General features: G+C 27.4%; 2 protein-coding genes across 3 annotated transcripts; one reads left to right on the top strand and one right to left on the bottom strand.

The window, feature by feature from the left end:
- Positions 1 to 4,687: 4,687 nt before the first annotated feature.
- On the bottom strand, positions 4,688 to 5,924 carry LOC111034877 (14-3-3-like protein GF14 epsilon). Its single transcript, XM_022316283.1, has 2 exons — positions 5,542 to 5,924; positions 4,688 to 5,084 (listed from the first exon to the last, which is right to left on the bottom strand). The coding sequence occupies exons 1-2, from the start codon at positions 5,922 to 5,924 to the stop codon at positions 4,688 to 4,690; spliced, it is 780 nt and encodes a 259-aa protein (XP_022171975.1).
- A 45,262-nt stretch (positions 5,925 to 51,186) lies between these two features.
- LOC111034892 (neuropeptide F receptor-like) lies at positions 51,187 to 123,370 on the top strand. 2 transcript variants are annotated; one of them, XM_022316304.1, is made up of 6 exons: positions 51,187 to 51,387; positions 51,708 to 51,763; positions 116,630 to 116,811; positions 120,002 to 120,409; positions 120,811 to 121,063; positions 121,862 to 123,370. In XM_022316304.1, exons 3-6 carry the CDS (start codon positions 116,659 to 116,661, stop codon positions 122,221 to 122,223), a joined length of 1,176 nt encoding a protein of 391 aa, XP_022171996.1. In that variant the 5' UTR covers positions 51,187 to 51,387; positions 51,708 to 51,763; positions 116,630 to 116,658; the 3' UTR covers positions 122,224 to 123,370. The 2 variants fall into 2 exon arrangements, with proteins under 2 accessions (XP_022171996.1, XP_022171997.1); XM_022316305.1 differs by lacking the exon at positions 51,708 to 51,763.
- Positions 123,371 to 126,681: the final 3,311 nt, after the last annotated feature.

Raw genomic sequence — 126,681 nt, 5'->3', positions numbered from 1 at the left:
AAATATAGATTGGAATATATAGATATATGGTGGTACTTTCCAGCTATATTTAATCAATTCTATACAATACATGTATTAAAATATGATAGACTTGTATCAATCACAAACAAGCACTATTACCCGATAGAAAATTATTTACTTATGTGGGTGAACTAAAAATTTTTTTAAATATAGTTTGAACTCAAAAATCTATTTTAATTTATTTTGAAAACGCTTCTATGGACTTTTGTGAACTTGATTGACTAAATGAATTAACCAATGTATTTATCATTTTAAACAATACATTCATGTTAATCAATTATTAGTATGCCAACAGAAAGGAAATACAAATTGGTTAGGTAATTAAATATATATAATATTAAATTAGGCATATGTTAAGTAAAAATAATTCAAAATTGTAATTTTATATTTTGGCCATTACATCTCAATAGTCTGATACAAATATTTTCCATAAGTAGTAATCTATATATATAAGAATCTAACTTGATTTTGGAGACGAAGGAAACCAGTTTTGAACCCTCATTATAATAATAATAATAATAATAATTAACTAATTACCAATTTTTTTATAATATTCACCGATAACGATGTCGTTTCTTTTTTAAATTTTATAATCGTTGTATTATTTGTATAGCCAAAAAATAGTCTTATGTTTTTAAATTAAATTATAAAAAAATTATTTCTTCCGGAGGAAGGTCGGGCAGCTAGTAATAACATAAATAAATATTATTTTATTATATACATTAAAACTAACAATACAAATTATTAAATACAAATAATTGTATAATAATATATCGCATACAGTTAAAATTATACATGCTGCATATATTTGTGCACATTATAAATTTTCCCATGCTGTCTATTATCGTCCTATAAATTGATCACTACTCGTCTATACAATTGTAGCTAGAGACCATGTCCCATACTATCATATTATCGATTTTGTATTATCAACCATGTTCTTAAATTTTAGTGTGTTACCATTATTGCTAGCTGTATTATGTCCCATGATGAATGACTTTTAGGCCTATAAAAAAAAACGTTGAGTCTAAAAATTTAGTACTGTTAAATATTTCTATAAATATTTTGCAGAGTCCCTACTCCCTATTTAGACCAGGAACACGTCAAAGAAATGCACAATTTACAAGTACCCCCACCAAAAAAAAAAAAAACGGAGAATGATTGTGCGCTGACTCTTAATAGTGTCCTTTTTTTTAATGAAACTTAGGTAATTTCCTCTCTCCCTTATCGGCCAATGTTCTAACCAAGCTTAGCAGCACTGCTCACTCTCCTCGTTCTCTCGTCGGCCGACTTTCGACACGCAAGCACGTCCACAATCTTTTTGTATATAATTATAAACCGGTCGTCGCCGAAGACGACAAAAAGCACGTTTTCTTGCTGGAGATTTTTAGTTTATAATAATAAACGGAAACCTTTTTAATACTTCACTCTTCTTTTCATTGTTTGTTTAAGCCTACCCTTCTAGGAGTTACGGCTCGTTACTGAAACTGCAAAAAAGAAAAAAAACTGACGTCGCATAAAGGCTACAAGACTTAAGTGCAAAACTATTTACCATTGCCATTATATATTTATTGCAGACTACTGTCCGTTCAATGTATATAGTTCTTAAGATTGCAATACTTATTACTACTCAATTACTAATTTTTTTGTAATACAAATATTTACATGCAAATTAGTTAAATGCCATTAAATTACAGTTCCCCACACAATATGTATCTTCTTAAAATCCACATTAAAACACACCAACAAAAACAAAATCAAGGGAAATTCGAAGACAACCACAAAGACTCTTTAAAATTGAATTTTAGTCACGAATACTAAAATGATCACACTTTAGTGTATGTATACGAGAATAAAATCTTCTTTTCCGTTAATTGAAATATGCATACACAATTATAATTTGAGGTTTCAACAAGTAAAAACTCTCAATTATATAGTTGAGTTATAAACTTGTAGTACGACATAATAACAACACAATAGAACTTTGACTTGCGAAATGAAAACAAAAATCTTAGAGAATTAAAGTACTTGAAATGTTGACACCATAATTCCAATTAAAAAGTTTTGTGATGCGTGTGCCAATTATATTTTTAAAATATCTTTGTATTTTAATGACTAACAAACAGCAATGTACCTAATTCTGAAATATATAGTTTTACCAGAACTAAAAATCTCTTATATATGTAAGCTTAAAAAAATTGTATTAGTTAGCAAAGTATATACATGATACTTTTATCGAACTTAAAATAATGACACTATTTATATAACTTTAATATTACTTCTATTTTTCTTGTAGTATTTTTTAAGTATTTTTCTATAATATAGCAGTTTTTTTTAGATATCATACTACCATGTGACCGACATTTCTCAATCAAATATATTTATTTTTGTTGCATAAAACACAGTAAAATAAATAATTTTTTTGCGCAACAAAAATTGAACATATGTAAAAACAATGCAATAAGTTTTCTTTGTGAATTACAGACTTGCCATTTCATATTTCATTTATTTTATGGTATGATTCGATTGTATATTTTGATCTGCGAAACGTTTCATACCCACATTTTGCTCATCGTTGATATTTTTTGTATTATGAGTGGGTGTTAAAATCAATGTCATAAAAATTGTGTTTGGTGCTATAGTTCAATGGCGAAAAAAATATATAATTTGTTTTTGTTGTAGATGTTGTTTTACCATACCGTCAAAATGGCAAATAAATGCGGCCGCGTTTTAGAAGTTTTATTTTCATTTGTTTCGAATTTCTTTGTTCAAAATTTCAGATTTTATTTAAAGTTGACGATGAATACATTATTAACAAATATTGTTTAAATTTCTGTTTGAAACAAGGAACTAGTGTTTTTAAAATTATGTTAATATTTTATTTCTTTATTTATCTATAAGTTTTGCTGGGAAAGAAATATTCCAAAGGTTTTGAATAAATGTACTGCCCAAAAAATGAAGAAAGATGGTACCATAAATAGGTCGTTTTTGTATATTATTTATTATTTTTTTAACAGGATTAAGTAAATAACTGACTAAAATGATGTATTTTTGATGTTGTGATGGAAATTGTTTGAAATTTTGATAATTTTCTGATTTATTATTGTAAAGACTATTCCATTTAATTCTATTAACATTAAATTAATAAACAAAGTACAACATTCCATGAGTTGATCATACATGGAATTCGCATATAATAGTCCATAGTTCCATACCTACTCTTACAGATTATAAGTGGCTCAACATTTCATGTTTAGTATGGTTCATATTAATTTCATTCTATAAAAATAGAAGATCCAAAATTACATATAATATCATCGTATTTAATTATTATTATACCAAAAGTATCTATGAATTCTGATAATCATAAAATAGTTTTTCTTATATAAGAGTTCTAATTTTAATATAAACTATGTACTGTAAATTGTGAAAATGATGCGTGATTACGTGAATTATAACGATTATAATAACATTAATTATAATACATCTTTTTTTCTAAAGGAGTGTTTCAAAATATGTCGGATCTCTATATACAGCCATACTTGCCATTTTGGTGAATATATATATTTTTTTTATATCAAAAAAATATTTGCACAGAATTAAATATTCAATAAAGCATTAAATTGATTCATCTATTTCCTGTAAGCTTATGCTTATGCTTATGTAAACATTTATTTTATTTATTTAAATTTATATGCATATGAATATTAGGTCCCACTGAGAAAACTCGTGTGAGGAGGGTCCAGGAGTTCCCACTTCTAAAACAAATAATATAATTGTCAAAAAAGAAAAAAACAAACAAACAAAAATAACAATTCTGTTGTGTATACATGATTAAAATTAAATTATTATGCGTTGATAGAGTTAAATTAATACAATATTATTTCTATAATATTATTAATTCATCATCAGATTCTAATAAGTAATAACCATTACAGAATGTTTTTTTTTTTAATAAATTGATGAGGAAGTTTAGTATATGGGATGGTACTTTGTTACAAGGTTTGGTTCCAATTATGTCAAAATGTATACAAGATTTTGTTTTTTTTTTTATCTATTTATGATGAAATTGTTTTGTGCTTATCTTGTATTTACTCCGTGTAATATTGGTTGTAATAAATTGTAGGTTTTTAAATATATAGTATTAATTCTCAGGTAATTTTTTTTTAAAAGCACGTTTAGTTTTTCATACAAATTCCCTGTAGAATACGTTCGTTCTTTATCGAGGAGTATTCTAATTATTTGATTTTGGCATATTTTAGTTAAATAGTTATAAAATGCACCACCTCAACCTATTACACTATTGGGGATTATTGACTCTACTAATATTAAGTAAATCTGGCGTAATTTAGGTGGTTCTAGAATTTAGTTTAGATTTCTTAAAATATTATATTATAAGTTTAAAAAACTAGCTATAAAAATACTTTTAAAAACTTGAATGTTACATTTATTAGTTGTTTATTTCCAAAAGTATACACAGTAAACAATAATAATAGTTATTATTTTCTTATTATGCCAATAGAGCTTGTATCAACCACACGATTGGAAAATAAATATTCAATGAATTATTAATTTCACTGTTAAGAAAAATAGATCATAAATTTGAATATTGTTGATAAAAATTGAAATGTTAATAAAATGTTTTTAAAATATCAGTGAAATAATATCAACCTCGTTGTCTTGTAATAATTGTATCGTCAAACTCTCGAGGAATACGATCTTCGATAAGTTCAATTATTTTTATTTGTTTTTGTCTGACGATTATCTGAAACCGAACTAAACGTTCATTTAAGTATCTCAAAAATAACTCAACATATGACTTCTTTAAGAAGTCATAGTTTTCAAGATTATCCTCTTGTGTGTTTTGAATAACTCTATTTAAAATAACTCGAGCCATTTCGGTATCATTAGTATTGTTCAAGTGTGTCGTTAAGTTTAATGCAATTTGCAATAAGTAAGGATCTGCTGGTTTAAAATTCCATTGACATAAACACATCGCTTCTTCATATGCTTTAGTCGCTTCTTTGCAAGTTGCGTCACTATTATTGGCTTCCCACATGTACCTAAAATAAAGATACATTATGTAAAATTTGTAAATAAATTTAAATCGAATGAGTATTATATTTTTTATGTAAATTTTAAGCATTCATATTTTTAACACCATCGAATTTGAATCATTATAAATAACTTTCGAATAACATGGATTATATTACATTTTGTTTTACATTTTAAACATAAGTTATGCAACTCTAGAAGATTAATAATATTGAACATATCAATTTTATCATTCAACACTATAATATTATATTGGCTATTATTATAAACTTTTAATTTTGAAAAAGGTTATATTTTATGACTATTTAAAGGAATGTTTTAAAAAAATTCTTCATCTGTTTAACAAAACTATTGTTTTTGTAGAACTTAAATGTATTTAAATGTGAAACACAATCGAATTAAAACGATATTTTTCATTTAGCACCTATGTGATTATTAAATTACAACAAAAACTACAAGATTTACCGATAGTAAACGCCTTTCATATTATAAATTAACACTTTTTCTCGAACTCCTTCCACCTTAGAGAGTAAATTTTTGTCTATGATGTAAACGACTTCGGTACAGAGGGAAATTAAATCGTTTTTGGTTTCATCCAACAATGAAGTGATAGCTGCGACGCGTTCCCGATCGGTGTCTAGGAGTGATTCCAGGTATGCTTCTAACTCACGTATACAATTACGCTTATCATTCGATAAATTATTGTATGCTTCAGATAACAGGTTAAATACTTCTTTGTTGAATGGAATATGAGGATTTTCGTCCATATATTCTTTGAAATACTTTATGGCACTGTTGTATTGACCAAGGGCCATTGAAGTATTTGCTTTTATTAAACTATTACTCATGGTGTTTGATAAACTTGTTAAATTGAAAACTAAATTACTATTTAAACTTAAAATTAGTACTGTAATAACTATTATTCAGTATACTGAAGTTTGTCCAATACTTGTTACACAGATGAACCGTTGAAAAACTGTTTACAAAATATGTGTTTCACTCGCCAATGTTTGTTGCCGTGGTAAAGTAATTTGCAGGTAGATATAGCAATTAATATATTTTTATTTTTAAATTAATGAATTTATTTGGTAAAATCTTTAAAAAAAAACCTAATGTTTAGTTTTTTCTAAAAAATAATAACTACACTCTATAGTGTGTACATTTTTTGATGTATTTTTTGCAATAAATACGATAATAATTTCCATATTTAAAAACATACACTTTCATGAATAATTAATTTTTACTTATTAAATTTTTTCATACAGTTTTAAAATATACGATTATGATAAATATGGGTGCTTGTTCCTTGTAAAGTAACAAAATGAATAATAATATTTTGCTGTTGCCATAACGTATGATATTAATGCTAATGGATTTAACTAGTAGATGATGATCAAAGTTGAGTGACGCTGAAAAACGTTGAGATTATTTTAAATGCCAAAAATTATTAGTGACTAATAATCTTTTAATTACTTTATCTTGAATGTTATGTTAATTTTATGTGTCAAAAATTATTCGTAATTATTTAGAAAACTTAAATTGAAAATTAGGTTTTTTTAAAATCTTATTATAGAAAGTGCCTACTCTGGGGTCTAAAATGCTCGTAATATTTTTTCTTATGTGAAAGTATCTACATTAATTTTGCGTGTATGAGTCTTCTTATGTATACATTTATTTATACTAAAATATCTGTACTACAGAAAAGGTTTCTAATGAAATAGTTATTTTTACATATTACACAACGTGGTACTGTTTGATTGATAATTTTCAACGTCCATAAATATGTATGGAATATGGATGATTTTTACATTTAATATATTTTTGACGAAATGCCAAATTAAATGTTAAAAATTAAGGGAAATATAAATTATCATAAAAATGAACCCTCGATCAAGTCTTAACTTTGTTATAGTGTACCATAAAAAATAAAGAAGTTAATAACGAAACTGTTAGAAATAAACAAAATTACCACAACGGTAGTGTTACCATCTCCATTGAAACATTCCACACAAATCCTATATATTATGTATCATAATTAGATACTATTCAAACATCAAAAGACTAGAAACTTATCTTTTTAACATCGCCGATCTTATAAGAAGTAAAAATCATTCAATACAACTAACATTTATTGACAATTGACTAAAGAAAACAATCCTGTTGGAAATCATGAAAATCAAACAATGAAATACGCTACAGCTTTCCTGAATATCGATTTCAAAATACTTATACAATTCTAGTAAGACTATAGACAAAATAAGACCACGAGTTCTCCCCCCCCTCCCTAAAAAAACCCTAAGAAGTAAAAACAACTGTCACAAAAAAAAAACATTGACATTTTTACTAACGTACATGATAGTAGGTACATGTAACATTAGTGTACTGTGCACTAATACTTATGAATTGTTTGATAGTTTGATACGAATGTTTCATCGATGTATTTTAATCGAGTGTTATGGGCTATGGTTCTATGAATTCATAAATCAATTATAATGAATTCATAGAATAAATAATATGCACTTGATAAAAACTAAAAAGTAATAACCTTGTACAATATTTATGCTAAGATGCAAGAACAAGTGAAAAATTCCCATCAGTTAAGCTGCCACGCGCACGTTTTATCAATGCCACGTGACGACCACACCCCCAAGACACCTGCAAAATATACTATCCTGTCCAAGACAACAGTTCAGAAATCACTTATAAGGTAGTCTAAAGTGCAGCAAAACCAGATGTATCATAGCGGTTGAGACCTGAGTACAAGCACACCGTTCACACCGACATAACTTCTGAACTTTTATAATTTTTGCTAAGTTCAAGTAAACTATCAATTTGTTTGCAGTTGGAAATCGTTTACAATTATTTAATAAAAACCACCAATATCTGGATCGCTGGCAGGCCGCATATACAACTGGTGCAGTCATATATAGGATTTTTCAAGAAGAGGCAATCTTCAGATACTGCCGTCGACAACAGAGACCTGATCATTCTTCCCCTCTGACAAGTCCAGGAATAGAACCAAAATAAAACAGCGTTGCAGCACGACTGTTGCAATCAACATGTCATCGTTTGAATTTACAGAACAGGATCATTATTCCTGTAGAGCGTATTTTTGTGGACAAAACGTAGTATCGTTAGGTTCAGAAATTCTCAAAAACATTAGGTTTTACATTTTAATTTATTTTGACTGCAATTTATTAAAACGGACATTGAAATGTTATTGTAAGAAAACTTAAGCTACATTATAAAATTCTTTAAAATTGAATATAATATGTAAAGTACAATAAGGCAACAATCTATCGTAACACACATTGGGAAAACAAAATCGGATTTTTATCAGTGGCTACTGGCTATCAACTGCTCTCAAAGAAGAAAGCATGAAAAAAAATACGTTAGACCTACGAAGAAGCATTTTAAAAAAAATCCACTCAAATCATCTAAAAAGTACATTTTCATTTGTCATTTCATTTTTGAAATCAACCAAAAAAAGAGCGAATCCTTTAATAAGACTCAAACCCTAAAAGTAATTTTCTTATTTATTTTGTATCATCCATTCAACATTGGTATTAAATATTAAAAAACTACTTGCATATAAAGAAATTATATGTTTCTTACTTAGAACTATGCTTTACGACTTCTCCAAAACAAAATATACATGTAAAATATTCATCAGAATAAAATATGTTTTCTGTGAATATATTATCATTCAAAAGTAGATATTAAAATATTTAATTAAAAAACTTCTGTAATAATTCGTAATATCTTAACAAAATACAACAAAAAAACAAAATAATAATATGTTACCTATTAAATAAACGGTAACATAATAATGTTTTTATTTAAACATTAGAAACCAATGTAGGTATAGGTGTAAAATTAACTTGTTTGTCTCATTTATTTCAATTGTGATAAATTAGCTTAAAAAATATAGCTAATTTATCTTATCATATCATCATGATACATACATTAGTATGAACATATGTAGGACGTAGGTGTTACAAGTTTTAAATTTTTATTAAAAGTAACGAAGATTATGTTATATTATACCTAGAAATTATTGTATGGTTTTTGAATTGAAATAATTAAACACGTTTTGTTTCGATCTGACAAGTACCTAAACTCTAAAGCTGTGTCAAATATCACTAGATTGTAAATGGCCGAAGAATGAATGTGCTCTACATTCCTAGCTCTTTTAATTTTAGATCTTTTTTTATAAAATCTGTATTAAAATCAACGACGCGATAAATAAATAAAAAGTCAAATAGTGAAAAAACAGAATTACCATTTTTATATATATCTTGTAGCAGATGTAGCTGGCTTATATATTTTTTAGTTAACTCCATAGCTTATGTTTTTTACGAGGTTATTCACCGAGCATGCTCATCACCATTTTTCTTTGATAATTCATTTATTCAAATTCTGATTTTAGACTAAACGTAGACGTGAATATGCTAATTTGCTAAACACTATTAAAAAAGTTATTATGTAGTTAAAAATAATAATAATATTGTATGATTTAACAATATTTTTTGAAATAAATTATTATTTTTTACTTTAACTACCTATAGTAATATTTTTAATATTTTAACTTATTGAAAATGAATTTACTGTGTTTTAGGAATCTTTATAACACTAATATCATTTTATCAGTTTATACAATTTGTATTTTATAATTAACCGTACTAAATCGCTATTTATAATTATAATATATATTTGATATGAATACATTGCTAAAACTTTTCATACATTATATTTGATTATAGTTTGATTCAAGTAGTTCTAGTTTTATACTTTTATACAATCAATATAACTGATATAAATTATTATTTTATATCGTAAAAAAAATACTATTTTGTTTTATAATTTTCCCAAATTCAAGAAAAAATTTACTTTGAAACATATATTCGATGAAATTTGATTAATACCGGTCACTTGTAATATATGTTTATAAAAGGTATAATAAAATATCGGTTTGAAATTTTTATTGCCATATCTTTACATTTCTTCCAATAAACAACGTACTTAACTAGAATATTAAAAGACATTTGACAAAATAAAATATTTTACTATAATATTATGAATAACCTACTGAGGGAAAACTGCAATAACCTTGTTTTTTTTCCAAAGTATATCCACCTTTACTAAGTTTTATGCATTCAAAATCAAATAATAGACCACAATTATTCAGTGATGTACAATGTGCTGAATAAATTTATCAATTCTGAAAATAACATATAACCCAATAGCCTATCCAAATCTTAATTATCTATAGAAGTAAACTAACGAATAATTTATCCTAGAAGCAATATAATATAAACATTATCATTTGCTGAAAATAGTATATTGTATTTATATTTATAATGTATATTTTTTTTAAAGAAAGAATTTACAATACATTAAACTGCACTAAATTACTTAATTACTACTATATATATTTATATATGTACATTGTTTTCTTAGATACCTAATAATTTTAAATGAGATGTCGCAGTTCTGTTTTGTCGATGAAATTGATTATTTTTTTGGACGTCTCGGGAGTGGGTGTAACTGTGTAAGTATTTCATATAAGGTCTCCGGTAGTTCCAGTTTGATGCCAATTTCATTGAACTGGCAACATTCGAGAAGTTTATGCTTGACCGTAATGAGTGTCCTGCACGTAGGGCATGAAGGATGGGTCTTCTTTGGCCATGAGGTATCCTTGTGTCATGGGGGTGTGGCCTATTTGTAGCAAGACAATAATTACCTCGTACTTTCTGGACATCTCGTCATATTATATATTATGCCACCTTAATTAAGAGAAAGTTGTTATGGTCATAATTAAATATCATTATAATTAAAATTAAATTTAGTAAATAAAAATACAAATTTGAGTGATAACTGGGAATTGAATTTATAAAATTATATTGTTTCCAGAAAAATAAAATGATTTTAATAGATAACGAATTTTACTGAATGTCGAAAAACAAGATTGGAATATAAACTAAAAATTAAAATTGAAATTAATATTGAACCCCGTGTGTATTGAAAATAATCTGTTTTTCTTTAAATATTGTTATTACTTATTATTATAACAACTGTAATTTATGGAGACCTGGAAAACTAAGTGGCCATTGTATTAATGCACACATAAAAGTAATTGAAGGCACATAGCATTATATGCTATCATTTAAAAATTATAATTTAATTACTTGATAACAGTTCTAAACAAGTAAACTAAAAATATTTAGATCATATTTTATGGTTTTTTTTTAAATGTATTATAAGTGAGATGAATTATTTATTTGTATCAAATTAATAAATTGATCTAACTATTACAAATACAAACCAAATTTTAATTCTCTGAACATAAAATACTGAAAAAAATTGATTCTAATATGTATACATTTAACGTTCATTTTCGTTTATTATGTGTTTATTTTATATTCATGCAATAAAGTTGCACTAATAATTAGATTCATTATATTCTGTCAGACTTTATTCTTGTTAGTTGTTAGTATACCATATGCATACTTAAAATGTGTTTTTGACGTCTTAAATGTGAATAGTCTATACAGTATATATTTTGAACGTGATGTAATATTATTTTGGTTGTTAAATCCATCATCTTATTCACATAACAGTTCATATTATATTTCTTTATTGTACAGATAAGTGTATGGTATTAATTTTTCCTCGTATATGAATTTAAATATTATACAATTTTATACTTTATATGAGTTATGATAAAAACATTTTGATTCTACATACACATGATAAGTATACCTACGCTGAAATAGAATATTTTCGTAAGTATAGAGATAATATTTTATTACCTATTAAGATTTTTTGATGGGTACATGGTCATACTTACGTTTTACAATAATAATGTGTGAATAAATAATTTTAAAATAAGAATTCACAATATTCAACAAGTAAAAGCGTTGTACATGTTATGAAAAAATACTAGTTTCAGTTTGAGGCCATCTTCGGGTAATATTAAATGAACTAAAAATAAACATATACCTAATAAATAATAATAAATCAATAAAAAAAAAAATATAATAATTAAATAACAAAACAAAATATTGTAAATAACAGACTTTGTGAGTTATAAACATTTTTTGTCTCACACAATAGACCATTGAAATAATAAATTAGTACTTCTCATTTATATACATTTGCCAGATGTGAAAAAATCTTTTTGTGCATGGCGTTGATGCAATAGTGCAATTTCATATACATAATATAATTGAATCAGTACAAACCTAATAATAGTGTTGTCGGATAGCATGTGTACAATAGCCAATAGGCAATTGCGATGGAAGGACTTTCAGTTTTTCTCAGACAAGAATGAGGAGGCGGCTAAAAGATTATCCGCATTTGTTCGATAATAGCGTTCATTCACTATATTCTTTGTAAGTCTTATATATTTAATACATATATGATATATATATATATTTTTTAAATATTAATAAACGTACCTAATAAATGTATACATCCCTCCGAATTTCCTATATTATTAAACTGGTGGACTTTTATATAATATGCCAGATTGATATTATATTTATGATTTATCTTAACTAAAAAATTATAATGTCTCCAAAAGAAAAAAAAATATTTTATATTAGGTACTGAAGGTATTAACGTTGATAATATTCTGATAAATTGAGAAAAGTGATAATAATTATTATAATATTGAACGTATACTGTTAGGATACATTCTGCAGTTTCTAAAAATAGAAATTCAAACAAAAAAATGTAATGAATGTTTTGTTGAATATTTAATCAAAGGAATCTAGTTCCCTTTAAAAAAATTCCTTTATATAATTATAATTGGTAAATCAAAAATATTGGTATAACACTATAACCATTCCTGAAATACGGGTTTGCCTTTTGCACCAGGTATAATCTCAACGTAATAGCGGTAGTACTCCTTTTAGTTTTAAATTCCTGGCAATGATGAAACGGTGTGCTACCTACTTCAGAAATTGGAAAATGTAATTTTGTATTTAAATATGTAATGGAAAATTAGACACTTTATATATATAACTATTTAAGTAATATAAGTAGGTTACCTATATAGTTTATTATAAGAATCATTTTCTTCATATGGAGGTTTTTATTCATGACATCACAATATTATGTTGTATTCCGTTTTTAAATTAGTCCCACATCTTTGTGTGCTTATAAGTATAGTTTATTCATTAAACTTTATATTTTTAAAAATAGTTAAATTATAACTACACTCGTCACGTATTGAGAATTTGAGTTAGTTTCTTAATATTCTCTAATTCTTCATCTCATGACGTGTTTTTATAACTTTTTCCTTAATAAAACATCAATATTTTTTTTATATTTCTAACTTGGCATTGTCACAACTGTCATATTGTGAGGACAATATTTCACTGCACTCTATTTAATAACTCCGTTCTATAAAAATGATTCAATTTCAAGATTAGTATCCACTAGTTATATATACAATTAAAATGATTTACAAAGCATAAGTTAGCTTATGGTTATTTTATTAAAATAAAAATATATAAAATTTAAACAATTTAAAAAATGTATTCCTTCTCTTGTGTTCAATGCCATCAAAAGTAATAAAATTGTAGATCAATAAAATACATTTGACAGTTATGCTTCCTAAATTTGTTTAGTTTTTGCTGCAAGTTAATGCTCTATTGACAATATTTATATAGCATAAAATATACAATCAATTTAATTTGTGTGACTATTGACAGTCACACAAAAGTATTGACACTCGTACTTAGAAGTATGTATGCATCAAATAATATTATGTCAAGTGAAATGTATTGTTTTTAAAAATAAAAATGATAGGTATTCTTTGAAATATTATGTTTACTAAAAATGACTATAAAGATTAAAGACTTAAAAAAAATCTAATAATATTGTATGAGGTAAACAACAATTTAAACTGAAAATCAATTAACATCAATGTATTGTTTCAAAACTGGATTGATAGAAACACACACAAATCATTCATAATCGTGATACCAATACAACATTCCTCGTTGCGACCATACTCTAAAATATAAGTCTATAATATCAATATGGTGTATACTGTATATTTTCAAATATTAATATATAGTACCTATATAATTTAAGGAGTGTCCTGTCTGATTGTTAAATATTTTCAAGTATTAAATTAAAACAAACACACACAATAGTTAATTATGATATGACCATAATATAGGATGAAGAATAACACATGTTACACATTAAATATTTACGCACTTACGATCAAACGTTCCGAGGTTTTACGGGACTTCACAAACATTTTACGGTCCTGAACGCCGTTCTAAAATACGCTCACAAGTAATATACGGATGTATCATATGGACTTAACGTTTCATTCAAGCTATACTAATCAAAAATAGAAGGGATAACACTACCACAATTATATGAAAGGGTTAAACGAAAACAACTCTGCGGCAGTGGGCCTTCTCAAAAATCCCAAGACACTGCAGTGTCCACGGCAGTATGCACTACGATCTATTTTTACCATTCAAAAGATTAATAATACAATTGCTGCTGTGCGTTCACACGTAATATATAATGTACCTAAACATTGGGTTATTCGAACATCGTATAAAATAAAAGAATTAAATATTTTGTATTAGGTTCTCATAATATTATTTGTTGCTGTGTTTCACCGTAGAGCCGATCCTATCTGTAGGTTAGGTTAGCTGGTTAGGATATATGCATAATACACATATATATACAAGTTTTCACTATGGTAATATAAACTAGATATAAAAGAATAATATGCATCGATAACATTATTTAAATCAATCATGTAAAGTATTTTTATGTTGTTATATTATATTTAATTAAGTCTTACATTTTAAATATGTAAGTTAAATACGTGTGTGAGTTATACCCCAACTTTGGGATTTCAATCGGATTCCAAGGAACGTTTGTGATCGTATCAAGAGAATTCTAGTATTTTAATTATTAATTTTACATTAAAATCATTTTAAAATATATAAATCAAAATCCTAAATAGCGTATACACTTTATTCGTTTTAATGTAACTGTATTTGTATTCTACTACATTGTATTCATCTAGCAATGCTAAAACTTCACGATGTAATGAATAATTCTAAAGATATGATGTCAAACTTAAAAGAAAAATAATGTAAAAAATATAAAAAGTAAGTAGCTACTTTAATACAGGATGTCCCGTGAGGATATACAAATTAGCCATACAGAGGGACTCGCTGCCCATACAAAAACCGGTTTTTTGCTGTTTTACCTGTTAACTAAAAAATTGATTAAAAATCAGGAAATTAATAAAACTAAAATGTTGAAAAATCAATATTTTCATAAAAATGAACTCTAAAAAATGGCTATCATCAATTTTTTTAAAAAAAATTAATAAAAAAAATATATTTTTTAAACTTTTTTACCGAAACATAAAAAAAAATAAAACATGAATTATTTGTAGTACTTATCTTTGTGAGTCTCAATAAAAAACCAGAATTATGATATCTATATTATTTCAGGAGATATCGCAATGGGTAAATCTTCACGGCACACTCTGTATATCAAAAATAAAAATGTTAAATAGTATTTCTTCTCTATGTGGCATCTTGCATCTGTCGAACACTTAAAATTTATCGAACCCATTTATTTTAAAGAATGTCATAGTTTTTCTAGGGGTGATAAATATATGATGCTGAATGGACAGAAAAAAATCTTTAAGGACCCAAGTTTTCCAACAGCGAGCTATTATGGAAGCTTCTAAACAAATGTATAAACATTATTTTAAGAATATATTATATTTTAAATAATTATAATACTATAAGGTAGATTTTGTAATCCTATTATATGTTTGCAATATGGAAGTATGTGTAATATGTAAATAAAACAGGACAAATAAAGTTGGTATTTCTATATGCATTTGCTAAATACCACTTAAATGATGACTATGTATGCCTCAAACAAATACTTAAATATGCACTATTGTACTAATAAGTATATTATGAAAAAATATTAAATTACGCTTTTAAGACAATTGAATATGAAAAAATGTTTATACATACCATTTATTTCAAAGTTCATATTTGTATTGTTCGGCATAGTCAGCAGTGATTGACTAATGTTTACAACCAATCATACATCCGCATTGATTTTTATAATATATTTTATTTGTTTTGTTTTAGACGCTTCAAGCATCAATAAGATTTAAAATTTAAAACTATCAGCTTTAACGTTTTTGTACATATTATTGAAATACACGAGCTTGATCAACTCAACCTTCGGCGTTTCACTGCTCCCGGGTCGTAATTTTGTAGGTTACCTACATAAATAGTGCTAAACAATATACATACACAAAGGAGTTCTTATGTTTTGCTAAATTCAACGATTGTTATTACATATTTTTATTAATATTTTACGTATAATATGTACGTTAAACTCGAAACCGCACCCCCTCCCCTCTCTATCACAAATAACTCAAAGTCCGGCCTTTGTAGGGCCGCATGCCTACTGAATTGCACGAATTGAATTACGAGTGAATAATAATATATATGTACCTAATACTGACGTCGCTTTGTGAGTTGTGAGCTGAAAATGAATTAAAGCAGCGTGGGGGAGGTGACGGTGGTTTACGAGTGATTTATTAAACATTAAATTATTAAAAAAAACACGATAAAGTTGCTTTGCTGTATAGCAGGTCTCGAGTGTACCTTGTCAATGAGTAGGCTTTAATTGATGTGTTGAATTCAATGATAAATTATTTTACCTCTATGAAAAACGATTTTGAACGGAGAAAGTTTCAGCCTCTGTTTCTAAGTACCTATATAAGTATATGCCAGTAGGTTAATAATTTATTTTTCTAATAGTACCTAATATACAGTAGGTTGAATTAATTTTTACTAAAAATATGGTATATTATTACCTATATGAATAATTTATTATGATATTGTATCATGAATTATAATTATTCAATTTTAAATCAATAAGTACGTATCGTATTAAAGGTATAAATGGATTCGTGGCAATAAAGGCTTTATAATTAGTTTAAATATTTTAAATATATATTTCATGGCATACATAAACTTTTAATAAACATATACCTACCTAAATTAGGATGAATCTTGCATTATATTTTCAAGGTTTTTGACAGAAATCATTTTTTATCAATATTTATCGGGATTACATAAACCAAACAAATTAAACAATTTTAAATAACTCAGAATTATAAAGTAGAAAATATAACATAAATATAATTTATACATGAAATAATAATTATTAAGAGAAAATGTTTGACTTGGAATTTAACAAACAGGTGTTTAGCTGGTTTGCCAAATGTGTACGAATTAATTGTATGCCTCCATGTATGCCAATTACCCAAATGTTATAATTAATATAACTCTAAATAGCAGTAATCCCATTTATTTCTTGTTTCTTAAACATTATATTTTATAATTAATTGGAATAATATTAATCCTTGCACAAATCATTAAACTAAAATAAATGCATCATAATTATTATATACTTATAAGTAATAGTAGTAAATCCTTATTTAAACTATTAAAATTAAAACAAATAAATCATTAATGTGTAAAATGTTCATAAATTAATATATAAACTAATTAAATGAAAGTGATCACATCAGCGGTAACTTACTGATGATGTATTAAAAATGCACCCAATATTTAATAAAAACTTTTAGTCTATAATATATATCTACAGACTACTCAGGTCACATTTTTGTATTCATGTTCCAGAAGTGGATTGAACCCAGCCGAGGGTTGAATACCTATTCATAATTTAGATTAAATATATTGTAGGTGAATTATTATTAATAGTAATACTATTGATTACTATAAGTGGTAAAACTATTCATATTTAGTATCATTTAGTAGTAAAACTTTTTAAATCTAATACTTCAACTATTAATTAAGCTTGACAACAAAAGTAATGACAACTATCGTACCATTATTAAACTGTTGACATTTTTATAGTTTAAATAGTTTGTCCGAAATGATTTTATTGGTGCAAGTTCAGTACATTTTCTAACAGGAACTTTTACTGAGTTCACCCATATCAGTCTTTAAGAAAAAATTGGCCACTGTCTTTTTATACGCCTTACACACCGTCCGATCTTCAACGGTTCTCGATCTTCATTGAATATTTTCGTTTATACTTTTGTAATTAATATTGTATTATTGATGGAAAACTTTAATTTAAATCGCTATTATGTAGCGATCAAGTAAATTGTAAAGAGGAACCGAATAGCATTTTGTCGTGAAGGCTGTTATTATTACCCATATAATCATTATTGATACTAAAATATGTTTATTATTTATTTCTAGAATTTGTTTTACCTATTTGATTGACTGAAATGTATACAGTTCACTTTTTCGTCAAAAATTAACTGTTTTCATTTATAATAATGCATAAAACAAAAACAAAATTAGCACCGGATGCTAAATACAAATCTGCCCTAAATACTGAATGATATCCGAAAATATCTGAAAATTCTAACATTATTAATAGGCATGGATTCGTGGTATTTATAATGGTTGTACCTAGGTGTTTAATAAATAAAATAATTATGGACATATATTAAATACAAATATATATATTTTTTCTTCACATTGTAAATTTGTAAAGAAATAAAGTTACAACCAACAATGTTACTTTGTAATGAGACGTAAAAAAAAAATTACGGGGAAGCCACACAGCTACATAATATGTTTCGATAGTGTATCTCATCATTAAATTGATAATTATAATGGATGTGTTCCATTTGAATGTGTGTGTGTACGGTTATGAGCTCTGTTCCAAATTTAAAAACAACACAATATTATATCATTGTAGGTTACAACACTAAAACCTATTCATTCCTCCTTCCCGCAAAATCTAAAACATATTGAACACAGTTAAGCCAACATCAGCACTCACTCCAATTACCTTTAACTTTCACCCTTGACCTATGGTCATGGTTTTGAGGGCATATTACACAAAAAAATCTGGGGAGGATTTAATGAATCGCTCACTACACCCAGTACATACATTGCACCTGGCATTTGTAATTGTAAGCGCTTTGTGTGGTGTAAGTGACATCCGTAATCTTGAAATAAATTGTGAGTAACGAGAATAAATAACCTAAGGATAACAGTAGTCAGACATCTACCAAGTAAGTCGTATGTTCTGGTTTATTAATTTTAACATAACTCTGATATCACAAAAATGTATATTATAACGATTTTCGAATTCACGATCTCAACATGTAATGAAAATCTGGAATAAGTCTATAGTAATCTTCAGTAATTTAAATCGGTACATAACGAATTATTTTATCAAAAACATTTTACCACGTTCTTGCAATACGTAAAAAAAACTGTAACAAAATATATGTGCCTATAAACACTTAAAAGTGTATTAGTATAGAAAGTTTACAAAAGACGTATGCCTTCATATTTTTTTATTTTGAATATAACCTTACATGTTTGTACTACATATATGTGTATAATTGTATGTACATACATATTTTTATTACATATAAATCTGTTCCCTATTTATAACCACGAATGACGTGCTATTGATAATCAGTACTTTATTCTGATAATATAACGATAATTCTAACTTTGTAACACGTATCTTGTACAAAATAATATTAATAGAGTAAAGAAGGTCTTTGATATGATGTCCTAGAAAGTTTTAATCTAATAAAAGCATGAATTATAATTTGCCACGACCTGGAAGAAATTGGAAACTTGTAAAATGGTTCCTATAAAAGTTTTTTCAATAAAGATATAGCCCGGTAATAATGTATAAGTTATAAGTAATAAAAAAAATGTACTGAACTTAACATCAGCTCATAAAATGGGTATTATGTAATAATATTGGATGTATCGATTATTTGGTTTGCGGCCCATTATAATCTGTACATTTAAAGGTCATACACGAAGGTCATATTTCCATTAAAAAGATACCTTCTACCATTAAGTAGTACGTTACACTGACATGTATTGTCTCCGTCTTACAAGTGTGTAACATAGAAAATTGTTTAGGTTTGTTTGCTAAAAAATTAGAGAGAATTTAGATCTTATAAAATTTAAAGGGAAGATTATTATCTACGGCATCTCATATGTCGTTTTTTATTATATTTAAATTTTTAACGAGTTATGAGTACTTTAAGATGTACAAACAATTTTAAATTTTAAAACACTCATAACTCGCTTTGAAATTAAAATATAATAAAAAACCTATGAGATGCTCTGGATAATAATCTCACCTTTAAATTGCATAAGAAGTCAATCAATTTAATTTTCAAGCTGACAAAGGTAAACGTGATCTGCTGAGCGTATAATTTACTACGTCACGCACATGTAAGACGGAGACAGCAAATGTCAGTGAAGCATCCTCTTAAAGTGTTTATCAATTGCATGTGATATCAATAGCTTGAGTACGATTAACGAGAATGGTCCAGATACAATTACTTTAATATATTAAAAATATTTTATATCTACCTACTGATAGTTAATAAACCACATTTCTTTAAATAATACATTTCTTAACAATGTAATTTAATATAATATTTGGATATTCATACTATTTAAATAACAAACGAAAATGATAAGTAATATTACAATTTTAATGTTTTTAACAGATCTAACAAAATGTAAGCTTTTGTAATAAAACAATACAATTTATCGAAATACGAGAATGACAATTATTATAATGCTTAAATTATACATAAGAAAGCCTAAAGGGCATTAGTTGAACCACAAAAAAACTTAAAGGTTTTAAATGTTATTAGTGTTGTAGCTTTCCAATTTCGGAAATAAATTATATAAAACGAACATTTTAAATAATTAAAATGTGATAATCAAATACATATTTTTAAACACATGAAGTTATTACAAACTCGTATTTCAGTCTAAGGTTAAATGTTTACCATTAAGTATATTTAAACAAATAATTTTCATTTATTATGTATGATTATAATCTAATATAAAAATATATATGCTTAACTGGTAAAAATGATCACGAATAATTTTTTTTTAAATGTATTTATTTATTTATTAGCTTTCAGTTACACAGATAGGTTATTTCTTATTTATGGAAACACAAAAAACTATGCACGTGTTTTGTAAATATTTTTTACAGTTATTCATGTATGAAAAAAAAAACAAAATTAGTCGTATAATAAATGCAGATGATAAAATTCATTACAACATCGAAATGGCGCCAGCGTACAGAAAAAAATTCAATCGGCTATAGTGTTCTGAATTGGTTAGTTTTTGTAAAACTTTTTTTGACAAATCGTTAATAAGTTTTGATCTGAGGGAGATTATTATTAAAAGCCTCGTTGTAGGTAATTAATGGAATGGAGCTCATAAACTTTTACAATTTAAATAATGTAAATAATTAGTTTTTAATTTTTTTTTTTTAGTTTATTTTTTGATTGAACAACAATTAGTCACTGTACACTGCAACATTTAACAACATTTTACTCATTAAATATTTTATTATATGGGCACAGCTTTTATAATAACTTTAAAAAGAAAAATTCAATATTATTATAACTGGTAAGATACAATTCCCGTAGTTTTTCGAATCCTTCCGCCTTACCATCTACCATTATTAAAGAGTTACCTCGGAGACGTTTCGATCGATTGCAGTCAGTCCGTCAGTCGTATGTAGTACAGCAGTTAACGATAAAGCGTAGTAACTTATAAAATATTAAATTTTGTCAGCTACACTGCTCAACCATTCCGCTATATATCTACTGTATGTGTGATTTCATTCATATAAAACCAATTTGGTGGATACAATTCTTTTTCTCTATGATTTTTTGCCATTTAAACTTCAGTTGTAGGTACTCAGTAGTCAGTTTGAATTTATAGTAAAGCATTTCACATTGCGCTATTCCTGATAAACATTAGTAACACCTCAGCAATAAAACATTATGGTTGACAGTCTTCAGACTATGACTTTTGGTCAATACAATCATACCATACTAGAACCGATAATTTTCCTTATAACACGTTTCAGGAGATTTGACACATGTTGGGGACGAATATTATCTAACTCCGTTCTCTTTGTTATGATCGAATTATTTCTCAGAAAAGACATTGTTGAACTTGTAGTTGATTATGTATACGTAGGTAACCAGATAATTCGATTTAATTAAAATAAAAGTCAAAAACGTCTACTACATTTTTATTTTATTTTATGGCGACATAACAACCAATGTCAAAATAATAAATTTATTGCTTATGACTTATACTTTTGAACTAATAAATAAATAGTTAATAATATTAGATATAATTAAATAAAGTAAACCAGTATGACACTATATAAGCTATTATTACTTCATTTTTTAGTTTTAGAATCATATTGCTTATTTTGTTAAAATAATTATCTAAATTATAAATTAAAATGAAAATAAGGATGTTTAATTTAAGTTCATATTTTTCCCTTAGAAGTCATGACATTTTGAAACAAGTACCCCCCCATGTTAATCCGGTATAAGATTATCACCTTTTGATTATCAGACACCATGTGACTGCCCCCAATATCGCTTAACAATAAGTTATTCCCCATCACACAAAAAATTAAACATTTATGCTTGACGTAAGATGCATGACTTTGGTTCAATATACTATACAAGTATTAGGAAAATCAGTCAACTCTATACTCTACTTCTCCAATCATTTATATTCATCAGAAATAAACTATTTATTTATAAAGCTATAATCAGACAATGTGGTCCAATTGAATCCTTATATGATAATCTTCAGTCAAAACGTCCATTCTTAAATTAATATTAATTAGGCATTGTAGTTAATGTGCTTACGGGAGATCGGCTCTGCGCCTTGGTACATCAAAAACAATAATTTCCACAATAACCTAAACTTGATAAAGTTCACCTAACTAACTAAATCAAATTACCTTTATTTTATCCATAATCAAAATCATTTAATTAATCGATCATCCTTTCACGCAATCTCTGTTTACACTTTGTTGATGTCTATATAATAACGAACCTAGCCTACAGTTATGTTATCGTTATAATTTTTATCATTTAAATACGTTATGTTGGTATTTAAATAAAAATATATGATTATAGCAAGTGATATATATATATTTTACTGATATTTAATACAACATTTGCGCTAAGATTTTTTGTAAGTACCTACTTAAGTTTTAACTTATGTAGGTTCTTACTATTTTTACGTATTTATAAAAATATTGATTTTGAACAATGACTGGGGTTCTATTTTAATATGTTCGTGTAAATCTTGACGGTTCATATTCATTGTATAATATTAAAGAAGAAAACAAAGAACAATATTTTTTTTTTTAAATAAATATTTGAAGGAAAAAAATGTGAGATTTTTAGTTTTCCAAGTATCACTGTGTTTATATGGTGTCTAGTGGCGTATTTATTTGAACAAATCAAGTCTGAAATGAGATTATTAAGCAAGAACTACATATTATTAAATTCAATTTTTATGTTAGGTTTAATAATAGTAGTATATCCACTATAAATTATTCTATTGAAATGAGCTGATTTACAATAGAACTATTTTATTAGCATTGCAAGTTCTCGTTAATTTTCACGTATTGAACCTGGACCATCTATTTTCCATATAACATGACCTTATAATAACTTCTACGACCATTAAAACCATCAGGCAAACGGCTAGAATTGTTGTATTTTGTTTATCTACTAGTAGTCTGCAACGCCATAACTGCGTGTACCTAACATGACGTTTTGAAACAACTTATGCGGCATAAAGCATTTCAATGTAAAATCAACTAATTTACCAAGGAAGTGCCGTACAATTGTTCGTTATTTGCGTAAACAGCTGTCAGTCATGTTACGCACATACGATCAATAAATACAAAATAATAGATGGACACATTATTTATTCATTAAAAAATATACAATGACTTCAATTAAAAATAAAAGTTTACATTGAAATTAACTGTGTGATGATGTAATACATTGTGGTCAATATTATTTTTCATTTACAAGCACTTATTCAGCATCCCGTGGGATGTAATTCTAAATGTATTATGTTTGTTGTGTAATATCAATTAAAATAATTACTGGTGATACTTATTTGAATTTTAAAGTGGAATTTTTAAAAATTATTATTTCAAAGTTATATTTTCATTGAACGTTTTGCTAAGAACTACTAGGCACATTCTCATTTCGAAAACTCTGTGGGCGATGCAATCGCGCAATGATTTTAAATGATTTTTTTACACAGATAGCATCCGCAATCTTCTTTGCATTTTTTTTCAAGTTTTTAAGTAGATATAATTATGATTAATTTTAATTATAGTTAATAATAGTGTCGTTGTTATGGAATTTAGCTTCAAAACGTAATTTCACCCAAATTAATATGGCTGACTGATTTAGGACTATGAATACTGAATACCACATATTTTATCATTAAAAGTTATTATGTTAAATAATTACTAAGCGTAAATTATTATTAGTTATTCATCTTGGTAAAACTCTTCTATAGAATTGGGTACATACTTATAATTACTCAAATATCTTTCTACGGTTAACAACTCATTGCCTATTGATCAACGGCGCCCGTAAATCATTACTAGGCAAAAACCAGACAATATGTTATGCTATTTTCGGTTCTGAAATAATGAACTATGAATAACCATTGACTTGATATACTAATCTGTAATAAGCAAAATAAATTTAAAAAAAAAATATATATTTATTTATGTTTTGGTTAACATAGGTCAATAGGTGCAACTTAGTATAAGCAAGCTAAGGTAAAAATCACTGGACCCCGAAACACCAAACACTGAATAACCCATAATCACACATCAGAATTTTTTTTGTTAATTAATTTGCATCGTGGGTGATTAAATACAATCTAAATATAATTAAAATATTTAGAAATACAGTTTACGCTGACTTTTCGTAAAACGTACAAATTGAGCAGTGACCAAATTTTAAAAAAAAAGTGGACAAGTGGGTACTCTGCTATACATTTGGTGTTCAGTGAGTCACTGTAATGGATATGTCAAATTTGAATTCAGTGATAAATCATTATACCCAAAAAACGATTCTGAGCGAATATGATGGTCTGCCAGTCTATATTACGTATATTTTATGATATTATTTCTATTTATTTGACTATTAATAGGTAATACAGACATACAAAGGTTGAATTAATTTTTACCCCAAACATTGCATTTTAAACTGTCATTGTTTGCTTAAAATATAATAATATGGGTACCTACTTTAATGGTTTCAAGTACTCTCGAATATTAATTTTAAAATACAACGAATTGACTAAAATTGCTATTCTTCATTTAAATATGTAATATTAAATCTAAATTTGAACTTAAGATATCTATAAGCTAAACTGTATTTATTATAATACTATATAACTATTGTTTAGATTTTTTTGTTACAGTATAACCTCCTTGTGAGAAAATTTTTTTTAACATGTCATTCATTACCCAAATAAATCATTTTATAATTTTGTCAAAATTTGAACTTCAATATATGTTTATAAAAAAGAATAGTGTTAAAAAAACCTAATATATAAGCTGTTGTTAATAAAACAATAACTATTAATCATTTTGATTTCAATAATTAAATTTTAAATTAAAAATAATGTTTTGTGTACAGTTTTTTTCGTTTAACTCATACAATTAGTATATAGAAATAACAGAATTAAAATGGGACAAATAGTGTCCCGTTGAAGATTATCGGGACAAGGGGACGAGATACTCAAATTATATGGCACAATCCCATTTTAAATGGGACTTTCGGCCGAACGTATTATGTACTTGTTATTAAGTACAAACTATATTAAGATCTGATAAAATAATAAATCCTAAATTGGTTTTTGTCTTTTCAGTATTCCGGTGACGATGCTAGATATATCATAATAATAATAAATACCATTGTGTAACACCATAATATAATATTATTATATAGACGTTAGAGGTTAGACAGTATCAATATACTCACATAATGTAATTATGTTTGCTGAGCTGAAAAGCCACTAGACACCACAAGTCCACGTCATTATATACATACGAATAAAAGTACCTATCTCTCTGCATTTTATGTCATATGTTTTTGAAAGATTTATTCCTAAGCAAATATTACCATGTGACAGCATGTGTCGTAATGTAACAGCTCCATCTTTTTTACAATTTATATTCTTTATACGATTAGCCCTTATAATACTCAATTTTGTTTTCTATTCTATTATCATCACACGGTCCACTGAGTTCACGGGGATAGTGACGCTGTAGCTACAGATAATCGATTATTTTCGCTTCGTATATATAAATGTAAACACATAAACAAATAATAAATAACGACATTTTCAGCATTTATTCAGATACAGAAAAGTGTTTAAGATAGTTTTGTGAAAAATTGTATTATTTAAACACACGTCTTGACAAGACATTGTTTCTTCTGTCTCACTGAAACAATATTATGTTTTGCTACTATTTAAAACTCAACCAGGTGAGCAGATGGAAGAACCTAAATAGTAATATTTGGGTGTTATGACTTATAAGAATACACATAATTATACATAAATACATGATATATAACTATACAGTACCTAATAATATAATAATATTTTATAAAAAAAATAAGTAAAATATTAAACACTACAGCGAAACATTGGTTGTATATGGGGAAAAAAGTGAGCCATTTGTGGGATGCCAAGTAGATGTAAAATATCGAAATGTTTTTGTATAAAAAATACGCGTGGAATTTAGAAGGATGGTTTATTAAAAGAAATGAACATGGCATAATCAAGAACAAAATATTTAGATTTTTTTAGGAAAAAATATTCTTTATTTTGACTAGTCGCATCACCAACAGTCAGTGTTACCCGCCACATTAGATGTTTCACATCAAAAAGCGATTTTTTCAAGCGTTGCGATCGTTACGATAATACTCTTTAGAATTGTTTAAAACTTACAGACGTAATAATGTGAGTAGGTACAATAAATGCAATAAATGTGATCATAAACAACTGCTAAACTATTAAACCCCATAATCGAGCTATACTTGAAATCATTACCAGGCAGTCAAAACCATCTTTTTACGATTAAGTTAAACCTGTAATAAAATAAATTCACTGTAATAATAAAGTTTCGTCTACTGATCATATTCTGTTTAAAGAATAAAATCATTGTACATATATTATATCAATGGATGACTGAATTGATTTTTTGCACCATATAATATTATTACCTAATAAGACAAATTCAAGTTATAGGGGTGTAAACATTTTTATATTCATTAAAAACAAAGCAGTCGTTTTCATTTTGTGACCAATTTTGTATTCGAGTTCATGAACAAGGTGAGATTACCCATGGTTATGTATTAAAGATATGAAAATACGAACATCATAACTGTTTTATGTATATACATTATACCGTGTCTTTTTTTTCCTTTCAAAAAAACCGGAAACTGGTGGGAACTGTTTAGCACAATACTGCCACCCGATTACATACGATGTAGGTCTATACTTATTCTAAGGTCGGTATAAGCTTCAGGCAATGTAAATAATATATTTTTTTAATTAATAATTAATACATTTCGTTTCAAATTCATTACTTTAACTATATTATATGATTATTGCACTATATATAAATACTAAAGTAAAATAAATAACAGATATATTTATTTTTAATGTATATTTTGGTGTATTATAATGAGATAGAAGTACGGGGTTTTTTTTGTGCCTAACCATAAAATAGCCGTGTGCCGTCACGTACGTATATGTATCGCTAATAGTTAACACAGTATTCTTGATATATTTTTTAATTGCGACAAACCAATTTGGGAGATAGTGTTTTGAAGTAAATTGTACAGTATTTTTTTACTATTATGTTTTTTGTAATCTCTACCTCGTCAAAGTACCATCTGTGTCCATACAATCGATAATGAGGTGATATTAAACTTTAGTGTCTTACTCTAACCCAAAAAGTTTTCGGAGAAAAAAAGTAATATAATAAAACCAATTAATGCTTTATGGATATGACCAACAATTAAAATATATTGTTAGTCACTTAACATTCCAAATACTTTTAATAAATTGTATGAGCGTATAAAATAATTATTAATATAATTATGTACTTATTGCGATAATAGTTACTCGGTTTCGCAACAACTATTTTTAGCACCAAAATGTATTTAAAAAAATATATATATATATACTTAGTGTTCTATGGATTACACTCTATCATTTTTTTAAAATTCGTATTATATGAAAATTGTTTTAGTTAAATTGAAATTTAAAAGACATATTATAGTTATATTTCTTAAAACACATAATCATAATTCCAATGTATTTACAAGCAATACTAATTAGTAGTTATATATTATTATAATAGCTAGGTATATCGTAGAAATAACTTTCTACGGTCATAAAAATAATTTAAAAACAAAACTAAAAATGAAAACAAGTCATAATACTTTAAAAATTTTTAAATCGATAATTATTTTTGTCATATATGTATATAGAATATCCCAAAACCTCATATTACATCGGTGCTATTCTTTTGGATGTATGTAAAAGGCATTTAGTGATATTATCATCTTAATTTTCAAATTAAAAAAAAAAACTTTTCTAAGACTATTTTTATTCCATTAAATATGATTGCTTCCGAGATAATAACAAAACACAACAACATAATATTTGATTTTACTTTTAAATATATTATATGGTTATTATCTATCTTTAACGTTTTAGAACCAACGTAAATGCTTTCCTTTACCTTAATTTTCTGCCTTTTCTAGAGACTTTTAAATACATTTTATCTCCTGACGATAATATTTTACGTAATAGGAAAACACTTCAAAACAGATCAAGGATTCGTGCATTATTGTTTCCTACAGCAAAACACCTCAGAATAGATTATGAGAGTATCGTGTTTAAAAATGTTTTATTCTCGTTACCTAATTTTTTTCACTTGGATAATATTCACTTTCGATCTAAATTATTCATACAACATAGATAATTGTTCTAAAATTTGATAATTGATAAGATAGATAATTAGTACAATGCATTTGATCTTACAAAATGTTACCGAAAAACTGATAAAACTGTTACAAAAACTTATATTTTATAAGTTTTTTGTAATTTTAATATTTCCCGACAGTGTCTACAATACTCAAATTTAATATTATATTTATATTACTCCATTATTATCAATTTGTACGTTATTTTGATTTAATCCAACTCTATTATTAAATATTATATACCTATTATTATATTGGTATTAAATAAAACTTAATATAACTCTTATAATAATAAACGAATAATCTAAAGTAATTTGTATATTTAAGAATTATCGAATTGAAAAATGCTTCTGGACTAGGACTAAATCCGTAACACCACTAATTGTGGATAGGAAACTAATATTTAAGTTAATATATATATATTTCAAGAGTCTTCTAAACACTGTAAAATGTGCACAATTCGCTTAAACCTTTTATTTTTGGCACCACCAATACATAAGATTTGTTGACTAAGGTAAAAAAAATCATCCTAAACTTTAACCGTAAAAATTTCATTGAACTCTGCTTGGTGTAACATGCGTCTTCTCACTGTGGTTCGTAACAATTCTATAGTGTAGGTATAATGTACATAATAACTACAATTTTGATCGTTTCATAAATATTATTATTATTATTTTTGTATGACATTGTATTCTACTTATTTCCGAGTATAATATTTTCTAAATTCAATTGTAATTATTTTGATGACCTCATTATCAATGCATTCAGAAATATCGGTTTACGAGGAACGTAGTACGTTTTATTATATTAATATAGTGTACGTTAAACCATGTTTGGATTAGGCTTAGTTTTTAAATCCATTCGAACCAAACAGAAGCTCGTACATTTCAAAAACTGTTTGAATACTCAATACAATATACGTATGTACCTACACATAACACATAAACGTATTTTGTCACACAATACGAATCGAATAATATTATAAACATTCTAGGTATAACGAGTATAATATAAACAGACGTTATTAAATACATAAAGTTCAGGATGTTTATTTAAAAAAAAAAAACAAAAATCGAACCGTATTATCGGAAAATACAAAAAATGCATAAATTGAAGATTAAAAAAACTGTACATATACTGTCTCTGACGTATAAAAACAATCCCGAAAAATTCTTAAGTATCGAAAGCATTTTACTTTGTAGGCTATTATTTTGTATCCTGCAGCAAACACAAATTATATTTACTTAATATGTTTGTTCTGAAGCGGCAGTCAACAATAAACATTTCCTTAGACCAACATAACAGAAAGTTTTTTTTACTTTAAGTCAAATATTGAACACGTATTTAAACATTTACTTTTTGAAACGGTTTAGATTATTATTATATGTTATTCTAAGAATAAATTAGGAAATTACGCTTGGACCTTTTATGTTATATCCTACGGGCTACGTTCGCCAATATCCGTATTTGCATTGTAATCACATTCGCCATTCCTGAGAATCGAGTATTTGTTTTCCATATTTATGATTGAATATCGGAATATGGTTTAAAATATAGTAACTGTATAATATTTTTATTTTTGTTATTAAAAGTGTAAATAATCACGTTTAAACGTTGTGTTACACTGTTGATATGGAATTTCATAAACAATATTTAATAGAAGTTTCTACTTGTACAGGCGTTTGAATATTTTCTTGATTTTCTGCATCAAATGGTTTTAAATGCAAAACATTTAAGACCGGTCTGGTTAGTATCGACTTTATATATTAATATGAAAACTAGTGAAACAATAAAATAAAGCAAATTATTGTGGAACTGAAAGTTCTGAGCTTTATCTTTAATCACATACATGCCAGTACTGAGCTGTTGAACACAATATATAATGTATTTTAGTGTATATGGCAGAGTTGATATAACAAAGGTCTTGGTACAGAATTGAACAAAAGTGTTACCTATTATATAATAATGCGTAGCGACAAAAGACTTTCAATTCAATCCCCTTTATAATTGAAAAAGGAGAAGGTAGAAACGGAACTGTCCGATTTAATAAACGTTATTAAATATACAATAGAGAGGAAAACAGGTTAGACACAGCAGAATACACATTGTACACAGATAAAGTGTACTCTCGTTTCACCTCGACGGAGGATCCTTGTATTGTTGTGATATTTAATTGTAAGCCAATGTATAATTTTGACGAATGAAAAAAATAAATCTGGTGTTACGATCGACATTTTTGTAATTTTTCTGTAAGCGTAATGATAATATTGTTAAAGGAAAAATTAAATTAATCGAATAACTATGTTATTAAACATAAAACAATACATGGATAAATAAAACATTATTATTGTCCATATAGAGTCTTATAATATTAAGTAGGCATCTATTAATTTTTTTATTTCGAAAACACATTCATCTGAGAAATTCCAAACACTTAAATCAATATATCTACTCACGTCGTACACTCATATACATATTATACTTAATATTATGTTATACGCTTATGAAGAAAGGTTGAAATATTACACTCCCAATGTGGCTGGAATTACTGTATAGCTGCCTTAACTATGTGTGCGTGCTTCTTTATTATAACACATAAGCATTTTCAGTCTTGTATACAATTTCTGTGATGTTTATACTTGATAAGTTTGAAGATTAAATAAAGAAATGATTTTCAGTTGGGGCTGTAGAGTGTCAACTCTAGAATTATAATCCTAATTTTGACTATGACTAGGGTTTATAATAAATACTTAAGTAATTCCGTCAGATTTGTGCATACAATTTCCATGGCTCAGTATATAATGGTATGATATACAATTAATGTAATAAGCTCATTCATAAGTTTAACAAAGTACCTACAAAGCCACATCAGTTTGTGCCATACATTTTAATGGTTTTACATCGCTTGAATGAAGTTCGTAGATTAAAAATATAGAGCTAAGATTTTTTTTAATAAATAATTAGTTACCTATTTATTTAAGAGTACGTTTTACTAAAAATGTTTATAACTTAAACACAGCTCTAACTACGTTTAATATAGACAATCTATGGAGATAAAATGACTAAATATGAAAATTAACTTTTGGGAAGCATCATGTATAGTGTATACTGTATACTATTCTCATAAGTCACGAAATGCTTTGTTTAATACATTATTTTTATATGAAGTTAAAATTTCTTAAACAAATGAAATATAAGAATTCAGATAATTAAACACCATAAAATAAACGAAAAACTGATAAATAATGTTTTCAAAAATGTTGTTATTTAATATTTTCTTTAATTTTAAACAAGTTTTTTTATCTCTAAAATTGAAGTATAATTAAAAAGTCTATCATCTTTGTCAACATATTTGTATTACATATTTATGTAATGACCAATAATTGTAAATATGATACGAGATCAAGTGCAAATTACTTTGCATTGGTATTTGTTTTAAGTTTCCCATACCAATACCCATACCAAAAAATGTCAATGAGACATCTCTTAAGAAACAAGATAAAAATAATGCAAATGTCTTAGTGCGAGTGTATAGTAAGTTGTTATTCTGATTCGATGATATAAGACTATAACAGGTTTTCTACAAAATAATTTTAATCTTGATAGAAATAAATAATATTATACACGATAATATACAATGTAGGCACCACAGGTGGATAGCCTACTTGATAATATTACACTGCTCACATTATCACACGTGAGTCTCATATGGAGTTGGCATTTTTAAAGGCCAACGAAGTGCATATTGTGTAAGGCAAATAGTATTAATTATAAATACACTTTGTTTATATTTAATAGACTGTAATAGCCATAAGGTGTATCCACCGATAAACATATAATACACTATTTGAGATAATTCTTTAGTTCACATTTTCACAAGTTATAATTAGGTATTCAAGTAAATCATCAATTAGATACTTTTATTCTTGGTCATATAATTAAAACGTTTGTTTTAAAATTTAAAATTTAAAATTAATGCATTTATAATAATATTTAATAGAGTCCCTAATGTTTTTCTGGCCGATACAAAATTAACAAAACATCGTTACGATAGGTTTGACTAGTATAAATTATTTTTGTCACTCAAAGATTATTTTGACTCTTTGATCACTACTTACTAGCTATGCTACCTCAAAGCATCTACGTAGGTATAGAGTTCCGTACATCACCAGTATTAATCGTTATATTATTGTCACGCCTAAGTCATATAATATAATAATATGTTGAAGATGGCTTCTAATGACAAACCCGTCATGCTGCAGTTGACGGAAGGAGAAAAAATGCAAATGATATTCGAAGAGTTGAGGTCAGTCAAGTTCCACATTTCGACTACATTTTCTACACGGGTTGGAACTTGGCTGGCGTTGAAAAGACACTCGTCTACGCCGAACGTGGCCACGATTTGTCGTCAACCAGCCGCAGCAGGAGACTCCGTATCCATCATCATTTGTCCACCCCGGCCGTGCAACCCTGCAATCCTCGTGAGCTGTCCGACGTGTTGGAACAGAACGGACCCTCTTCCAGTCCACCGGGCCATGAGGTGTCTGTTGCGAAGTACGCGGGATACTACGCGTCGCTGCAGGAGAAAGGTGCTGTGGATTCGCTGGGTACGCATAACGAAATTGACACCTCCGTTAAGCCGACACCGGAACTTCCAGTAACATCACCCGAAGTCCGGGAGCTCAACGAATTTTCAGGAGGCTGTTCGGGGCGGGGTCGATGGTCCTCAGCTCCCAATATACACATAAGTTTCGAAATTGTGGACACCCCGGAACCGGCAGCAACTCGTTGGGAATGCAGTGACGCCTCTGGTCAGAAGTTGGTTGGCGACCCCATCCATCCTAAATGGCGTCGCACGATGTGGAGCCGGACGAAGAGATTCGTACGGCTCATGTTTTGCTGCTCCGTTTAGGATTCTTTCGAATTTGCTTCGATTTTTGTATTATACAGATTATTCTTTTCTATATTTTTCCAAAATAAATTGATAATTTTGACAATTTATTAAGATTACTTAATTTAATTACTTTATTTAGTCTTATACATTTTTATTAAACTAATGCAATACTGTAAATATCAACTAAGTATATGATTAATGAAAAAATATATTTATATCACTTAAGTTCTTTGGACTACTTTTGTTAATAATATTAATACAATGTTAGATTTAAAACGTAATCAGAACAAACATAATCACAAAATAACTATTATGTGGGTATTTTTAAAATAATCTGCTTTGAGTAAAAAACAAATTTAACATACACCTTACTTAAAATATTCTGTGTAAATTTTTCATCTTCAAAATATAAAAGCAGGTAAATGGGTCACTCTCTGCTATACATTAGGAAGTGTCTAGGGAGTCAATGTAATGTGTAATGTATGTGTTAAATTTCAATTCAATAATCATAGTATAAGAAAAACGATTTTGAGCGAAGACGGTCTGTCAGTATATAATAATAATATTACCAAGTAAATTGTATATTATTGTGATTAAAGTAATATGTATTACTATTTCAATATCACACATTTAAACATTAGTACTGTAGTAGAATCGATTAATTTTTGCCAATTTGTTATGTTATTGTGCGTATAGTGTGTATAATACAATAATGCAAGTACTTTAAAAGTTTCAAGTACCCACAAATAATTTTTTTAGTTACAACAAAGTAAATAAACCGTTTTTATTGGTTTTAATATGTAATCTAAAAAATTAAATTTAAATGTCTGTGTTTATATATATTTTTAGATTTGTTGAATACAGTCGTATGAACTATTCCCGAGAATTCTTGTTTTAAATTTTAAATTTTTAACTATAAATATTAAACATTTTTATAATTTTTTAACTACGAAATAATTTTAATATTGCCGAGATTTTGATCAATGTTGTCAATATTTAAACTTTTAAGTTCCTATACAAAATTGCGTCTATGGATCTTTAATATTTCTCAACCGGTATTATAAAACCTTGTAATGAATCTACTATTAAATTGTCAAGCTTTTTGACCCAACGAATACAATTTATATTTATTTTTTACTAAAATTAAAATTAAAAATATAATTACAATCTATACACATAATGAGTACAATAAGTAATGTTGATTGAGTACCTACATAATAACAATAATTAATATATCGGAAGAGCACCCAGAGGTGGCATACCTCAATAACAATAACTCATATAATAACAAATTTACATTTATAGAATAAAAAATTAAACAATTTGAAAATTGAAAATGTCTATGATCAACTCAAACCAAGGATTAAAATTTTTATCATGAATTGAACAATGATCAAAACCCATTTTTTGAACATTTCAAGTAACTACGGTTAATATTTTTTTAAATAACATGATAAGAAAATCGTTGTATGAGAATTTGTTAATTTATGGGTGAAATCCAATGTCCAATATCATATGCTCGTTAAAAAATGAATTTGAATTTCCGGTAAACTTATTTTTGTTAATCGTAGAAAAACTTAAGGAAGATCTTGTACAACAATTTAAATATTAGATAAACATATATAACATTTTATGAATTTCTAACTCAAAATAATTTGTCAATTTTCGTGATTTTAATGAATGTCAACATTTTAATCTCAAACGCTCATAAAAAATTGTTATGGGTTTACGCTCAACTTGTTTTTACAGTTTCATAAATAACAACTTAATATGAGGAACGTTGTTACCGAGTGAACAATTTTATCCACAATAATTAAAACTAATAAAGCTCAAAATTGTTTTATGTCACCTAAATAGCACTAAAAGAATCTCTACATTTCCGAACATTTTATGGAGCATAGAAATTGCTAGTATAAAGATTCATTCAAAATGTAATATACCTATATATTTATTTTTAGAGTTGCACTAAAAAACAAAATCAAATTTTTTGTAAACTGGTTTTACTTAAAGATCTCTTTTCACTTTTGTTTGTTTTCCAAGAAGCTTTTGAAAACTGTTGAGAATTATTGACTTTTGACACCCCAAAGTATCAACTCGATTTACTTTCCAAGCAGAAAATATGTTGTTGAAGAAAATCTTAGCATTTTTACTGTCCCAAAAGACATATCATTGTAAAATCAATACATTCACCTCTCAGCTCAGAATTTAAAATTTGATTTCTTTGGTACCTAAAAATTGGCTTAAGTAAGTTAATAACAGTCTGTAATTTGTGATTTAATATTATATCTATAATTATTTATTATATAAGAACTACACAAAAGGTACGTTTTTGGCAAAAATTAGTTGTATGAATAAAATTTAAAATATCCGTAGAAATGACGCACCGTTTCCTGCTTGGAATCAGGTTCGGATCAAAATATGAGCTGGTTATGAGTGTTTAGTTGTAATTTAGTTTTTATAATATGATAATGGTACATCATACTACATAGATTAGTAGAATGTATAATTTAAACGAATTATCACCGCATACAGTAGCTGTAGCTGTAATCAAAGAAATCCTAATACTGCCTACCCGGGTGCTTCGAATCGATTGTTGTATGCCATGATTTATCATTGAATTCGAATATCTCACATCCATTACAGTGACCAACTCAATGACGAGGTACTCTCAAAATAAAGCAAAGCGACTTCCTCGGTTTTTCTATTATATTATTTTGCATATATAAGTACTATAGTACTATAAATATAGTAGTGTGTCTATTGAATATTATTAACGGAATAATTACATTTCCTGGTTATTGAAATTGCCGTTCTATTATTGAAACCGATTATTATTATTGTCATTATAATATTATGTGATAGTACCATTGTCGTCTTAATTGAATTCAGCTGTACTTCGATCAATACGTATAAACGACAACACTTACATATTGAATCCTATCGGTAAAGTGGTTAAGCGTAAAAACGGCATTTTTAGAAATCAAATTTTATTTTTATTTTGAAAACTCAATTATTATTTTATTTTCTAATTAGATTAAAATTAATTTTCTATCTCATTGGCATTTTCATTTATTAATAGGTAGTCAAATTCCATTTATGTTTTTAAAAAAATGGTGAATAATACGAGGTAAGTATTACAATCTGATTTGAATAAGGCAAATCAACTCAACTTTAACAATTTATGCAGTGCCCACTATGATACGAGATAAATTCAGTGACTTATATTTTTTTAGTAATAATGCTCAATATCGTGTAACTTCAAAACTCTAATCTTCACTGTGTACTTGAAAGTGAGTAACCACGATAATGTTCGTCATCGGATATTCTGCAGTCCGAGTACAACGAGATCGCCGACGGTCATCTTTATCTTTGAGCTCTTTTGGACGTTTATCAAACAAATAGTTTTCGCCTCGCTGTTTGAGTTTCTATAAAAGCCTTAAGTATTGCGTAATGAGACGAAATGTCGGTGAAACGAATCTCGTATAATTCATAAAGAATACGTACTAGTCTCATATCACTTCCAAACCGGAAATATGAGTTTAAGGGTAGGCATATGAGGAGCACATAAATCATATACTATGTATATTATTTACAGATTCCACGTTCAAGAACTTAAACATTTTTACAATAATATATTAATGTGGTTGTTAATGTAGCGTGTATAACGTGAATCGGTCTGTATGACTCAAACGGCTGCAAAACGCCGAAATTAATGTTATGATATTTAGTACGAGATACTAAAATTAGCGGTACCGAGCATTTGAGTAACATGTAAGAAAAACCTTTGTTTGTAACCTAGAGTAAGCAATGTGCACCGTGTACACTCTGACGGTTTCTTTTCGATATGTCGCACGTCTAAATTGACGCAAAGAATCAAATAATCAGCGATAAGTATCATAATATCGAATATTGCATTCCTTGCTGGCATGCATAATTTGTTAAGTATCTCCGAAAGTTATACTTCTGTGGTGGTCATCACGAGCAAACTTATTATAGGTATATTATTCACTGTTAAATGTATCGAAACTTCTGGTATTTGTCTCGGTCAAGATGTGGTATAGTGTCAGAAGAGTGGTTCTTCGCTGTATTGAATTCGTACAAAATGTGCTTTATATCGGACTATTATATTTATAATGCTCATGCAATAATCATACATACAGCTTGAATGATTTACTCAAAGTATTTAAAAATAATAAGCCATTATAGCTATAATAATTATTATGATAACTATTTATTTTTAAAATGTACAACGATTTGAAAACTTCATAGTTAATTTTTTTTTTTGTTTCATATAATACTAAAAAATATTTTGTTCAAAATGTGCATGATAAAATACGTGGTCGTAGTTTGGGGCTCAACTGACTCAGCCAGTGCGTCACATAAGATATAGCCCAATACTCCGATAGTCGTCTGGACCCTAAACACAGTCATATTTGCATATGATAGAGGTATTGTGTTGATAATTTACCTATTTTATAGCTGTCTCAATTCAATATAATCGCTTTAAAATTTATGATGTTCCGAATTCATCCATTCTATACAATAGTTTTTCCATATAATATATTATATATACTTGAAGCTTTGGCATTTTCGCATTCAATTTTTGAATATATTAAGCCACACCGTAGCGTAGACAGGAGGGCGTTGTAGTGTTGTAACACGCCACCATTCAGCCGTATTTTTGCAAAAAAATATGTTTACTAAGTGCCTCAAATATATGAGAAAAAAATATGTTGAAAACTATGTTGGTACTAAATTGTATAGATCACATATTCTCATGATATTCCTTGAAATATTATTTGGTTTTATAAAATAATACTGATGGACTATACTACTGACTACATGGGTACAAGTATAAAACGAAACATGTTAAATGTAAAATCTATTGATAAAAAGAAATATTTAGTAATTAGGTAATACCAATTGCCTGCACAAACATAACCTGTCAGAAATAAAAAAACTAGTTATAAAATAGATTCAACCACAAAAAATACATACAAAATTACATATTATAACATGGAATTTAATTTGTAAAGTATAAGAATATTCGGATTTTTTTAGGTTAACAAAAAGGTTAAGCTTATTCTAGTTTCAGTTAATTCAAGTGTTCTGGAGAAAAAACTATTCAGATTATAATAGGTTTAGGCCTATCGGACGTAGACTTTTTAAGAGTTTTAGCGGTACAAATTCCAGCTAATTGTTGATGCATACTTTACTCAGCAACCGCAAATAAAAATATTCGAGAACAAAAGCGTAGCGTAAAATAAAAAAAACAGCACTACAATGAAATGAGAAAGCATTTAAATTCTCAAGTTGTACATTTTTAAGGTAGTATATAAGTTAATATTCATTGCCGATATGTACCTCACAGTGGCGCCATTTGATAAGAGGCCCTGGAAATATAATATAACTGAAGGATACCACATGCTCGGCTCGTTAGCTATTTACCACTAACATTTTTATCTTAATACAATATTACCATCTTAAATATTTGTATATTATGTATTTATATGTATTATTACAAATAAAAAAAAGCCTTCAGTTTTATTTTTTTAAACATGCTAGAGGGGCTGTAAATATAGTTTCTATCTCATTGTTATAATTTTAGACTTTTCTAGTAGGACCGAACAAATTAAATTACAATACTAAATACAGCTGCTGTGAGGTAACAGATAAAGTGAAAAATACTAAGTGTAATAACAATATAATTATTTAGAAATCTCGGATGAACTCAAGAGTGTCTGTTTTTGGATTTCTATGATGACAGTTGATCATTTTTTGTAGGGTAAGAATGAAATAATTAAATTGGAAATATAATTAAATGAGTGTATAACATCTTTGTTGATGTACATGACCACATACACATTATTATTGTTCCCAGTCCACAATATTATAAGAATATTCACGTCTTCTTACAAACATCGAACCCACCTTGTGATTTTTATTAGTAGATTGGGAGAAAATTCCTACCTCGTCACCCGCAAATGATGCTACTGGTTACCTACACTGGTTTTTTTTTTAATGAATAACGAATAACGATGACTAAATTAAATTTTTAAATGCCGAGGAAGCGTTTTAAGTATGAAACGGGGTCTTGTGTAGGCAAATTTGTAGCGCCAATGGAAATTATACTGTCGATTGCATAACCCGATAACTCGGTTCAAATGTTAAACCATTAAATACGCATTACTATATCATAATTCATTATACATAAAATATAACACCACAATGAATAGATGTTCAAATATTAGTTATTTAACTGATATAAAGTCATAAATTAAAATTTCATTAACAACGACTCACCGTGTGCATTAGTTAAATAATAATTATGTCTGCAGTAGTTGCGCAGAGTTAAATAAATATTTAAAAAAATATGGTTCGACTACAACTAAGACCACCCTCACACAGTCACACCTACCCACATATTATTTCTCTAAAAATATTAATGTTGTAATCGAATATTTTTATCTGAAACTTAATATTGTACAGAAAAGTTTCATAATAATTACATTTCATATATTGAAATATGTTTAAATAAATTAAGAATAAATAACTTCATCATTGTATCATATACAAATTAATGAAAGTATATTTTACGACGTAAAATATTTATTACTTTTGAGAGATATTTTTTAATATTGTTTAAATATACAAAAGTAATTATATTTTTCTTTAAAAAAAAAAAAATGGTTTTATCTTGATTGTTTGGATACTGGTTATTATCAATAACATTTCCGAATAATATTTTATTTCAAAAGAACATTTTAATATCAAACAGATAATAATTCTTGATTAACATCTGAGTATTTCAAACAATAATGATCAATTACAATAAATACGAATGCTGCGTAATATTTAGCAGTCATTTTTTAATAAATATTATCGATTGTTATTTATAAAAAGTGAATTGTACTTTTATAAACATATTTTGGGATCAAATGAGTATTAGTACTTATATAAAACATTTATTTACAATATTAAAAATTACAAAAAGAAAACTTTTTCACCGTTATTGCTGTTGTAGGTATTTCATGATTTATGGGCCTATATTTTTCGTTATTGCATCCATGCTTTACAAATACATTTTATCATACTTATAGTGTATTATGTTTACTGCATACTAATAACGTTTTTTACGTATATGCAATACTATCCATCCTTAAACAATCGCATTTAAAAAACGAAAGAGTTTATAAACAACATAATAATGTACAGGGTACGTCACCATATTGTGTTTCCAGTTTTCATTGTTGACAATTTAATACATAAAATAAAAATCTTTCATCACTTTGCGGAATATATTTTAATACTTTAAATAAAGGAACTTTTACATCTGTAACAAAAATGTTAATTGTATTTGTGATTTAACTTCCAGAATCTTACAATGAGTTTCGTTTTAATATGATATAGGTACCTGTATAGTAATATAATCATAAATATTTAATATCAGCAAATTAATCATTAACAATGAATATTTATTTAGTACCTACATGTATATTTATTTTTTAAATTCTGAGCGGAGAGATGAATGTATTGGTTCATACAATGATATGTGTTTTTTTATTTTTATGTTTATCATCACGGTTTGGGGCAGTAAAAGTGTTCGATTCAGCTGTCTTCAACAGTAACTTTCAACTTTAACAAAAAAAAGTTGTGGGTGAGTCCGGAATATTTTTTTATGGACGTCTGACTTTCAAATTTCAAAAAATTTCTTTTTTTTTTTTTTTTTAATTGATCCTGAGCCCGGCAACTGTGGCCATTAGCTATTAGTAGGTACTGTAGGTTTTTGTATTGATGGTTTGTAGGTTTTTTGGAACGGTAGGGGGAACACGTGTGTGTTTGTTTTGGCAGAATTTCGAATGGGGCAGCCGTAGGTTTCTGCCATGCCCTGTTTTTTGTTATTTATGAAGTTTAATAAAAATTTAAAACTCTGATTTGTTTAAATATTATTTAATGCACCTTAAACCTTTTAATTATATCACAGATATTACCTATCACGTTTCCATTGAATGCAAAATTATTAAAGTTTTAATAAAATAGAACAATAATAATAACAAAAACATAAATAACTTCTACGAAAACAATTTTAAAATAAAATATCCATGTCAAAATGAACCATCCCGTTATTTAATTTATGACATAACTAAATTTTCATAAAATATATATTGGTGCCAACATATTTTGTGTCGGATGCATTCATTAAATACGAAAACAAACAAATTCTGTGATGGCACGTAAACAAATATTAGTGTGCGGATCAGTGGACATACATATTATAAAGAGCGGTGTACCTTCCTATTGAATATTGTTCAATATTTTACACATGTAGGTTATGCGTGTTACTGTGTATTATGTTGTTTTAGTGACAATAACTTTTATTTATATACGTTAAAAAAGTAAATTAATATGTGTGTATGAACGCTGATACCGAAAAACGAGCATTTACATGTGCATCCGCAAGCCAACCTAATGAATACGATTTGACAGAACCATAAATGTTGAATATTTTACGAATAAATTTGTCTGACAGTAACTGTGAACGACACTTTTAATCAGATTTTAATTTTAAAAATGGGCTTATTTATGCGTCACAAAAGTTAATTAGTACAATTCAAATAGTAATATTTGAATAATTGCTTATATAACTGCTTGAACATTCAAATTAGGAAGTTGAAACAATGTTAAAGAAAACGAAATAATAAAAGACAAATAAATTAACATCCGATAATGTTGATGTATTATAATGATTGGAAAGAAGATGTTCTAATAATTATTTCTCTTTAAATATTACTGAATTGTAGCCGTTGATAAAAAAAATTCTATCGCAAAAAAGTTTTTATCAGTTTTGGTGTAATTAAAATTTATTTCAACGCTAATATGCTTGTAATTTACGTGCGTATTAGTCATAACGCATTGAATTCATTATTAGGCCAAGGCGGTTAACTACTTAAAAAGTTAAAGTTAAGTTAATTTTTTTTTAGCTTTTTAACTTAACTAGTTTAATTGGCAGTTGAAATAACTTAGCTTTTCACAGTTGATTTAAAAATCATCTATTAAGTTAAAAAAGCCTAAAACTTTTGTTTATAAGTAAATATTAATATAAAAATAAGAACATCCAATACTACAGTAAGAAAAACAATTGATCCCCATCCCCCTTAAATCCTCCAAAAATATTGTATACAATTATAAAATTCAATTGAAATCATAATATATGTTACTAAATCAAAAAACGTTTCTACCATACATTTTTCACTATTTTGAATATTTACATGATAAAATGGCTGTAAAATAAATTTTGAATCACCCTGTATAAAAACTAAATATATAGATAAGTATTACTGTACAAGAATTTATTCTTGTATATATAAAATATAAGCTATATAGATGTATATATGTAATATGTATTAGTAAATCAAAATACTAGAGCGTTGTATGACTTAAACGTATCATTATATTATACATAACTATTGTAGTTAAAAAAATAACTTTTTTTTAACTGAGCTTAGTTAATTTTATTTACCATCTTACACAACTTTGTATTTATCGAGTTCAATATTTTTATCGTTAACTTTTAACTTTAACTGAAGGCAATTTAATTTAATTTAACTTATAACAGTTATTTATTTTCATTTACTGACCCAACAAAGCTTTGTTTAAATTGCTGTTTAACATAATATAACCACTGTTGAGAATGTTTGGAATCATCACTAAAGTGGCGTGCTCAGATTCGGAGATTCGAGGATATATAATATTATAGTTACTTTGTAATTTAAAATCGTAAAATAAGAGGCATTGTGAAAAATTACACGATGACATATTTCTGACATGATTAGCCTTTATGCTCAAAGAAGGAAATCATATTTAAAATTAAACCATTTCCATGGTAAGTCGTTTTTACTGGTTAAGAATATAATTATAATATGCGTTGAAATATGAAATGGAATTGTCACTTATACAAAAAGTTGCTCGGCTATCGTCAAAATGTCATATTATATTATATATTTACTGTAACACAGTATTATAATATTTAAATGAAATCTGTTCACAATTGTTGACATCAAAACTAATAATATAATATATTAAATATTCAAAAGTTATATGAAAGTAATGTACACATAGTTTGTGTATGTTTGTAAATTGCATTAGGTTTTTGTGTGTGTGTATTTATTTAAAAACGATATTATATAGAGATCCCAAATAACCAATACCAAAATCATGCTATTCAATTACCTACCAACTTCATAATTTAAGGATATCTAGAGACTAGAATGGTATCGAATAAAAAAATAATTGATACATCCACGATTCGTTATTTGTGTGCAAGGTAATATTTATCAGTTTTAGATCGAGTGAACCATTTATTTCTCTATATTAGTGAACTAATTCACAAAACATCGACTATCATTAAGAAAATGTTTATTAATAATTGACAGCATTAGTTTTGAATCTGTTATTTTTGATGCAACTTTTTGCTGTTTAAAATAAATTTGACAAGTAGTATTTTAGTAATTTAGTATACCACTTTCATAAAACTCAATAAAAACGGTATTAAGTTAGTAATTTATCCAACCCTTGCCGAATCACTTGGCCTGGGTGGCAAACCCCACATCCACCTAAAATCTACCTGGACTTCCTCTACCATACACATATTTAAAATCGAATCTCAAACCATATACGTACCTGGTATAAATAATGTATTAACTAGTTGTAACTATTACTTGACAATTTAAGACATGAATAATAAATTTCGAAGCAAAGTTTACAGGACTAAACCGGTGGTTTAGTGAGTGTACTGGATGAGCCATAACATGGTCAGTCATCTGTTGAAATCCCGCCCACATTGGAACTTTTAGCGGTGAACCTTACTCAGTCACGTACAGTTTTCACCACCATAGTGGAATTTGGACAGTGACATCTGCACACACGTCCGTGACTGATAATAACGGTAAATATATAGTGTTGCCATATTTGGCTTGGGTCTCGTCAGGAACGGTTCTAGGAATTCTAGGATGGAGTGTACAAAAATACTCAATTTTGAAATAAAAATTAGACCTCTTTATTTTAGATAAATTGTTTGTTTATTTATTAAAGTTACAAACAAAAAAAAATATTTTTAATTTATTGCAGAAGTACGGCCATACTTCTCAGAAAATGTTGCTTTTTCAACAGTACAAACTTTAAAGGCTGTTGTTAGTTCTACTGCCGTAATAAGTAACGATTCTTGGGTATCTTTTTGATCATGCATTTGAATATGGGCGATGATTTCGATACAATAGTGAATTTTTTTTTGTGATTAGCCGTAGAAATGTGGTGATTTACGTCTTTACGTCAGCTTTACCTCCGTGAGTAACGGATAAACAACTATCACAAATTACACAGAGAACTTTATCCGTATGCTTTTTTTTTTTATAAAACTAAACTCCTTCTTGAAGTCGTTCGAAAAATGGCACTTTTTCTTTTTCGCCGCAGACATTTGAGTAAACGATTCATTAAAAATTACTCACTTTCTGAAAGAAAAAATCGTACCGTACGCTGTCGAGTAAATAAAACGACTGACTGATAATTATTGACTTATAGCAGTTATGTAGTGTGCCCGTGTGCTGCATTATAAATAAATTTCATGAGTTGATAACAATAACAGTTGCGATAACGATTTAATTGGATTTTAATCATATACGTTTAGTCGTACAAGATTATTAGTAGAACAAGTGACAAGTTGAAAACCATATTTTTGTTTTTTGGTTTTCGATTATAATTCATGAATAGGGCCATTTTGGTCTTTTGTCGGGAAGAGCAGCCTAACCTAACGCGTCGGGTTAGAGATCTCAATATCGGTGACAGTTCCGATAGTCGAGACGGATGCCATCCCTCCATCCCTGGGTAAATGGCTTATTATTGCACAGTATGTTTCCCTGTAGGGTGTTCTATAACGTGAAATACATATTTATTGTTATACTATAATCTATAATATAGTACGGTTGATGGAAATTGATGGTGAAAGAAACAATAACACAATGTATTAATGTTTAAAAGTCGAACCCCCTACTACCCTTCTCGAGCACGCCCCTGGCTGTGTGTATTTGATATGAACATTTTGTTGGCATATAGTGTTACGATAATAATAAATAATCAACAATACATTTTCTTGAATTTTTATAACATTTTTTTTTATTGTTTATTACTTTATTCGCCACCCTCACTTTTCAGAATCTAAAAACTACTTCAATAGGTTAGATACTTCAGCAGTTAAGTAATATGTAATAAACTACTTACTATTTAAGTACTTACTCTGAACACAATTACTAATTTTTTTCTGCCAAAAATATTTATTGTACTTAATGATCAATGACTATCCAGTACTTTATACATTTGAGATTTTTATAATATAATTACTTATTATATGTAATAGAATAAAGCTATTCTTAAAATACACCAATCAAAAGATGCGACTATAAATATAACAAAAAAAAAAAAATAACTGAAAACCTTTGACATTTTTCACAGTGTTTAGTATTCACGGGATTTCCCTATTACGTCGATATCGGGAATATTGTTTCCCGAGATTATTCCGGTGAATTTCCCGGAGTGTAAACCCTAAAAATACATTGTAAATTGCATAAATAATCGTAGAAGTTACGTACTTATAGTTGTTTCAACTTTCAATAATAATAAAAAATAAAATAATGAACCTTGCTCACTTTTATAGACTTAAGTGAATAATGCATTTTTCTTCTAGCGTAAAATGTATTCAATTTGATCTATACTGTTATTGTGTTCCAACATATGAATCGTAATTTCACGTAAAATAATTTATCATAAGCTCATGTCCGTAGACGTTTGAAGGCTTCGAATATTTCGTTATTCATCGATCACCGGTGACGTGCCGTCGTCGTTATCGGAACACTATAAACCGTTTTTATATGTCCCAGGCGTCTCTCAGCTATATAGTGGTGTCATTATTACTGAGTTGTACACGTATTGCACAGCCGTTCAAAAATAATTGATGTTTCGCACGGTCGACTATATTCGAAATCCGTGACAAATTAACAAAGTATTGAACATTGTATGCTTAAGATCGCAAATAAATAATAATATAATATACACGTTGTTCAATAGCTAATATAGTTATATTATGTTTAATACAATTTTATATTTTATTTGAATTTAAATAATTTTTTTATATCAAGATTGACAGGTTTAATGATTTTAAAGTAATTTTAGCCAAGTATTATTAATACACCTTATATAGGCGTGTATTACGTATGTAGTCGTATTTTTTTTTGTCACTTAAATCACAGCCCTAACCTGAATGCAACTTATATTACGCCCGCTAATGACAATTGTTTTTCAAATAATAATTATTATAATGATGTTTCAAAAAATAAAAACTAACAGGATGTTTAGTTGATTAACACTGCCCCTACCCGATGCACGCTCCAGGTGCTTATCCAATTTCAAATAAATAGAAATCTTCAAAGAAAAATGAAGTTAAATCATATTGTTAAACAGTCTAAGCTATAAGATGTACTAAATTAGTAGAACATATAGTTTAACTTTTCCTGAAATTCAATTGTATCTAAAATGTAACAAGGAGTTTTTTAAAGGAAATTAATAATTATACTAAAATTTGTTTAAGACATCTGGTGAAGACCACAAGTATCTGTTTTCTGTTTTTCAAACTGTCCATGAGGAAAATAAGTCAGCTCTTATTTTAGATAGAGCAAGTTAGAGTTTAGCATTGAGATTAAGAGGGTGTAAGAGGGTAGTCTATAATATTTTCAAGTAGCTCTTTCTTGGAGCATAATAATAGAAGTAATTTATACAACTTTAAATGTTTGTATCTAACTATTTTTAAATATTAAACTTTTAAATAGTTTTATTTAAATCTTACACATAATAAAATTAAAAAAACTAGGTTAGTTCTAACTTCATATCTCATAATTAACTTCGACATGCTAATTAATAAAAACTTTTTAACAATTTGTTCAAGGATGTTTATAAATATTTTCGAAGTTAATATAATAATAATTCATTACTATTACAACTGTACTAAAACTTTATTTTTTTCTTTGTGAATACAATATAAAATATATCCATTTACCGTGAAAAAACTTCTTCAGGTTTAATATAAATGTACAATTCACGTTATATTTTAATTTGCTAAACAGAGTTTAATACACTTGGATAATACTATTTTTTTAGCCTTATGTTTTATAATAAGTTAAGGCTTAATTATAATTACTGGAACGTTAATACTTTTGTTAAAATAAATGTTAACTTATATTTAAAAATTAAAATAAATTCTTAATTGATTTAAGAATACATTATTGGTTTGCGGGTGTTTAAAGTGTATAATTATAAAATATATACAGAAATTACTTCACAAAGTCACAACCACGAAACAATATTATAATTCTGTGAAATTGAATGCACAGTATTATACGAGTTCTCTCGTTACAAAGGATATTATTATGATATTATATATGTTGTCTCTTTTTGTTTTTAAACGATTATAAACAATTACTATCTATTACATTCAAAATATCATTGTAATCTAAAATGTCAAAAGTATTTTGTTCTTTGCTATATAAATAAAACATCAACGATCAAAGTGTTATTGGGTTGGTAATCAATAAATAGAATATATAAATATTCAAAATTAACATTGAAGAAAATAGTGAAATGCATTGTAGAAGAGTACGTTATTCGTATACACAACAAATACAGGAATATTATGTTGAAATAGTTTTCCTGTTACATTAAATATTATTCAATTAAAGTTTCGAATTTTTCGACACACCAAAAATATAATAAAAAAATAAAATATATTGGCTGTCAAGATGTGAAACAAAGTAGGTATTCGCAAATAAGTATATTTTAAAGAATAAGAAAATAAACTATTCTAAATAAAGTAACAATCAATATTCAATAGTAAGAAGAAATATTAACAGTATTGCACCATTCGCTTTTTACACAGTAAATAAATATTTAAAGTAGTATTCGTAATTTATTTCTTAATATTAATATATTTTATTTTGTATTTTTTTATTAAATTTGTCTATTTTGGTTTCAAATAAAAACAAACATTTTACTATAATTTATTCAATAACAATTAATATTATAGCGTAACAAATAAAAATCTAGGATTATAAGCAATTCGTGTTCCTATTCAATTAAAACTGAAAGAAAATATTATACATTTTTAAAATATTTACTATTGAACATTTAGCACAATAAACGGGCAAAAAAAGTTTGAAAAAATATATTGTCATGTTAATTATACTGTAATATACTTCCTGAAAATAACGAATATCTACAATTTATTATAAGGATTTTGTTAATCAAGAAAAACAACGACCCAAGTTCTCTTTATTTAAACCGTGTATGTTGCAAAACTCATTATCTGTTTTCATTATACTATGGGAAACTATACAGTTAGAATTTCAGTACGACTGTCTACTACTACCTACCTATTTATAGTAGAACCAACCATAGTAACAAGGAAATCGATCTCATTTTGGTGCATGCAACTTTTTAATTACTCCTACCACTCTAAAAACTGTGTTCAGTGAACATTGTTCACGTATACGAAAGATAAGTGAAAAAATCCAACGATTTATTCAGAATCGAAATAAACAATGACACTGAGATTATTTAATAGCTTTGCATGGAACGATCGTTAAGATTTTAACATTGATCGAATTCAAGTATTTATTGATATTATCTTGCGAATGATTTCAGTTTGGTCGTTTTAATATTATATTGTAGGTACTAGCTGAATTATCGGGCTTCGCCCGTGTGTATTTTTATTTTTTTCATATTTGCAATATATCTCTATAACTTCTCGCAACAATTCTTATCTACATAAAGGATAAAAATGATAAGTTCCAGGTAACCCGCGGGCCACCATGAGCCCGTGCCGTGCAGCACAATGCGTATTGGCGATGAATAATTATAATTGTTAATTACTCCACAAAAACGCAACACTTTTGAAAATCCTTTCTCATTGCGCGGTTAAAATATGAGAAGAACCTCTATTCCAAATTTCAAGTTAGTACGTTGCGTAGTTTTTGAGTTACAGCGATCAGTGAGTAAGTGGTATTTGGATTTTATATGTTTGGATGAGTGAGAGTGAATGTCAAATGTCAAAATTAACCACATTACATGGGATATTCGTTGATTTTATTCGTTGTATAAGAGGTATAACACACAATAATAGTTATTAATTATGGGTGCTATATTATAAGGTACTATAATATTGTACTAGTTCATAAACAACTTCTTGACAACTTGCAAGACGTCAGGCGCCTTAATCGCCTGAAGGTGTATGACTTAGTTTAAGTGACTTCGGCTAAGAAATAAAGGAAAGGGACCACCTTATTGAAGAACAACCCCAAATATGTTGATGTATACATATAATATTATATATATTACTCATGTATTATGTTTGGATGAATGGCTTTGCTGCTGAACTGCAGGTCATATTTTATCGTTATAAATTGTGTTTGTAACGTTTATAATTAATATTATTTATTCACTCATATTATTTAGGCGACTATTGTATTTTTAAAGACTACTGTTCGTTGGAATAAAAATACTTTAGGGTTGTTAATAAAAACTTGTTTAAGTTTAACAACTGATGATTAAGTGATTAGTTATAATAATGTAGCATAAGGCAAATCAATTTTGGAACCACTAATTTATTGTGTACTACACAAATAAATAATCATGTCGTTTCTGCACGTTTGAGCCAGTTGGTCGAAGGGGTGGAGGATATTATAATAAAACTTTTCTTCTTAATTCGTGTGATGAAATGAATTCTTTGTAAGCTGTACAGCAAAAAAAAACAAAAAAATTATTTAAGTTATTTAATTTAAGAAACAGTGATGTATACAAGAAAATCGGTCATTATTGATTGGATGTAATAAGAACGTATCACTCCGGAGCGATATCAACCGAAATCCATTAATCTGGATCCGATATCGCACGATACCGTGTAATATATTGTGCGGAGTCCGTCGAACTCGACTCGGTTTCCTGTTTATAATAATAATATTTTAACTGCTGGCACACGAGTCTCGGATGTAAGCGCCACCGCCGCGGCAACAAGTGTGTGTGTGAAATTATATAGGACACTAACCGGCGACGGCAAACGACGGCAACGACGACGACTACGACGACGACGACGAGTGGTGTCTCAGTGGCGGTGGACCGTCAGCAGCAGCAGCAAACGTTGACGAGCGGTGTGTGTGCGCGTGTGTGTTGTACGGCAGCAGCAGCAGCAGCAGCAGCAGCAGCAACAGCAGTGCTCGGCGGGCGGCGGCCATCGAACGCGGTGTTTCCGATACCGGCCGACCGGAAGTAGACGTTAGCTCCGTATTCGGATCTGTTTCCGGGCAGCGCAAATACGATCGTAAATAATATAATTATACTATAATATAATTAAAGTCGATGGACCGAAAAAGTTCTGATCTCCGGTCCCGTTTAAATTAACTTACTTAATTCCGGCGTTGTCCATCAAATAATAATATTATATAGGTAATACTGGAGGTATATAGTTTTGAAATCTTTTCCTCGTCGCCGATTTCAGTGACCAGTGTGTTAGATCACATCACGAGCGTGTTCATCGTGGGACGGACGGAGATTAAAATAATAATTTTAAAGAAATAAAAATCTAGATTGAATTAAAACACGTTTTTTTTTTTTACAATATCGGTTTCTGCGTGGTTTCAGCACGTCACCGTGGTGGTAGGAGGGTGCGTGGAGGTGGAGGATTTATAATCCGAAAGGTAAGCATGTGCGTTATTGTAATAATATCATAATAATTGAAAAAATAATCGTTGTCGTTATCGGTTGACTGTTGTATCTATTATAAGCACCCACGCGTATTTATTTATACTTTTTACGACGACGATGACAATGTAGTATAATACAGCTATATAGCGTTGTATTATATATCATATTATTTCATTGTCAGTGGTATATATCTAAATCTTAGGCAGAAGGGTGAGAGGGAGGTGATTAAAACAGCCCCACAATGCTACACATTAATCAACTTATTAAATACTTTTATGAACAGTAATAATGATTTTTATTTTATTTAATACTAACCTAGCAGTTTTATCACTATGAATAAGAAATACATTTTTTTTTGTAAACTTGGACCTTAAGTTTAAGAGAGGTGATCAAGGAGCTAATGCTTCAATCGGGACTTGTGTGAGCCGCATTGTAATTACATGATTATAATTTTTTTTTTTTTTAAATACGCATAGAAATATTATTGCAATGCTTGGAGATTATATGAATATGCATGTGAATTGTAAATTAATAAACATTTATATACAAATTACAAGAGTGTTGTTATAAAAAATAAATCACATTGAAATTGTAATATAAAATCATAGACTATAATATATTATTATAATAGCCAACAGGTAATTTAACTATTGTGATTTTTAGATAAAATTGTATTATTATATGCAGTAAAGACAATATAAAATTTAGACAAATAAATTAAGACAGAGATAAAATATATTTCTATAAAAGGTTTAGAAAATTGAATTAACTTTTAACGACCTACTTAACGAAATTTTAATATTTATATTGGTTACAATATATTTAAGAATATTTTCTGAAAATATTTAAAAATGTAATATGTTCAAACTTAAAGTTTAAGTTAGAAACAGGTTAACGTTATCTGACCAAACCAAGACTATTAAAGTTATTTAATACTTTACTAATATTTAGGGGAGAGACCAAATACATTTTGAAATTGTGAACTAAGGAACACCTTATTGTACTTGTGAAAAAGCAAAATAATGCTGTTTTTTTTGGGGGGGGGGGGGGTAAAGTGAAATGTGCATCACATGGGCCGGGTCGGTTTGATTCATAATTCCTGGGCCGAAAAAAATCACTAATCCATCCCTGGGGTGATCCTCGCACTCGAATACACCCCTGCACCCCATGAATTCTTGGTTATTTAACCATATTTGAGTATTCATAGTAGCATGTTATAAATTGTGTTCGCTATTAATGTAAATGAGTTGTTTTAATAATTATGAATTATCCTCAGGAAATTTCTTTTTGCACTACCGATCATAGAAGTAGTTTTCTCGTCCCTTTTGCGGGTGATGTGGTTCCCGTTTATCCCTTATTGTATAACCACGTATATAATACTTTGAAATCTTCCCTCAGTTTAAAAAGCAAAAACTATAATAATATGGTGTAAACGAAGGTAGGTATTAGAAAACTTCATCACAGAACTGTGGTATCACGTTGTAGTCTTACTTTACGGAAGGATTATAAAACCGTTTAAGATTTTACATCCGTGGAGAAATTAGTTTTCAACATGATACAAAAACAAATCCAAAACAAAAAAAAACACATTTGCTTATATAAATATAATATGAAAAATAAATCCCACTAACTTTATCAAACTAATTCCAGGAAAATGAAACTATATTTACTTTTTAGTCACCTACGTAGGCACCTAATGCAGAGTTTTGTAATAATTATTACGGTAGGTACACACAAATCTCATATTGTTCCGAGATCACATTCAATATTCTTCAATGTATAATGTATGTGTGACTTACACTTGCTATATTATTTTGATTCACAAATAAATATTTAATTTATTTTGAATTGGATGTGAATGGATATATTTCAATTGATGGGTGGGTGGTCAGTTAATTGTCAAGAGACAATTAATTTGCTATATTCATATGTTCAAACAGAAAAGAACTTTGGCCATAGTCATAAAATATGTCTCTGAAAAACAAGTATAATATATTACGTCAATTAAGTCCTTGAACTTAGGAAACTAAAAATAAACATAGTTAGTAATATAATATAGGTAGGTACTCTGTTCAATATATTTAGACGATACTTGTGTTAAGGACATTTTAATTATAATTTATATGCTTTGTGTAATTATTATATAAACAGTATTCTCTATTAATTATTACTAGCGTATATCGAAAATAATAATTAAATGTCCGGTCCGGTTACTCAAATCTGGTATTCGAACCAATTTTCTCTCTTCGCTCGCACAATGACGTCACCGGATAGTTCTCAAAATAATTATAATTATTATACCTACATTTAAATACTATGATAATCATTCATCACATATTTCGAAATAAAATTAAAGTCTAGGTGAAACAGTTAAAGTTTAGTTTTCATGGAATAAATACACAAGAATAATCAAAACATGTGAGATTTTCGAAAGAAAAATAATTTTTTTAATACAATTTTAATACATTTTAGAAAAAAAATGTTAACTACTTAATAATTTTGGTTATTTTTACAAAATACGATTAGTTTTGTATTTTAGATTCTGAGCAGACGAGGAATGTATTGATTTTACACAGATGTGTATGTGTTATTTTTTGTGTCTGACACATTTAAGGTGCCTAGAAGAATGTTTCAATTTTCAATTTAAACATATTTTCTGGTAGAAAAGTGAATCTAGTTGGCTCTTTAGAGGGTCAAAAGTGAAAATATTCCAGGCATTTGCATAATGGATAATAATTGAGAAAAACAAAAAAAAAAATAGAGAAAAATAAGAATTTTAATGCAAAACTATTTTTTGACAAAATAGATTTTCATTTGTTGTAATTCAAAAACGAATAATTTTAGGTACTTAAAATGTTTATTACATTTTTACATCAACAATACAATATCTTACATGGTTTAAGTAATTAGATAATATGTCTAATCTTTTTGATCTATTTAAAGACATTTGAAATTTTATTTAAGTTATTTTCCCAAAAATTAGCTATTGATAAAAAAATTTTAGCTCGGTCGAGCGAAACCTTAAAAATATAATACAAGGTTAATCATATGTTATTATTTTAGGTATTTAAAAATAATTAAGATACTATGCACGATTTTTTTAATAAGAATTTTAAGTTTAAATGTTGACAACATTTGTCAAAATTGAAAATTATTTTGTTGTTGAAAATGTTCAATTTTTATAGCTTAGGCTTGAACATTTAGTACAACATTTTTCATAAGTAGGTAGGTAGTTGAAAACAAAAGATCTAAGACATATGTTATAAATACAATTTTGTATTTAACGTTTTAGGATTAAATTTGGACGAAATTAGATGTTTAAACATTTGCTTAATAACGATTTAATTATTTTTTTGTAACTCAAAAATATTATTCGTTTGGACTTGAAATTTTTACCTGTATTATTATAATTTATATGCAATGAAATTTTGAAATGCAACGTGTTTGGTAAAATTTAATTCAACCTACTGCCTAATATTTCTGATGGTAAAATAAATTACTTTAATATCAATATAAATATATCATAAAATATACCTAGTAATATAGCCTGACTGACTGCATAATATCTGCATATAATATTAATAAACTATTAAAGCAATTATGCACTTCATAAAATAAATAATATGAATAATGTAGGTAACTGCTTAATAAAATAAATATGTAATATGTGGTAAACTAGTAAGTTTCTACCATATTTATTGGTGGATTACAACAAATTAGCGAATATTTATGACGTTAAATAAATATATAGGTAACTTTCCAATACGCTTGAAGAAACTAATCCGATAGTCAAATGTTTACTTATCTTAAGTACCCACTAGATTAAATTTCCAATCGATAGATAAGGCCATATATAATTTTTTTTAAATTATTTAAACACTACTTTACTACATTATTGATTGTAAAATCCAACATTCTTCATTCGGTAGTTCGGTGCATTCAGAATCAAAACCGAATGTATTAGTATATCGTATAGGTACAACGTATAATAATCATTATGATAATTATTAAACTATCTTAAAAATATAACAATATTATAAATTTGTATAATATTCATTTTACAGTAAATACCTAATGTATGGTTTAAATATTTATAATGACTAACATTTTTTCTTATGGTCTTGAAATTGTTTATTTTACTATGTAGATATCTTAAGTTTTCACTACACTAGAACTTCAAAATTAAATACAAAACTAATTATCTAATATGATATATTCTAATACCATAAATCTGTTAAGCTAATTTGATTTAAATGTATTAAATAAGGTCGAAAGATTGTACCTACCTACCTACTTGGCTACTTAATATATTTTACAATATATTTATGTATAATATACGTTCACAGGTTTATACATTTTTAGGTAATACCTAAGCTTTTTCTAAGTAAAGTCAATATTCAAGTTTAATAAACCCAAGAAAAATATTTATTTTACATTTTATGACTGAATTTTTGTTTAAGTATATTATCTTTGTGTTTATTCCATGACATAAAACACAATATTATTAAAGTAAGGCTCACACTTGAGTTTAATTAAACTATTAAAACTATTAAAATAAGTAATATCTGTTATTTTATTATATAATATCGATAAAAAAAAAAATTAAAAATGTGTTTGCCTATAAAAGAGTAAATTTAAAGTTCTTTTTTCAATACAATAAAAAATATTCTAATTGGCATTTCTATAAAGTCTTTATTTTTATTTTTACTATAGCATGGAAATACCTTAATATTTGGTAAATCTCCAGTTAAGTTAGGTATACTTAGTACTTACTAGTAAATATTGACTAATGCAATAGATAATTTAACTGATCATTACTAAATCCTTATATAATAGATCTAACATTAGCTTTCATTAGGTAGGTAAACAAAATAAAGCCTCGTTTTTATAATTTTTCGCTAAAATATATAGTGAGAATAAAATTAAACAACAGTTTGGATTTGCAAAGAAATATACCAAAACTAAATGTGTTTAAATTACCAATGAAGAACAACACATAAACAACTAAAAGCACTTATTTTGTTTTTTTTTTAAGTATTGTATTATTATCATTTTTATAAATTAGAAATAATATTATTACAGCGTTAATAAAATTATTATTTATTTAATATCTATCATAGTTTGATAATATTAATATTGATTGTATTACTAATATCATTAATATTATACCAATTATTACTATCAATATATAAACAGTTGACCTGTAAGTTAACTATTAAGTATTATTTACTTATTATTTGGAAAACAAAAGAAAACAATTTACATAATCTTCTGTTTTATAACGTTAAAAAATTTTTATTCTTGTTATATCACTGAGCTTAGACAATTAAATCGGGAAAACTTTGAAAAAATAAAAATATCAAACAATTTTTTTATTGTTTGGAATTATTGCCAGCTGTCTTTTTGCAATATATCATAATGTTTAATATATATATAATGTAAATATCAAGATAAAAATATAAAAAAAGTAGTTTATCTAACACTAAACTTAAATATCCAACTAAATAATAATATAAATATTAAATAACATGATGTGTATTGTTTAAAAGATATTAAAAAAATGTGTACTTCCGTACCAAAGGTATCAAAGCAAGTTTGCATTGCGTATCAGTTTTAAGAGTGGGAAATTCCTGGCGAAGTTAAATTTATCGTTAAGAAGATAAAAATAATACTATCTGTTATCTATTACATAATCTATTTATAATTAAAGTATTAACGAATTAAATCCAAGAAGTGGGGTATTATTTTTACTTTTCTTATTAGTATTTAGTTAACATCTTTGTTTTAATTAAAATAAAAACGGTATGTATTTTGAGTACAAATACAAATTAAAAGTAACTACATTATTACAATGACTAAAAAGTCTCTGCATCTATGATCAATAGTGACTATACTATTTTTAATTATTACAGATGAAGTAAAATAAATAAAAGAGCAATGAAGAAACGTCCAGTATAACTACCAATATGCACTAATCATATAATGACATTCTCATTAATCGATTTCATACTTTGTGCACTGTGCTTCTGAAAATGAAATTTAAAAGATATAATGTCATAAAATAAGTAAAAACTTAAAAAATAATAATGATAGAAAATAGTAATACATTTATTTTTTTTTCAATTTATAGATTATGTTCTACAGTCAACTGTACCCCCAAACACATACTTATTGCGATCACGACTGTAAACCAACTATGAAGTCTAAAGTTTTGAGCAATTTAATTTTGTCTTATCTTGTAAAATATATTTCCAGGTTTATTTCTACCATACTAATTACAATCAATTTACTGTCACCGTATCCGTATAAGTGTCCGCGGTATGAAAATCAAATAGTGCCGTAGACACTTGAAATTTCCCCAAATATTTATATAGGAAGATTTTCAAAATATTTTGATGATTTTTCTGCTATTTATAGCTATGATTAATTTTTTAAATGTTGTAAATTATTTTTCAGATAGACATTCAGGATCGCTTTTTATTTCTTTATACATATTATACATTTATTATAACTATTATAATTTTTAATTACACATACATTTTCAGTTTATAAAACTTAAATGTGCTGAATCGTTCGATAGCCAATTCAATTATTTGGAAACGTTGCACGTAAATTCGTTGCCAATCGTATTCGTTTTTTGGGTAAGTGGTGACTTCTTTGTAAATTTTAAGAGTTTTCAATCGCTCGCCTAAATAAGTAAAACGTACTCAATTGTTCGATAGCCATATACTGCATGCGAATAACGAGCTCGGGGACGAAATTGATGTCGCTCCTCAGCTGAAATATAAACCAGCCGCTGTATTTCTCGTCTTGTTTTTTTCATGCGCATTTATTTATTTATTACACTGCCTCGATTTTAAAATACTTGTTTGTCATATTTGTGTGTGTGGGTGTGAAGTCACTTTTAGGAGCAGTAAAAATGCTTCAATTTTCAACGTGAACTGTGGTTTGTGTGGTACTTAATCAGTAAACTTGAACGGTTATGCAAATTAAACTACTAGGTACTAAACATTTAATCGATTTATATAAAATTCTCTCTGAAATTATTTATTTTATTTTTCCCATAATATCCTCATGAAAGTGTGAATGATTATGTAGATACTAAGCAATGTAATTGTTATTATTATCGACGACATTTTAAACATTATGCATCTTGGTGAGTGATGTAAAGCAACATGACTAAAACAATATTTGAAAATAATATAATGTTTACTAGTAACCCTAATGGCTGATGTTATTAATAAATACATGGTAGGTAATTGTTAAGAGCTCCAAAGGAAAAGCCTTAATTTTAAGTGACGTGTAATATTTACATGTAATATGCTCATCAATGTATACAAATACTAAAACAGTGTATACTATTTAGTGCTTGCTTACGTTCTGAGAACACCGTAATAATTGCTTAACATATCCAATATATCACGTAAAGCCGATAGTAAATATTTTGATAAAATATTTTAGAAAAATATATCACAGTCGGGCATTAAAAATTAGTAATTAGGTATTTAATAAAATGCGGATTCATCTAATTTCAATTAAGATTAAGTATCTACCAAACAGAGGTACTAACAAAATATATTACAAAAACAAGAAGTAGAGAAAGCGAATTGGTATTCGTTGAAAATGAAGAAACTTTCTGAGCCTTTATATTATTCCTATACATACATAAAACATTTATGTCTAACCTTCTCTGTTGAATAATAACCCCTTTCCGTATGATTAATTAAAACAAACACGTACGCAACGGTACACAACTGTTGTGTTAAACTCCCTATAGTGTTTTTTTTCTAATAATAATTTGTCAAACGAAATATTTTAACACCTATTTTGTACGTGACAGAAGTGTTATTTTATAAATTTACTTTACAATGTATTGGTTTTACTATATATAATAATAATAATAATAATAATAATAATAGTAATAATAATAGTAATAATAATAAAAACACTATAAGTTAGGGGAATATAAAACGTACGAACTATATTATTACTCTTCGATACCGATACATCTGTTTTTCAGTATATTTTAGAAGCACAAAAGTTGATTTTTTTTATACGCACACCATACACAACCATTCACCTACATACCTATTTGTGACATACGTCAAATCGAAGTATAGATATCAATTTTCAAATACTGATACACGCAGATACTTTTTCTTTTCTATAAGCTCTCCTTGTTAGTCGTACTTTTGATGTCAGTATTCTGAAAATACATGACAACCCAATGATAATTAGTATACTTGTATAATGCTTACTTGAAATTCATTAACTTCATTATATTATCATTGCATTGTACAATGTACCTTCTTTTAAATATATGTTTTAAATTAATAAATCTGAAGCTAAACAGAATCAATAAACTTTAATCGTGGAGTTTGATTGATTTAATTAACTAGTTTTTTTCACAATAATTATTCATGAATGTAGCTTAATTTATTTTAGAGTAGTAATTGTTGTTAACGAATGTAGGTATATTTATTAAATTATATCAATTTCAAGTTATAGATGCGACGTTAATAAAAACTTCAATCATAAAAAATGTTTTCCAACAATGTACGTTGGATGTCGATTCTTTTTTTCCAAATAAATGATTAAGAATATTATTATGTTTTTTATTAATATGATGCGCGTAACACGTTTCATAATACCTTAGTAGATAAATTAGTACTTACCCACTTCACTAATATACAATTACTTTCCCTTTTAGGTGAAAATCGTTTAGACGTCTGCGTTTGAGCCCACGTTAATATTTTACGCACTGGAAAACTTGAAAATTGCTATAGTTTACATAATTCGCTAATACGTAGCACTGTGTTAAACATATATGTTTCGATCGCAGCTGAGGTTTTCATAATATATAGATATTTGTAGAGTTACACAATATGGATACGATATCTTGAATATTGCTGTTAGTAGTAGGTATGTAGATTTAACATAAATGTTCAATGGTTTCAGGTAAGTTTCCTGTCTAGAATTACCACGAAATATTTTTTACCAGATGTCCAACAAAAATGTATTTCACACTGCGTTTCAATTTCGATTCGATGGCGTGTAAATATGACTGTAGTGCCTGTAGGAAAGGTTTAAAATAATATTATTCTCAGTTTTTATGTACATTTATGTAGTTTGAAGAGCTGATTTTGAATATGTCGGGTTACTGGTTCAACTCCGCTTTTGGTTGAATAAATTGCACCGTCATCCAAACTCGAAGCTATTTCTGTGTTGTTTTCTGTGTAGCTAGAAATCTGAGAAGCATAAAATAAACAGCAGTATGTGGTGAGATTTTTAAGTTTTGAGGTGCAGCTGTTTTTATTTGTTTTATTTTCGAGGCTATGTCAATTATCAAAACAGAAAAACAACTATTGGAGAGAAAAGATTTAGCCAGCAGGTCGGAGATTGCGCATCGCGGGATGCTGAGTGCTTTTAACTCGAGCAATATAGACAGTATTATACGTACCAGACACCACGGAATGCTTGAACTATAATATTACCCTACACGTGTCATACATAATATTGTTTAGAAATGAATGATTTCGAGAACCCGTGTGGTTGTGCGGTATACACTTGGGTTGTGCGTAAACTTTGTTCGCAGAAAGTGATAAGTGCCGAAGTGAGTACAACGAAGGCCGTATCATCTAGTTCTAGGAAACATTTTATTTTCCACTCGACGAATCGGATACTATTTAGAGCGCACTGGACACTTGCAATTTATGAGCTCGTCCCGCTAACTCTGGAATTCGGACCAGCTCACGTAAGTAATACAATACCGAATGCTGTACCTAATAAATGCGCATTTAGCCACAGAAAGGTTGACGGATTGGTGGCGATGGGCGATGGTTACCATATAATGTGAGATAATCTTTGACCTCTGCGCGGGATAATTACGCCGAAAGACAATAAACATGTACGCGACATGGCCCCGGAATGATTAAGGATTTGTGCTGTGAGAATTTGTAACTGACTTTAAAGGTGTTAGGTGTAATTATGCGCGGAGCAGTTGTTATCGACGACCGATTAGGTACGACTTTCCATTTGCGCTTCGAGGTTTCGTGTCCGTTTTAATGGAAGTCGGTTGTTTAGTTCGTCCATCGGACCGAATTCTGCGTAATGTGATCGAGTTACACAAAGTTTGTTATTCAAGTTTCCATTTCGTGCAATAGTATCCGTTTCGCAAATGCTGTAAAACAAACTATTTTTGATCATCCTGCGAGATCCAGAGATTTATTTCATGAAACTAAATTAAAAATATCTGTAAATGATAATATATAAACCAGGAGCTGGGACCTATTATCATTTTGCTCACCTTAACAACAGCGAATATTGAGTTGTATAAATTCTAGTTAGTTTATTTGAAAGTAATAAATGTAAATATCATGGAAGCTAAAATTCCTTCAAAATATTTTGAAATTTCGTAGACTCAAAATAATAAGGTGCTAATTTCATATTCATTGTGTCAAGGTCAACCATTAAATTTATCAATAAAGTAAATAATTCTATAAATTATAGTGCTATCATTTAATTTTGATTTTAACATCATGACACATTTTCTATTGTTAAATTTTAAAAAATCTCAAATTGAGAATAACAATTTCCAACTAAATGACTAAATATAAGAACCACAAAAAGGATCTGTGTCTAGAACGTTTTAATTACTAACTCAAATATGTTGATCGTTTTCAAAGTTCAGTTTTGCTTAGAACAAAAAAGAAATATCAAGATTTAATACAGAATTTTTTTGTTCATTTTTAGACTTGACAAGCAATAAAAATCATACATTTTAAGAAATAAGATAATATTAGCTTAAAGCTTAAAAATGCCCCTTGGCAATTTAATACTTTGTGATGGAACATTTTGATTCTGAGAATACAAGTACACTAAAATTTCTTTTACGTTTATTATAATTATAGATATGATTTCTAAGGATAGGTTATATCTCTAAAACATTTTAATTGTATAAAGTGATGCACAAAAAATTATTTCTCAAACTAATCTTATATTTTTTCTTTGTTTAGAATCTTAAATATTGAGAAAGCTTTTAATTAATATCACATTATGTAGTAATTTCTTAACAAATTAAAGATTACAAGAATATATTTTATCTCTTTTTTTTTATTTTTGGTACATTAAAAAAATAATGATAAATAATTTAACGATTTTATTATATATTTACTGAAAATTCTTACCGTTGAAGTAAAAACTTAAAAATCTATCCTAAACTATATTTTTCAAGGTAAAGTAAGTGCACATCAATGTTAAGCCCAAATACCAAACATTCAACTTAGCCGGCCCAGTACCTAAAATACAATAACATTTTCATGAATACTAATGGTGAGATTCAGGCAATCAATCATGTTTGGTCATTGAGAAGGGTGAATTTATGATAATATTAAAATAAAAATATGTGAAAATGAATTGAACGAAAAATATTCAGTAAATTGTACTCATCAATTATACCAGTATTTTTACAAATAAGAAAAATGTTAATTGTAAGTTGTATCATTATAGTTATATTTCCGCTTTAAGAAAATATATTGAATCAACAATAATGTATGGTCATTAATTGGTCGTTCTAAAAAAATGTTTTTTTGATATTAATCATTCCGCGGCAACATAGACAATTGGGTGCTATTCGCTATTTTCAACGAATTACGGTAGGGTAGGTACGGTTGTTAGAAACAATATAGTATGTGCGATAAGGTTTTTGCTATTGCGAACCCCAGGGGTCACCCATCCGAGAATTAGGGGCAGTGGACGGTTGCGTACTCGCACTCTCAATCACTGTGCGTGACTGTTTTCAGCAAAAGCGCCACGTCAAGTCATATTCTAGGGAAATTGATTCAAATGAAAATTATATTACATTTTGTGTCGTTTATTATTTGATTTGCATACCGCGGACACTTTATACGGTGATAATAAATTGATTATAATTGGTCGCGGACACTTAGTATGGTAGAAATAAACCTGGAAGTATATTTTACAATATAAGACAAAATTAAATTGCTCAAAACTTTAGACTTCAAAGTTGGTTTACAGTCGTGATCGCAATAAGCATGAGTTTGGGGGGACATTTGACAGTAGAACATAACCTATAAACTGAAAAAAAATGTATTACTATTTTCTCTCATTATTATTTTTTAAGTTTTTACTTATTTTATGACATTATATGTTTATATCTTTTAAATTTCATTTTCAGAAGCACAGTGTATAAAGATCAATTTTCGGACATGCAGTTCATTAGTTATAATTGCATTTAAAGTTTAGATGAGTGGAGTAGAGTGATGGTAGAGTGGTACTTCGCAAAATGTTGACAACTACTCCACTAATCTAAACTTTAAATGCTTCTAAGATTAAAGACAAACATTTTTATACATTTCATGTTTTTTTCGTTGAGTCTAAATTGATTGGTAGTCAAATATGTCCACAATTTGGATTATTTTCGATTAAATAGAACAACTTATATTTAACACAATGCTTATACCTAATTGCCGAATTTGATTTTTGAAAATCTTATGATTTATAAATGGTATTTACTTCTTATTTAATACACGTCTATAATTATTTACCTATTAGGCGAACTATCGTAAATTCATCATCTTATCTTATCTTGGTCAGACGACCGGTAAGATTATCTACCTTTGTTTTTAATTATTAAAAGTTTTAATATATAAATCCATTCATAATTTAACCGCCGGCCACTGATGTTTCAAAATTTGAAAGAATATATCGTTACAGCTATATGCAATGTAATAATAACTAGGTACTTAATATAAATAATAAATGGTTATGTTATATTACAAGAGTATTTACAAAATAGTTAAGACTTTTCGAATTAATGAGTGTAGGCACTCATAAATAAGTAGATTACCTGGTAGATAATATAACAGATAACACTAGTAGTATGATTTGGTATGTTCTGATGTATGATCCCTTGATCCCGAGATCCTTAATCCTTAATCCTAAGAGTCTTGATCCGAGACTCTTGATCCTTGATAACGAGATTCTTGATCCTTGATTGCGTACGTATGTGACGTATATTTACCCCTCCACCTAAACCCGTCTACTCATCACGTGATCGAAACATATTTTATATATTTACCATTCCACCTGAAACCGTTGCTACGTAATCAACATATATTTTAATATTATTATCAATTAATAGGCGGAGGGGTAAATATATAAAATATGTTTCGGTCACGTGATACGGGTTTAGGTGAAGGGGTAAATATATAAAATATGTTTCGGTCACATGATACGGGTTTAGGTGAAGGGGTAAATATTTAAAATATGTTTCGATCACGTGATGAGTTGATGGGTTTAAGTGGAGGGGTAAATATACGTCACACAGGTACGCAATCAAGGATCAAGAATCTCGTTATCAAGGATCAAGAGTCTCAGATCAAGACTCTTAGGATCAAGGATCTCGGGATCAAGGGATCATACATCAGAACATACCAAATCATACTACTAACACTTAAGTTTAATATTTATCCAGATGATAGACAAAATATAATCAAATTTATCTATTGGTAAAAAATATTTTTTTTTTCAAATGACATTGTTACAAAGAATATAATAATGTATAGATAATTTATAGCTTTACATTTATACATGCATAAGGACGTGGGTCTTTTTATTATACACATAGATGATTGCAGAGAATGAGCAATATACACTATACAGAAATTACAATAGAACACGAGTAATAAATAAACACAAAAGAACTAGAATAACATGAAAATAAAATCTAGTAAGTAGGCTATAGGCAATAGAAATATCCTAAAAATAAAATTGAAAATCGGGTTACAAAAAATTATTTAGATGATTTATAATTCATCTCAAATAAATATTTTATTTGAATGGATAGATCAATGATACATTAAATTATTTTTATCTTTATTCTAGATTATACCCAATACTGTTAGTGTATTAGGTATTAATACCATAGATTAATATTAACTTAAAAATGATTGTGTTTTTGGTATATAAATATATAATACAAGTATTATATAAAATAGAATGTCATTTTGTGTTGCATATTATTATTAACCACAGTTAGATTACATTATCATCATCTGTATATAGTACGAGTTAAATAAAATATTATAATATTATGTAGTTATTTTATACGATTTATGTGAGTTTAGTTGTTCACATGCACGTGATTTATTTTGCAAAAGTAAGAAACAAAATTTATATTTAACTTTCAAAAAGTATATTTCCTATTCATTATTTGTGAATAGGTGACTTTTAAGGATTGAAATAGTTGCGTTTATGATAATAGAACTGGGCTGAAAGGAACTAATACTTACAAAGTGTCAAAATAAAAGTTATGGATCCTCAGATACTTACTGTTTTTGAATCTGATTTGTCTGAAATAGTGTCTGTTCAGTTTTCGGTAGTTTTCAAAGTTTATCTTCATACTGTGCAGTTTCCGTATGTAATAATATTATATGATTAAACTTTTTAACAATATTTCAAAATCTAACCCAACTCAAAAGTATGATAGCTTCTTATATAAATAATGTGTGCTGTACTTAACAGTTTACTCAGTATACTTACAAATAAAAGTGTACATATTTTAATTTGATAAGATAGCTTATCATCGATATATTGTTTATATACATTCAAATAAGTATAAATCTTGAATCGACTCTCGACATGACTTATTTATAAACAATATGTATATTATATTATTTAAATGTAAAAACATAAAATGAACAATTTAGTGAAGTATTTACAATCTCCGTCACTATACAAACTACAAATAACTAAACACATATGGAGGACATAAAATATTGGAAATGAGATCATATGACATATAGTGGTCAATTCACTATTGGTTATTTATTTATGTATTGTGTATAAATATAGGTAGTAGGCTAAACTAATTTTCCTAATTGTAATATCAAAGTTCTTATAATATTTTATTATACCTACTACTTAGTGAGTGCTTCTAACTTATGTCATTAACAAGGTACCGTAGAACTGATTGAAAAGGTTCATGGTATACATTATAACTATTTCATACATTCATTTTATACAGAAAATAATAATTTACTTAATGACAAAAAGTTTAAGGTTTTCTTTCTTTATTTTTTAAAAAACTTATTAACATATCCTAATTTGTCAAAACTTAACTGATAAACAAAATTGTGTTTTTGATATATTATGAAAACTATTGAATTTGATAATCAAGGATTGAAATCTGAAGTCTTTTGAAATTTGAACTGTATTATATGTACCTAACTAGAAAATAATTTTAGAGTATCGTAATTTTTAGTTATTACTAATTTTGTTAGAATTTAAATTTCATTTATTATTGAAAAAATATTGTATCAAAGTACTTTTAATATTCTGTAATAACAAACTTATAAAAAATCTACGGAACCTTAGGTAAGACTTTTGTCAACCTATTTGATCAAGAACAACAGTTTTTGAGAAATATTTATAAAAAAATATATTTCAAAAATTTCAAAATTCTATATAATTACCCTTAGCTTAAATTCTACTTAAATTAGTGTATAAATTAAAAAAAATATTTAAGAAATAGTGGAATATTTAAGTTTCTATGGTTTATAATTTTATATTATACCTATTGTTTATCTACAACAATAATACTAAAATTGTTGTTTACTTATAAGTTATAACTATCCAAATAAATAGAAAATCATGAAATACTCATAAAAAATAACATAGCTTTAAGCTGGTATTTTTTTACTACTTGAAGATTAACTTATGAGGAACTTTGTAGTTTATACTCAATTTTCAAACTTTTAACTAACAAATAAAAATTTAATCAACGTAAATCGAAAAAACCCTAAATAACCGAAAAAAAATGGAAAGTTTAAAATGTATCTAAATAATACAAGAATGAGACAAACTATTTTGAAAATTATATCATGTCTAGATAACGTTAAACAACTAAAAAAAACGAAAACTAATGTAACGTAAATATTCACGTATTACATAATTTTAAAATTAAAATAACCTGAAATTCTTTAACTTCTGAACCATGCTGAGGAGTATCAAATTGTTACCAGAAACTACTTCAAAGTTTTGAAGCATTTTTATGACTCCGAATAATTACGAAAGACACCCAGAAAAATTGAACTTTTACTTTTTTCTTAAATTTATTAGTTTAATAACTTTCGTATACAATATAATGTATTAACAACAAATGTATAAGTAAAATTTGTTTTTAAAAAGCCAATTTTAAAGTAACCAACTAAACCGTAACTTATTTATAGATATTACATAGTTTTAGATTTTAGATTCTGATCTATTATTTTCTATTTTCTAATTGTATTTATATTATTTAATATTTTTACTATTTTCTTGTATAATGGTGTATAATATTTTATTTTAAAATATGTTTTTGGGATGGATAACATTTTTTTTTTTAGAATTGTGATGGGTTTGTTGTTATAACTTCAAAACGTTTGAATTTTTTTTACAGTATCTAGGTTGACCCTAGAAACTTATGCACAATTTAATTCCATTACCCGACCGATTTCGGATTTCAGTACCTAAATTTCCCAATGGCAACAAAGTAATAATATAATTATGTTACCTATTACCATAACAACCAAAACATGGATACAAATTATTTTTTCTCAATCGGATGCTTCGCAATGATACACCTATATCAACCGATGCATATCTAATATAATACAATTAAGTTAGCATAACAACCTTCTTGATACATTTTTGTAATTAAAATTTTTAAAACATTTATATGATTCAATGTTTTTTGTAAAATCACGCTACTACTTATTTCAGTTTTCTTATATCTGCCATCGCCTTAAAATTCTATTATTTAGTATTTTAAAGAGACGCTAGTTAGAAAAGTAAAAGTCGTTTTACTTAAAGTTGATTTAAAATATAGAAACAAAAACGAAAAAAAAGTAAAATTCACTGAAAATATCAAAATGATGTGTTAAAGTTGAATTTACTTTGTTTGAATTGATGGAATAGAGTTTGCTTAGTTAGATTTAATATGTAATGCTTCATTGCTAAGCTCCGACCCTATGTTTTTAGCCACATGATGCATCCACATGCTAGAAATTTATATCAAAAACTATAATACTAAATGAGTTTGTTACATTAGTAATTGTTATGCAATTTGTACGAATTTTTAATCACAGTTTCAAAATTTGTAAACCTCCCCTCCACCCATAACTTATTAAACATACATGTTGTGTTGTTTATACCAGCATCACGAACGCCAGCATCTGTATTTCAATATATTTTATTGGCCTATATCGTCTCATAAGCCCCGTCAGTAATTGCTATACAATTTGAATATATTTTTATCCACAAATTAATTTTTTTCTAATATAACCAACCGCATTAGTAAATTAGGAATAACAATGATTATTTTTGGATTTCTCTTATATTATTAATTGTTTTAAAGTATCAGCTGAATTATTAGCAGGTGTTACATTTTTTTTTTCATTGGAAATATTGGATTTCTTTATAATATGTGTCATTAATATATTAAAATACAATAATTACAATCTACATTGTACTATTTAAATGCTAATTTTTTAATGAAGCATATGTTTCATCTTGAAGTCTTGTCATATAAGACTAGATTGTGAGACAGGTTGAAGAAATGTTGCTTAGCCATCACTTTTCGTAAATTTTTATTTTTTTGGTTACATTTTCAGGATATTATATTATGTAGTGTACCAGAAATATAATAGGCTATAGCCCCCTATATAAATTCATTAAGCTACGCCTATGCGTCTACTAGAATTCAAATATTTGCCAATATTCCAAAAGATTTTCTTAATCATTTTTTTTATTTTATTGATAACTTTTTTAATTATTTTCAATACTTGCCATAATGGGAAAATTCTATGGAATTCACATTATTATTATTTTTCATATATATACCAATAAAAGAAGAACTATTAAGTGTGCTATATTTCACAGTTCAATTTATGTTAATATTTTGGGATGAATTGACTAATTGAGTATTACAATACTGCGGGGTAATGATCTGTAATAAATAATAATGTTTTGGTAAATAAACCCATTTAAATTAACCAACGTTATTCAAGTTTTGTATCTAGGTTTACAATTTTGATTATTTAATGTAATTATATACCATTGAGATGTACAAACTACCTATTCATGAGTCGTAGTACAATAAATGTGTTTAAATGAAATCTTAAAATATAAAATAACATGTACAAATGTAAAGGTTGATGAACATATTTTTATGCAATACTTAGTCTTATATATTTTGAACTGTTTTGATTTTATACGTTGTAATGTACATACGCGTGGGATGAAATATAATCTTATACCTTACGATACATCGTATATACACATACAAGTCACAAATATAGATTATTTATTATAGTTTCTAACAGACCTTTAGTTAGTCAATTTAGACTTGCATTTTTGAATAAAAGCAATAACTAAAGATTCACCTGAATATCGGTTCAAATACACTATAGGCATTTTAACAAGAAGTGTTAAATTTAAATTTTATAATTTTTTAATGCAAAATATGTTAGTTTATTGTATGGAAAATGTGTTCCTCGTTAATTTGTGTAAAATATAAAGGGTTCATATAATCTATAAATCAACAATTTATCAAAATATAGTAGGAATGAGCTACATAAATGCACTTTATACTATAAAGAGATATTAATTTCGGAAGGAAATAAATTAAATTAAATTAAAATTATATTGTACGAAAAGGTGTATATTTTTGATAATATAGTATGGTTACATCGAGTTCGATAAAAATGATCTTATACAATTATTATACGACCCTTCGACCCAACTCTTAAATAAATTTGAAAAATGTATATAATAAATATATAGGTATTAACTCTTGTTTTTATCACTTTAAAAGTTTCAAAGCTTTTAATGATAAATATTCTGATGACATATTTTCCTGAATATTGTTCTTTCCAGTTGATTCGTTTCTTCATTTACAAGTTACAACTATACCTAATTCATTCATACACACGTCGCGTCGTGGTAAGCCCGAACCTGACGATGAGTGACGTTTATTGATACAACCATAGACGATTTAATTAAAACCGTATAATATTATGTATACTTCTCTCTATTCATCAAACACCTGAGCAACTTGCATATAACATTGATAAAATGTTTCATATTGATTTAACTATCAGGGGAAACACGGGATACACGTTGTAATCTAAAAGCCCATTGCTAATCCGCTGACCCGGAATTCCTTTAAAATATGATTTACTGTTCTAAAAATAACACACACGTAATAAATTGGTATTTTCTCGATGTATTAATGAAACCATAGCATGGTTGTTTCAAAAACTTCTGTGCAACGACGTGATCGGCCAATCAATTAAATATAATTTATTATATTCGAAACAAACGGACCGAGTTAACCACAAACATAAAATTATTAAATTTTTAAAGAATTAAAATATACATTTATTTATCGGTGTCATGAACTAATCATATTATTATAATATTTTAAGTTTTAAAATATTCAAAAAACCCGCAGTATGAAATAGTGTGAAATAGTTTTTAGTTATTAATCATACTATAAATCATTTTACAAACGTGTTACATCGAAAATATTTTAATGTCAACTAACACTCTTTAACCAGACAATTAATACATATTTTTTATTTCTTGTGAAATAATTTTGTATTGTAAAAATTACATGAAATTCAACTTTCAAAAAAAATAGATATTTCTAAACATGTTTATATACAAATTATAATAATATATTTAATGTGTAATAAGTGATACATTTAACATTTAATATATTGTTTGGCATAATTTTATCAGTGGAATTATATGATTTTGAAAAATATAATTATAGAACACGCTTTAGCTGTTAATATTTCCCTGACATATATTTTTTTTTTTACTTCGACATTATAGGTACCTAGTTAATATTTTATTTATTTTTTCATACGTATTTCATTTAATCTAATCCACTTAGATATCTACAGTAAAATCTTAAACATAATTATCCGATAGTGACAAACATTTGGTATCAAGGTTTAAATGTATAATTATATAAATACTAATAATATACAGTATATCATAAACCATATAACTTAATTTAATAAAAGCAAGTCGATCTTTAAACAATGTAATCCCTTTGTGTAAGCATTGTTGGTACTGTAGATATCAATAATTATACAAACTATACTATTATTTTTTTAAATCATCAATGATTTCAATTTAACTTTTTTTCTTTTATCGTACTTACAATCAATCACTATATTCATCATAGGATCATAATTTGATGATTATAATTTAGATTTTTTTTTTTAATAATATCAAACTACGGGATATATCGTTTGTGTACCTATCTCGGTAAAGAGGAGATTAATTAGTGTAATAAGTTCTGAAATAAATTTGGATAACAATTTCTCGATTGTAGAACTATTAGACAATAAGATATATTGGTGTCAGCAATGGAGGCGTAAGATGTTTTGGACTAGTGAGGCGGAGAGTCGAGAAAAAGTTTAAAGGTGTCATGAGTTTTACATTCAGAATATAGTTGTTGGACTGATTTATTTTATGGCACTTGGGAAAGATTTATATTTTAGATATCCCTTAAAGTTGGATGTATGATCATCGCATCACCGCCACAAAGAGTGATTGGGTTGATTTTATCTTTGGTACAGATTACTTAAGAATGATCTTCCCCAAACTTGCAGTAGTGGGACGGAGGATTACAAATAGTTGACAATGTGTCACTAGAGCTGGCATTTTTTACAGTGTTGGACCACTCTTGGTCTTATAAGGTAATTCTAATTTTATTTTTGTACAGTATTGAAGATCGATTAAAAATGTTTTCATACTTTTAGTTGTGTTTGAGGTCCACTAATAACAGAGTGGAAGTGGTTAGACGTTTTTTTTAACATTTACAATTTTGTTCGACTAGAACCTCTGATATGTTAAAGGTGAAGGTTGTGTGGTCTAGGTTTCTGATAATTACCCTACAGGGTTGTAACGGTGGTGGCAAGAATGTGTGAAAGTTAGCATTTGTTTCGGCCAAGTGATCCAAGTTCACATTAAAATTTAGGCTCTGTGAGAGTGGATTATCTGAAGAAAACACGAGAAATCATTAAACTGGAGGAGAGTTGTGCTAACGTGTTTTTGAATGTGAAATAGTTTTTCATATAGGTTGGCTATAATTTGGTGCCTATATTATTTCAAACAAGATATTATGTAATAATATATCAACAAATATTACTATTTTTGTTCTGTATTTTATTTTAAAATTGTAACAAAAATGTACAATATATTTTATATTATAATATGCACAATGTACATTTATATCATTGTTGTTAGTAAGTTAGTTGATTGATTATTAGTTACCTACTTGAATGTCCTAGTTCCAAATTCATTGATTCATCACTTCAATTCTTCACTTAGAAGTCATAAGTCATAACTCATAACTATAAGCATGAAACTTATTTTTTTTTAGTTGAGATAACAAAGATACAATTTGACAAATTGTAAAAGAACAATCATTATAATAAACTGGAACTTAATAATTTGGTACTTAACAATTTACTATATTATAATAATAAAATAACAAATAATACAGTGTTCATGAAGCTTACTCAGTTCTCTGCATGAAAATCAATGGAAAAATCTACTCCAAACATAAACTTACCAAAAGAGTCTTTATTTTTTTAATTTTATAAATATATTTAAAAGTAATTTTCAACAGGACCTTATTTTTCTTTATAACCTAATTTTGCAATGACACAACCACATTTTGTCATTAAACCCATCGTTATAAACTTCCATGCAAAAGAAAATTAATAATATTACAATTTATTTTTATTTATTTTAGGTAGGTACTTTCTATTCGATGTCCTAATTTTTAACTTTTTGTTGTTGACCTTTTAGTATAATCATAAAATGCAAATCGTCAAAATAAACTTAATAAGCAATCATTTTCATGGTAACCAAAGTCAAAAATACCATAGAATAAGATAATGTTTTTCATTTATTTTATAATTTGTATAGTATATGTTCTTAAGTTTAACAAAAATATGTTTATACTTTAAAGTGTTAATATATTATTCAATTGCAAGACGTAAATATAATAATATAATATTATATTTGTTGGTTAAAACAAATTTATTAAAAATGTGTTAAATAAATACTATTAACATTTTGCAAAGGTAATCAAAACTAAATTGTACTATTTTTTTGAAAAACAAAATGGATTAACATTTTGATGGATCCAGATCAAAAATCAGAGTGGAATTGCATTCATTTATTTTTTTATATTTTTAAACATAATAGAAGTATCAAATTCATTACTTACACGAGTTGAGCTTGTTGTTAAATTATCATTTAAAAATGGTGTATTCCACATAATATATAATGTGTATGTGTAAACAAATTGAATAAATAAATATATATCCATAATAATTATACATTTCTCTTATTTTATATACTATTGTCTATTTTAAATGCCCAGGTCTCATGTTAAATTACCATACCTAAACTTCTTAAGTATGTATTAGTTATATAATTTGCAAAGTTCATTAAATTATTCTACTTGCATTTATATCAATTTACCAATGCAATTAAATTATTAGATTAAAAATAACTATAGTCTATAACAAATTGTAGAAGTAGGTGTGTGGTGTGAGCTCTCAGGAGGGGGGCTTGGTTCGTCTTTCCATCCTCGATCCCGTCCCTAGAGTTAAGAAAATAATTATTTATGAAACGAGATTAATTTAATTGTATAATAGTATAATATCGTTATATTATAGTCTTGTGTACCGATGAATTTATTAATTGAAGTAATTGGTTTTAAAAAAACAAAACTAATACATTATTCTCAATAAAATATTATTTCAAATAAAAATATTTATATTAGTTTATTACATTTGTTATTATTTTTACAATATTAATTCTCTTTTGCAAAATCATTAGAAACAAAATGACATTTTGTCAGAAAAATGAGCTGACAATGAATGTGAATAAAATATGATTAATATGTTTTTTTAGATACAATGTTTGAAAAGTTGGGATTGAAAACAATTAATGAAAATTTTTTATCGTTTAAAAACCAATGCCAAGAGTTTCACAAAAAGTATAGTTTTTGTTTTAGCTATATTTTATCTATAATATGTAATAATTTAATTAAGATATACATGTACGTATAGCATTATTACTTACGGATATCAATAAGGGACATCACATGGATAAATAATTTGAATTAAGAGAACGTACCTACGCATTCTCTAGAGGATCTGTTTATTTATGTTACAACTAGATGAAAGATTAAAATTGGAGATATTACATAGGAGTGACTTGTATTTTGAGGCAAACAATAATGATATGTTTAAGATCAAAATATAAAATCAGTTTAAAAAAAAATATTTATATTGTTACTAGTTTTAATGGAATTTGAGGCTTATATGGTTGCACATATCGTTGATTACCTATTATTTTATTGACTTGATAAAACACAAATAGTGAGATACACGAGTGGCTTACCGTTACCAAGTATTACAAAAATACAAACAGATTGGAGTGGTTAAATTTTATTTGAATTTTGCAGTTCATCCAAAAATAATTTTAATTTTTTTAAAATAATTTATTGCTTACATCACTTCAACTATTTCAGCAGTTTTATAAAACACACAACATTAGTAAGTTATAAACATTTGAACAATTACATGTAATAAGTACAAATTTTGTGTTCAAATCACAATCTAGGTTATATATTACAAATACTTTATATATTGTTTAAAATTTTAAATGCAAAAAATAAATTTTATCTGTAGAATTCCATTTGTAAATAAATAATAAACAAACATTGTTGTAATTCTTTTAGTCCTCTTCCTTCGTTCAGAATCCAAAATAAATTACACAAGAAATAACAATTTAAATATTTTAGTTCAATCATACTGGTACTATAATTGCATTGTACAAAAGTAGGTATGGTTTTTGTTTACCATTTTTGGTCATTGTTCAACTAGTTATATAATCATGTTACAAAAAAATATGATCGATATTAGAAAAATAAAATAATAAACTAAATTCCTTGGATAAAATATTTAAATTACTTTTCCATTTTTTTTCATAGTCTTTTTATTTGTAAATAGTACTTTTCTCCATCGTGGGATAAAGAAGAGTTCTATTTCACATACAATTTATTAATAACTAATAAAATTATACTGGTATCTATTCTTAGATTAACGTACATTTTCCAAAATATATATTCGTGCACCATTATACCATGAATTTCTTAGCCAATACTGAATTCAATTTTTTAAAAAGACAAAAGTTTTCCTTAAAAAATTAAATAAGTTAATAAATAAGGGAAAAATAATTAAAACGTATTGGTGTTCCTTGTAAAATTTAACGCAGTCAACTGATATCGTCCAATTAAAAATGTATAATCGACATCGCACGGCTGATCACATCAAGTTAACTGCAAGTATACCTTGGTACGATAATAATTATTAATTTGTAATAATAAAATAACTGTTATTATAAACTATACATAGTTTAATACGTAACTCGTAAGTTCATTTAGTACGTAGTGTTCGTATAATTTTAGGCGACGGCTATAAATTATAATATTTGTCGAAAGTTTAATATTAGTTAAGAGCTTTATATTATTATACCTTTTTCCGTACACGGTACACGGTATAATATAGAGTACTATTGCATTACGGTGAATTATTGAATACATGGATTCCAAACTACTATTAATGAGCGTCCAATAATTAATGACCTATGAATTACACGGTATATAGTAGTGGTATACTTTAAGTAGTAACACTGTAACACTATAAACCAGAATTAGCTCTGGCACCGAGCATACTCATTAGGTACATCATTACTGATCAAATACCTACACTGCCTAGTCTTGGATTTATTTGTAGTTATATACATAACTTGGAGTGTTGTAATTTTAAAACGGTTTTTTGGCTATTACACCGAAAATAGTTATGTCGCATCAAAAACACTTGGTACGTTTCAAAATTAAATAGGTAGGTGGTAGTCTGAATAGAAACATCCCTCAGAATCATATGCTTTTATAACAGTCTCATTCATCCATGATTTCAGACATTCAAAGTTAGTGAAGCGAACATTATTGTACTATATTCAAGGCTACGAACTGTTCATAATCTACTACCCACCTAATCACTTGATCGAATTGGAGCTCAATCAGAGTCCTAAGTCCCTACCGTAAGTTCTCTAAATACGGTGGTGCTTATTTCACAGTATATTAATCAATTGTACTCCTATTTTCTCCATTAGAGTTAATTTAAAAAATCAGTTTTTATACAGCTAGCTTTCAACATTTAACATACACTTTTCAGACTATTTTTTCTAACAATATCAAATAAATTAAATCAGTTCAACACCTCGTCCTCTCAACATTAAAAATGTTTGTTTTAAAATAAAAAAATTATGGGCTTTAGATTTATTCTGTTTTGTTTTTAGTTAAAAAGTTGAGATAATATTTACATTTTTGTAAGTACTTAATTTTTTTAGTAAAAAAAATATTAGGTACTTTATCTAAGTTGAGTAAAAATATTATTGTAATACTGAGTCCCATTAGTGTGTTTGCTAATTAAAATGTGTATAAAAAATATAACGTCTCCTCTTCTTCACACTAATTGTTAGTCACAGATATGCAAATGTGTATTTTTTTAATGATTTTATGATGTGTTAATGATTTTATTGATACGTATAAATGTATTTTTTACACTTTATAAAAAGTACACATGACATGTGAGTTGTTTTTTTTTTTTTTGATTTTAAAACACAAATACTGTGATTATCAATGTTGAGGTTGATTCTGATTTTAGTTTGTACTTTAAGAAACCAAAAGTATACATTTCATTTCCTAGTAATTTTTAAAATAATTTGGAATTAAAAAAAAACAAATTAGGAAAGCTCAACCTGCGAGTTTGCTAAATTCCAAATGTATTAATATATTTAAATACAACTCAATAAATTATAATTACATGCACAATTTACGTACAATAACTACGGACCATAATACAGGTCCATAAATTAATGCCTTAATGTCAACAATTGTAACTATTTACCGGTGACTATTGAACTAACAGACGCAACGGGGATATAAGGGGCTCTAAACATATGCTTAGAAACATAACATTTCGACAAAACGGAAATAATATATACACGAAACCCGTTTTTGATAAATGTTGGTTTATTGTTGTATTATATAAATTAATAACTGCATATAGACATCATTTTTAAACCAGCCAACAGACTAACGTTATAAATGTCCTCAATGATGTAAGACAATGAATATAATTGTTTTCTCAAAACAAATTTAACTATAATCTCAATCAGTATGAAAAAAACCACTTATTGTAGTTATATTTTTAGTAGTTTAATTTCTCCGGTTGGTATCAAATGTTGACTGATAGGAATCTTATCCATTACCAATTTATTTCTCAAAATATAAAAATCAATTTGTAATATAAATCACTACAGTCAAATTAAAGAAATGTCAGTGTACGATTGGTTAATAAAATAGTACAATAATAAAAATAATAGAATGTAAGCAAATTGTACAGATCCGTGTAGTGTTTAGTAGTAGAGGGATGCACTGTCTTGACTTTAAAAACTGGTCTCACTGGTCTCCTGAAACATAAAAGCTGACCAAAATTTAAAAAAAACATATAAGTACCATTATTTTAAATCAAGTATTAAAAAAAAAATTATTCATTTATTCTCAAAGTATGATTTTCATATCGGCTTTTATTAAACTATATATAATAAACCTCATGCACCTATATTAAGGTATTTTCCGCGGAGAGAATATTTTCTTTCAATCCAAAATGTACATGTTAAGTGTGAAAATCAAAAGAACCATATAGTTAATATACAATAGGTATACCATCAAACTTATAATAGCTGTTTGCTATTCACAAATCAATCGAAGTCCTAAATGAAATTAATTATTTATACAAGGTAGGATTATAATATTAAATCATAATGTAAAATATTTACCTGTTGTAAACACTTCGGTAATTAATTTTAAAAACAAATTAAGTTTAAATGAGATGTTAACTAACTTTAGAAGTTCCTTTAACGGACAGTTTCTGTCCACTAGTAAACGCATGTAACTTAATTAATCATATAAACTTAAATACACGATGTACGCAATATTGCATATTTGTAAACAACTAAAAAAATAATTAACTAAAAATAATATGTCACGCAGAAACTTGTACAATACGCTATAGTAATATACTCGTATCAATGAAACAGTTTTACATCGTAATTTTCTTCAAGTTGCTTCATGAAAGATTTTCGAACGTAATCTGTAATAATATATTACATGCTTCTCTTTTAACTTATACTTTTATACATTCATGCACATTAAACACACATATCTGAGTATTATGTTTTCTGTATCCTCTTATAAACTACAGTCTGCACACAAAAAAACAATGAATAATTTTACCAAAGTCATGATGTAACATAGTTTAACACAAAACTAAAAATTCCATAACCATATATTATGGCAATGAATTGTAAGATACGAGAAAAATATTATAAATATTAAGTATGTTAAATATGTCAAATAACAATAATAAAAAGTCTGTTTTATATATCAATAGAATAGATTTGACACAATTTTTTGTACTTAACTATTACATTTTTTTTTGGGAAGTCGATGTGCTGTACATTGGCTGTCTGGGATATTGCTGTAATGGATTGTATTAAATTTGAATTCAATGATAATGTAATATTATTGTATACGAAAAACGTTTCTGAGCGGAGACGTTATGTCAGTTTAGGATATTTTATATTGTTATAACTTCTTATCAATATGGTAGACGGTTATTTTAATCAATATTATTTTTTAACTATTAGCGATGCTCAAAAAATATATTATATATATACTTATGTAAAGTTGGGCTGTTTTAGACATCAAAATGACCAAAATAGTTATTCTTTGTAGTAATATGTAATTTTGTCTAAATTTTAACTAAAAATAACTATACAATAGCCGTATTTATAATTATTTTTAGATTTTTCAATTACGGAGAAAACTGCTTGCGCGGAACCTTGTTTTATATTTTCAATTCAAGAAATTTTATCAAAATTTGAATTTTAAATAGTTGCAAAAGAATCATCCATATGTTTATTTTTAATATTTTTCAACTACTATTGTAACAATATATTAAGAGTTTGTAAACAACTCAAAACAAATCAAAATATTTTTTAAATTGTTATAAAGTATAAGAGTCAATAATAATATAAAAATGTGGTGTACATTTCAAGTATCTGCAGTTTTTCGTTTTTGAATAAAAAAAATTGCTATATGAGAAATGGAGTGAATATCCAATGTTATAAAAATTAAAACTTCAAAATCTCACCAAAAAGCAAAATCAATTTTTTTGAAACCCGGCGTTGAGTTTAAATTCCCATTTTTCATTTATATTTCGTTTGTTTTTTTTTTTTGTTCCTTTTGAAAACTGAAGACATTTTTACTTTTGACCCCCCAAAGTACTGACTGGATTAGTAGATTCACTTTTCTACCAGAAAACCTGCTGTTGAAGAAAATCGAAGCATTTTTACTGCACCTAAACTTGATGACAGACATGAAAATAAATACAAATAAATAAATAAATAAAAATAAAAAACACATATCATTGTAAAATCAATACATTCATCACTCCGCTCAGAATCTAAAAGATCCGTTGTATGTAGAGGTTCTTATTCAAACAATCTTGTATTATTCTAAATTTAATCATAAGAACAACTTGGCTTCAAATAAACTTTAAAGCGATAGCAAGAAAGGTCCATATGAATTGAAAACGAGACAAGATTTAGTGATGTACGTATGAATTAAATAATTCATTATACTTATTTAGAGAGTAAGAAATAATGACAAAAAGGGATAAACTGTTGTTACCTATAGTTATATTAATTTGTATTATTATTAAATAAAAAATACCTAGATATTCGATGGCCATTGGTATTTACAATTCGATTATTATTCATATTAATGTAGTTTCCATGTAGCTTCTTATATATTGTTAAAAATGTAATACTCGTGCAGATGGGTAGAAACGAAATAAGTACGTTAGAAGTTTGTTGATTATATTATAATATTAAATAATGTATCTATGTATATAAAAGTGAAATTGAAATCTGCGTTAAAGGCTGGCTTCAAAACTACTTATTGAATTGTCGTGCAGTTTCTTTTAAATTATAGAGGACATCACAGAGCAGGTTTTAGCATACATGTATTATAATTTATAGGCATACATGTAGTCCGATAAAGTTAATAAATAATTAGTTATTATTAATTAAAATAAACGTGTAAATTGTATAGGTAACCTATACACATATAGTGCGGCATTGCGGGTTTCCAGCGAGTTTCCAGCTACCTGTAACCTGACCTTTTTTGTCCGTCAATTTATGTGTTGGATATCGGCGTGTAGATATGAATTGTTCCGAGAAGTTTTTTTTTTTTTTTTTAAATAATTGACTTTATTTGGAGAATTACAATCTATACATTTTTGTACAATAAGTAATATTAATAATATTTACACAGTTGACAGAGAAATAACATGAGGAGGAAATCACACATTTGTGACACCTCTTAGAATTATAAGTTTTAACTTAAGTTTTCAAATCACGGCACCATTTCCTCTTGAGGCGTCTGGTTGGGTTACCTGGAAGTGTTAGTGAAGCTAGCTCATTGATTAGTTGGTTGGGAATATCTTGAAGTTTAGCGTGGAAGCGTTTGTAGTAGGTAGCAGCTGTATTGTCGATGGAAGGTAGTTTGAGGTCGAAGTTAAGGGTCGCGTTGGAAACGAACCAGGGTGCGCCTGTGATTAAACGAAGAGTGATGTTTTGAAAAGCTTGTATAGTTCTCTTGTTCGAGTTCTTGGCGGAACCCCAGATTACTATACCGTATGTCCATATTGGTTGAAGAAGGGTTTTATAGAGAATGATTTTTATAGGTAAGGTAAGGTTTGAACGAAGCAGTGGCCTTAGCAGGTGAAGTCTGGAGTTCAGTTTCTTACGCTTGTCATCAAGATGGAAGGACCAAGTAAGGCGTCTGTCAAAGATAAGACCAAGATACTTTACTTCTGTTGAGTGAGGAATGATGATGTTGTTGATTGATACAGCTGGGCAGTTTAGAGGTCTGAGTGAGAAAGTCACAAAAGAGGACTTGGATTCATTAATTTTGATTTTCCAGTTGGTGAACCACTGTGAGAGAGAATTTAAGTGAGCTTGTAGTTGATGAGATGCAGTAGTATGGTCATAAGAGACTGATAATAGGGCAGTATCATCAGCATATGTTCCAACCAAAGTATTTTCGGATGTAGGCAGGTCAGACGTATATATGGTGTATAAGAAAGGAGCAATATCGCTGCCTTGAGGGACTCCAGCAAATATGGGATATTGTTTTGAGTGTTGTAAGTTATGGCGAACATTAAAAGAGCGGTTGGAAAGATAAGATTTAAGTATTAGGTATAAAGGGGCTGGAAATATATTTTTTAGTTTGAAAAGGAGACCGTCGTGCCAGACGGTATCAAATGCTTTCGCAACGTCCAGAAAGACGCCGGCGCAATATTTTTTGGTTTCAAGTGCAGCGGAGATAGTGTCCGCAACCCTGTGAAGTTGATGAGTTGTGGAATGGTGAGCACGAAAGCCAAACTGGAAGTTTGGAATGCTGTTTTTGGATTGTGCTATGGTGGTGATACGCTTGAGAATGATTTTTTCCAGGATTTTGCCCAGGACTGGTAGCAAGCTGATGGGCCTGTACGAGGAGGGGTTTTCGGGAGGCTTTTGAGGTTTGAGAACAGTAACAATAACAGATGCTTTCCAGGTGGTTGGGAAATAAGATAACCGAAGGGCAGCATTATAAATATGAGTAAGATGAACGATCGCTTTCAGAGGTAGATTTTTGACGACTTTATTAGAGATGAGGTCATGACCTGGCGATTTGTTGTTTGCCAGTTTTTTTATAATACCCGCTAGTTCCGCTGGGGAAGTAGGTTTTGTAGGTAGGGCCATAGGTATAGTTGACTGAAGAGACTCCATGACTATCGACATGTGTGGTGCAGGTGTAGGAATGATATGTGGTTTGAAAACGCCAGATAATTCTTCAGCGAGGATATCTGCTTTTTCTTTGTCTGTAGAAGCAAGTGAGTTGTCCGCTCGGCGGAGAGGAGGAGGGGAGTCTTTAATTCGTAGTAATGACTTTGTCTTGCGCCAGAGAGATCCATTTGTAAAAGACAGGTTTTGTAGGTGGTTTTTGTAGAGATTGGCTTTATGTGTTTTTAGTAGGGCCTTAAGTTTATTGGAAATAGAATTATATTTTGTCTTATCTACAGGGTAGTGAGTTTGTTGCCATTTTGATCTGGCTCTGCGTTTTTCAGCAATAAGATGTCTTAGTTCCGGTGGTAGGTTGGGTGCTTGAGTATAAGGTGGGCGCTGGGTAGATGCATCCTTGGCAGAGAATTGAATGAGATCAGAGAGTTTGGCGATCGATTGGTCGATATCAGAAGGTGATTTTAATTTGGTATTAAGAATAATTTTGTTTGAAACGGTGGCTCTGAACTCTTTCCAGTTTGTAAAGCCAGGAGTAATTGTTGGTCTATTTTGCTTCCCAGAGGGTTGGGCATTGATGAGAAGTAGAACAGGTGTATGATCAGAAGCTGGATCGTTTAGGTTTACGACTTCAGTGGAAAAGTGGTTAGGGAGATTAGTGATAAAAAAATCAAGGGTATCAGGGTGACGGTTACCGTGTGATGGCCAATAGGTTGGAGAGGACGGCGCTAACAGCTTGAGGTGATTGAGCGAGATGAAGTTATTTAGAGCACGACCCCTGGTGTTGGTGGAGCAGCTTCAAGTTTGGTATTTTGCGTTGAAGTCAGCACCGATAACATAAGTGAAGCTAAGAGTTTGGGAGAGGCAAATCAGTTCGGCCGAAGGGATGGGTCTTCCTGGAGTGAAATAGCAAGAGGAAATGGAAATAGGTATAGAGTTTATTTTTATTGATGTGCTAGCTGCTTGTATGTATGAAGACATATATGGTGGGAGAGGGAGATGGTTGATTTTATTTGAAATTAGTAGAGCAGCACCTCCGTGTGCAGTACCATCTGGGTGGTCGGCTCTGACCATATCGTATCCGAATATCTTGAGTGAAGAAGCTTTAGTCAGGTGAGTTTCTGTAATGAGTGCAATCTGAACTTTTTTTTCATTGAGGACTAATTGTAGTTCATTTAAGTGTTGTGTGATGCCGTTTGCGTTCCATAAGAATATGGTTAGTGGTTGAGCATTATTTGTTGACATTTTTAATAAGTTTATCAATGACTGTGGTGAGAAGTGATATGAGGGGGTTAATTAGTGCCTTGAATTCATTTATGAATGAGGAGAGTTGATCAGCGATATTTTGGTTTTGTGAAGAGTTGTGATCTTGAGCGTGAGAAGATGTGTTCTGAGGTAATGTTGGAAAATTTTGAGAGTAGCCTGGGTGCGTATGTTCGTGGATGTTCGAGGCAGTTTGTTGACTTGGAGGAGAGCTTTTGTTTGAGATTCTTTTGGTGGGGTTCACTAATAATTTTTTTTTAAGGTCAAGGTGAATTTGACAACCTTTGAAGTTGGCAGGGTGGTTGCCACTGCATAAAGCACATTTGGCTGGGGAGGTACGATCCTTAGTGCAGGTTGATGACTCATGATGCTCGCCACAGCGAACGCAGCGAGGAGAGTGATGGCAATAACTGCGTGTGTGGCCGTAGTCCTGACAACGGTGGCATTGCGGAATTTCTTTTTTTGGATGAGTAGGTTCAACTTTAACTTTTGTGTAGCACAGTGAAGTTATTTTAAAAATGTCGGCGTTTGTTGGACTGGGTTCAAGATCAATGAAGAAGATCGGTAGGGGAGTTTTGGTTAACTTGTGAGTTACAGGCGTTATATTTCTGGTGACAAATCCTTTGTTAAAAAGTTCCTGTGTAATAAAAGAGGTATCAGTGGTGTGGTGCAGATTTCTGATTGCGACCCGATATGCTTTTTCCTCTTTTAGTTGAAAGGAGTGAAATGAGACATTATTAATCTTGAGGTATTTAACAACTGATCTATAAGATTCAGGGCTATATGTTTGGAGTTTAAGTCCTTTGGTAGAGCTTTTACAATCAAAGCCGGTAGCATCAGTTAATTCGATGATTTTTTCGCAGAAGTTGTTGTAATTTAATTTATCATGAATAAAGATAGGAGGTGGTTTTGAAGTTTTGTTTTCAGTATTTGCTTCGTTAGTGGCAGTTGAATCCATGGGATCATCAACGGTAGGAGGAGCAATCGGAGAAAAACGATTTTCAGAAATAAAGATACTTTTGTCAGGTGCTTTTTTAGCAACAGGAGATGCGTTATTTGGAGATCTGACGTGTTTATGTGATGACGGGACTGTTTGCCAGCCGAATTCGTTGTCAGAGAGGTCTGAGGGGGAATTGCCACCTGTTTGGTCATTTAATAGCTGGTTACTGATAATTAACGGCGGAATAGATTTCTTTGCAGGTTTATTGTTATTAATTATTAATTGAGGTTTTTTGGTGATAGGAGTAGCTGGACGACGAGAGTTATTCATAATGATGTAGATAAAATATATTTTGGGTTGGCCTTGGGTAGTGTTTAAATAATTTATACATTACCGGCGGTAGAGGTACCGCGACGAGCGCTGAAGACGAAGACGTACAAATACAACACGCTAACGAGAGCTGATAAAAGCGGTGCGCGAGACAATAACGTGTGGACTGTACGACGTCTAAACACGAACTGTCCGAGAAGTTTATCGATAAAAATTATCTCTCACGTACACCAACAATATGTACATTGTATATCGAATATTCCTATTAATAACTTTTAATATTACAAATTTAAACAATAAAATACATGCCGTTGACATAATAAACCAATACTTATACTTATTTTAAAAACGTTATCTATCCTAGGAGATTTCAATAGAGCAGTGCAATATTCTTGCTCATTATTCATTACGTTATTTTTGTCGTTTATATCGATTAGTTTTAGTTGTTAATTTTGAAGAACTTGGGCCCCTCTACGCTTGGTGTCAAGAGGATGCACTTATCTAGGAACAATCATTCACAAATGCACTATCAAAATATAATTTAAGACGAAAATTATAATATGTCCGCATTCAATTATCATAAATCGATTGATTATAAAAATATAGGAACTACAGGGATTATGAATTTTAAGTTTAACTCGTGTCATGCACTGAAATGGTCTAAATAACCACCAGTTCTCCGCTGTTCAGGAAAAAAAGTTTTATTTGCAGAGATTGCTGATCCACCGCAACCATTAAGCAGTCTCTTGAATCATTCTCAATGAGACTCCAAACTGGACTCCTTTTCTTGATATGATTCGTGTTTACAATAAATTCTGCCTTTCAAATAACGTCAGTTTGTCAGTTTGTGCCAGTGAAATCAGACAGGAGATTTCATGTCTACATTTAAAGTTCAGGGTTAAGTCTACCATTTAGCTGGATCTCTTTTACATAAAGCATTCTTTTTCTATGTCCAACAATAAGGCACAATGACAGACACTGAAGATCCGCAGGCCTTGACATTACGAATCCCTGTTTTACCTAAAGACAATTTTATGTTGTTTGCTCCAGATTTCGCTCCGTAAAAACGGATATGTGTACAAGCTTCGCCAAACAAAAAAAAATATTGTTTACATTGAGTATTGTAATCTTAATAGAAATATGTACAGATATTATAAAAATTAAAGAGATATAATAAGAGATTAAAGAAAATAGTAGTTTTTCAACCTCATTTTTTTATAAAAAAGTCGAATACCTCACGGGCATAGCCCTGTAATTCAGCTAGTATTAAAAAAATAGCATAAAATGGCATTCAAGATGAGTTTTCATCGAGGTATTTCGTTATTGTATCTGTTTGCCTTAGTAACGGTCAAACGGTGGGGGATGGAGAGGGGGGTAGATCCCCTCAATAACCCTATTTTCAATATTTATAATAACTTGGATATACTACACTTACGTATAAAACTGTATCCATAAATTATGTTTTTAATAAACAAAAAGCGTAAGTCAGAAAATCAGCCAAACTCTTCCTCCCAATCGACAGGACATTTAGTATTTTGTGCATATAGAAAGGGGTATGTTATTATTTTATTATTTGTAAATACAATATTATGGCCATAATGTGGTTCAAAATGATGTTGTTTTAATTATATCTATACCTATACCTTGGAGATTTGTGATAGTTTATTTCAAGTTAACGATGTTCTATGTTTTATATTGACATAGGTGGTCCGTGGTGGATTGAGGGTAATTTCAGTTGTGTTTATGTGTTCTAATCCAAATGTTTGCTTGTTTACTTACTATTATTTTTTTAATTTAAAATATGTTTATGGGTCACCCCAATATTCAAATACGAAACCACTAAACCAGATAAGTAAACTATTTAACAAATTAAAATAAAAAATAGTAAAAATAGTAAATGGCATTGAAAAATAATAATAATATTAGTTGTCGAATTACAACGCATGTATAATACAAATAAAATAAAATAATAATAATTCGAAAGAATAATGATAGGTCCTCGTTGGCAAGCTTCATCATCATGTACAATGAATTGTTTTTTTAAATTCAGTGTTTTTAATGTTACATTAGGGATAAAGAGATTCTGATAAACCTGGAACTTATACACAACTGATAGTTTTAAGAATTTATCTGACTAGTGGTTTTTAATGAGATTCATTTTATTGATGTATTTTATTTCAGTAATTCATTAGTTGGTGCTTCAAGCGTTTTCATTAGTTATAAATTATAAAATGCACTTGTTTGGTTGTACATAATATTTACAATCTCGAGTTAAGATTTTTTTAAATAAGTATATTTTGTTTCTTTGAACCTTTGCATGTTGGATAATGCTTATATCTACAGCTATCTATGTTACATTATTCACATATTTTCGTAGTTCTGACCACTTTTATAAAGTCGGTACATATAATATATATAATCTAATTTCTTGGAAGTAAAAATTGAAAATGAATTAAAAAGATAAATACACATGTTGGATTTATTTGTCTGTGGTATTATAGGATTTCTCATTACAAAGAATGCCATGAAAGATGATACAACCGACCTATATGGCTAAATCATACTAAAATAATATGTTATTATTATTTTTTGAACAATGAATAAATAAAATAATCTATAAACTAGTAATAATTGTTTGATTTATAGTTTCACTTTAGTATATTATTACGTATTCACGTATAATTGTATTGGAGTGTTAAATATTATATTTTATAATAAAGAAGCATAACGAGAACTTAATACCAACAAATTCATAACAACAAATAATAAATATTAATATTAAAGTTAATCTATTTAAATGTTGTCAAATTCTTTAATGTCTGGTATAAGTAATTAGTAAATCATACGAGTTTTGACAAATGATGAACAGTTGATAAGTAAAATGATTATTGATATGAATTGCTTATGATCAATTATTATGTCACAATTGCGAATTCTGAATTACTGGTGTTATTATGTGAGCATCTAATGCGTTAAAATAATCGAAGGATTAATTCTCTGGCTTTACTGATTACTAATGATAATACATATTTTAAAGTGTTTTTGATAAAAGCACTGGTTAATCTACCTCATATAGCATTGTACTAATGTGTCTTATGTTTTTTATTCAGTTAACAGCTTATTATAATTATAAATATTGATTGACTTAGGTACCTATTTCGAAATATAATAAAATACCAGAATATTTTACAGGCAGTTTACTTTTAAATTAGTAATATAGTTGGTACCTAAGTTAAATGATCATTAAAATAATTGGTGCAGGTTTATTACACGTAATAATAAAATACATAATATATTATAATAATAATAAAAATAATTATATTTAATCGTATAATAATATTATTGTTGTTAACGCGAAGAACGTAACAAAACGGTGTTATAAGTTGGTCGTTCCTATAAATACATCAAAATTAAGAAAACATTGTCAAGTCCATAAGATTAATATTTTTTGAACTACAACAAATGGGAAGGTTTTTATTCTTTGTTGAAATATCCAGTTTTGTGAAAAAATTATGCTCATACTTGATATTTATAGATGATATTCTAAAATCGAAAAAAAGCTTGTAAGTGGATACCGCTCTGCAGTACAGTAGGTTAAGTAGCAAACATTTCAACTTCAAACACTCATAAAAATTAATTTGACATTTTTTTTTTTTTTTGATAAAAGTAGACAAACTTTAAAGAATTTTAGAATATAATTAATTAATATTAATAATATCAAATTGTACAATCTATGTTAGATTAAGTTTCATTAGAATGAAGCATTTTTATGAATTTGTAACTCAAAATAATTTGCAAATTTTCATTTTTTTACGAATTTTGTCAAAAGTTTAAACTCAAAAGCTCATAAAAATTATTGTGGACTTACGCTCGACTTCTTTTTCATTTCCACTATCAACAATTTACGAGGAATCTTGTATAACATTTCAAGTTTTTTACAGAGAAAAAATTTTTTCATCATTATTAATTTAAAATAAACAATAGTAATCGAAAATGTCATACGACTATATAAATAGCTCAACATGAGTCAAAATATTTTGAAAATTGTATGGTGTATAAAAAATGTAGTGAACATTTCATGTAGCTATGGTCATTTTTTTAGAGTTAGATCAAAAATCAAAAGAAAACTGATTTTGTGTAAAAATTCGTGTTTTTTCTAAATTTTTTGCTCGTTTTTCCTTGCGCTTTTGAAAACAACTGGGAATTTTAAATTTTGAACTCCCGAAATTCATCAAGTATATTCGATTTGCCACCGGAAAAGATACTGAAGTTGGAAACCGAAGCATAATTTCGAATACTTATCGTGTATACAGGCACAAATAAAAAATAAAAACACATCATTGTAAAATCAATACATTCTTCGCTCCGCTCAGAATCTACAATAATTGAACTAATTAAGAATCAATTTATTGTAATTACATATTATTTCTTCGTGTTAATTTAATAACTAACAGTAGTTAATATATTGTTAAGACATTTAATTATTATTATTTCAAATTGTGTACCGGTTATTAGTAACTTTCTGTAATGGACTACGTAATTCTAATAATATTAACGCATGTTATTGTTTGCGCCTTAGTGGTTAAAACTGCATAGTATTACACTATAAAGCTCTCATTTCTGTGTGTGAGTGAAATTTACATTTGTTGTGGAAAAAAAAACTGTGTACTTATAAAATCCATCTATAACACGTGTGTAACTATTTACATTTATTAGTTGATTAATGTTTAAAATATTCTACATTCACTTATTCCGAATAAACGTAATGCGGGAATTTATTTATTGATTTTTTTTTATGTGTATAAATATATTCTCCGGAGGAAAAGTACTTTTTTCAGATTTCATAATATAGTGAACCTAAGTTTAATAATATATAGTACTCCATTGTATAATATTTTAATATAATACATTTTTAGAAACTAATATATGCAAAGTTTCAAACAAATTTAAATATCATAAAAATGCTCTCATTTGAAGAAAAAAGAAAAAAGAAAAATAATAGGATGAATTATTTTGAAATCTAATAATTGCTATACCTATGTACATAAAAACTATTTATTGAGTAACGTAAATGCAATGTGTATCAGATACAAAAACAATTCCATATACTTACCACTTTGTTAAATGTTAAATTATAAACATAAATATCATAATAATAACTATAGAAAACTATTTTATAACTTATTGCTATCGTGCAATAATAATAAATATCATTATGATAAAGCAGTACCTCTGTCGTGATTGTCTTTTATTTTATTAATAAATTCATTTTCTTTTGTGAATTTTCTCGTCTTTTACACAACAACAATAAAAATAATGACAATATTTTATAATGTCATAGTTAAGATATTATAAAATCCAATAATAAAACTGTAAGAGCTGTCGCTTCTTGTTTTATCTTGTTTTAATGTCACCGGTATTTAATTCCACACGAACAAAATACCAAGCATTCAAAAATATTATAAATGTTCCATTCAATTATAAGTATTCGTCTTTCAATATTATCAACCGTGTTACAAGCGCTAGCAGCCGAAAGTATCAAAATCATCAGATTATATAATTTATATTTATGTTATTTATACAAAAGTAAAAATTCTAAAAGTTATATTTAGATTATATCTTTCATCTTTAGTACACATTGTATACTTTGCACACGTTATTTGAAGATACACCGATAAAACTTTGAATAATTTAAATGAATGGACCTATTACAAGCATAAAATATAAGCATTGTATAGTGGGTATCTATAAAATATTAACAGTATTTAATATTTAGGGTTAACTGATGATCAATCCGATAAACACATTACTAATGTAGTAATGTTAATAACCTATGTTTACTTTTATGTTTTAATGCTGCATAACTGACGTATAGTCATACGTATTTAAGTCAGTTTAAACGTTAATAAAATAATCTTTAAGATTCTTAAATCACAACTTATTGAGTCAACTATCAAATCGTATTTCATCATTTATAAATTGATAACTAATTTAACCTTGTATTGTAGGTTCAATCATGAACGTCTGAGCTAAGAACATTGAACATTTCATATATTTTTAATGGTCAAATAATTTTCAAATTTTCGATATATTGATGAATTTTGTGAATATTTGAACTTAAATACTTATAAAAAAAATCATTATAATGTACCTTTAATATTTATATATAGATATAATAGCGAATATATGGGGGAACTTGCATTCAATTGTCAAGCTTTATGACCCAACAAGATTTTTTTTTTTATCGACATTTATAAAATAAAACTAGACAATTTAAAACTTAAAATGTCTATTCATAGCTTAAAAAGATTATTCGTTTTTGGGTTAGGTAGACCAATAATAACCAAACCGATTTTTTTAAAAACTGGTTTTGAGTAAAACTTCTAGTAAATATTTCCTTAATTTTTTTTGTTTTTCTTGGTCATCCGGTAAAATACTGGGAATTTTAAATGTTTATCCCTTAAAAGTGCCAACTAGATCAAATCTTCTACCAGAAACCTTTCTTAAAGTTAAAAATCAAATAATTTTTCTATCATAAATCATGTAAACATACACAATTACACACATATAAACACCTAGCATTGTAAAATCAATACATTCAGAGCTTCACTCAGCATCTAAAACTGTAACCAATTAAGTACATTTTACATTTAGGTTGTGATATTTTGAGTTTTTCTTCAAATGAAATATGTTAATAGTATCATATCAGCATAAAATAAATTATTTATTTGCTCATCAAATTATCGATATTTAACCATTTATATTTAAAAAAAAAATATTCAGCATAATAATTCATTTAAAATAAATACATTCATTTAAATTAAACATTAAACAGAATAATAAAACATTTTCAATAATTAATCTGTTTTGGGCTAATTATAGGCTATACATAAACAATCATTTTACAAGTAAATATTATATTGTACAGCAAAATAATATATGAACATTTTGCACAAATTGTGTGAATTATTAACATGTGTTAATTAAAAACAATAATAATCGATGCGAAATTAATTCTATACAAATCCAATTTGTTATCAAAATTATAAGTTAAATTATGTTTTGAAGCTATTACACTTATTTTAAGTAGTCGGATCAAAAGATTATTAATAAACCTTCATATATACGTAGTGTTATTGATAATAAACTGAATTATAATATGAACATGAATTTTAGAATGAGAAAAATGTATTTCGATATTCAATAAATCATATTATGCCACACTAAAACAGTAGTGCGATTTAAAATCATCTTTTCTTATAATATTTAATGTATTTTTATACGTAACTACTATCAACTAAGATAATTAATGTTTTACATACTAAACAATTAATACAGCTATTCTTTTTAAATCGATTGCATTTTAATTAATTTTTGTATACATATATATATATATTAATAATGTATATGTATATATTTTATGTAGTGAATAAATGAGTTTTTTATTTCAAACACTGAGAAGAAAGAAAAAATATATAAAATATTCATGATTTTTTTTTCTCGCGTATTAGTTAAGACGTCTTCATAATTTGTTTGTATCAAGTAAGATAATTTTGTAAAATAATAAAATATATTAAACTAAAATTGCAAAAGAATGCAAAATATATAAATATATCTTAAGAAGTTTGTAGTTTATTACGTTTGATTATTATCCTATATTAGTAATGTAATAATTAGTTTTTAAGTGTGCCACAAAAATTTGATGGATACCAATAAAATCCACATTAAATTATATTAATTTTTGTATGGCTGTATGAATATTAACGTATCTGACACACCCAACGTTTTATCACATTTAAAAATATTGGTATCTATATCATCTTTTTAAAATTAAAAAAATGGGAGAAGAAATAGATATTTATTTATCTTAAGGCAATCTATAAGTTATAACAACTGATGAGATTTAGTTAAACTTGGGTAAACTATGTAAAATTTTGAGTGACAATTTCACAATATTTTTACGTTAATTTCAAAAATTATTCGCTTTTAGAGATAATTTATATTATATTTTTTATACACAGGAAAAAATATTGATGATTCCTTTTTTGGAAAATAAAAATATGAAGTATACGTTCAGTTTTTGTATTTGATAAAAAAAAGATTTAAGTAATTTAATTCTTAGATAATTTGTATAATGATAAATGATAATATAGGTATACTATAAATGATATATATTTATTATTTATATATAATAAGCATAATATATATAACAGCAAACACAAGTGGAAATCTAGAGAAATTTAGGTGTTGAAACTGTGTTGATGAACTGTGATAATAATCTTATCAATTTTAACAGTGGTACATACCATGAATGTTTCCAAATTTGAGGTATTTAAAAAAATCTAATTTTTTATTTAAATTTAAACTAAAACTTTAGCTTTAATAGGATATTAGACCTATTCATGATATTATACTAAATACTAATATACTATAAAGCGTTTAAGAAATGTGTGTAATGTGTATATCCATATAAAATCACTTATTATCATGAGGCATCAAAGCGATTCAACGTCGGCAGAGTTTTGTCCGATTGGTTAGTAAAGGAAACGAACATTTTACAATTTAGACAAACGCAAAGTACATAATCTATAGACGTCCAGTTTTAAATCGAATTACATCTAGCTTTACGTGAAACTACCAGTGCACTTTAACTACACTGTATACTATATACGGCTATACCTACATCAAAAGTGTTTTCCAAAACAAAACGTTTACGTATTTGAGAAATCCATAGCCTCGTTTAATATATAAAAACAAAATGTTTAAATGATATTATTTATTTTAATCGACACTTCGACAATTGCAAAACTAACATTTAGCATGATGTAGGAAATATGAATGAATAGGCGATAGTTCAGAAATATCAGAAGTTCTAACCTAATACAAGTGCCAACTAGCCACAACTCAAAATGTAAAGTTTTGAAAAAAAACCTATTTGAAGCTAAAGACAGAAAAATCATAAAAAATGTAGCACTTACGTGTTTAAAAACTCAAATAGATAATATTACAAGCATGTCTTATAAAGATAAGTTTCAACATATTGAGAAAAACTTGTGGCGTTTTACTAAGTGAATGTAAGATAGCCTTATTTTAAGATTTAGACATGTGGCCGTATCGCCTACACACAGTGCTCGAATTGGGAATTATTAAGTAATGGAGTTCAATCCAACAATATGAAAACCGCGTTCCAAGTGCAAAATTATTAAACACAGACCCATGGGGGTTTCACCATTCACACCCACCCTTCTTTCATTTTAGCTTACTTACAGAATTTTGTAGCATTTTAGTAAGTATGGATTTATATTTTATATTCTCCTCAGTTTTCAACATATTTTCCAATTACTTTTCATACATTCAGTCACCTAAGAAGTCATTTTTAAAATTATGGAGTCGGTGACAGACACTTATTATAGCCGAAACATACAAATCATTTGTCCATCATACTGAACGATCTAGTAACGAAATAATACTTTTTTAAACTGATTTGAATTAGTTATTACGTCTACTCGAGATTCTTCGGTCTATTTTTCCCAATTTCACTTCTCTCTTCCCCCAAACAATTATACATTTAGAAACTATATTTTGAAATTTGGGCATTTTCAAACTTTGGAATTCGGAATTTAAATCAAAAATCTTAAAATGTGGAGTGTCTCCTTTATTTCAGCCCCGCCTACGCATACTATATTTGAGATCACTATACATAGGGATATGGCAGTATAAAATTAAACATTGTCGCTGTAGTATCATAAATTTTGAAATGCAATACAGCTATAACTATAGGGAAAAAATGTTACTAACAGTTTAAGAATAACGTCAAAATCAAACTCGTTATATCAATACTAATAACAATCAACAGATAAAACGACCAGTGAGTTTTGAACAGTCAGAATACACGCGTAACATGGTAAAATCTGACTTTTTGTGCAGGTAGATTAAATGGAGAACTGATTCGTGGGTTTCTATCACTAACACTATCTCAAACGAATACAACTTTCAGTATTGAATCATTAATCATTGTTGACAATTATTGTTTTCTCAAAATAATATAGGTACCCATTATTATTATTGCCAGGTTGCATGAAAAATTGATTTATTTAATGGTTCAATACAATTTAATGGACCAATCATGGGCCACTAAATCATGTTTAAGGGACCATTAGCTCTCTATTGATTAGTTAAATGTTTAGTAATTATTCGTACAACCCGGAATATATATTGTATACTTATAAAAAGTGATCAAAGTATCGGTTGTTTCAACTATTCATCGTAAGACAAACACTAAATGTAGAATTGTTGATATTTGATAGTATTGTTATTTATTGTTATATAATATTGACTTTAACTATTTAATTTTTAATACAAGTTAGCTTCATACAAAAAGTATAACAATATTATCAACTATACTAATATTATAACAGAAATATTCACAGTCCTAAGTCTGATAAAGTATTAAGGAAAATACGTACACTATTTTCACCATTGAAAAGGTACACATTTTTTTTTATTACGTACCTATTTTGTTGGACACAATTTACTTACATCAAAAAATATTCTGAATTCAATTATTTATGTCAAAAAGGTATATTGGTACCCAACTTACAGTCAGCCAACAAATTTAAGAACCCAAACCCATTATAACAAAATGTATTTTTTTGTCAAGAAACTTGAATTAGATTGTAATTAGGATTAAAAAGTTCAGGTTAACAAAAAACTTTAATATGTACATTTTGTAGTATAAAAGTCAGTGAGATAATTATTTTTTTGTGTATTTGTCACGTTGAATTTGTTATTACTTTATTGACAATAATGAAATATGTTGATGGTAATATTTTCATTCTGTTCATTCATAACATATTATTAACATATTATAATATAATCAAAAACGTTGACATTTAAATTGTAATCATAAATATGAACCCTTGAGCGTACCTCTACAAAATATTGGTATTGGGCACCAGAAACAATTTTTATTTTTTAATTTAAATTTCATCAGTGACACGGAGTCCCGTCGGAATTCGAAATTGGATGTGTAATAATATTTTAGACTATTCACATTTATACATACATTAGTTTAATTATTACTGTATAAGATTGAAAAGTTTCGTTTGTATAAGTCAAAAGTTTGTTAATGTTGCATGGGTTGAATGATTCGGGTGGATGAATATTTTAGTTTCTTGCATAGTGTCTCCTTTTCGTATGTGCGACATTTGGTCAGGATGTGTTTGACTCTAAGATTTGTTCCGAAGCTGGTGCATACTAATCGTTTTATAATCATTATTTATACAAAAATAAGGCTACAAGTAATTAAATATAATTTTAAATGTATATATAAGAAATTATATAACTCGCAGTTTACTTTAAATTTATTTAGACCTTACTTTGGTTAGAATAGCTAGAATTAGTTTATACTCATAATTTTAATTCGACGTCAGTACTTGATTTAATCCACAGTCCTCCGTTAAACATTCCTATCAAGCTCTAATTATTTATTTTAAAACAAAATCATTCAACCAGATCTTACCTCGAGTCAAACTAATCTGGATCTTAAGTAAAACTTTATTTCAAATATCATATTTTCCATCTTGGTATTAAAGTAAATACGGAATATTTATCTTATTTTATGTTTAATAAAAACATTTTAAACGCATTTATTGATTTATATACACCAAAATGAGTGCTATGTAATTAAAATATCATTGTTATATTGTATTAAAAAATGTTATGCACACTGAGTGAAACAACGAAGTAAATGATGTTTTTATTTTTCAAATTATGGTTTTTTTGCAAACGTATTATCAGAGAATGCCACATATTGAGTCTGATTAGTTCTTACTTTAAATAAAACCAAATATTTTTGTTATTCTCATCATATTTTTAAAATCGTAATTTTAAACGCTTATGATAAAAAAAAAATTAAATATATGAAAACACTTAAGCGTTTGTATCACATATACCTGTAAGGTCCTTTATGTGCGATTTGCCTAAGTATAAACATTTGTAACTTATATAACTTTCAAATATTAATTTTTGAAACTAAATTATGATTCTTCGTCATTATAATTTCTTATTATTCCATATAATTTCTTTTTTCCTTAATAATTATTGATTTCTATTTATAAGAATTTTTTTTTTAATAAAATTGTTTTTGGGGATAGTCACAACTAAAAAAAATAACCAAATATCAGCTTTATACATTAAATATTGAATAAAAATTTTACATATTATCAGATCCGCATGTAATTTAATTTTTATCTTGATCAACTGAAAAAGTCTTGTAAAAATGTCCAAATATCTTTGAAAACTATCAAAACATCTCCAACAATAGAGTTCTATATTTTCGATGATATAAAAATTATGACAATTTTTGAGGCTAGAAAAATATTTCTAAATATTAATTCTTGATACAACAATGTACACCAATATACCGTATAGGAACGTCCATCAAGTTCTGAAAACTTATCAAACAAATTCGAACAAAATATGTATGAAATCGAAAATCTCAAATTCTAAAAGTTATTTAAAAAAAAAAAATAATATTCTAAAATAAAAAAAAACAGGTACGTGGATAAAAACTTACAATTAAAAATACAATTTTTGTGCATTTAAACTAAAAATAATAACAAATTTAAAAAAAGTTGTGACTATGTGTTTTTAATATTTTCCAATGGCATTTGTAAAAATAGATTATGAGCCATGTATTAAATTTACAAGCTTTTTGACACAACAAATACAATTTCATCGATAAAAATTAAAAGAAAACTAGAAGTTTTCTTATGCCTATAAATAGCTTAAAAAGAGTAGAAAGATTAGAAATTGTATGGTGTATAGGAATTGCTAATATAAACATTCAGTGAAGATTTCATTTATGTGCAGTTATTTTTTTTTCAAGTTTCAAAAATTGGTTTTGAGTAAATATCTGAGTTTTTCCTTAATTTTTTTGTTTGTTTTTCCTGCCACATTTGAAAACTATTAGGAATTTCTACATTTGACCCCCTTAGTGCCAACTAGATTCACTTTCCTACAAAGCGGTGGTAAGTGGGTTTCACACATAATATATAAATATGATTTACTATTCACAGTGGCGGTAAAATAATTTGATTAAGTATACTCGTAACTATACTTTATATCTTATATACATATTATTCATAAAATACAATAGAACTTATCGCCGATCGTGTCATCACTGGTCCACAATGATTTAGTTGAATAATGATATAGCAAAACGCGATAGTTGCAAAAGTAACTGTTAATACCATGATAGTAATGATGAGATTGTGTATCTTGGCTCTTGAAGACAATATGATAGCTGTCACGATGGCGCATGATAGAACTTTCACTGTCAAAAGTGTGTGATAGTTGATGTGGATTTGAAGGGCTTGAGCCTATGTTTGTATGAAGTAATTTTTTCATACACTAATGACATTTTTTATTTTTGTTTTAGGGAATTAACGCGTTATAAATACCTTAAAACCCCTAATTTTTGTACATATCTAAAGTAAAAGTTTAGGATTTTTTTTCGCTGATCCCCTCCCATGCAAAACGTATGTATGTATATATACCACTGAGTATTAAGTGCATAGAGTTTTATATTATTTCTCGTACATTCGTATTTCCTCGTCATTGTAATCAATGATTATATATGATAATTGCTAACATTTTAACAGTTGAATTTTTACTTTAAAAACCTGTACCCGTGATGTGATCTGTTGAATCTTAAAGGTTATTGCTTATTTTATTAAGAACAATACATGGTAATTAATTATAATTATTTGTATAGATCGAGTTTCGAAATCTATAAGTCATTTTTATCATTTTAAAAATATTAGTTTTTACAACTATATTAGTAAACTAATTTATTAATTTTAGTTAATTTCATACTGTTTTATTTAAAATAAATTATAATATTAATTATGTATAATACTATAATATAGTGTATTATAATGTAAGGTAAATATTATGCTCGCTACAAACTTTTTGAGTTTTTACGTCATAATTTAATTAGCAAAAATTCAATTTCTTAATCAGTTTTTAAACAAAATAACTATACTATCAACCTAACCGTTGAATACTATTATTAAAAACTTAGTAAATAAAAAAGCGCCCATCATATTTCATAGTTTTTAACTTTGAGACCAACTCATTTTGAAAAATGTATGTATCTTATAACATGACATATCTGACATTTTTTGTACATGAATACAAATAGGGTCGTCGTGTTTTCATTAATGGCCGACAGACTAAATCGTTAATTTCACAAAAATTCGTAGTATCGCTTTATATCACTTACGTAAAGAAAAGACTTGAAGACGGTTTTGTCGTTTGCCTTTGGTGTACCTACTGCGGCGTTACGACTGAACGAATACAAAGGTTTTGCTATCAAGTAGAATGGAAACCTGAAACACTGTCACGGCATGTTTTTGATTAATTTATTATTCGTTTCAGTAGAACTTTGACCACCGTAATTGTCCCATGTACTGGTTCAAGAGAAGAAATTAAAATTAAAATGCGGTTTGTAATAAATGATTATGATTAAAAAATGCGTGTGAATTTCATAGTTGACACCAAACTCATTTGTCATGTTCAAATTTTAAAATATCAAGTACCTATAGCATAAATTCAGAAACATTATTATCATATTATACCGAAGTCTTTCGGTAGTCTCTAAAAAGTTTTTAAATTATACATTTTTATCAAAATGAAGAAGACGGTAGTCTTACAACAATATGTTTTTGTTACGAGCGACTTTGAGAAATAAATATTTGGATAGTATAAGCTCAAACAATTTTATGCAGCTTTTCTCTTGATTGAAAAATAAACACCAATAAATTATACCCAATTAATCTATATAATTAATTCAAAAGTAAAAATATTTTTTTTAAAAACAATTATTTGGTTGAAAGTTCAAATCGATTTTTCAGTGAAATGGGTTTTATCATTGCTATTACATTTAAAGACCACTTAAATATCACAAAATTCCAGTTTTTTACATATTTTATTTTATGTTTCATTAGTTATTAAATTCACTAACACATAAATACATAAAATATAAATTAGTATAACAAAAACAGAATTTATACCAAATTACCTCAATTTCAATGATATATTAATGAACAATATAATATAATTTTTTGCGAAATAAGTACTTAGTTCCCTACTGTAAAATATGCGATTGTATTTAAAAATAAATAAATATTAATATATTTGTTTTTTTTTTATAATAATGTAATGGTTTGAAACACACCTAAGTCTGCTTTCGCATAATTGCATTTGATACTTAAGAATCTTTTAAATTATGGAGGCTTTTAAAAACCCGTATCAACTACGTATACTTAATGGTGCTGCGTTAATGTTGGCTAAAAGGACAAAAGAAAAAATATATTTCCAATGTCCTCATGGAAAATATTTTTACAAGTTAACTGTAGTTGAATTTCATTAGGCTTTCGTATAATATGATATACAACTTTAAAAACAAATATAATGATTAACAAATATAAAACCAGCTAAATACCTTGGAGTTGATGCAAAAGTTACCATATTAGTGTATTATATTATTTTTAAACTAAAAATAATATAAACGTACCAATATATAATTTCATAATATTGATACAATTAAATTAATTAACCGAATACAAATAGAACCTATTTGAAAAAGTAATCATATTTTTACAAACGTACCCGATACTTATTTTTTAAGTAATCGCTTTATACTGTGGAGTTAGCATAAATTACATAGGTACTTTTGAATATTAGGTTTTTGATTACACGCCTACACCTGTTTTACGGTTGATAAAATACAAAGTCAAAATCTGAGAGATTTAGTGAATTCATGAGTTTTGTTTAAAATGTCAATTTAAGAATTAATCTACTCGTACAAATGATTATGGAGATTTAAAATCCGAGCAAAACAACTCTATTGCAAATTATCTGTCGAGTGCTTCGTGATACTAAATTATTTCTGAAGTTTTCCAAACAAATTACAGTTTTACTAATTAGAGTCTGTTTGAAAAATGGATTCCAAATGACAAGTGACGATTTATTCAATCATTTAAATTACTTACTGAAGTAAGTATTGCCATTACTGTATTCAAATCAAGATGAAATTATTTTCAAATAGATTTTTACAAGCTATACGCATGTGGTATTTCAATACAAAATGCAAGTAAAATCCAATTTCTAATATAAGAATACTGCATTTTACTTATCGTGGTCATGATTATTAAACTTAACATTAATACCTATTGGCTTAATAACTTTATAAAATTAGTTAATATGTATGTAATCTAACGAAAACATATTCATGTTATTTCATCTAAATCTAATTAAATTATGTTGGCCACAAAGCGGCATGCAGCCACGCGGGTCTTAGGGACATAATTTTTTTTTATAAAAATAAACTAAACCACTTTAGTTGGTTTCTAGTTGTATCAAAGGTTGTAAGAGGTTTTCCAATAACTTTTCACAAATCGTTTTTATTTATATTTAAATTGCTACGTACTAATATATTAAATTAATTAACTCGATTACAATTTCTCAAGTTTATTTTAGAAAAAATAAACCACGACTGTTGAGACCATAATTTATACTGTAGGATGAAAATATAATATGTTTGAACAGAGTTCGTGATGGAGCAACCTCCAATAACGCATTAATGCTGCTGGGTGAGGATGAGATTACAAAATAATAGTCGTGTGGTATATTTAAGAACTGTACAATTCTAACCTCGACATATTGAATTTATAAGTAGGAAACTTATTCCAAATCATTTAATTCTAATAATCGTATACTGTCGACATTTTAAAGTATAAAATTTACAATTTAAAGTAATATTGTTTATGTTATAACACATTAGTAAAAATTATATTAGAAACAATTTTTTTATAATATAAGTGTATTTACACTTTTTTCGTAAATTGCTGAACTCATTTTGAATGTTTGACACTTTTTTTTACTTCAGCACAAGACACAATTGCATAAGATTCAAAACAGAATTAAAAGAAATAATAACTAACAATTTGACTAGGTTAAACAACTGAAAAAGAGCCAAGATAATATATCGAAAATTATATCATCTCTAAAAAATTCTAATATGATATTTGGTGAAAATTTCAAGTTTATACTTGCAGTTAATTCTTATAATTTATGAAGAAAAATAAATTGGTTTGGCCCAAACTGTTTATGTTCCCGTTTATCTATTTTTTTTTAATTATTCGGAATTTTTCACTTTTAACTCGCCAAGTGGCCAAATTACTAACTATATGTCTATATCTAATTTTCAACCAGAGACCATTATTAATATTGATCATAGCATTGTTTCTACTGTAAAAAGTGTTTTTAGAACATAAACATAATGCACATCATTGTAAAACCAATACATTCATTGCGTTTCTCTAAATCTAGAATTTCAAGTAGAAATAATTTTGAATTTAATGTTATAAAATCACTGTATATGAAAAACGGTTCTGAGCGAAAACGATTTGTCAGCTTATAACATCATTACTGTTTTTATTTGATGATATTAATACTAAAGTACCTAATTTATTTTACTAATATTTTTTTACTGCTGTTATAAATACTATCAGAAAGCGTGTATTACATTTCCAAGCATTTCAACCCAATAAATAAAATTTCATCGATATTCATTGAATAAAAAACTTAAAAAATGTTTAATTTAAAATGTCTATAAATAACTCGAACCTAATCAATGTATTTCGAAAATATTATGGCGTAGAGAATCCTTATATAAACATTAAGAAGAAATTGAATGCATCTACGGATTTGATTAAAGATCTTAGTTTTTTTCTTGATTTTTTGTTTGTTTTTTTCCTGACGCTTTTTAAACTATTTTAGTACTTTTGGAAACTTTTAACCCCCCAAAATACCAACTTGATTCATTTTCCCATCAGAAAAGATACAGTTAAAGAAAATCTAAACATTTTTACTGCCCCAAAAAGTTGATGACAGATACGAATAAAAAAATTAAAAAACACACATAATTGTAAAATCTATACATTTATGGCTCCTCTTAGAATTTAAAAAACATGTTGGTTAAAATTGAATATTTTAGAAATGAAATATTTAGATATTTATCAAAATCAGTTTCAAAAAATCCAAGGCTAAGCCGTTTGTTATTTAAATGTTTGGGTAATACACTAATACCTCCAGTTTTCATTAGTTTATGAATTATGAATGTATCATAATACGCGTGCATAATTCTTCATTTGTTTAATAACGGAGGTAAATATTAAACAAAATTTACCAGTTTTATTTTTAATTAAACCTTGCATAACATCAATTCAGTACAAACAATTTAATAATTAAAACAAATTTGTTTAATTGACTAGTTGTCAATACTCATCACATTCACAAGTATTATTATACTAGTATTGTTTTTAAAGAATATGCAATAACTGTTCGAGTTTGGTAAATTTTTATGGTGTATCACCTTTTTTTAATTGCTAGGGTTCAGTACAATAATTTATTATTATTTTATTATTTTTTTCATTTTCTGTAGAATACATAATTATATTATATGATCACTGATCATTGTTAAATCACAATGTTTTAATATTAACATTTTTTACTGTCAATTATATAATATAAGTTATCCCATCATGTCTCAACTGTTTTAATTGTAGCGTCAAGATTTAATATAATAAATTACCAATAAATCTAATTTTTTTCTTAAGGCATATTTATCTTCTACTTAAATTGTTAAAATACATAATTTTTTTTTAATTTCGAGCAGAAGTATATTTTGCATTCCAATGATTTATTTAGATTTTTTATGACGTTACTCTGTGATACAGATATATCTAACAGTTAAAATGGAAAATAACATAGTCTGGGAAAATTTTCATTGACAGAAAATTAAAAAAATGTTGATATTATGTCACATAAAATAAAGTTTAATCATAATCAAAAATATAAACATTATATTAACATTATAAAATAACCACAATTTCACAATATACAAAATTGTAAATATAAACACATAGAGTTAAATGAAATTTATTAAACCCTTTTAAAATAAGATTTTTACATACGTCAGTGTAATACCATAATTAAAATTTAAAACTAAAATAATGTGTAGGTATTTATATGCGTATAGGAATATGTTATCCAAACTACCTTCTAATAATAAACACCCATTTTAGTTGTGTATATAAAAACTGCTGGTGTGAATGTAATTCGTTTAAAATACCATGGACATTGACATGAATGTCACACCCACCTGCATTCATGTCAACTAATATTGTTTTTGACAGCATACATTTTTTCAAAATAAAAAAATATATTAACGTCATTGTGTACATCACAGTAAACGAATAATTAATTTGATTTTATTTAAAAATATTTATTTTTTTTTCATCTGAGTAGAGGTTAATTGAGGTGGACTTGGTGACTTTTATTAACTTAAATTTCTTATTTTAATTATTTAATATTTGGCTGTACCTATGCATTTTTTAAAGCCGACATGATTAATATCGATGATGATTAATCATAGTTATGTGGACAAAATAAAATGAAAAAAACAGTATAATATACAATTTTAGGTATTAATATCATTTAAAATTAAACATTATTAATATTCAAACTATCATTGTTATAATATTATAATTTTCAGTATCGTTACCTACACAGGACAGCTTCTTGTAAGTTGTAAATTACATGAAAATACGAAACAATTAATGTACTTAGAAGGGTCGAAAACTACAAAACCTACCGTTCAAAACCACACATTTTAAATAGGTCAAATTTAATTTTTGTATTATTATTATTAACAACATTAGGTATTGATCTAATATTCATCGCACATTTGTTTAAAAGGTGCCTACTATTAAATTCATAAAACAAATTAAAATCTAATGTTTTATGTTTCCGTTTTTTAACTCTCTTAAATAGTTTTCATAAGTGAATCACTTCGGCTATTTCCTTTCAAATTTTCATATTTATAATAAGTAATTCAGTAATCGTTATTAAGTTATTTTTGTCCTGACTCTTGATCAACGATTGAACACACTAGTACACTACATAATATTTCAGAGATTTAAAAAATATTTAAAACCACTATATTCATCTAAAGTGGAAAAATAAAGTATTATATTTTTAAAGTGTATTGAACATTATAATTATGTAATTCTGAACACCAGGATTCAATATCCAAAATTAAAATATTTAATCAAATTCAATTTATTATTCTAAGCGTTTAAAACCATAATACTTTCTTTATAAATGTTGGTAATAATTTAGTAACATAAATACATATTTATAATATTATCTGTTTGATTAGTGTCAAAAGATTGGTAGTTACATGTTACATTATTACGCTATATAGTTTAATTCAAAAAGTACAGTATTTTACGCTCAAATGCTCAATACATTTTTTTTTATTAAAAAACATATGTTTAGTTTTAATAATAAATATTTTGAATTTGATCAAGTGATTTTGGGAAAGTGTATATTCAACAGTTTGTGCTTTTGACAACTTCTACAAAGGAGTGGTTGAATAACCTCGTAAATACAGAGTAGGTTATAGGTACTTAGATGAACGTATGATAGCTATCCTTTGCTATATAAACATCGTATGCTTAGTACTTACTACTTTGATCATCAAACTAGAAAATTAGCCATCAGTGACCAAATTTAGTATTAAAATAAATGACATTGAGGTCGAAAAAGTCTGAGAAAAAATGAGTACAGACTACAGACTCACAAATCACAAGACACGCACACGCACACGCACACGCACAATAACATTTTTAAAACAAAAGAAAGTGATGGATCAATTTTTTGACCAAACATAATGCATTAATTTATCAACAAAACTTGTCGGATTATAAAGGTAGTAAAATATAGTGACCAACCAAATATAATATAACCGTCATGGGGATACCAGAGAGCGAGAATGATCAACAACACAATGCGCTCCACAATAACAAATAACTTATAGGACATATTATATATTTTATAAAACGTCATTTATTTTCCTCAAACGTTAAAAACTTATGTTTAAAATTGTTTGTTTTTGCATGTTTTAATAAATTCTCAGAACAAATCGTATAAATGAAACAAACTATTATTATCGTTGACAAAGTTTAAACACCATATTACAAAAAAAAAAAATAAAAAACAATATTGTGTAGGTTTAATAATGTTATGTTTATTATAATGTCATTTATTTAATGCAACGAAAAATATTATATTGCATACTCTTTTAGCTCAATGTACCAAAGTAAATTATAGACATAAACTCCTTTTGACATAAACATGATCTACTAAAATAAATAATTTATTACTTAGATATATATAACTTATAAGTAGTTCACTCTTCGTGTGATGTAATCGCGTAATCGCGTATTATAACTTATTGTACTTTTTTTCTGTTCAGATTGTTCATACTTTTTATAAAAAATTTTACTTTTGGTTTAAAGAAGCGTAAATTATGTAAGAAAGGAACATATTATTGACAGTTTTGAACTGATTGGGTACAACAAGAATTGTATATTAACCTATACTTTAAACTGTTGAAATTGCAATTAATATATATATAAATTGCAGTTAATCCAAATTCCAAAACAATGTCAAATAATGCAAATTTCAAGATATTTTAACACTTTCTCAAAAGATTTAGTATAAGGATTTCTAACGGTGTAGATATATTTATATGTTCTGCAATTTACAATCGAATAATTCTGTCACGTATCGTCGGTTAATGAGACCGGGTAGTCGGTATGTCCTTACTTCTCGAAATATTTTCGCAGTCACGATAAAGGACCAATTCACACTTGATCTTAGTACGTCATCAAGTTATAATATGTTCTATAGATTATGAAGAAAATGAAATACAGTGAAAAATTTAAGCTGTAATTTAAACTTCATTAAACATAACCCTCAGTTTTAAACCTTACATTGAACTCCTAGAACTATTTAACTAGGTGGCCTAAAATATTTAAAATTAAAAAAAAAATCATCATTGTAAAAGCAACTATTTTTTGGTTTCGGTACCTATTTATTATGGTAAATAGATATTATACATCTATTTTATACATAATGTTACCAATAAAAAAAATGTTGACAATTTCTTAGACCCCCCTGCAGAATCTCAAAATATTTATTGATAATCAGTCAGAGAAATAATGTTTTCCGTGAGCTATTTACCTAAAATAGTGGACAGGTAATAATAATACTATTACCATAAACTACTATCCTTGAAGAAATGATCATATATTTACATAAAGTTTCTGTGCCATTTAACAATTTTGAATTCATTTGATTTAATTTTATGATTCTGAATTTTTAATATTTTACCAACACTAAAATTAAAAAGTAAATGTTATCACATTTTTCTACATGGCTTATGAGTTGTTTCTAACTAAATACTTTAATATTATGATTTATATTACATAAATATTAAAAATTATTATAGAGATAAATCATAAAAAAAATGTTCTTACTATTTTAATAATATACACGATTAATTTACAGTTTCAATATTTACAAGTACCTACAAGATGCTAAGATTTATATTTTAATATACATAGTTATGAGTTTATTGCTTTTGAATTATGAATATATTTTATTATTAGCTAACGAATTTTTAATAAATACCTACTCAATAAATTTGTGTTAGAGTTTTAACAATTTAATATCTTTTGTTTTTAATACTCGTATTTACTCCATATCCAAAACACCAAATAACATAAAATATAAAGTTTCATAATTATATTGTCGCCAAAACAAAGAATGACATAATAACATACTACCCAATACCTACTTCATTATTATTTGTATAAGATTAATTGATTTATATATTTTAGCATGTCATTATAATAAAATATTTGAAGGTAAAGTTATAATCAAAGCGAAAAACTCAATTAACGTAGGTAGTAAGCGATTTGTACGAACGAACAATATTACATGGATATTTTGATAATAAATAAACAACGGTAACATATTATTTCAATATACCTAAATAGAATGTTTTTGTTCTTAAAATATTTGAACGGATCAATACAAGAATCATTTACGGATCACATGAATCTAATAACTGAAATATTTGCTAAGTAATTTGAGAGATATAAAGGTAATAACATTTTAATACAAATTATTTGACCTAGTTTATCATAATATAGGGCCTAAGAACTGAACTTTCTAACTAATTCCAGGTATTAAATCAATATCATTAATGGTTTGAAAAAATAAACTACAATAACTACGCATCTACATTCCAAATAAAAGCTTCATTCTTACTATATTATCCAATAATAATCCAGCCGTTAATCACATATCACATATGCCTGAACAGGATTGGCGTCAGCTTCTACCACGAAAATCAAAAAAATCCTAAAACTCTAAAACAAATTTCTACATTTATAAATGCTTCATGGGTCACGATAAATGTCAATTTTTAATACATAACAATACGGGAATACCTCTTCTTCAAGGTTGGATCAAAATCCAATTTAAAAATGTACTTCACACAATAGTTTTTATATTTATTTATCATACATCTACTATCAATATACTCACTAATAATCATTGCTGTTTATACATCACAATAAGCAAATAATAGTTACTATACAACTTGTTGCGTGGTTTATTCGGTAACTATTAAAACGCTGTCCATCGCCGTGTATCCAGTGACAATCAACAGATAAATAGAAAACGAGGGAATATGAGAAGATTTAGATGTTAGACAAGACACTTAGTTATATCTAATACAATTGAACGTATAGGTACATTGAAATAAAATATTGACTATATAAATTATTTCACTTTACCGAAGACTTGTTAGCAATAAACACGTGGCAAGCGATAAAACGGGACTAGTTCGGCACATGTATATTCACACTGACCGAATGATAATAATTATTCTATATTTCATTAATTTAATCAAAATAGTTAAACGTTTATGGCGAGGCTTTGTTATAATACAGAACGAATGAAAGATGGCTCACGTGTCTGAGATATATATGTACATTATAATAATAAAAATATATAAATACTGTATCTAATGGTGTTTCACATTATTACAATATTATATAATATAATAATGTAAACATTTTATCAAATGTGTAATAATATATTATGTTGAAAGTTAGAACATATTATGAGTATAAAAAATATTAGAATAATTATTACTAGAACCCAGATTTGTATGGCATGTAAATAATGTAGTTTATGCATAGTTTTTTCTGAATGTTCGCATTATAGACATTAAAATACGTTTCATGACATTGTGATTCAAATGGAAATTTACATTTTTAGCGTGTTTTCTGACTATTTTTTTAAATCAAGCTGTACATAGGTACTTTTGTTTTAGTGCATGTTATTTATTGTTATATCCTTTATTCATACAAAGTATACACTTTAAATTTTAATATTATCGAAGGTATGCTTATTTTACTTTTTAGATTCTGAGAGACCCTATGAATGTACCTATTGGTGTTACGAGTACAACGATGTGTGTTTTTTCTTTTTACTTATTTTTTTTTTCATCACTTATTGGGAAGTGAAAATTCTTCAATATATTTAGTCTTTACTGGTAGGAAAGTGAATCTAGTTATTACTTTAGGGGTCAAGAGTAAAAAATTCCCAGTACCTACCTTTTTTAATAATTGGGTAAAGCGGAATTATTCACTATCATTTTCAAATTATTTAGTAGTTAACTATTCATAAAATGTTAATATGCATACCGAAGATTAAAAATTTAATACAAGGTTCAATATAAGTTTACGGTAAAACCTGAAAAATGAAATTTTAATCAGGTAGGTAGCTATACATACCTATGTACCTCGCTATCTAAATGAGGATTTCTATAAAATGCTATCGAGAAATTTCAAGTGCTTAAATTGTGTAAGGGTTATTAAAATAACCCACACAGGAACTCCTAAAATAACGCTGATTTTAATTCTATTTTTTAATAAAAAAAATAAAAGTAGTTGTAATAGCTAATAACCGAACATATAAAACCAGAGAAGTTCTAATTTTAACATAATTCATGCATGACAAAGTAATCTATCTACATATACTTTATTATACTTTACAATGAAGTGTGTGGGCACAAAATAATAGATTGACCTATTATTCAAAAGTTTTATCGTTTATCTTCGGATAGAAAAACTGGAATTACCTTTGTCATGGTTTATTAGTGATTTTACACGTTAAGTTTCTACAAATTATATGTAAACAACCTACAATATATAGATATATTTAATTGGAATTAAAATATACAATTCATATGATGATGAAAACATGAACATGAAAATGTAAAAATAAAATGAAACAAAGCTCTAGCTGGCCAGTGGCCATAAACCGATATTTACAAATTATTGTATAAATATTAAAATAAAAAAATTGTTTGTATAAAATTAATGTTTATCAACAATTATTTTTCCACGTAATAAAATGTCCATTAAAATGTATAGGTGGTACTTGATAATTACTCCAGTGTGAGATATCGACATTATTGTTACAATACATAAACCATTCAAATTGACGCAAGTGCAAAAAAAATGTATAATTCATTTTAAGAACATCAGATAAATCATATAAAATAATAAATGATGTTACACTTGTCATTAATAATTCAGTATCATTATTTAGTAATTAAACTTGATTTTTAACATTTTAAAATTATTATAACGTTATTATTTATTCTATGATGTACCTAATATAATATTACTATCATTTAGTCGTATAATGGCTTTTTTAAAACTTTATCGGTTTAATTTCTCTTTCTCACTCGCGCCCATCCTATCAGTTGAAACGGATGTCACATTTTTGACATATTTGGAGACACAAAGCTTCGTAGCTATCGGAAAACAAACATCGCACGTTGATGATAAGTACCCAACCGTTATACCCTGTTAGATTCACGTTTATCGGTTTATAGTTTATACACAATATTATGCATGCATGTACAAACACACGCACAAAACAGAAAATCCAGGTAAATAGTTTATCATTGGGACCATTGGTGAGGCAAGTTTTACGTTGGTGGAAGAGGAAAGCGAGAAGCGTCGGAAAAAGTTTCACAATCGATCGTTTCACCGTCATCAGTACGAGTCGCGTATAATATGCCGTGTAAAAAGACGACTTCCTGTGAAAAATATTCAACTTTCTTTTGCTTTATAGAAAACTAATATAGATACCTAGGGAATAATAACTAGAATTCGAATTTTAATTCAAGTGGGTTTGAGCCAAAGAAACTGACTTTGTGTTACTAAATTGTTTCAATTAAGCTCATTTAGGAACGCATTTCTGGGTATGTGTTACACGATGCGGCCGTCGAAAAAACAGTTTTGAGTGATGCTAATACAGGCGTACAGTATTTTTTGTATGTGTCCAATACTAGAAACTTGTTTACACGTAGTTATAGACATGCATTATATACAACATGCGTTACTTATTATTATTTTTTAATCTCAAGTTAAACTACAACTCTGTTTCGGTTAGTAAATAAATAATATTACATAGTATTGTATATACTCTCTAGAATATAGGTGCTACTATGCAACATTTAAGATTAGTGATGGGTTTGGATAAATTACTTTAAAGAGTAATAATTATTTTACTTATAAAATCAACTTAAAGAATTTGAAAACTAGATTTTTTAGACATGAACAGTTGAAAATGTGTACTCTGGGTATTATTATAAGACATAATAAGATACACAATTTTTAAAAAATAGATACAGATTCCAAATTTTTGATAGAGATCTCGTACTCAATTATGAGTTTTATAAAATTGAAATTCATATTTTATAAAAATGATCAAATAAAGAGCTACAAACTTTAAAAGAATTAGAAAATATATAGGTATTTCACAGAAAAACAATATAGTAGATGTGAACAACATTTTTTTTCAAATGTTATCAAGCGTTTAAAATAACCAGAAAAATTATTAAATAGTTATAATTTATCACCATTAATTATAAATTATCTAAATGTATCTTTGAAATAGTTTTGTAATCGTTAGTGAATAATAATTTACTCGTTAGTGATTTACTAAGGAAAACAAATATTTATATAGGTAGCGTAATTTATTCAACATTTTGGTTTTGGTATTAATATTAATAATTTTAAACTTCTTTTAAGTTTTACTTTTATGAATACCACGAATGATTAAACATTATGTATATATTGTTTACCTTAAACTTTGATAACTATCGACGCTGACCTAATCTTACTTAACCTAACAATGTAAATACATTTGTATGAATATTTAAAAAGAAAATTTAATCAAATAACATTTTTAAGTCAGTTTAGTTTTGCACGCTTCATTTCATAAAATATAAAAGTAAAAATAAAAACCAGAATGGTTACAGAGTACGCGAACAGACCATTATTTCGACCTGCTGTACCCAGGGTAGTGGTAAATAAGTACTTTTTACATTTTACGGCAATTATATATTTATATCATGGAATTTGTGAGGTGTTTTCTTACTTTTAACAACTCTCTATACGCTTATGTTTCCAAAAAAATTAAATTTTTAAATAGCCAACTTCACCTAACTTCAAAATAATCAATAATGATTAGATAGATCATCTTGAAACTTTTAGAGCACCCCTTGGTTATTGGTCTTAATTCATTGTGTTTAATGATTTATTACAGTTTACCTGAAATTTTTAACCACTTAGTATCCTTGATCACCAATTACATAATGTAATATATTATAAGTTTGATATATTTGTATGCAAGTACACTTTTAGGTGTAGGTATATGTATAACGTCGTTTTCTTTTGTAAACATTATGACTAATTTATATTTTAAATAAAATAACTTCCAATCGCAAGTCATATGGATGAAACGATCACAAACTTTTATCTTGTGATTTTAGAATTAGTTTAAAATTGAAATGTCTGTGCAGAAAATGGCCATTTAACATTTCAAAGTATAGAATTATTGTGGTTAGGTATCTGATATATTATAATAATTGGTTTGCTCTTAAATGCATATTTAATGATGTCTTCGTCATGTTTTGCACGATTTTAAGTTCAAACAGTATGCAACTAATTAAGGAAATTCAATTACTATGGTATGATAATGTTTGTAAGTAACTTATCAAATTTACATAGGTGATAGGCATAGATTAATGAAAAGGAATCTTTGATTTCTTCGTTTAATTGTATAGTGGATTGTGGATTAAGTAATAATATTTATCGAAGTATACGTACCTACTATTTAAGACGTATGTAAATTTTGTATACATTTCGACTCATATCATATATGCATACTAAAAAACTGTCATGTTTAAACTATAAATCATTGAACTTATAATAAAATATTAAGGTATATGTTAATAAGGAATTGAGTAATCTGTCGACTAATAAAATATCGATCACTATTTACTCAGTCATTACTAGTTATTGCCTCTCAAAAGAAAACAGTTATTGATTTAACATTCTCATAAATGTATTTATTTCATGCCCGTGACTAAATGCTCTGCTTATTGTATATTATAGTATATTATATTTTGTATAATTAACTGTAAAAAATATTTTCAATAAATTAAATTTTCTCAATACGTTAGTAATTAATATTCATATTTTTTAACACAAGATACCCAGGAAATACAACCATATTGTGCATGTTTTAATTTCTATTGAACATCAACTTATTAATTATTAATTTATTATTCGTGCATAATAAGTTTATTACTACATTGATCTCGTCTTATAAGACTCGAAATAATCATATTTTATTTTACATGGCCACAAGTCTCTTACCATGCAATTGCGTAAATAATGTTTATCTATATCAGGCGTGAGAAACTAGCGACCCACGAGCCTTTTTTATCTGGCTCGAGGTACATTTTCAAATTACATTATAAACAAAATAAATGCTAATTAAAATGTATATTTTGAATAACCCCCTTTTTTTGCTTTTTATCCCTCTAGTAACTTTGAGTTGCCCATCTTTGATCTATATAATAGTCAATATAAATGTATTACATTTAACACTATATCCCCTTTTTTTACTCTACCAATGCAAGCAAATCGTGTATCTAAGGTGAAAATTGTTGATATATTTTTATTTAGTCGATTTCTATAGTATAATTTTTAACATTTAATAAATATATACAAATAATAGAAATGGGATTATCGTGATCGTGTAACGAATACAACGCTTAATAGGTAGGTACATTTATTTTACTTAGAACGGTATTAAAATTGTGGGCTCAACTCAACCCTACATATAATCCTACGTTTGTTCTATGGTATAATTGGTTCAAATTACAATTTGTAATGAATTTAATTTAATATTTTCATAAAAATAGTTGAAATAATTGTTGACATTTTTATTTTTATTTTATTGTTTTCATAACGAATGTTCTGTTTCTATATTACAATTATTATAGTAATATTATGCTAGGTATGAAAAATAATGTATACACACAATACCTATTCGTTATTGGTATATATAATAAATATATATTATATATGTATATGTATTATCATAATTTATTTAAATAGTAGGTACTTAATTAATATTTAATACAAAATATACAATTTAATAATATCTTAAGAGGATGTCCAACAATTTGAAAATAATTATAACTACCTATTGATTTTGAAAAAATACACAAGAAAAATTGTGTAATAGGGCGTTTTCTTATACTTTATAGTAACCATTGAAAAACAGTTCATTTACCTTTGAAAAATAAATCTTGTTTAAAAAAGATTAAAAATGTTTAAGATTTGATGAATTTAAAGCAAGGTTATACAATAATCCCAAAACTGAAGGTGTTATTTAATTATATTTTTATATCAAGTATAATCAATCATATGAACAGTTAACGACAACATTAAACGAGCTGTTTAAAAAAGAATACCTGATTTTACGTTTATAATGTTTTATAATCAGGAGATTTCTATTATTATTATTTTTCCAAACATTCAGTTTTAGTTATTAACATCTTTTACGACAACATCCTATGTAACATATCACCAGGACATATACCCACAGGATTTGACCTACAGCGAAATCTGTGGTGCACACTTAATAGAATACGAACCTCACACGGTAGATGTGCAGATTCCTTGCACAAATGGGGCATGAGAGACTCACCAAAATGTGACTGCGGAGCAGAGAAGCAGACCATCTATCACATAGCATTTGTATGTCCTATCCACGCCTACCAAGGTCCCAGAATCGACTGCCTCACAACCCCTCCAAAATTTATTAAATGGCTGGAGGAACTAGAACTAGATCTCTAATACCTTATCGTTACCTTATTAATATTACTCATATTTTCTCTTTTTTTTACTTGTTTATTTTTATTTTATTCGTCTTTTATATTATATTAATTAATTAAATTTACTGTACGTTACCATATTATAACTCTAATGCATGTAACCACAAACCATACGCTAAATAATAAATAAAAGTAGAAACAAAAAACGAAAGAAAAATAGATTATTTTTAAATAAATCATATAAACCATCATTTAATATACAATATAATGATAATAATAATATAATAATTTGAAACCAGCAATGTGTAGCAAATAGTTGTTAGGTACTGTAGTTAAAATATGTATGTAATTACTAAAAATTAGAATAACTAACGAGCAGCGAGTCTTACAAAATCTAACATGTTTTAAAAATATCATAAAATTGTCAAAATATAATAATATTTCCTACATACACGAAGGTACTTATACCTGTACTGTACCACAATAGGTAATTATTATTATCGCCAATCAATTTCTATTATTTATATATGTTATGCATTTCTTTTTACATATCAATAGTAAATTGCCTAATCTAAGAGCAAAAAGTACCTAAATGTTAATCATAATTTGACTATAGTATCAACTATAAAATGTGTATTTTACATAGATATGGATAAGTATTTGGATAGATATGGGTAGTAAGACGGGAATTCTATGAACAATTTTAAAAGTGTAGTAAAGAAGACATACGAAATTACTGTATTCACCTGCACAACTTTTTCGCATGCTGTATTATACACATATTATATATTATATAAATCAATAAGTATTTACATAAAAAAAATTCAGTTTATAATATTGTATACCAAGTATCTAACTTTAAAATCTATATTTATTTATTCACATATATAAATGATTTATTTCTTTCCGATGAATAAATTTGAGGATAAATGTACGGTGATTTTCATTCATCGACATAGATCTTTGACTCAAATGCATTCAATATACAAAGAAGGAAAATGATAGAACGATAATACCATTAAAGCATTATATATTTAGTTTATTCATTTTCAGGATTAAAATCTCCATCGAACAATGACTCAATGGTTTGCTCGCTGGATGAAACAATGAGTACATTTATGGAAACCTGTAATGACACAGAAATGAACTCAACATTTAATTTCAGTTTGGAAGAAGTATATTCTATTTTATTGGAGCACAGACGTGATTCCCGAAATTTGGACAAAAGTACTGAGGTAATTAAGTTTTTTAATAAATCGAAAATAAACAACATTAGTAATATCTATTGCATGTTTTAGTGCTGATTTCCAATTCCCAAAACAGTGTTAACTTTAACAGCACGAACATCGCTTTTAATGTATTTAAACATTATAAAACTTATTATTTTTCATAATTGTATTAATATTCTTGTTTCATTTAAACTTTGTTATTTATAAGATTCTATTTCAATTGAAATGTGTACTAATGCAATTTAAGTCTTGAATTTGATTTGTGATTGAAATAAAAATTACTTGACTTTGAAATAATAACCCAATTAGTAATAAAAAAAAACCTTCAGACTGTAGTCACATTATTATAATATTATAATTCAGTAGGTAATTAAAAATAGATCCATTTCTAAAAATGTAATAAGACTGAACGATGAATTTATGTTTTTAAATTCATAAAAAATATCGTTATTTCAATTTAAAACCTAAATCAGATTAAAAAACAACTTTTTATGAGTTTTTACTTATCTATAATATAATTCTGAAGCATCCGTCTACTTAGTTTTGTTTAGTGTTCGAAAAGTTTGTATAGAAAATGATTTACTGAAATTTTTTTCGTTATTTTAAAAATTAATATAAAATTCCATAATTTTAAGAATTATAATTTATGTAATTAATCGTTCACAGTTTTTAAAATTAGATTTAGTTCATATTTATATTTATTTGTTTGTTGTTTTTTATTATTCATATTTATTTTACTCTCAACGTGGATAATAAATAATATTAACGTTTCAGCCAATTTTTATTAAATAAAAAAACTGTTTTACTAATAATAGTTAAATAATGACTTTGATGTTGTATAAATAAGCTCTACAATTAAAATAAATATGAAATACATAAATAATAAAAACTTTTCTTATTCTATTGAATCTTAAAAGTTCAAAGTTAAAAATTGTATACTTATGGCATAGAGTATAGACATAAAGATGATGTTTTACATTTAGAAATAGGTAATGAATAATATAAAAAAAATACTTTAAAATACAATATTTGTGGTCAACAAATCTTCATTCTAAAATAGCATGACTGACAATAGTATGATTTTCTAATTAATGTCTTATTCTCATAATTTCTTCATAAACATATGTATTGAGTATATAGGTATTATCGAACAAAATAGTATATAGGTACTTACAATTTTAGTATATACATAAATATTAATTAGAATAGATTATTGAATTGCAACATAATTAAATTGCTGGTTGAGTACGAGAAAAATGGATATATTTTTGAAAATATATTTGTAAATATCTCAATTAAATCCAATAATTTACTTTATAATGACATATATCTAAGTTTTTGAAATAATAGTTTGATTAATTTTCATTTTTAAACCCAAAATCTTAATTAGGTATTGCTTAAATTGAATTATTATGTACATTTGACGTTATAAGCGGTAGTCACACTAGGATAAGATTATGATTGACGGACTTCAAATTTTTTAAACTCGTGCATTTATAAACTGTTAAGGTTAAATAACTATACATCATTTTCGATACCAATACATTAACTTTGAATGATTTTGTGTGAATGTCACCGGTGAAGTATAATTTTACCTATTTAATATTTTAGTGATTGCATGTGAACATGGTTTTCTGTAATTTCAGAGGAATTTTCTCAATGATATTATAATATACCTATCTAGTGTATTATCTTGTATTTCACGACACTGCAGGTTATTCAATTTCATATCACGTTGAATTAAAAAACGTGCCGACCGTGTCCGTATTATATAGGAAGTCTAACATTATTAGACTCGGTCATTTACTAGGTCGATAGACCAATTGCACTCTGTCGTTTTCAGGGTTGAAAGACAAATATTGCGATTGGTCATTGTCAGGGTTGATTGGCCAATTGCCCTTAATAACAGCCGTTTATTATATTCCATAGCACTTAAGTTACTTAATATAAATACAATTATTTTCAATTCATAAATTATTATTATTTTTTTTTTTTAATTAGGTTACTACTAACTGAGGCTTCAACTTCTTGGGTCATTAGCTTGTGATAATTACAAAAATAGAAAAAGGTCTTAAAAGCTATGGGGATATATTATGATTAACAGTAGAGGGAGTAAAATAAATATAATAATGTTTTTTTTTTTTTAAGTAGTTTTTCGAAGCCCATGTTAGTGATAAATTGTTATTATGTATATAAATAAGCGTACAGCTTAAAAAAAACTAAAAGACAAATACAATAAGTATTTTAACCGTAAAAATAAGGAGCGGAATTGATAAGCTGACCATAAAATATAAGCAGCCCAATTATTGGTTTACCTACTGACCGTTAAATATAAATAGCGCAATCGATAAACTGACCGTAAAATATTATGATGAGCGCAATATTTATTGATACACTGTCCCTAAAAGACAAATTTTGTTTTTGTGTCCATAATAATATACAGAGCGATTCATCCAAGCATGCTCATACTATTTTATATTTTATTGAAACTTTTGACCTATAGGTACTCCATAAAATAATATTTTAAAATACTTGGATTTTTAAACCATTAAGGATTATGTTGTGGTGATACAAACTTGTTTTTTTACAGGAGAACATACACCTTTAACTGTATTTTGTTAATAAGTAAGACGATTTTTAAAAACGTTTTAGGTATAATAAATCTTAATCAAAATCGAACGAATAGTTACTGGATTAATACATTTTATTTACTAAAGAGTCTTTAATGGTTTTCTATAAAATATAAAATATATGTAATCACAGATGCAAGTATTTGAAAATATGGTCTTTGAGTATACTTATACTGAGAAATTTAAAAAACCATTGTTTGAATAAGTTTATTATTAAAAGAAAAATGTATGGTGAGTATGTTTTTTGATTCACCCTGTATATACCACCGTATATATTAAAGATTATATTTTATAATATTATAATGTAACGTTTACATCGTATGTTAAACTTTCTCAAGTAGATGTGAGAAAGTTTCGCAAACAAAACAAAATACATCATTAAATGATTTATATGCGTATTTATATTATTACCATCTTGCCAGCGTAAAATATAATCGAACAGTCGATGTTAAGTTCATAAGCCGGAATGAATCGAAAACAACCTAAAACGTTATTCCGAAACAATAGTCTGATGAAACGATGTGGTTCGACGTCAGTATGAATGGTACCTTTTTTACTTTTTTCAGACTCTGCTGATAATCGTGTACTTGGGTTTGATGATCGTCGGGCTGTCGGCCAACCTGACCGTGATTTACGTGGTGGCCAGACGTGCGCAGATGCACACTTCCCGGAATCTGTACATAGTCAACTTGGCCGTTTCCGACATGACTCTGTGCTTGGTGTGCATGCCATTCACGCTGACGTCGATTTTACGACACCAGTGGTCCATGGGCACCGTGTTGTGCAAACTCGTGCCACTGTTGCAGGGTACCAACATCATGGTATCGGTAGGCACGATCACGGTGATAGCCATAGATCGATACTGGGTGATCGTCCGCGGATCTGCGCAAAACGAAAGGCGCACAGTGTACGTGTCCATAGCTATTGTATGGTTGTTGGCCGTCTTGACCACATCACCAGTAGCTTATTACCAGGTAAACACTGGTTTGATGGCTCACAAAAATAACGCAGGTATAAACGAGACGGAGATGTTAGGCTGATCGACAAATGATCGACTTAATTAGGTATAACCAGTTTAAAATGATCGCAATTTGAAACTCTGAGTTACCATAATATGATATTGTTATCGAGTCGACACCGCCATATAATAGCTTACGTGTAACGTTATAATTTTATAAATTATAAGTATATAATAATATCATATTTTTTGGAAGTAGATATTATATATACACGTAAAGCAAATACGCTTAAGTCCTCTTAAGCTCAAAACTCATCCACTGCTTTGGCATGGGTATAACAGAAATATTCAAATACACCTTTTTATTCTTATATATGAATCTATATTGTACCATCTTACACAATTTTTGTATTTCAGGTGGTCGAACCGTTAAAATTTCAACATGTAGTTTTATACGAATCTTGTCGGGAAAAATGGCCTTCAACCGATATCAAAGTGGCCTATAATATAGCAGTAGTGCTCATTCAAGCAGTACTACCCGCCACTGTTCTTTTGGTGGTTCATATTCGTATTGCAGCATATTTACACGCACACACTGCTTCTCAAAAAGACTCGAGGCGTGCACAGCGAGAACTTCAAAGAAACAAACGGACCACCCTACTTCTGATAGGTATAATTAATGACAAAAGTAAAGAAAGCCCGTGTATGTAATATTAGTATTTACCTATCAATTTGTTTAAAATTTAAAATGGCCTCTGGAATAACAGTTTTTTTTCCAAAGCTACCAGCATATACAACAACATATTTTATTGACATGTCTATAAATAATAATAATAATAATACCTACGTCAAAATGACTACTGTACTCACTAATTATAGTTTCCGTTTGTCATGTACATTATGAACATCACTGAAATACTTTCTATCCACGAAGTATTATGAAAGCTGATTATAGTTATTGCAATAGTTGTATTGTGTATAAAAAAAGTAAACTTAAAATAGCGTCTAGAAATTTTGAGAATAATCTTATGTAAAAAGGTATGCAAATGGTTAGAAAATTGTTTTTATACTTTAATAAATTGTAGTTTTTTAAACCAGTGGTGTTGACGAACATTGATTTATCTTATCGGAAACTTATCTAACTTATCGGAAATCAAGCAAAATTGTATAATATACATATTAATACATTATACAATCATACCTACACCTACCACAACACGTTTTATTATTATTATATCACATAATTAAATTACACTTGACTACTATAATAACTGAAAAGATGTTTAGTCAAATTCTTGAAAACCCAATTTTGCTAGTTTTTAATTTTCTTATTAAGTAAGCATTAATGAATAATGTTCATGTTATTTATATAGTTTACATAATATAACGAATATAACGTAAAAATGTTTCACATATACTTCAATGGGCATTGAATTCCAATGAAGGGTTGAAAAAATGGGTGTTTCAGGAGTGGCAGTCGTCTTCACTGTGAGTTGGCTTCCGTTGGCCGTGTTCTCGTTGGCCGCTGACTTGATGACCCAGCCGATGACGACCAAACAGCTGTATGTGACGCTTGCGGTTTGTCACCTGACCGCCATGACCTCAGCTATTTCCAACCCGATCATTTACGGCTGGATGAACTCCAACATCCGCAACGAGCTGTTTCAACTGTTCTACTCGAAAATCCTGAGACGGCAACCGGGCAACCGGTCCACGGCGACAGCCACGACAACCATCAGGAACAGGACCCAACCTTTGATCACGTACAACACTTCAAATTACATGCCTGGAAGTCAGGAGAGGTTTTCGAGGGGAGTCACTGTGCTTTAGGCCGGATAAGTGGATGACCACGGCCGTTCCGCCGAAGTGGCAACGTTTCCAGAATTTACTTTATTTTCATGTTTCGTATGACATCCCATCCTCTATCGCGTTATTGCAAAGACCCGATATTAATTTATAATACGAAAAAGTTACATCATTTTACCACTACGATCTTATAATTATAATCCAGGGGTTCTCAACCGGTGATTCATCTCCGTAGATGTTTAATCGAGCTTTCGTGAAGTCGCTCTGAACTTTTTTTTTAATATTAACATTTTGTTTTTAATAGTTCGAACTATTTGATGACTTAGGTTCACCCACCTGTGGTTACGGTATTCATTGTTATGATTAAAATTAAAATATAAAATTTTATAATACTTTTTTAAAGTTATCATTAAATAATAATCAAAATCAAAATTTGTTTTTATTTATGGATGCATGACTATACTTTATATCTTAATGTGGTACAATCCGGTACATGGCCTGAAAGGTTAAGACCCACTATCCACTGATATAAACTATATAGGTAGTAAAGATATCATAATGTATTATTAAATGTACCAATACAGAATACATGCTGGATGTAACTGAAATAACTTACAAATGTAATTAACCAACTATATTGTGATAGCACTATAATAACTATATATTTATTCGATCAAAAGTTATTACATAATATTGTCAACCACATGTTACATCAGTTCTTTATGTCAAAGATCGTATATAATTAAATACATTTGTACTGCCATGGCTCACGACTTATTGAATGATTAGTGTGATTGGTGTATTCTTTTTTTTCTCTTTTTGTCCAACTTTCAACATAATACTGTCATTTAACACTTTTTGTAAAATCGTAATTAAATAATTTATATGATATATTATTAAAAATACGATACAAAATGATATATTTATAAGTATATTATATTTTTTGTTTCGCAGATTATACAATTGTTAAATGTGGTGCATGTTATACATTATAGCCGCAAATGACATTAAAATAAGAAAATTAAATAAATATATTTGTTGCTTTAAAATGACTAGCATTTAAATAATCATGACATAGGGAACTCCATAATGTACATCTGTATTTTGATTTCATGAAAAAACATAATCATACAACAAAAATACATCATAAAAATATTAGCTGGATAGACGATAATCAAGGATTTCGTCTATTACTCGACACTGCTCAATAATATAAATGCTCTAACTCAAAACGCTCAGGTTTATTACAATTGTTATTATATAAAGTATTACATTATGCAATTACCATCAAATAAGTATAATAATTTGTATAAGTGCGTCTGATTAAATAAAAATATAGTTAAATTTGTTCAGCATAAAATTTAGAAACTAAATTATTAATAAACTCAATAGTTTTTGAACGAAAAAAAAGCTTAAGTATATTTTAAATATTGTCATCTTTAAAGAAAAAATGTTTAACGATTTATTTCACAATAAAGAATAATTGGACGATTTTGAAAATTGTGGTTTTTATTTTTGATAGTATCTATCAGTAGGTTGACTATAACTAATGAGTATATTATGTAAAATTTGATTCGTCAACATTTTTCTGGGATTGATGTATGAATATGAATTTATATAAATATAATCTATGTGGTACCATAGCATGCTATACACAAAGTTCCAATTACAAATTATGGTGCATAAAATGCGAAATGGTGATGACGTACATTGTATTAATTCCCAGCATCTACACCTAACTTATCAAAGTGTCGAAGTGTACATATTACATAATATTTCATTTATAAAGTATGCCTATAGGAACAAACCAACAGCAATAAATTTAGAAAAATTATTATGTTAAAAATTTAAAAGTATGATCGCGACATAAGACTATTTAATGTGATGCAAGTGCTTATGAGTAGGTATTTATCTGCCTAATATATTTAGTACAACCAAACGAATGTATCAAATGAAAGAATCAAGATTAATGTAAAGGACTACGAAATCCTAAATGTCATACTAGTACCTATTACATTTCTGTATCTCCTGGCTATTGCAAAACCACAGCAGATGTTGTGTAGGTACTAACTCTTAGAAACTATAATACTGTAGTAAGCAATTCGACCACTGACCTTAAAACATTAGATGGTGACAATTAAACGAGTCAGAGAAATCTGTAAGACCAGCTATGCGCATGGCTTTTTCAAAAACATGGCCGTAGTAGTTCTTATAAACTAAATGATTAGTGAATACTAGGTAATTAATATTCACAATCTCGAATCCATCAGTATTCTATCCACATTTTGACGAAAACAACGACTTTCCATGACAAAAATAAATCGCAAGAACAAATTGTTTGGACTTGAGAGCCATTAACTCCGGTCCACGACAATGAAATGGGAACATCACTAATAAGGGAGCCAGGAGTAGAGCTTATTCAAATGTACCATAGTCTCAACGACCGGAGCACGTTCTCGACATATACAATTTGTACACTTTTTTTAATTGTTGTTATGTTGTTCAAATTGAAATAGAAATAAATTGTTACTTAATTCATTGTTGAAATTGTATTGTCTTCAACTAGGTATTTATTTAATAAGCCACCACCATCTGGATTGCTGACAGGCTCCGTACAGCATACCTACTACATATTTTTTTTATCGAGTAAACACCTCATAAGCCTTATGAATATCATCGTCGGACTATTTAAAAATAGATTTATTACATGTTATATGATATGAAACGAAAATGTGGGAATTTTTCTTATTGATTCGCATTAATGAATACTATTTGTCATTCAATATAAACGAGGTTTATGAAAAATATAAAATAAAGCGTTGAATTAAGAATATTAGTAAAACATAGCACCAAAACTTTAAAAATAGCACTAAAATTTCTAAAATTCTTCAAATATGCAAAAAATAGCAAAATTTCATATTTAGAGTTCCTGGTGCATAAAACAAATTTATAGCCCACTCTGCTATTTTTATCTCTATCCTATATATTAAGTAGCAAATACTATAAAATCCGAACTTTAATTACAATGAACCAAAAAGTGAAAATCAATTAGTTTTCAAACCATAAAATATGAGAGTTGTATAATAATATATTTTTGTTTCATATCAATTATAGGTGTCTGTTTTATAATTTATTCATAATATATTTAAAAAAAATTAAAGTTGGAATACTGTAAAAAATTAGTACATATTTTACCTAAATAATTTAATTAAGCTTCATAAGCATTTTTGCATTTTAACCACAGAAGTTTGGTACTACGATAGAATAAATTTGCTACAGCTAAAATATTATTGAACTGCAAAAATACATCCAGTTCAGTGTTTAACAGACCGTAGGTCTTTGAGACATAAATAATTATTGTATTATTATTATTTATTATTTATGTATTAAGAATATCATTCATATAATAATATATAATTATTCAATATATATTGCACAAATTATATTTGTGGATTATAATTATGCTAATAACTTTTAAAACTATAAATAACAACCAATTTTAATATGTATTTGCAGCAAGGAGTATTTTAAATTTTTATTGACATTTATAATGACTTGGGAATAATTCTCATTTTGCTAATGAATGATGACAAAACGTTTTTATAGGTAAGCCATTATTATTATTTTTTAATGAACATTTATGTTAAAATTATAATAAGATATCGTATAATTTTGTTTTTTAATGACACGCGTACAGCAAGATTGTAAATTCTTGTTTAATAATGTAATATAATATGAAAACAAAAAAGGTTCCATATTTTATTTTATGTTTCTAAAAAAAAAATGGGAAAATTTCTTATAGGTAGTTCATTATTTTTATGCCTAGGGTCAATACTATTTTAACTTGTATTTTTAACATTTGATAAATGTTGTCAAAATTTGAACTTTAAATACTTATAAAACAAAATCGTGCCAATGTATTTTTAATATTTTTCAACTGATATTGTAAGAATCAGGACAATTGTAAATATCTGTAAACACCTCAAAACGAAACAAAATATTCTGAAAATTTTATCAAGTATATATGAATTGATAAAATAAACATATGGAGTAAATTTCAAGTGTTTACAGCTATTTGTTTTTGAATTACAACAAAATAAGAAAATCGCTACATGAGAAATCGAGTGAATATCTAATTGTATTGATTCGTAGTGTTCGTATCAATTACTACTTTATTGGAGTTTGAAAATTCTATAACTTATTAAAAAAATTTCGGGAAGTTGACTCTTCACCAAACAAAGAGAGTTTGTAAGAAGATTAATTCCTTGAGAAGGGTTTATAAGGAGCTTGCTAAATTAAAAAAATCAGCCACCCCTGGGGCTGGAGAGGATGACATATACAAACCGGTCTTGTGGTATTTTGATCTTTTCAATTTTTTAAATGATCAAGACATTCCAAGAACACCTCGCGAAACGATTGATGACGTAGACGCTGTGTCTGTTAAACTAGACAAAGAGGTAAGTGAACGATTTGATATTTATA

Source organism: Myzus persicae, unplaced genomic scaffold (assembly GCF_001856785.1).
Source record: "Myzus persicae strain clone G006 unplaced genomic scaffold, MPER_G0061.0, whole genome shotgun sequence".
In the NCBI taxonomy this organism is placed as follows: Eukaryota; Metazoa; Arthropoda; class Insecta; order Hemiptera; family Aphididae; genus Myzus; species Myzus persicae.
The sequence above is the reverse complement of the archived record's forward strand: the minus strand, read 5'-3'. Positions and strand labels throughout refer to the sequence as shown.

What these genes read in the sequence shown, in the direction of transcription:
- LOC111034892 (XM_022316305.1), top strand. Translation starts at nt 116,659, where the DNA reads ATGGTTTGCTCGCTGGATGAAACAATGAGTACATTTATGGAAACCTGT. An exon ending in ATTTGGACAAAAGTACTGAG is followed by an intron (nt 116,812 to 120,001) that starts GTAATTAAGTTT and finishes TACTTTTTTCAG; the next exon opens with ACTCTGCTGATAATCGTGTA. An exon ending in GACCACCCTACTTCTGATAG is followed by an intron (nt 121,064 to 121,861) that starts GTATAATTAATG and finishes TGGGTGTTTCAG; the next exon opens with GAGTGGCAGTCGTCTTCACT.
- LOC111034877 (XM_022316283.1), bottom strand. Translation starts at nt 5,924, where the DNA reads ATGAGTAATAGTTTAATAAAAGCAAATACTTCAATGGCCCTTGGTCAA. An exon ending in ATGAAAGGCGTTTACTATCG is followed by an intron (nt 5,085 to 5,541) that starts GTAAATCTTGTA and finishes TCTTTATTTTAG; the next exon opens with GTACATGTGGGAAGCCAATA.